Here is a 123,937-nt window from a genome sequence, read left to right as displayed (position 1 = left end):
CAAGGACGGGTCTACATTCGAATAAATTGATCTTCCTGGTGTATTCCCCCAAGCAGCTTTAACGAATGTGGTGACAGTGATTCACGTCTTCTGGAAGACCACTGACCCGTCAATCCATGAAAAACGCCCAACAAGGGCACAACCCGATCTTGGTAGGACTCTATAGACCTGACGTCCTTTGTTGCACACTATGCTGACCCTGGAGTATCGACCACAGGGTTCATGGCCTTCTCTATGGTCTCGTTTGTCGCACAAATCAATCTTCCTGTATTGCTCGCGGCTTATCTGCCAGAAAATTTTCAAAACGTTCCTAAAAACGCGTCCTGCGGCTTATCTGCGGTTGCGGCTTATACGCGTGAAATTACGGTACTTTGGAGTCATTGCGTGATGCTAATGATTATTTGCAGATAAGATGCGGATATCTGTGGACGGTCCCGTTTTATCCGCCTGATATGAGCGCGGATTACAAAACGTAATATCTGTATCAGCAAACGAGGACATCTCTAAGACAACCGTTACCCTGCAGCCGTCACCTTGTTTTCGAGAAGGAATAGGAAAATATTATAAGGACCCTTACACTGAATACACCTTGCCTGTCTTCTAAAAGTAACACCCGGCTTTCAACCATGGAGTGCTGAATTTCTACAAGGGGAAGAGCGGGCGGATGCAACCAGAAGTCAGCAAGATCGCAGCACCGTGTCAGCCGTATATGATAGGTTGTAAGTGCGACGCCACACTCAAGTCATCTCCGCTTAGTGCAAGTGTCAAAACTGTGGCGTGTGTCAATTCCTCTGGTGGCAATCCCTGGAGGCGACGCATTTGCTCTACTCACTGAGTGCTCTGGGAAAGAATCAATGTGTCATCTATTATTGCCCCCACCCCCCCTCGGGTGAAGAGCAAAAAGATGGGAATCGTTCAGGCGTGTGTGTCCTCCCGTCGTGATACGAAGCTTCGTGAGGCGGAAATACTCAATGGGCATAGTTCTTCTTGCTGTGGTGAATTTCATTGGAGACGCTGAGGTAAAAATACGCTTTTTTCTCTCCGCGCACAGGGGGATTGAGTAAAAAGAAAGATATTGCGGCATCTCGAGGGAATAGCATATTGTTAGCGATAGGCTATTTATTTTTATTCATTTGTCTGGCATGCTGTAAAAGCTCGTCACAACCATTTTAATGGACAGTGAAGTTTAATGACTGCAACAAAAATAGACACCAGCGAAGAGGAAACAGTTTCCGAAGTGCTGGTCACGCAGAACCATATACTTGCTGAAAAAAAATAAAAACAAAAAAGTAATTGCACTCCTTCCATCATGAAAAAAAAAGGGACAGATTTCGCCCAATGCGTTAGAGTATTTTGATATATTTCTTTCCACCTTGTCGCCCAGTACGCCCACTCTTACTCAAGCAGGCCGGTCGTATGACCAAAAAAATAAAATAAAAATAAACCAATCAATAAGTGTCACGATTGTCCTTGTATACAGGGTGTCCCAGAAAAAAAAAAAAAAAAAAAAACGGCACACGCTTCACATTGATGGGGTAGAAAAAGCGACCTTTACTTAGCAAATTTTCGAGTTTAGTTCGTAAAAATTTACGTAATAAATCTCAAGTTCGATGATATTCAAATCTGGAGGTGGCAATAGTAAAAACAAATGCCGTTGACAGCATGATTCTATGTGGCATAGTTATTTTATTATAATTCAATGACGCGTTTTCTGTGACACCCTGTGTACAGGGAATGAACCCTATGGGGCTCTCACCTCGCGGTAGACGAAGTCCCACATAGCCGAGCTTTAGCTACCGTTACGCGGGTACGCTCAACCGTTGCACATCGTTGCGTTGCTGCATTCCAGATCGTTGCACGTCTCTGGGATGTTATCCGAATGAGCTCACACGTCAATACCAAGTGTATCTGTCACATACACATCACCGCTTCCACGAAGCCTCCTTCTTTCGGGTTCTGTGCGGCAGTGGTCGCTCATAAATGACAAAAAAAAAAAGAAGAGTTTGCGTGGACTTTGCACACGGCAACGACACAGTCATGCCTCAATGGACTCCTTTCGTGCACGCGTCGCCCCCAGCTGCGGAATGTGAAAGTAATACAAACATGGAGTAACGGGCTTCTTTTTTCTGGTATCAACCTAACATTTATTATTTATTGGTCCATCAAGGGGCCTTTAGGCCATTACATGAGGGAGTGAGCACGTATGCAACACACTGGCACTGTACATCAAACAATGAACGTAGACTAAAAAAAAAAAGAAAAAAAAAGACAGCTGACAGAAGAAGATTATAACAAAGTGAAAAGCAAAGAATATATCTACGTTAGAGAGCAATGATGTGCGTGTACATGGAGCGACAATGGTCAAGTGAACTCGGCGATTAATGCGTTGGTAAATTGGATATGATCCGTGAGTTGTGCAATATGCCGTGGGAGTCTATTCCAATCTGATGGTGTTCGTTGAAAGAAGGAGGCATTTTCTGGCAGCGCTGTAAGGAGCTGAGTGGATTTCGCGACAAAGGAATATTAGGCCAATATACCCAACATATAGAGTGTACAGCTCCGGTCAACCTTAATATTAACACTGAAAAAAAAAAAAAAAATTGATCTAGTTCCCGAGCGCGACTATGCCCTTCCGGGCCACGATGAAATCTTACTAGAACAAATTAATTCATTAATTGAACAAATTCATTAATTAGGTTAACGCAAGGAGTTTGTTCACTTAACATTCCCCCAGTGCCCCAAGGGTGGCTGTTATCGCACCAAACTATTTCCAATTACCAATTACTGAATTTTTTCCGGTGTTATTATTAAGGCTGACCTGTGTTGTATAGGTAGCGGGGTGGAGGATGATGTAGGGGGAAGGTGCAGTCAGCCTGCCCTAAAGTGGCGGCTCGGTGTACGTAGCGAGTGCATGCGCGAAGCTGCTCCGACTGGTGGTACGGCACGGCACGTCGTGTGGCAAAGTGGCAAGAGTGAAGGGTGAAGGGGCATGCAGAAGGGGGAGTGAGGGCATGCAAGAGGGAGGACAGAAAGGGTGAAAGCGGCCCTCGGGCATCACGATTATAAATGAGCGTCAAGCCTCAGTCTAGAACGCATGTGCGTAACCATAAAGCAAAAAAAAAAAAAAAAAACAAAAAAAAAACATGTTTTCCCACTAATTAACACCTGCTCATGCGCATACGACTTATCAGCAATGGTCCATTGTTCGTGGACGGCACCGCAGAGAAGTCTTGCATCCCTGGCTTCGTGTGCGTAAATTCTGAATCCGTTCGGCGCTGTTGTTGAAATACTTTTATTAATATTCCGTGTAGCGCCGCGAAACAACTGTGGCTACGAGCGGCGCACAGACGTTGACAGATGGAGAGCGTATAGAAGGAAGGAGTGGGGGACAGGGGGGTTACACTCTTAAAAATGAATTTCACCGCATAGCACGCCCCTACCCAACCATCATCTCGAATGATATCGTTATCTGCCCTGATTTGTGGAAAACGGGAGGTGTACGCCTTTTTTGTGACACTTATGCTGTTCATAATTGTCACAAAAAAGGTGTACGCCTCCCGTTTTCAACGAATCAGAGCTTATAACGACATCATTCGAGATTATGGTTGGCTAGGAGCGTGCTATGCGGTGAAGTTCATTTCTAAGAGTGTAGTATGCATCCTGTGCCGACTTCAGGGGCAACAGTCCAAACATTGGTCTGGAAAGTCTTCAGAAAACCCAGGGACAACCTCACACAGCACAGCCTCCCAGTCCCGGCGTGAAGAGTGTTGAAATACTACGATAAGACAACTGTTACGGAGACGCTGTATCGCCTATTCATACAGGGAAGGTGGCTGCGTCCATGACGCCCTCCGATGATTTGTGACCTTCCGTACTGTCACACACATATCAATTAATGAGTTCGTATATGCTCTCGGGAGGAGTGTCCTTCAGGGGCCTTTACACCGCAGAGACGTCAAGATATAAAGAAAGAAAGAACGAAAGAAACGGGGACCCTTTTACTTTTACCTGCCGCTAGCGATTCGAATAAACGCTGGACACGTGAATGGCAGTAATTATTGTGGCGCGATTGTGAATGTGTACTTGTTGTGACGCAACGCGGCCAAACATCCATGTAATGTTTCACACAATGAAATTTCTCGCCTGGAATGCATTGTCTCTTGGGTGCATCCATTGGTATCATACCCTCGTTTCTCTGCAGAGGGGCAGGATGCACGATCGGAGATTACGGGCCTCCGACTATTCTTTCTTTTACTTTAATGCGTATACGTTACGTTGACGGTGCATAACCCATACGGTGCTTGATGCGCCGTTGTTTCGTTGTATTGTTCGCCCCCAAAGTATGTTTGAGATCTAGATTAGCTCTCTTTCGTACATTACGAAACAATGCAGGAGTAGCTGAGGAGATTGTGGCTCCGTTACAGAGGCACGTGTCGAAGGTCGAACTGTCGAAGTGTTGTCCTGTTATGTACTATTTACATGTGTGCACGCTGTGCTAACACACGTGTAATTACAATCCAAATGCGGACATGTAATGAGATGAAACACTTTGTGTGATCGTCACCAGGTATTTGTTATGCAAGTGTTTGCTTTCCTCTTTGGAGGAAATTGTACTGAGATACAGGCACGGATCTAAAGGATCTAAAGGGGGGGGGGTCCAGGGGTCCGGACCCCGCCCCTCTCAATTCCAGACTTGAAAATAGAGTGCAATGGACCAATCCCAGCATGCATGTGGCACATGTCCACAGCTGATCCCCCCCCCCTCGGGAAAATCCTAGGTCCCCCCCTGCTGACATATACAGGGTGCTTGCTCTATAGCGTGCCCATAAATTTTATTTAAAGCGAGCGATATAAGAGAGACGAGCTACTACTACTTTTACTGCTACGTTTCAGCTACTTGACTAAGAAACAATTGCTACTAGTGAAGCAGTAAAAGGAAGAAGAAGCCTGCTCCGAACGGCCGTTCTGTTTCTGCTTCCCTGCTGAATTGTTAATTTTCTTGTTTTCCGTACATTATATTCTGTCCTGAAGCTTTCCTCGGTGGTCCAAAGAGACTTATAGGACCGCGACGGCGATGTCGGACCCATCGCTGGGCAACGTCCCAGGCGCCGTCCCGCCGCTGCCTGCTCTGCCCACTACGGATCACACTCCTCTTCGGTGCAAGCGGCCCCGTGAAGACCACGACGTCTCTGATGAGGCTTCATCGGACGAAGAAGGCACCCAGATTATAGAGCATGAGCTCTCAGACGAAATTGCTGAGATGATCACAGACCCGGATCCCAGACCTTTCCAGGTGGTCACGTATAAGAAAAATCGTCCCGCAGGTATCCCCATCGTTTTCAAGAGGGTCAATCCTGATGTGTCTTTTTGGAAAGTGAATCCTAACCGTATCGTAAGCGATGTTATGACGGCCACACAAGAAAAGATCATTTCACATCGCATCACCAAGGACGGCGACCTTGTTATCACCGTCCCTTCAGAAGGAGCTGCAAATAGTCTTCTCCAGCTAAAAAAGGTTGCAGGCCTAGATGTCCAGACAAGCGTTCCGGAGTCGTATCTCAGAACAATGGGGCGAATCCATAACATACCGAGACTGTACTCTGATAGCGACCTCCTAGAATACCTCAAACCCTACGGAGTGTCTGCGGTTCAGAGGGAAATTGTTTACAGAAGAGAGGTCGACGGATCCTCCACGGCGTACCAGAAATGTAGCGTCATTCTCACCTTCTCTCCGGGCCAGTCTCTGCCCGCTGAGGTGAATTTGGGGTTTACGTCGCATCCCGTAACTGAATATATATCTCCTCCTACTCAGTGTTTCAAGTGCCAGAGGTTTGGGCACTACGCCAAAGACTGTCGTGGCACTCAGAGATGTAAAATATGCGCGGGATCGCACGACTTTAAGGCTTGCACGTCCCGACGCGAGCCCAAGTGTGCCAACTGCGGGGAAAATCACGTGGCGTCATATGGGGCATGCAGGATCGCCAGAGCTGCTGCTGCAGCCCACGTCCGTAAGGTCGCACACGGCGGCGGCAATTTAAAAAAAGCAGCAGCGGCTCGCCCTAACCCGAGTTACGTTAAGCAACAGTCGGACTGTAATCCTTCGTCTTCGTCTCTCGGACACTCTCCTCACCGTGCCCCCCCAAGAGAACCAAAATCGCGGCAGCCCAAGATAAAAAAGTCTTTTGCTGAAGTAGTCGTAACCGACACAACTGGTTCCAAACCTTTATCTGGACTTCCAGCTCCAGCAAAAGGTTCCCTGGAAATGTTACGCCCCACGCCTCAGGAAGGACGTGCGAGACGAACTGAGAAGCAACCTATCCGGGACAGGCAAGGTCGCGACTGTTTCACCCCGCTTTTGCCGCTCATCTTGGCCGCATTCCGATCGGTTCTAAGGCTTATCCCAACAGCTGCTGAGCTGCCTGAGGTGCAAGCGTTGCTCATGCTGGAAACCCTTCTGAGTAGCTACCAACAAACGTGTCCTGTATCCACCAATGATGGCATATAGATACTCTGGGTCTTGCGTCTTTCAGTGGAACTGCAACGGTCTACAGAACAAGTTAAGCGACTTTAGAAATTTCGTCTTCAGACACCAGATGCCCCTCCTTGCTCTCTGTGAAGCACGTGTGCCCGCCTCTTTCAGACTCTCAAGTTATGTTATCTATCGCTCTGAGAAACACACTGGGTTCAGCAGGGCGATGCTCTGCGTAAGAAAAGACCTCCCAAGTACTCTTCTTTGTTCATCTTCCGATGACCACTTCGAATATGTTGTGTGCAGTGTCCGTCTTCACGGGCAACAGGTCGCTATTGCTTGCGTGTACATCGCTCCCTCAGTACGCATCGAAGAACGCGAGTTCGAGTCGTTTTTCCGACTGCTGCCTCAACATTTCATCGTGTGTGGGGACTTCAATGCCCATGGCAACGCGTGGGGAAGCCAACATGAGGATGCGCGGGGTCGCCTCTTACAGCAGTGCCTAGAGACTTCTGGTGCCATTGTTTTGAATGATGGTTCCCCGACTTTTTTTCGCGGGCCGTCGTACTCCAGCTGCTTAGATGTCACCTTCTGCTCTGAAGCACTTGCCCGAACACTGCACTGGATGCCTGCTTCGGATACCATGGGTAGTGACCACCTGCCAGTGCTCGTATCCCATAGAGGGATACAAGGTCTTCCTAACAAAAGGAGGCTTATAAATTGGCAAGTTTTCAAGTCACGGGCAGAAGAATTGGCCCCGTCGTCCGGAAACCTGGAAGATTTTACACACGCTTTGGGGTCCAGCCTCTCTATGGCAAGCAAGCAAATCTCTGTACCGCCAATGCACTCCTTTGTCGATATTGAATTTGAACGCCTCAGAGCAATACGACGTCGAGCAGAGCGACGGTTCCGCAGAACTGGATGTCCTCGAGACTACAAGGACGTCTGTAAATTACGATGCCTTATACGCAAACACCTTCAGCGCCTTGGTCGAAAGACCTGGAGGACGTTCTGTTCCTCCCTTTCCCCTTATACGCCGACCTCAAGAATTTGGCAGGTGATCAAGACCCTCAGCTGCCCTGCTGTTGCACAGGAGACGCCCTTCCGAGCACTGGCGCTTCACCAGGACGTACCTGAATTAACTGTTGGTGACGATTTCTGCCGTCTCCTCACTCGCTCATCCTGTGCCTCCTTAGATGACGCTCACAAGCAGTCTGCCCATGATGCTCTCAAGGTAGTCGACTTCCATTGCGGTGCTCGCGAGCCTCTGATGGACCTAGATTTCTCCTTAAACGAACTACAGTCTGCAATTTCTGTCGCAAAGAAAGGCTCGTCGCCAGGACCCGACGGGATCTCATACCAAGCCTTACTCTCTTTGGGACCTGAGACGCTTGGTAAGCTGCTGTGTCTCATAAATGAATCTTGGAGGGACGGAGTCGTACCTGACATGTGGAAGACTGCCCGCGTAATCCCGGTGCTGAAACCAGGAAAGTCACCAAGAGAACTGGCATCGTTTCGGCCCATCAGCCTCACTAGCTGTCTCTGCAAACTTGTTGAAAGGTTGATCCTGAACCGCCTCGACTGGTTCCTGGAATCCCGAAGCCTTCTAGATCCAGCACAGGCTGGCTTTAGACGGGGACGTAGCACGATGGACTGCGTGATTAATGTGGTATCCCACGTGGAACAGGCTAGTGCTGACGGCCTCCTGAGTGTTGCCGTTTTTCTGGATGTCAAGCGAGCCTATGACACCACAAGTCACAATCACGTGCTGCATGGGCTTTTTACTAGGGACGTCACGGGGAGAGCCCTTAGGTGGATCTCTGACTTCTTGCGAGACAGGACCGTATACGTGAAAACCTCAGAAGGCGAAACCCTTCATCACGGTACAGCAGCTGGTGTCCCACAGGGAAGCGTCCTTAGCCCGCTCCTGTTCAACGTTGTCATGGCCGCACTACCCTCTCTTCTGCCACGGGGCGTCAATGTTAGCTTGTACGCTGACGATATTTGTATCTGGTCTTCTGGAAAGCAGTGGCCAGCACTACAACGCCGCCTGCAAAGCGCGCTGGACATTGTAGCCTCCTTCCTGGCAGAGAGAGGTATGGACCTGTCCCACGAAAAGACTGTGTTTTTGCCTTTCACACGCCGCCATTTGAGAAACCTTCAGCTCTACATAAGTGGGCACCCAGTGAGGCGCGTTACGCACCACCGGTTCCTTGGTCTCATCCTCGACCGCAGCTTATCGTGGAGGGCAGAAGTTCGCTGCTTGAAAGACAGAGCAGAGTCCCGACTGAATGTTCTGCGCTACCTCTGTGGTACCCGGTGGGGGCTCACTTCTAGGGCTCTTTTCGGTCTTCACCGGTCCCTTGTACGTCAGGTATTGACTTACCACCTTCCAGTACTGCATCATCTCTGCCCCACATCTGAGCAACTGCTGGTGACCATTCTTGCGAAGAGCATCAAGACGTGCCTCGGCGTCCACAAGTCCACATCAACTGCTCTAGTCTTCGCGGAAGCCAAGGAGCCACCTGTACCCATCATGAGGCTGGATCAGTCTCTTAGCCACTATATGAGGCTGGCAACTCGCCACCATCGACACCCCTTAGTGCGCGCTTTGATTCGTCGTCCAGCGTCTGGGTACAGCCAAGCCGTTCTTGCCCACCGAAGCATCATCCCCAAGCACAAATCTCTGCCGAAGCACCCTGACCCACTATGGGCCCTGCCCACACCCCCTGTCCGTGTCGAGGTACCTGGAGTGTCCTCGAAGAAAGCTGCGTCGACGGTTGTTCTACGGCAGCTCACCTTGGCCGTACTTGACAGCGATAGAGGGAAGATTCATGTTTTCACCGACGCATCAACGACGCGTTCCGGCTCTGCTTGCGCCTATGTGATCCCACAGTTGTCAGCTGAAGGATGTGCAAGACTCTCACACCGCACGTCGGCGGCGGCGGCGGAACTGCACGCGATTTGTATGGCGCTTGGCTTCATAGCATCCTCTCCATCCCCAGCTCAGTGGTCCATCTACACCGACTCCAAAGCCGCCTTACAAGTCCTTCTCCACCCTACAGGATCGGGATGTCTGTCTCCAATGGTGCATGACGTCCTTGAAGTGTACACTTCTGCCGTATCACGGGGACATGACATCCAGTTGCAGTGGGTCCCTGGCCATTGCGGTGTCCCCGGAAATGAGGCTGCGGATGCAGCTGCCAGGCGTGCCCATCTAGCGCGTGGCGTTCGCACGCACCCCGTCTACTTCACAAGAGGGGATGCGAAGAGCACGATAAACGCAGTAGTGAAACGTCTGAGCGGGGAACACTGGCGTCGATGCGTCCCAGTTAACTCACTGCTGCACAAAGTGGATCCAGACCTGCAGTTTTTAATGCCCCCAGCGCTCCCCCGGGCCGTTACCTCCATCATTCACCGGCTACGTCTCAATGTGCCATATACCGGCCGCCTCCTCTTTAAACTTGGGAAGGTTTCCACACCGAATTGTTCCGAGTGCGGGGTATTGGAGGACACAGAGCATGTTATAGAAGCCTGCCCTCGATACAGAGAGCCTCGTCTTTCCCTTGAGGCGGCACTAGCCCGCCTCGACAATCGCCCTTTCTCCGTTGGGAAGGTTCTAGGCTGCTGGCCCGCCCAACACCAGGTGCCGGCATTGCGCGCTCTTGTGGACTTTCTTATCGCTTCGGACTTGCTGGACACTCTGTGAAAACTTCGGTGACACTGTGTCCGCACTATATCTGACATTGTGCAGTGAGTGATTCTCGGCGTCGAACGTATCCCCCTTTCCTTTCCCCCGTCTTCCTTTATGCTTTATCCTGCTTGGTTGTTTGTTTGTTTGTCCTATTTTTCGTAGCTGACCTTTTTCTTTCTTTTTGTTTACCAACAAACGCGTTTTGGAGTAGCCAGTTCTGACTGGGTCGGGACTAACCTCTCCATATTTTTCTTTCTTTTCCAATCCAATCCAATCCAAGTACCTGTTTCTTATTCAAGTAGCAGAAAGGTACCACTTGCTTTTCTTTTATCGCTCGCTTTAAATATAATTTCTGGACACGTTAGAGTAAACACCCTGTATACAGCTGTTCGTCTTGTATCTGACTACCCTCACCATTACCTGCCGCAGCACACAACGTAGTGGTATCTCCTCTGGCAATCATTCCCTGGCATTAATGTGGTTTGGAGGGCTCATTTCAGAGGAGGATCTCTTTATTAAACACATACAACAGCGAAGACCCCATCATATATGCGGTAATATCACATCGTTCGTCCAGGATGCGACTGCAGCATTAGAACAGAAAATGAACGTGTTTGTGTTGGTCCGTGAAGGATATTGCCTGCTAATTATCTTTGCTTTTTATTGTTATATCGTACTCGTGGTGATAAGTAGAATGCTGAACAACTTCTACCAGCATATAATTATATTTTCCCAAGAACGTTGGCTAATTGGGAGTGCGTCATAATGATATCCGAGTTCACGCAGTGAAATCCTCGGGGATTTACACAGTAAGACAACAACGAATTTTTGTTGCGTTAACCTAGAATAAAAGAACAGACGCAGTTGGTGGTGGTGGTGACGCAGTTGGTGGGAGAGGGGGGGGGGGGAGCGAGGTAGCTTGCCGTTGTTGGCCGCACTCAAGTGGGCATCGTCACGACTATAGCCAAAAAAAAAAAAAAGAAAAAAAAGAAAAGGAAAGTGGGAGAGGAGAGTTGAGGACTTCAAAGGGCAGTTGGTGGGAAAGCATATTAAACCCGCTACCAACCAATAAAATCATGACAACACGGACATATGCATCTGAATGATGAGGAAAAACAATCATGAGGAAAAAGAAAGTGGTTATAACATCCATTCCGAGGTTGTGTTTCATTTCTTTTTCCTCTTGTACCTTTCTTGCCTGCTTCCTTTTTCTTTTTAACAAACACCCGAGCCGTACCCTTTTGATGAAATGCAATGCAATGAAGTTATCTTTCAACCGTTTTTCTCTCTCTCGTTTTTGTTACAGTCGCTCATTATTATTAGTTGAGAAGCATTACAGGTATCTTGTTTTTTGAACGCGTTGCAATAATGGTGAAATATGGCTCTGGTACCCTGGTTACTTGACTTCTTCTGCTCCTTTAATTGCTCCTATAAAACGTCAAAATATCATCCTTGAATTTTATTTCCACCGGGGGCAGGTCCCACTCGTTTTGTCTTACATTGTCATGGTAGCTTGCCAAAAGATGACCGCGCACAACTCAAGGACAAAAGAATCTTCAATGGAAGGGTAATTTAGATATGAGAATAGAGGACCCAGCGTGCAACTGCAACGGAGGTGATCTCCCGCACGAAGCACCTAAAAAATGGCGGGGCACACCATCATTAAAACTGAATTCACCGCGTTGTATATGCCTTATAGCACATGCGTGTCCGTTAACTAAAAGCAATAACGCTTTAAAAGTGGGACAATTGTTGACATCGTCCGTTACCACATCCGTTATTGTCGTACCGGAGCAGACTAATGCTTTCTTCGTGAGAAAGAAACAGTGCGAATCGAAGGTGGACGCACGGTCCTTTGCAACCGCGTCTCGTCCCTGCTTTCAGTTCGTGGTTTTCTCATCACGTGTTTCCTGTAGAACGTGTAGTGGGACCTCGTCCCGATTGTAGCTTGAATGCTGCAGCTTCAAAATCTTTTTTTTTTTTTTTGCTATGTGTGTAACACATGTACGGTATTCCTGGCGACACGGTGGTATAATTACGAAGTAATTATCTATTCACGACGTGCCAAACTGTTAATATGCCTACATGTGCAAATGTCCAAGTTTGTAGGCCAGTACATGATTTTAATCAGTGATGGCCGCAAACTACTTCTACAGTAGTTTAACTATAACTACTAACTACTTCACAATGGAGTAGTTTAACTAGTAGTTCAACTACTTTTCAGGGGAGGTAGTTAAAACTACTACTTTAACTACTGCAACGTATTTTAACTACATCTATAACTACTTAACGTTGTACATCAACACCAATCCCATTCGATCGTGTTCTTGGACACCTAAATATGAATCACAAGCAGTGATAAAAGTGAAGATTTAGTACATATGCCCGGCACAATTGCTCTGCACCTCCGTTCTCATCAAACAAGTAGCTCAAGGTAAAAGTCGGAAGCACAATCGTGCCGTAAAGCTTGCGGCAAAATCGGAAGTAGTTGGCGCCTGCAGCAACCTAACTACTGTAGTTAACTACTCGTAATAGTAGTTTAACTAGTAGTTGCCACTACATTTCTGCAAGTAGTTGATAACTACTTATGAACTACAATCAGGTAGTTTAACTAGTAGTTTAACTACATGTAGTTTAACTACTGGCCATCACTGATTTTAATTGTATTAACGATGAGGGGCAACCTGTGAATCTCCCTCATAGTTAGCGTATCAGACACGTGGTCTACATGTAGTGGGCACGTAAGATAGTTTTTGTTTATGATTTCGCGTTAGCGCCGCGAAGCAACTGCTGCTAGAGCGACGTACAGATGTAGACAGGCAGAGAGAGGGCAACAGGAGGGAGTGGGAGACAGGGGGGGGGTTAGTATGCGTCCTGGGCCGACTTCAGGAGGAACTGTGCCGACATTCTTCTGGAATCTCCTCGGGGAATTCCCCCCAGGGACAGCACGGCCGGTGGTAGGATTCGAACTCGGCACCTCCCTAACTCTTCAGCGCGACTTTGGCTATACCATTAGCGAGCGGGACGCCTTAACCCGCCCGGCCATGCAGCTGGTACATAGGATAGTGTGGTTTTTATTTTTATTTATTTTATTTTATTTTGAAATACTGCCAGCCACCTCTTGGTGGCCAAAGCAGGTGTGGGCAATCAACAGTACACAAGAAGCCCATATACAAAGTATTCGAAGGATGCTGGAGCGCACAATATACACAAAGTAAACAAGCGCGGAAAACAAGAGTCACAAGCAAGTCAATTATGAACATTTCAATAAATTGACCAATGCCGTTGAGGAAGCCGCATTGACAGCGCCCGCCGGAAGCTCATTCCACTCTGCAGAGGTACGTGGGAAGAAACCATATTTATAACAGTCACAACGAGCATCGGGAACCCTGAGTTGCACTGCATGAGGCCTCCGTGTGCGAGAATCAGATATAGGTTGAATGCAATCTTTAATTTTAACCCTATAATTTCCCTTAATAAGGTCGAAAAATAATTTTAATCTGTTAATTTTTCGCCTTTCAGACAATGTTACTAACGCTTCTCGCTCATATAGAGGGCTTATAGAACTGTATCTACCGTAGCAATTAAAAATAAAACGAAGAGCCCTTTTCTGTACACTTTCAAGTCTGTTAACGTGTGTTGACCTGAAAGGGTCCCAAACGGCACATGCATAATCGAAACGCGGGCGAACGCAAGTTTTATAAGCTGCAAGTTTCGTTTCTGCTGTAGCGTGCTTTAAATTCCTTTTGAAAGCCCATAACTTTGTGGAAGCCTTCCGGGTGACCCTGTCAGTGTGTCTATCCCACCGTAAGTCACTAGAAATTGTGAGACCGAGATACACATATTCATGCACGTAAGTAACTGGATGTCCTTCAACTTCATAAACATAACGTAAAGGTGACTGTTGCCTTCTGATTGACATAACTGCGCATTTGGAAATATTAAGACACATTTGGCACGTCTTGCACCAATCGTGTATTGCGCGCAGAGCAATATTCAGGTTCTCCTGGTCTTTTATACATGTTATTTCACTGAATATGACACAATCGTCAGCAAACATAGAGATTTTGACAGGGACGTGGCAGACGATATCATTTATAAAGACAAGGAACAACAAGGTTTTGTGTGTTACCTTATCATACGAGTATGGGCATACTCTTTAGCGATCGAGAAAGGCTGCTCTTATTTGACTGCCATGAGAATCCTGGTCTTGTACGTTACTTTTCATTCATTGATCCCGATCCGAACTACGTGAAAACCGAGTAAGGTATTGTGTTTCCTAAACTGGTGCGCAAGGGTTGCGCTTCTTCTTCTTCTTTTTTATGGCTAACAACTTTCGTTTCGTTCAGTTGGATAACTGTGTAGTAGCGAATTAATGAGTGTGAATTTTATTAATTTCATCAAAAACGCGCCGAAAAGTACAACAAACCAACGCCTGTCAGTGACAGGCACATTGGAGAAGCACAATAAGAAAAGCATAATACATAATAAGTAAATAATAATAATAATGTATTTATCTTAGTTGCATTTAAGATTTTAATTATTATATGATTTCGAACGGTTTTAACTATGAGTTAGCAACCCGCCCAAGTTGTTCACTTAATGTAGAACAGGGTTTGCGCGTGAGGCGAATGGAAACAAGGAAAGAACACAAGATGGCGTTTTCGCGACGACCCATTGTTGCCAAACTCGTCATTTTTCTCCCAATTGCCGCTACATAAGACAAGTGTCGACTTTCTTCGGTGAGTTCCCGACAAATGTTCGACATATACTTCGCTTTCGCAGATTACTCACATTGAGCCACCGAAATTGCCAGTTTATCTCAAGATCTAGGACCTATAGCAACGTTCGTAATCTCCGGCCTACAGCAATCTGAATTACGTAACGACATGAAATGGCGACGTGTCAACGTGACATGTTTGCCAAATTCAAGCAGTTCAAAACGAACTAACCATGTAAGCCTTGTTGAAAAAAAAAAAAAAAAAAAAGGAAACGTGATAATAATAAAAATAAAATAAGCGTCGTTGAATGGATGCATCTTTTTCTTTCACTTTGCGCAGGTAATTCGACTACTCCAGGCTTCCTCCAGACAAACAGACAGAAAGCGAATGAGCGCCCAGTAGGGTTTATATATATATATATAATTTTTTTTTCCCTACACGACCATTCCTTTGTACTTCACCGAAGTGAAACGGAAAGGAAGAGTCTTATCTTCACGGAAGAACGGGTCAGCCGATTTTCTGAGAAAAGGCGGTCGGTAAAAAAAGGCTCCTCGGTTTCCCTTCCCCTTTGGTAAGCTCTCAGATTCGGGTTTCCACGCTTTGCTGGACCTGTTGGACTGAGGAAATGATTTGGTCGAAGGTACTTCAACGATGGCAACTGAGAGTACGGCAGAGATGCAGGACAGCTGATGGGCAAACTCCACGACTTGAAATGCCTGAGTCTGGGTACAACTATAGAGGGACATGACGAACACGCGATGATTGAGTCGGATGTTTGTCCTGTCCCCCTATAGTTGTTGCACAGACTCATGCTTTTCATACCATGCGGTCAAAATGAGATCCTCGTTTGTAACTGGCGTTTCCCGGCGGATGCACGCATTGGGTTTCTTGTGGGACTGTGCGAATATGCCGATTTTTCGGATACCGAAGGGACACACACACACATACACATAAATGGGATGATGACGTGGTGGGTCATTCTCCGCCGTTATGGCGGTACACTGCCCCATTGCGCTTGTGGAAGGGGTGAGAAAGCGAAAGAAAAGCGAAGAAAGGAAAGGTGTCCTATTAGAGTTGGTCCATTAGTGCAGTGCTGGAGAGGAACTCAGCAACAGCTCGTAGGCGTAGGCCTTGCATCAGAAGTGAGGGGTCCGACCATGGCCCGTTGGCTAAGTCGCACTGCCGTTGATCGACGCGTTTGAGAGCAGTTTCCATGAGGGCGTGCTCGCGATCGTACTGTCCGCAGACCAGGAGGACGTGATGGAGGTCACCGCGCACACCACACGTGGAACAGAGGCTGAACGCGCCGACACCGAGGAGGTGTTTGAAAGCCGATGTAAAAGCCACATTAGGTCTCCTGTGGTGGCAGACTGTGGTAAAGGAACGCGGAATTCAGCGGGAGAGAGTATACCGTAGGGAAGAATTGTGTATTCTAATGGAATTCCTTTTCGAATCGACGCGATGTCCTTTTTCTTTTTTTTCTTTGGTTATATTGTGTGTCCTGGTGTACGATGCTCATACTACTATACACACGTTTAGTTTTGTATGTGATCGTGCCGCCCTTGGTGGCTCAGTCGGTACCGTGTCCGCCTGCTCATCGCGGGTTCGAACCCGGCCAAGGACGGTGGCAGCTTGGTGGAAGGGTATACAAGTTGCTCAGACAGTCGTTAAATGTCGAGGATGGGGTAACTTCGCCAATAATCCTGGCGGTTATCGTGGTACAGGGAGCATCCCAATGAAGACTACTGAGGGATGCTCGCATGTTTTCTGTGCTGCGCCAAGCAAGAGGGTTAGCACGCCCCTCCCTCTCCTGTGCCACCACCATCTCCCTCTTTCACCCTCCCCTCGTCTTCGTCCCTGGGTGCACCGAGCCGCCACTTCAGAGCAGGCTAACCGCACCTTCCCCCCTACATCACCCCCCACGCCGTGCGTCGAGATTTCGACGCACGTTAAAGAACTCTCAGGTGGGCAAAATTAATCCACAGACCGATCACTGCGGCATCGCTCATGACCGCGGTTGTCTCGCGACGTAAAGCCCCGAATTATTATTATTATTATTATTATTATTATTATTATTATTATTATTATTATTATTATTATTATTACAGTGATATGAAATGGAACACGCACCTGGCACTTGTGGCTAAAACATCGCGCGCTGTTTCATGCCTATTGTATAATCAAAAATCCTATGTATCTTACTCAGTACGAAAAGTGACTTTGCAGTCCTTAGGATACTCTAGTTTGCGATATGGTATTACATTATTTTCTAACTGTTCTACGGAATGGGGGAATAGAATTGATCGCATCCTCAGAACAGCACTTAGGAATTTATCGTATGGGCAACTTCCTGGGTCAGATTTCGAAGGTGCTGATATGTTCCGTTTACACCGAATGTCTTCCTTTAAGGATCTGTTTATTAGAACTGTTGTGTTAAAATTTTTTTTGGATTGACAGGTTTAAGACCAGTCGTCCATATTATTATGGCTTCAGATGTCCTGAAGTTTACTATGTACCACGAATATTTACAAATTATGGTAAGGGTTTGCGGCGCTACTACGTTCCTAATATATTTATTACTTTGCCAACTGATTCGTTGGATTTGATGTCAATTCGAGCTGTTAAGAGTATTCTGGATGTGTTGCTAGACTGATAAATTAATGGTATTGTTACTGTTATGGTATTGTTACGGTTATTGTTACTAAGTCATTATTACCAACTCATTGTCTATTTCGAGTTGATTAGTTTTTTTTTTTTTCAGATGTGTAACTAGAGCCATAAATTAAGGGTGTTGTTATTGTTAAGGTACCTCTACTATTACTGTTGTTACTTAGTGTTCCATTTCATTGCCGGGTCCTGCCCACAAACCGTTATGGTTTAGGTGGACCTTATGACATGTACAAATGATTTAACAGATGGTAATAAAAATTCCAATTCCAATTCCAATTATTATTATTATTATTATTATTATTATTATTATTATTATTATTATTATTATTATTATTATCGAATCTTCTTCGGCTATGGTGATTCAGATCAACTCTCTGCGAGCTGAACTGCGTAAAGCTTCTCTTCGTAGGGATGCAGCCATCACTCCGAATTTTCGTGCAAATGTGGCGTCGTCGCAACCGGCCTCCCTCCCTACTTCGGCCCCATCTTCTGATTTGACTCGAATGCCGGGAGTCACGTTCGCGGCACAGGCCGCTAAACTACCTGCAGGCAACACATCTTCACCAAGTCTTTCTAACGGTGAGATGTCGCCGATTGAAATGCCCAACGTACGTGCACCTCAGCCCACAGCTTTCTTCGGCACGTCGATTTCCGAAGGCCTAAGTGCCGTGGGACCGCGCCGCGCCAACAAGGCACTATTCGTCACCAAGCTCCTTCCTGCGACAACTGTAGACGACATCACTGCATTCGTCGCAAAGACAACTGACTCCTCGTCTATCAAGTGCACAAAGTTAAAATCACGTTACGAAACGTATGCCTCGTTCCACATCTCAACCGACGACGCTGCCTTTGACCTCCTTCACGATCCTGCGGTGTGGCCCTCTGGCTGCTTAGTCAAGCAGTTCAGGGGTCGGCTCCACAGCAGCATGATCTACAGTTCCGACCAACATGCTCCCACGGATGGCAGTCAAGAATGAGTGGGCAAGTCTCTACTATCAAAACGTGCGTGGTTTGCGTACGAAGAGTTCGAGCTTTTTCTCAGCTGTGTGTGAGTGCGAATACGACATCATCTGTCTTTCTGAAACCTGGCTAAATGACTCTATTCCGAACAGCGCCTATTTTCCCGATTGCTACAGTGTGTACCGTTCAGATCGCGTTGTTCCTGGGAAAGCTACTGCACGTGGCGGTGGGTGCCTAATTGCAGTGTCCAATGCCTTGAAAGTTATACGTCGCCGCGACTTGGAGCAATACCCTGAGTCGGTATGGATCGAAATTCATCGCCTCAATGACCCCAACTTACTTGTGGGTGTCCACTACTTCCCACCATTGTTTAATCCGTCAGAACTCTCCCAGTACCTTCTGTCCCTGGAGCCATTACTTGATAGACACTGTGACATCTTCATGTTAGGTGATTTCAATCTACCTCATTTCGAAGCTCAACAACTTTCCCCTGCCGTTCCTCAACCGTCTTACGGTTTAAACGGTGTAAACTGTCTTCGTGACTTTGCCGATTTCTTGTCACTCTCCCAAGTTAACACTGTCCCCAACCATAGGGGACAATTCCTTGATCTTTGTTTCGTCCGCTCGGCCAATTTTACGTCTGTTAGGCCTGCTTCCCCGTTGATTCCGCCAGACAAATATCACCCCCCTTTTGCAGTGTCCGTGCCTACTTCTTTCCGTAATCATCATGTAGCATCCGATATTTTCGATCTTCGTCGAGGAGATTACGTTGGTCTATATCATCATCTCGCAGCAGCTAATTTTGAACCCGTATTCAATGCCACTGATGCTAACAGTGCTGCTGTTTTATTTACAGATATTGTTCATTCAGGTATAAGTTCCTTTGTCCCCACTCGGACCATACATAATGTTCATAGATACCCTACTTGGTTCTCGAAGGAGACCAGATCTTACCTAAAGAAGAAAAAATTCCACCACCGGCAATTCAAAAAGCATAACTCCACAACACACTACATACTATTTGCTCACTACCGGACACTCCTTAAGCAGGCACAATCACGTGACTATGCCAATCGCATCAAATCCATTGAAATGGATCTCAAGAGTAATCCTAAACAATTTTGGAAACAAGTGCGTCTTTCTAAAAACGAAACCAGTCTATGCGCTTTGAACAGTAACGGTGGGGTATCTTCTAACACAACCCTGATGTCTCAGCTCTTCGCTACACATTTTTCTTCAATATACAAACGCGGTAACGCACAGCCAATTGCGAATTCGAGCTCCATGTCGAACGCATCTTATCACCTTCCTTGTATAGCAGTGTCCCACGAGGAGGTCATCGCAGCTATTCGGAAGCTAAAACCTACTTTGACCCCAGGGGCCGACAAAATTCCTGCAGTATTCGTTAAAGCCTACGGTGACCTCCTTGCACCCGTCCTCCTTCATGTATTCAACCTGTCTCTACGAGACTCTGTGTTCCCCACCTGCTGGAAAACTTCGGTTGTCGTACCAGTCCACAAGTCTTGCGATCCTTTAAATGTGTCGAACTATCGTCCTGTCAGTCTACTGTGCGCGTTTTCAAAGGTGTTTGAGCAGGTAATCTATGATCGCACGTTTTCTTTTCTCAAGTCGCAGATATGTGAACAACAACATGGTTTTATGCCAGGCAGATCCACTGTCACCAATCTTGTATCGTTTATGTCCGTCGTGGCTCCTTGTGTCTCAGAACGAGGACAAGTAGATTCAATTTATTTTGACATTTCAAAGGCATTTGACATGATGGACCATACTATTTTACTTCACAAACTTCATATGACTGGTCTCGGAAACGCCCTCATTGCTTTCTTCCTTTCGTTTCTGAGTAACAGATGCTGTGTCGTAAAGGTGCACGGTGCCTTCTCTTCTCCTTACTTTCCCCCTTCAGGTGTTCCTCAAGGCTCAATTCTGGGGCCGCTCCTTTTCAATGTATTTATTAATGATTTAGCTGGGCATATTCGTCATTCTAATGTTCTTCAGTACGCCGATGACGTGAAGATATTCAAAGTTATCCACGACCCAAATGACGTTCACAAGCTACAAACTGACGTTTATTCTGTAATTGAATGGTGCTCTAAAAATGGGATGACTATTAATCCATTGAAGACGAAACATGTGACTTACTCCAGAAAAACTAACATAATATGCAATACATACATGTGTTCCGATGCCATCAAGCGTGTCGATGTACTGAAGGATTTGGGGGTCATTTTCGACTCCCAGCTGCGTTTTCATGATCATGTCTCTTACGTTCGGTCTTCAGCTCTCAAAATTCTTGGCTTGCTCACATATACATGCAAAATCTTTTCCACACACTCTGTATTTCTTCACCTGTATCGTTCCTTAATTTTACCGCGACTGGAATACGCGTCTCCAGTGTGGAACTCTCTTTCCTGCACTGACTCGTCACGGATTGAATCTGTCCAGAAGAAATTTCTACACATTGTACATAGCGTATTCTTAAGAAAAAGCCCTCACTTTAGAATGTATGTCTATACTGAGATAATGTCATTTCTTAACCTCCAACCACTCTCAACGCGACGCCGTTTTCATGATATTATGCTCTGTTATAAGATCTTACACAGTTTTCTAGATACACCATCTCTATTACATCAGCTTCATATAGCCGTACCTGTCAATATAACCCGACACACGAATATATTGTACTTATCCCACCATATGCCTGCAAATCCGATCGTACGTATTCAACAAATGACAAACGTAATTCACCCCTCTGTTGATATCTTTACCTCGCATTCAAACGTTTTTAAAACTCTCCTCTTGCGTTCACTCACTAACACATGAAGTTGTACAGTTTTTCTTTTTCTTTTTTTTTTTAGTATTATGTACTGTATATATCCATGTCTGTATTGTATGTATCACTGTGAATATCTTCCCTTTACGCTCCTCTTCCTTAATTTTTTATGTTATATTTCGCCTAATCTGTATATGTATGTATGTATATATTTGTAAATACTGCATTACCTGCGTGCGCCAACACCAAGGCTTCGGCTGTTCTTGGGCACATTAATAAAGGTATATTATTATTATTATTATATTATTATTATTGTATGTCTTAGCTTTGTACGTGCTTATGCTTCGAGTACATAATAATTCGTTTCAGACATCTACCTGTTTGCTTTGGTTTTAAGTAATCCGGTGGACGACAGGTTTAGTTCTTTCTTGCGTTTTCATCCTTCCTTCATCATCTTCACATAATGTTCCCGTGCAATGGGGTAGGGTACCGCTCCACCGCGGTGAAACACATAATCTCATCGTCATCATTTATTGTTGTTGTTGTTGTTGTTGCTTTGGTTTTAAAATGAATAGCACAGCCCTACTTTTTCGTGAATTATCGTGGGATGTTCGCTATGTTTGCGCTGTTCCTATATAGATGGCGCAGCCTGCCCCAGCTATATATAAAACTGTATAAAATCATAAAGCATCATCAATCATAAAGCATAAAATGTAACTATATAAAACTGTAACGAAATACGACCTGCGCCGCGCAGGTGTCCTAAGGAAGATATTCACGTAGGTGGAGCCTATTTCCCCATAGCATTTTTTAACTCTCTCTCTCTCTCTCTCTTTCTAATGAATTCACTACCTGCCTTAAGAAACACTCGGCGACCGGTGAACGTATAACCGCGGAAATAACTCAAATTAGTGACAAGGAAAAATCGAAAGGCTCCAGTTGGGGTGACCAACTATAACACTGGAAAGTGCTCTGCTGCAAGCACGGCGTCCACTTTTTCACGGGCAGGGTCAAAGATGATGTTTACGAATAAATGAGATTTCGTCCAACTGCTGCGCTGTGTGTCACTTTTGTCTGGCTACTTCCAGAATAACTTGGAGTACGGTCGTACAGCGTAGTCGCCAAATGAAAAACAGCAAATAATACTTCCCGGCAGGATCCGAAAGCGAAGTTCTGTTCCTGTGTGGTTCCGATGCCAGTGGCGTTGTCCGGGAAATCACATCATTATGTGTGGGCGTGTTTCTGGGAGAGTCACGGTGATGGAGCATTAGAGGAACAAAACTGGGATGGAGAAAACTCAAGAAGTCAAGGGAACTAATAAATGGTACGCTTTCGACTTTGCCATTCTTAAATGTTTTGCAGTATCATTCTCAAATTTGTGGGTGGCCTCCGTAGTTTTATTCGTCCACTTCGATTCGATTAATCTGAGAAGCTATCCAATTCTAAATCATCAGTGTCGTCGACAGGCACTCAATAACACACACACAGTAACTTTATAATTACATGTAGAGAGAGAGAGAGAGAGAAATACATGATGACGATGATATGGGGATGGGGAATTACATGTAGAACTGAAACATAGCACCATACTCCATATCATTCGATATCTTATAGGGCTTGTGTTTCGCCAATGCGCACTAATAACTCGGCGGGCCTTAACTCATGAGGGCAAATCAAACAGAAGAAAATCGCCATACATGTCTGCCTCAATGGTCATCTTAAAAATGTAAATGAAATTCCCAAAGGAAAGAATCTTCGTTTGGCCTGTGTCTCGGCATTTTCCAATCTCGCGTGGTTTTTGACTTTGCCAAAAACAGTAGCAACGGCACCCTAATTTGTCACTTAAACGTTCCGACGGCTACCCACTTAAAATGTAGCTGAACCGTTATTCCGCCCACAAGAAAGTTGAGCACACTACAGCGTTTGTCGTGCAGCGCTGCGCTGAGCTGATACGGCAACATAGATCACTTCTCAACACGTACGTGCCATTCCGGCGAAACGAAACGACGCAAAAAAAAAAGAAAAAGAAAAAAAAAAAGAAAGAAAAAGAGAAAAACGACGCTGAACAACGCCGGAAAAGAGTTTCGATGACGAGCTGCCCAAATTCATAACTCATACGTGTGCATCACTTCCCACGCTCGCTTCCTTTACGCTCCCTTCGTAAGACAGTATACTCTCTCCCATAAGAAACAAGATTAAAGCCGTATCAGAAAAAGCACTCTGCTAAACGCTGGATAAACAGAGCAACAAACGAGGCGGAAGTGAAACGACGCAGGCGATCGGCTGAACTATATTGGGGAGGCTTCTCCATTGTACCAGGATTCCTGAAAGAATTGAGAGCAAAACGATATGAAATCAGAAGACATTCCTTCTGCTCTTTGGAGGGATATTAAGCTACTTATGTGGGCAGAAAGAATGACAGGATCAATACGCAGAGCTATACTACGCCATGCTCTTCGGGAAATGAACGGAGGATTACGCGTGCCTTCTTGCTGTGACATATTTGAACGCGACGTGAGCTCGGTTGTTAGGCAACTCTATCCTCGGTTATAAATAGGAGCGAAAAAGTATTCATAAAGAAACAACATCCAATACAGATAAACGAATATAAAAGGTACGGAATACGTTACATATGCGACATTCAGTTGTTGTCTTGTGTAGCCGTCGTACATAGGACTGCTATGAAACCGCTGCTACATTAGTGAAGTGGAAATACGTTGCTTGTGTCGTGCGCCTGCCTCTGTGCCCGTCTATACTCTATACGGGACGCGCTTCTTCGTAAAATATGTTCACCAGCGTGTACCTTCTTGTGAGTAACATTGTGCCATTCGCCTCGGATACGTTTCGATGGTTGAGTACGCATACAACGTGTGTTTGGGTACACCTTGTCCACCCAGATACGGCGTTTTGCACGACCAACAGGGCAAACCAAGACAAACCGAGCAAAATAATGGAGCTGTTACCTTTTACCCAAACAGTACAACAACCAGGCCCAATGTTGCCTAGATCATTGGCAAAAGTGGTATAATATTCGTCCACTATTTTGTCTAGTACCGCCGATACCCAGCTAATATATTGGGCAGAGACGCTGTGCTGTTTGGGTACGATATCGGGAGTTTCCGCCTAATGGGATTCTGACATTTAGCCACTAAGTTATACCGGATAAATATGAAAAACGATTATTTGTATCGATGTGAACCTGTAAGCTTTAGCCGGTAAGCTTTACGCAACAGAAGGTAATGGACGCGAAGAAAATCGGCACCGCGAATACCGAAGCTCTGGTCATCACGATGTCTGATGCTTGCGAGAACCAATAGGGACGGCTGTAGCTCGCACTCCCTTGACGTCAGAACTTGACGCGGGCGTGTGCTCAAGAGTCTATATCTCGCCAGCTAAACAAGTATAATGCGTGTATGATGAACCATGTCTATCAAAGTGTAGCATTCCCTTTAACCTGCCACTTCATATCTTCTAGGCTGTTATAGCAACGACAGTCGTCAGTGAATCAGACCAACGGAATTTGTACCTGAGCAGCGAACAGACAACCTTCTATGGAAGCTCCCTTCCAGGTTCAGATGACACGCCCGGAGGAACGGTCTACGCCGAAGACGTGTATAACACACGGGGAGCACAACGAGCATCAACTGAATGGTCTCCACAAACGCATTCTCCAAACCAGGACGCGCGGGACAGCTTCGGCTTTCAAGGAGCTGCCCCTGGAACGCGTCAAGGTGACTGGCGTCCATCTGGCGAACGGGTACCACAAGGTGACAGCAAGTCACGTGCCGCAGATGACGAATACAGGTCAGATCATCACCCACCGCAACATTCACACCAGCAAGCTTCTAGTGATGACTGGAAGATGGGACAGTGGGACCGGCAAGCTTCACCTCGAGACGGAACGGCTGATAGGCCTCTTGTAAGACCACGGAGTGAGGTCCGCCACGTGTCCTCCGCATATTGGAGACCTCCAGCAGACGACAGCACTGATGTTGTCCAGAGGGACGACAAGAGCGTCACCGGAGGCGATGCTTGCCGAAATATTGGTAGCGGAACCTCGATTGTGGACTACGATTTTGTGGACCTCGAGGGAACGCGTCAGTTTAGAAAAGAGGTGCGTGACGCCTATGGGGTGGTGCGAGGCTGTTACGGATACACCAAGAGCGACGGGACATTTCGAGTAGTGGAGTACGTCGCCGACGATTGTGGGTTCCGTACAGGAATAAGAACCAACGAGCATGGTGAGTGTTTGGTTTGGATTCAGTCAAGTTATGTCGCACCACTGCGTCCCTCATTCGCAGCGACGAGTTTGGTTAGGTGACACCCGATGTAGCGGTTTGTTTCATGCGTTGTCAGACACTAGGAACACACGTATAACCCATAACAGCAGTGATTTTTATTGGATATCTGTGACTTTCTCTATTGGAACTCCAAGGGTCTGGTATTCGTTGGCGTTTAAACCTCTACGACGAAATCGTTCTTTAGGGGGGCTCTAAAACGATAGGCCTCGCAATCGTAACACGAAACTGCGAAAAAGTTAATAAAATATAATGCATGTTTCTGCATTACCAAAGCAGAAGAAAAAAGAACATTAAGAACCGCAAGTATTAAAGCGCCATGAGGGATCTAGAACATACGTATGCGCAACAAAAAACGTATCATCCAAGACAACGGAAGTCACCCTTGAGTGCTTTAACTATCATTTTTAGTGCATACTTTATCCAAGCGTGCCTGCTTACTGGTTCAGAACCATATACCTTAAGGCAACACAGTTTTATTTGTTTATGGATTGATTTAAAGAAAAATCAAATAAAAATACATTAAGAATGTATTGATATCAACATAACTAACTTATCCTTGGCCAACGATCATATTGTGTGAATAGGTGTCGGTCCTCAAGCTCCTGCAGACGTAGTTCTTGTTGCTGAGCCTCCACCAGCAGCAGTACTCGCAAGAATACCGGTGGCGTGGCCCCCCAGTGACGAGTCACACCGAGTGAGGACGCCCAGTACGCAAGGCCCCTTCGTGAGCCGTGGAGGCTTCCGAACCAGAGGCTACGGTAACCCTTCGCAGCAGTCATCATGGTAGTCGAATGTCTGGGGAATCGTAGATGATATGCCATGATTCCACGAACGCCTTAAGTTGCATTAATAAAGTAGGTGCAGGTACGTTTATTTGAATATTGACTTTCGTTGTCTTAAGGGGACAGGTCCTTGTCACCATATGCGGGTTGCGAGGATTTCATTTTTTTTTTACATATCTCATGTTGCTGAAGACTAGACCATAGTAACTGGTGAAGAAGTTTACCGCCTTATAGAAAGGAATATAGCGTGCCCACAAGAATACTACATCGCGTGCGGTTGATACAAGCGCGTGATTGTTGGCTCTCTTTCTCTCTGTTTTAACACGTTGGCAAAAATGGGTAGCTTCCGGAATAACACTTGTTTGTTTACGTGTCCGTGCAATTTTCTGTTTGTCAGCGTCTCTCTTAAATGTTACTAATGTTGTCGACCTCGTCGTCCTGCTTTCGTAGTACCGAAAGCTCCCGTACAATGTGCTTCCGTATAACAACCGACAATTAACAACAATATCATTCCAACAGCATTTTGTAGCACTACTATACCAAAGAGTATATAAATATTTAGTATGCCTCACGACCAATCTAAGAAACAACAACGAATACTTTTAGTCAGTGGTGTATCCAGGGGAGGGGGTTAGGGGGTTGGGAGAGGGAAACGAGGGGGTCAGACCCCGCCCCCCTTGTGAACATCCCATAGAACCCTCCCCCCCCCCCCTTCAAAAAAAAAGTTTTTCTGGCTATGTCACTGCTTGTAGTGACTGTGAACGAGAGAATATGCGATTTACATTACCACAATTATAAAATCTTACTAGTGCGCTGCGTTTATCCTTGTCCGTTTCTGTGTGCATCGTTGCTGTGAATAAATGGCGTGCTTTGCATACGTACAATTGTCATCAATGTATGCAGATAAGTCGTTTTGTGGGCTAGAAGTGTATACACTTGTGCAACGCGGACGGTTTTGCACCGTCGACCCGAAATCTTTTGATGGGTCCAACGTTCAGGTTCAAATTCACACATTTTTGACCGGCTCAGGTTCAGTTCCGGAGCTGAAAGGTAACGGTTCGAGCCGGCTTATGTGGATTAATACCGGTTCAGTACACAGCTGAAAATAAGTGAAGAGCTCTGTTTTCTAAATGAGCCAAGTCCACGTAAAAGTGAACTAAAAAAAAAGTACGCCGATGTTTTCTAACTGCCATTTGAGTTGTCTCCTCAAAATATTTCGTGACATGCTATCGATGTCCAGAAGGGAATTATAGGTCATTATAAAATATATGACAGAGCTGTAATTTCACTGAGAATTTTGAATCTGGCACATGGAGGTTCGACACAGAGTAACTGACTCAACGGCATGCCGTTTAGAAAATTGAGAAAACACCCGAATACCGGTGGTGGTCGTGGTGAAAGGGCTCGCCGTTGTCGGCCTCACAGAGGTGGACAACGTCACGACTGGGGGAATGTGCGTCCTGGGCCGGCTTCTAAGGGAACTGTGCAGATATATGTCTGAAAGCTGAGGGGAAAAAAATCTGAGGAAACCCCAGGAGAATCACCCAGACAGCACAGCCTGCATCGGGATTCGAACCCCGTACCTCCCCAATCACTAATCATATGTGATGATGTCCACGGTATATGCTTCTGTAGCTGGTATTGCTGAAAGAGGTCGCCGTTGTCGGCCTCACAGACGTGGGCATCGTCACGGCTAACGCTCAGGGGGAAGATTTCCCAAGGAGGATATATATATATATATATATATATATATATATATATATATCACCCGACTAAGACAATCCCCGGACCGATGACATCATCCCGATCACGACCTTCGAGAATCTTCTCGACTGCAGCCCAGCCAAGGGACACTACGATGACGTCAGGAATACCCTTTATAAGCAACTGCGACTGAGGACAGCAACTTGTCCAGAAGAAGGCGGAGCCTCCGCCGAAACGTTGACCCTAGAATTGTTTAATTAATTTCCCCTTAAAATTATAATAAATTTCTTATGTTTTAATTCATCCTAAACTTCCGCCCAAGTCTTATTTTTCTTTTTCTCTTTCACCTATAACGTTTCGTGGCCGTCTGAACCTCCGTTTGTTGACTTGTATATATATATATATATATATTATATTATATTATTATTTATAAATGGAATATATATATATATATATATATATATATAAATATAGATACTATACTCATGGAACGATGCGACAGCACCAGAGGACACGTGTTTCGCCGTGTTTGCGGCTCGTCAGCTCTGGGTAGCTGCGCACCGTTCGGGATTGGCAATCCCTAGCGATATACACCTGGGAGGGCGACTGAGCACTGAGCACTCCTCAATGCCACAGTGCAAGTGAGTGAATTATAATGCAAAAAAAAGGGGCAAAAAACACCCCTCTTTTTTTCCCCTGCATTATATATATATATATATATATGTATCCCATTTAGCTACTTCGTCCCGAAGAAGGCGGAGCTTCCGCCGTAACGTAGACATCACCCCTAACTTTTATGGCTTTTAAGTTTTAATAAACCCTTTTTTGTTACTTCCCCTACTTTCGTCTTCTGTCTCCCATTTATCTCAACGTTCACTATAATTACGTAGCCGTCCGACCCAAATCCAACGTTTCAATATATATATATATATATTTTTCCCTCGTTATCATTCACTGACTTGCACTGTGGCATTGTGGAGTGCTCAGTCACCCTCCCAGGTGTATATCGCTCGCTGAGCTACCCCTGGTTTGCCAATTCCGAACGATGCACAGCTACCCAGAGCTGACGAGCCGCAAACACGGCGAGCACGTGTCCTCTGGTGCTGTCGCATCGTTCCATGAGTATCTGTTTCTCTGCGTGCAGCCATAAAAGCCATCTTAATCTGTAATTTTAAATTTCAAACACGTCTGGTGTCATTTACTTGTTCCTTTAATGGCTTTTTTTTCCTCATTATAATTCACTGGCTTGCACTGTGGCATTGAGGAGTGCTCAGTCACCCTCCCAGGTGTATATCGCTCGCTGAGCAACCCCTGGTTTGCCAATTCCGAACGATGCGCTGCTACCCAGAGCTGACGAGCCGCAAACACGGTGAAGCACGTGCCCTCTGGTGCTGTCTCATCGTTCCATGAGTATCTATATATATATACTAGCTGGAGTGGCGGCGTACTATACCTCCCTCTAAGCAGCGGTGAAGACAGGGGCAGGCCACTTCCTTTTGCCCTATAATTCAAGATGAATGATCGGTTCAGTTACCAAGGAATGCGCGTTATAACGGCTGCTCACCTGTTAATTAATCAGCGGAGATTCAGGGGTTGCCGCCTGCACGGAGAGCTGAGGCTATCCGGGCGGCCGACAACAAGCCGAACAGCTCAGACTCTACGGCGGAGGGAAACATGTATTGTTCCTGACCATTCCTGTGCACTTACACTTTGCGCTTCCTGGGTATGCTTTGGGCATCCGTATGCAGTACTCGAGCCAAATGCTCGCAATCCGGCAGCACGGCTCTACGTTTTGCCCCTGGTAAGATGGCGTCGCGTTGGCTTCACATAGAGTACGCCCCCTTCCACACCAGCAGTATATCCTCCTTGATAATTCCCTGTGTTTCCTTCCTCCACGTGTAGACTCATGCAGCTAAGTATAACAGCCAATGGAAACAAACATCGCAGGACACTAGAAGCAAGTCTGGCTTTACTGGACGCCCGGCCATTTGACCTTGTAAAGCTCCTGGGTCCTCAGCCATTCAATCATCAAGCGGCTGCATTGAATACGTTTCCTTCAAGAAACGCATCTGATTGACATTTTGTGAGACTTTCTGGTCCCTCGTTTGTGACAAGTGTTCCCACTAGTTCAGGATGTTTGTCTCCCGCCGCTCAACTACTGGGTTTCCTGCATTTCTTCTTCTTTTTTATATTTATTTCAACTAAGAGCGGTTATGTGGTCTGGGGTACCCAGTCTGACTTTGTCGCGATTTAAATCCCCGTTTTTTCCCCAAGTCTATCTTATCACATCACATCACGGTGCCTAGACATGTCGTAATTAGGATACACGACTACAAAATGACGTCGTCTGTAACAACCCAGACTGAAAACCAATATAAAGCCATATTTCCATTTTTATTCATCGTTCAATAGGTTCTGTACAGAAGACTTTCATGCTCATGGTTCCAAGTAACGTCTTCGCAACAACGACGCAAATTATCACTAGGTGTTGAACACATTTTTATATGTTATGGTACATCATACGTACGTTATGGGATAATTGATGCAGGTATGGACGCGACTGGCGTCCCGGAAAGTGATGAATACCGATACATATGTGTGAGCATCAACGCGACGGTACTTGGGCATTCAAGTCGGAAGAGGCTGGGACCGAGTTAATGGGAGCTGCAGTTTTACAGGATTAGTATACTAACATAGGCAACGCTAATAAGGCATAGTACTACGTGAGCAACAGACACACATACACTTCATGTTGTCTGTCTTATCCGAAGCTGAAGTCAGCTGTCAGCGCATCTATAGATCGGAAGTATGGTTGAACTTTGACCCTCTGGCGTGTTCTTAGGTGACTTGCTTTTCGATTACTGAGGTCCTAAGTAACTTCCTGTTGGTGTGATACGTCGATACCTATTCGTTTTCGACATCATGCGCTGCTGTCTGCAGGCTGTTTCCATCCTCAAGGATGCGGAAAACGCAGTACATAGTACAAAAAACGGAAAGAAGGAAAAGGAGATAGAGAGCTAGATTTTTCTTCTCACCCAGAAAACCAAACATAAGCAACATTGCAAGCTGCAAGCCACAGTGACACACTTAAAGGAGCAGTGAACAGGCATTTACGGGAGGTCGAAAACTGAGAAATTAATGAAGAAGTCTAAAAGCATGCAAAATATTTTCGCTGGACATTGTCTTCAAGCTTAAACACTTACAATTTAATTAGTATATTTAATAGTTAAGAATACAGCAAAATAAATTTCATTATAATTTGTTTTATTAAACCAGCACAGTAGATGATATATACTAGAGAGTAGATATCCTAGCGCTAAATTAAATTCACGAGAAACACCCGGAAAGACCACCACCCACGGAGCGGCGTTACCTTGGAGGTGCGGCAGGACCTGTGCCGTGACGTAAGCAGCACACAGCTGTGACGTAAGAATAGCGACCAGCCGCGAGGGCGCCACCTGATCGGCACTCCCAGAGCCGCTTATAGGGAGAGTCTGGCCATTTGGAGGAGCACAACTTGAAGCATACCATGTGACGTCACTATTGAACGTCCCCCCTCGCCATACTCTATTGTTGGCCCACCCCCAGCGGGTCACCGACGCTATGGTGGTGGTGGTGGTGGTGGTGTAACTGCTTGCCGTAGTCGGCCTCGCAAGGCGGGCAACGTCACGACTAACGCAGGTCCGTAAAAAAAAAAAAAAGAAAGCCGACGCTATATTAATGCAAAGTGTCGTTTATTACGGTCCAATGAGAGAAGACACGTGCACGTGTCGTCCCTCGAGAGCCCTCCGCCTTAAAATATCGCAGTTACTGGCGACCAGGCCCCGGATATGACAGGTGGCTGTGGGCCGCAAACCGGCGGTTCCGGACGCGACAAAGCACATATCGATCAGCTGACCGGCTGCATCAAAATGGCGCGGATCAAAGAAGCGGCTTCCGGACGGCTTCCGCTTGGATTCAGGCTTTTCCGAAGGCGCAACAATGACTGTCACATCCAAACAGGCTCCACCGACGAAGCGGCAAAACATCGAAGAATGGTCAAACTCCCCCAAAACGGCTCTGGGCCCGCCCATCAGGTGCCCCTGAGTCACAGAGTGACGTTCAACCGCGCTCATTCTCTTACGTGCCCTTTCAAGGAGTTGAGAGGCTTCTAGAGTGCCGTTCTCGGGGCAAATTGTCCCCACACGTTCCGCAGGTCACCTACGACCGCTGTTTTTGTGTCAGCACACTTAATTATGAAATCTATGGATTTATTTTAAATTCCTGTTGGTCATATTGAGGTTGATTTTTCTACTATCTTTTTCATTTACGAGTTCTGGAGTAGCCTGACCCGACTTTGTCTGTCCTCACGTCTCCATATTTTTTTAAATAGCTCAATCAGTCAGGAATCTTTCACTGCTCCTTTAACGCCACTTTGCATTCTTGCGCGCCTACAGAGTCAACCATTCGTTCATACGTCGCAAAGTTCCTTCCTGCATTTTGATATCGACGTGGTTCGATGAGCACTTCATGAAGTAGTACATGTAAGTCTTCCGTCTTTTCTTTCTTTTTTTTTTCTATTGGAGAAAATAACAAAAATGAACCCCTCAAATGTTCAAGCTCCTTGTGAACAGAACAAGAACTTGATATCTGTGGTCAAAGGCAAGACATTAACGAGAGCAATAAAAACACGAGAATACAGTGTTCAGGAGGTAATACACTAAGTGACATTTTCACACTTTAGCATGTTTGCGCTCGATCATTATAAATTGTTTTTAAAAAAAAAACCACGAACAGTCAGAACGATAGAAGCCATTGCCGAAGCAGATACAATTGACGTTTGATTTTTCGCGTGGGAGCCAAAAGGGGGCATCTGATGTACAATGAGGTACACGGGAGAGGAAGTCTAACACTACACCGTTTCGTAAAAGTGCACCACGCAGAGAGGTACATGTACCATTAATAACCTCCACAGAAAAATAGAGCGACTTCTGTGAACACATTTGTGAGTCTCTGATATGCGTCTTCGAAGATACATACCACACGACCAGTCGTTTTGTAGGAAGCCCGTTGATACGACAAAGAAAAACACACGAATAGCGAATTCGGGTGGTCGTTTCGTGGCAACATGACCTAGCGCTCGGAAGTTGCTAGGTCGGCGCCCGTGGCTAGATCACGTGACCGCTGTCAGCCGAACATTGAGCGCCACAGGAATCTAGCGGTTTTAGATGCTTGGATCACGCTAGCGGCATCGCGGTCGCGCGTCTTCGGGTTCCGTCGTCTGCTAACCCACGTGAACTTCGACGTGTGGGCCAATAAGGGCCCTCGCCACCTTCGCGATGCAGATGTGACGATAGCAGATATAGTTGGGCAATCCGCTGCCCGGTCACTTCGAGGTCGGGCGGAAAAAGTGCTAGCTCGCAAATTTCTGGTGCTTGCGGCACGCGATTTTGCGGCACGCGAACATGCGAGATCTGGCAGAACTCTCGAGACCGGGCGGGATCTGGCAAAAAAAAAAAAAAAAAAAAAAACAAAAACAAAAAGTTGCAACGAAGTGACCACACGAATTCGCCACAACTGAGCACGCTACTCCGGGGAATGAACTGTGTATGTACATAGGACAGAGTTGCCAGCACTCTCGCTCCTTTCCAGTCCAAACACAGCGTGCGCTAAGAGGCAAGACGCACAAGGAAACACGGTTTGATTCTTCGTACTTTGAATCGCACCTCGTCCCCTCAATACATCACTAACCACCGATCAATCACTGCGAAACGGTCAGACTACGATTTCCAAACACAGTCACTACAACGTAAAAAAGAACTTCACAACAGCGCACGCTAAAGGTCAACAGCTGCACAGAACAACCTCGATATCACTCCGGATTTGTGGAAAACGCAGCTCGTACGCCTTTTTGTGACAACTACCATAACAGCACGAGTGTCACAAATAGTATGTGTGTTATTCGGAAAGATGCTCGGCAGGGAACACCGTTTGGCGGTGAAGCTCTGTTCTAAGAGTGCGCCCTCCTGTTGGTGACACCAGCACAAAATAATTTGACGACACGTTAAAAGATAGCCTATCACGCTGTGGGTCTGTCAGTAACTTTCCAGGACGATGTGATCAAAAAATTTTCGTCAGCGATGGCTCTGGAAGATACAGCGCTGAAACGCGTTTGGCCAACACCTCCTAGATAGCAGAAGGCCTGGCGCACTATACCTGGCACTGGGAGGACGTCAACGAAAGAGCTAACAAGAGAAAAGCTCAAAGCAGCTCGCAAAGCTCACGCAGGCCTCCTTGCGTGACGTTATAGGGCGCAGGTCTTGTGATATCTAGGTGGTGTTGGTTTGGCACAATGACCCCGAAGACGCAGCCATTTTTGTTTTTGTTTTCCAAACAGGTGTGTCATCTGAGGGATAGCAATTGAGCTCCATAATATGAGGCAAACCGCTTTAGGATTAATGTTTGTCAGTTTCTTCACTGCTATCGGCATTTTTTTTTTCTCCGTGACTTTTCTATGATTAGCTCTCGTGCCTTTGTGTGACGTCAGAGACGATACAATATTTCGAGACATTCCGTAAGCTGCGCCTTGTTGCTGTCATTGCTTTCGCCGTCCATAGAACATCACACGATAAATCCTGCTGGCAACTCAATGTTATCACAATGAGAACTTCGTGCTGAATTGGACATCCCATAACGGGACAATGAATGCGACGGGCAGAAGATTGATTGTTGGAAGTTATACAAAGGATGAACAGAAGAACTCTTATATGCTCGGAAACAACAGAGGAAGAATAAAAATGTTCGTCCCATGTCTCTGTCCGCCGTCGTTTCCAGCTGAGTGGACCTTTAAACGTTGTTCGAGATCGGAAAACCAAGCGAGGACGATGCCACCGGTCTGGCCCCCAGGCGGGTTGACTCCAGCGGACCGTCGTACCAGCTTCCCCACTGGTCGCTAGCTGAAATAAGAAACGTCCCAGGCATTATTATAGAATAGGGCACAGTCCATACTTCGACATAATGAGCAGTATATCGTCTAGTGGACTATGTAGTTTCTCATGAAATCCTCAAGCACACAACGGGGATGCAAATAAAAAAGTCCAAGAATTATGGCTAAATGATTTTCTTGTGAGGAAAGTGCTCATCTGCGAGCGAAAATACGTGTAATACGTGCAAATAATATGTAATACATAAATGTGTTTTTGTTTAGGCATTGGGCACGGCACTTTTCAACCAAAGCTACCCAAGTAGCTCAACATCTTGGCCCAATATTGGTATAATATTGGCAATACCGGCACAGTATTGGTCCAGTATTGGCAATAACGGCACAATATTAGTTCAATATTGGCAATACCGGCCCAGTATTGGTCCAAGACTGGACCAATATTGGGCCTCTATTGCCAATATTGGACCAATACTGGGCCAAGATGTTGTGCTGCTTGGGTAACAATTAAAAGTATGAAGGGGGGAAGACTGCACTGCGAAAGGCAGAGACGGACTTTTTTAAAGTTCCGTGTTAGCGCCGCGAAACAACTGTGGCTATAAGTGTCGTACAGATGTGGACAGATGGAGAGAGGACAGCAGGAAGAAGTGGGGAACAGGGAGTTCGTATAGGCCGACTTTTGTTGGTGTTTTGTATATTCGGGGGTATCTTGTTTTTTCCTTGTTGTTTTCCTTTTTTATTAAATTTTCCTTTTTATTATATGTATTACTATTGTCTCTTTCCGCGCTCGTGGATGTCATTTCGCAGTGGGTGGCAGGCATTTCATTATTACACGACGGAGGCAAAAGGGAGTAAATGGAAGGTACATATGTGCACACATTTCATACTATCACGTAGAGAACTTTGAAGCCACATAAGAAATACGTATTCCATTTGCATGCGGTTCCAATTATTGTATAGCTCTTTTTAGAAACACTGTAGGGAAAAAGTGGCGAAGGACTGTGCAGTCTTTATCGGCTTGTCGCGTTTTTCGCTGAAAGTATATAGTCTTCCAGGTTCATGCTGTACCCAGACATCATCAGCAGAACTCTGTGTAGTACAATATGACAACACCTTGTACCAGCCGAACGGGCGTCAAGTTTCATTGCAAAACGGCAGCACGAAAAAAGTGGAACTTGGCGGTCACACATAGTAATTCCTCACACGAATGAGATACCCCACATTTTTTTACCTTTCATTCGTGGATTTACGTGCTATGCTTCTTTCCAGACAAGAACAACAACAAGAAACGATGACGATGAGATGAGGTGTTTCACCGCGGTGGTGAGGTACCCTACCCCATTGCACGTGGAACATTATGTGAAGATGATGAAGGAAGGATGAAAATACAAGAAAGAACTAAAGGCGTCTGGAGCAATCCAGTGGACGACAGGAAGTCCATGAACAGGTGAAGAACCCGACGATGGAGCACAGGATCTTCATAGGGGCCAATGAGTGCAGCTAAGGTGAGCGACTTCTTGCTGATATGGGCAAGTTCATCACAGAATATCCGCCTTTGCGTGCAGTAGAGTGCACATTCCATAAGAAGTGCTGCGTGGTCGCAACGACACCGCAGGTGGAACAAAGGCTTGTGTCACAGCATCTGATCATGCACGAACCCAACCCAACCCAGCGCCTTTGACTAAATACCTTTTGGTGCTCGTATCCCGTGGGCGTAAAAATGCCAATTATTCCATCTGAGTTTGGTCCTATATTCACGCGTGGGTAGCGAACTACGATCGTTTCGTAACTACGCGACTCCAAGGTAGGCAATTAAAATGTAATTACTGGACTTCATTTATGCGCTTCATGTTCATTACCGAACGGTGGGACATGGGTCGATAAACACTCTGCATTGTAGTTGACTGACACTTGAATGTGCTTTCCCTAGTACTGTGTATACCATACTTGAAGTAGATTCGGAATGTGGCAGCACGAAGTGTGCTTAGTGTACGCATGACGCTCTTGGTATTCGGTATTTTACGTTAAACACTCTAAAAACACCGAATAGCACGCTGTCCGCTATCCATTGCCAGGAATGATAGGGTTATCGCTCCCGATTCGCAGAGAGAAAGAGAGAGAGGGGGCATACGCCTTTTTATGACAATTTGGATATATGATAATTGCCACAAAAAAGGCGTACGCCCCACTCTCTCTCTCTTCGAATTAGAAGCGATAACCCTATCGTTCGTGGCCGCACTCCTAAAAATGAACTTCACTGCATAGCACGCTCCTAGCCAACCATAATCTCGAATGATATCGTTATCTGCCCTGATTGGCTGAGAACGGGAGGCGTATGCCTTTTTTTTGTGACAACTACACTCTAAAAACAGAACTTCACCGCATAGCACGCTGTGCACCAACCATTGCCACGAATGATAGCGTTATCGCTTCTGATTCGAGGAGAGAGCAGGGCGTACGCTTTTTTGTGGCAATTTGCATATATGGTAATTGCCACAAAAAGGCGTACGCCCACCCCTTTCTTCGAATCTGAAGCGATAACCCTATCATTCGTGCATGGTTGGCGCACAGCGTGCTTTGCGGTGAAGTTCTGGTTTTAGAGTGTATGAACATCATAAATGTCACAAAAAAGGCGTACGCCTCCCTCTTTCTACAGATCAGGGCAGATAACGATATCATACGAGATGATGGTTGGCTAGGAGCGTGCTATGCGGTGAAGTTCACGTTTAAGAGCGTATAGTTTAAACGCGTTTTGCGCTTATGCCCGAAGATGCAGCTGTTTTTTCTCTCTCTCGTATTCTCTTCTTTTTCTTCTCTGCGTTTTCAATGGAATAGCGAATCAGTTCTTCTCGCGTTTGACTGACGTCTCCTTTATTTTTTTTTTCTTCCAATAGGCACCTACCCAAACCTTTACCCATAAACCACGACAAAAAAAGAGGAGAAAAACAGTTATTGTTTATCAATGCGCCAGTTGCAAAAGATGGATGTGCCGTCAGAAGCCGCAACCACTTTGTCAGAAACACAGATTGCATGACAAACACATTAAAAAACAAAACTAAAAAGAATCGTAAGGCCTCCATCGATCCGAGGGGCACGGGGTAAGACAGCGCGCATCGTAAGCGGAAAGGGCACATTTTTTCTTACCCTGTGTTTCCGGTTGAGGGCGTTTTAATTATCCTGAAGGGTGCGTTAAATTGATTTCGGAATGAGGCGGCTGACGGCTATTTGTCTTCTCTTTACCGGCTCCCACGTGAAGGAGACGCTTCTATTTGCATTCCTACGCCGTACGTGCGATCTGATTTTCATATTTATGAAGTGACAGGTATAGCTACTCCACCTGAGGAACCGCGTATAGCCCGCTAACCCTCTGTGACTCCACCTCCATATTTTTTTTTTTTTTTACCAACCAACCTCTGTGACTGCAGAAGAAAATATTAGATTATTGCATCGAAAAAAAAAGAAAAGAAAAATGATACACAGGACGCCGAATAATATGACGACACCCATTCGTTACGACAGAAGATGCGGACAAACTTCATATTCACAGTACTCATACACTTGAAACTTTAAAACTTTATATACACTGTACTCATGCGACTTGGATGCGAGCTGACTGAGATCGTTCTGAATGATCCGGGTCGATCTGATACAGACTGAGTACTTTTAAGTACGTTTACAATTGAGCACTTTGTGCTGTACTTTAAGTACTTTTCTTTAGTACTCTCTCGTCAAGTACTCGAGTACCCCAGAGGACGTGCAAATGACAATAAAGTGACAAATATGCAGTAAGTTTCGTGTCTAAGAAGCAATATTTTTTAACGAGAAAATGGATTGCTGTCTCTTTTTATAGTATACCGAGAAACGCACCGATGAATATATATCGGCAAATAGAAATACTTTCCACTAGTTCTTTCCACATTCTAGAAACGAAAATTATGCCATCGGTTACACTTCATAATGTTGAGCAAGCACGAACTATAGCTGGGCTTCCGTACTACCATTTGCCAAAAACTTTATGCACTGGCATTGCGCCAATAGAAACAGAATCACTTTGTGAAATCTTGTGACACGCGGCACTATGCAAAGGTTGCAATGTACTTGTAACTGGCACCAGGTTGTATCAGGTAGTGTGGTGTAGGGTCCCTCCTGGCTCAAGGTATTTGAGCTCGTTGTGTCAAGCTCGACTGAGTAGTGATGGGCTGATCCTGGTCCTCAAAGCACATCCACACTTTTGTACATACTTCATCACAAGCCTACATGTATATTCTTGTGGCCTCTTAATCACATACCGCATTTTGCATTGCAAATGCCACTATACGTCTTGAGTTGTAATTGAGTGAAATAAAGCGTTCTTAACAAAAAAGAACAACTCTCAAAAAGAACTGAAAATCGCGGGTTCCATCCCTGCCGAGGACGGTAGCAATGTGGGGGAGCTAAAGGTTGCTTCCAGCACCGTGTTTCGGAGATTTCCAATGCACGTAAAAAAAGAAAAAAGAAGAAGAAAAATAAATTAAAAAGGAAAGCCCAGGCGATCGAAATTATCCGCAGCCCTGCCTTGCGGCACGTGCAACATGTCGCCACACTGGCAGACAATCCTTACATGTAACATCACGGCACCACTATTTTGACGAGTACTTCGAAGTACTTTTCACAATTCCTTGTACTTTACTCTAAGTACGTTTCCAATGCTGTACTTTGTATTGTACTTCAAGTACTATTGATGCCAAGTACTTTGGCCATCATTGGATCCAGTCCACAAAAAACATCGTTATTTTGCGATGATGTTGATGACGGTGATAAGTCTAGAGTGTTCACCAGCATCCGCGACTGGATTGTCAAGCTAGCTGCATTCTGCGGAACGACTGGGAGGTGACCCGGTTCGAATCCCACCGATGTTTTCCCTGGGTTTTCTTCGGTCATCACAGATTCCTATGGTCAATACAGAACGCTCAAATTCCCCGAACACATATCGAGAGATAGAGATAGAGAGAGGAAATTTAGCAAACCACAGCGACAGTCTTGATTATCCTGGCTGGAGTGTCCTCAAACGCTGTCCTGTATATCGCTGTGAAGAGCTAAATCACTAGAAACGCGTCAGGCTTGTTTTTAAGAATGCTTGCACTAACTAAGATGCAAAGTCTTTCATACAAAATGGGTCTGTGTAAAAACAACTTGACGACTGACCTTCCAGCCTGTTTACCTACGTCAGCACAAATTTAACGCGTCCATTTTAATGCGCTCGATGTTGACGACGACGAAGTCGTTCTATCTTGTCACCGAGGCACCATACCGAGGCTCTGTCGACTCTATAACGAAGTGATTCGCATGAGAGAGGTCAACATCCGAAGACACCATGAAGGTTTCACGACTTCGGGTAAGGAGAATTCCCATTTGCAGCGTCTCGGGTGGCCAGCGGATGACCAAGACCATTTCTCTTCCATTCGTATCAAAGGACAAAGATGGAAGAGAGCGGATGTTTACTGTGACTCTCCCCGTGCATATGGCTTATAGTTCATGATTCATTTTGTTATCTCGGGAGAAGTTGTAAAATGACCATATCATTCATTACAAGTCATGGCCACCCAATCACAAATGTTCGCCTGTTCGTAGTACTTTTGATTTTGCGTTGGACGTATAGTCGATAAAGAGGGTCCTCGAGGAACCTTTATGTCGCTGGACCTCTTTTACATTCATAACGTAATTATAGTATCTGGGTGTGACCGGTAGTAATTTATCATATGAAAAGTGTCTGCATTGTACGCTGCTCTTTCTAGGATCCAGCAGGAGCTTCCGAACAAATGGAGGTAAAGCATCCTGCTGCGAAAATTCCAAGCGCAGCCTTAGTCACTGTGCTCGTCCTCTGGGGAACCGTGTTGGCATCATCCGCAGGTTGCTTCTGGATCATCCTCTACCTGAGAAGCGGTAGCATGGACATAACCACACACCCCGAGACAACCACGATGACATTGATTGCGATGTCCACGAGCCCTGAAGCCTCTGAAGTATCCCACTCGATTAAACACAATGGCCGCGCATTTCCTGGAGAACGCGGGTCTGTAGCGTCCCCCTTTCCCCTGACCCTCATAGCCACCGCCACGGCAGCCACTTTTACCAAAGAGTCACTACCGGGGCAAGCTAGAACGAATGCCACACATGATACCCATCCACAGGCCTATAACAGCACCATTCGGGATGAAGGTCAACACCCGCTTCGACGACAAGTCCAATGCACGACGAAAAGCTGTCAGCAGTTCCGTTGGCTCTTCTCGGCTTGGAGGAGCACAGAGACGAAACCTTGCGACAATTTCTACGAACACGTATGTGGACGATTTGTGGAAACGTACACAGAACCTCGAAGAGGACCATTCCTCTGGTGGATGCCACAGGTATCTGGTCCCTCCGCTCAAAGCCTTATTCAGTGGAATGTCACAGCTCAGATTGTGCAGATGGTACTTGGTGCAGCGGCACAGAGCAAAGGACAAACGCACATCCAGAAAGCATCAATGTTTCTTGAGATTTGCTTGAGACGACAGACAGAACGTGAAATGAATGCACTCTACCTTAAGAACTTCCTGCAAAAGAATAGTCTTTACCTAGGAAGGTACTTGACCTTTGATCCACTTGATGTGATGGTGACGTTAATGGTGGAGCACGGTTTGAATGTCCTCTTTAGGTTGTATCCTGCCGTCAGTTACTCCCATCGTGGTCACGTTTTCGCACTGAAACCACGGAGGCCTCTCGGATACTGGACCGAAGAAGGACATCGTACAACCGAAGAGCACGAAGCCCACGTGAAAAGAATCCTAACAGTGCTTGAAGTTAACAGTACGGTCCCCTCCAAAGAAGTTGCCAAAAAAATATGGGAAGTCGAAAACGCCGTGGTAGAGATATGGAACGATAAGGGCATTGAAAGCAGTCAAGTGGTAAAGATTGCTCTGTGCGAAGTTGGGTATTGGGAAAACAATGCACAATTGGGACGCAAGTGGGCGAGTGCATTGAAGGCTCAAAGTGGGTTGAACGGAAAAGAGAGTGTCTGCTTCCAGAGACGAACCATGGCATTTCTACATGCTCTGTTCGAGAGGCTTGAAACAAGCGAACTGCAGTTGTACCTAGCATGGGAGCTCACCGAGTTTCTCGTTAAAGCTGCTGGCTTCGTACAGGGGGAGTCCAGTATGCAGACCACCGAGTACTGTCTTCACACTACGCTACAGTTCTTCAGACGTCCTGTGGACATGGCAATAATCAAGTCATACGACATGCGTCCTGGTATACTGAGAATTCAGAACATCATGCGGAGCGTCACCGATTCGGTCATCACGTTCCTAACCCATCACGCTGCCCTTGACGATGAAACAAAAGTGGCGGCTGAGAAAAAACTTCGTAGCATCGAATTATATATCGAACACTTGAACACCAGCACAGCGTTATTCAAACACCTATACGCTCCGTACCCTGACATATCAGGTCCATATCTGCACGTCTTACTTATAACGTCGAAAGCCCACGCATCTCGCAACATTAACATTGTGAGAACAAGCTCTGTCCAGAAGCAGCAATCCAGGCTTTCGAGTCACGTCATCAATTTTGGATACGATCTCCTCCAGAATGAAATTATAATTCCACTTGGAGCTTTCCTGATGCCGACTTTAAGAGACAACGCGCCTCCTGAGCTGACTTACTCGGCTGTTGGTAGCAGAATAGCCCACTTGATAGCGCGCGCGTTGGACCCCTCCATGAACCGCAACGGTCCTTACAGATGGAGTACCCAAGGGGAGAACGTGTACAAGTCGACGGCCAATTGCTATAACTCATGGCTGGATCATCTCAGAGGCTGGGGAGAGAAAGACCACGTGGACGCGGTGACAGAGTACGCTGGAGACATAATGGTCCAGCAACCCTTGTACTACGCATACAAGTCAGCTTCATTGAGCATGCCGCCTTTGGTCGGAGATACAGTATCTCACAGGCTGACGAAGAACCAGGTTTTCTTCGTAAACTACTGCATTCAGTTCTGCGGAACCCCAGCAAGCGACCCGCCTCCGCTGCGTAAGCATAGGTGTATCGTGCCGTTGATGCACTCTGCAGACTTTGCAAATGCATTTGAGTGTGCTGCCGGATCTGTTATGAATCCAGTGAGCAGGTGCGCATTCTGATAGCACCTTAACCAACGTATAATAATTGCGTATAATTTCCTCCAGCTATCTTACCATTGCTTCTTTTGTAAGCCCATAATAATACATATTTCAATGCTGTGTGTTCCCGATATCATCTCCAGAGCAAAACTGTCTCCGACGTCGTAACTTTCTTGCCGCATGTCATATCTGCCTACTCTGACGGATTTACTTCATCTGTCTCTCATATTGCTGGAATTAAATGACGCATCTATACGAGATATTGTTTTCCCTACAGCTGCTGCGTAAGCATTCGTGGCACGGCCCTCCGGCATGATATCCGCTAACAGCCTTCTCTCGGCCTTCCCGTAATTCCTTTATTTGTAATGAGAGTAAGGAAATCCCGGCATCGCGATTAAGAGCTAGGATTGGTAATAATAGGATTGGTCGTGTCCTGTTCCCATGGATGATGTTCCGGCCGACGGCAAGCCGACCCACGGTGTCATTCATTGCATGCGTGCAGGCTTGTTTACCTCATTTGAGCATGGTCAGTAGGAAGAAACTGTATCAAGTATCATTGTCATTCCCGAATCTGTTTATCCCACATTAGCCTGGAACAATACAGGGTAAAGGAAGGAGGGTGCATGCAAAAGTTTTCGGTCGTGAATAATATTGTAACCCGCGCTTTGCCGTCAAAGTATGTGATTATTTATTGATTTCATGCGAGAAATTTAGGAGAATTTTCCCGAGCTCTCTCCGATAAGCTCCCTCCTATGAGCTTTTTTGTTTGTTTCCTTTCTTGGGGGGACAAAATTTCATTCAGGAAATAAATTGCACGTGTGCTTCAGCAAGTATCGGCGAACGGAGCTGTCTTTTGACAAAATGCTTTTGAGAAACAATGTTCTGAGGAAGTCTCCTTAATAATGTCTTTCTCTGTACTATACGAAATTCACTCTAGCATTCAGTTGGTGCATAAAGCATTTTTTAATCGAAATTTGGATAGGTAAATGAAACAATACAGGCAGTTGCGGATCCTGACCCTCGGTTTGGAGTGGAGGGGCAGTTTCTTTGTCCGATCGCGTTGTGGGGGCGGGGGAGGGTTTGGAGGGACCCCCCCCCCCTCCCTCCCCCGACGCCGAATACGCCACTGCCGTTTTTGATTGACGGGGATATGGTGCCTTCCCCCTCCAGTTCAAATTTCGGTCCGATGACCAGCATTTAAAATCCTTCTCATTTCATACGTGCGTTATCCAGGAGGGAACCTATACCTATGGAAGTAGGCCTCATTACACGCCCTATATGTGTCATCAGGTATGTTGTCATGACGGTGGCGACGACCAATCAATATGACCAACAAAGCACTGAGGGAGATATGTTTATTAAGAAAAAGAAAGGAAAGCACAGAATGATAGGTTGCGCCTGCCAGCGTACAAGGCCCAAGAGGAAACCCTCTCCCGCAAAAATGCAGCACTTTATAGAGGCAGTGTACTGTGGCTTGCACAGTATACGCTGGAGAAGTCAATTCCTCGAGTATCCTGCACTGGTAAAACGCCCAATGCCTCAGTAAGGCAAATCCGACGACTGATGTTTGCACCGAATGTATATTCAAAGCGCAAAGGGAAAAGAAAGGGCCAATTATTACAGCGGCATGCACGGTAGTACGAAGGAAAACAGGATGGGCCAAGAGAAACGACATGCAAGTTCCAAACAGAGGTGGGGACATTACTTTTTGAAAAATAATTTGAAAAGCATATTACTCATTACTTTTCAGTGTTTACTAGCGTGTTACTAATGTCATTACATCCTCCGAGAAGTTTAACACGATCCTCCATCTTGAGAAAACTTGAGCGACTGACGGCACTGAAAAACGGCCGCGACGCACGGTCGCCCATCACTCATGTTTTCACGAGAAGGGGTTTGTCCACCAGCTCGCCATGCGTCTAACGTCACATTATCTCTAACACGACCCTCCACCTAGTTTGAAGCGCGCAGAGAGACCGGTGATTAGGCTTTATTTCGTTACGGATTATCAGTGACAGTAACTAGAGTTTCGGCAAAATGCATATACGAATGATTTAGTCGAGAGATGACAGCAGTATCCAGAATCTAAATGATCAGTGAATCGATAAAATGAAAGCGTAGAAGGAGTCGATGTTCGAAGACCTGATCTTCTTAGTGATCCGATCGGACACTAACACTCTCAGAGCAGAACTTCACCGCATAGCACGTTGTGCGCCGCGAACCACGAATGATAGGGTTTTCGCTTCTGATTTGGAGAGATGGAGGGGCGTACGCCTTTTTGTAGCAATTATAATGTATGGAAAATTGCTACAAAAAGGCGTACGTCACCCTGACCCTTCGAATAGGACGCGGTAACCCAAATGGTTCGTGACAATGTTGATGGCGGGCAACGCGTTATGCGGTGAAGTTCTGAAGTTCTGTTCTCGTCACCACCACCACCATCTGTTCTGAGAGTGAAGATGCACTCTTAAAAATGAACTTCACCGCATAGCACGCTCCTAGCCAACCATAATCTCGAATAACATCGTTCTCTCGCCCTGATTTGCTGGAAAGGTGAGGCGTACGCTATTTTTGTGATAATTATGAACTGCGCATAAGTGTCGCAAAAAAGGCGTACGCCTCCCGTTTTGAACAAACCAGGGGGAAAGACCGATGTCATTCGAGACTACACTCTTAAAAATGAACTTCACCGCATAGCACGCTCCAAGCCAACTATCATCTCGAATGATATCGTTATCTGCCCTGATTTGTTGAAAACGGGAGGCGTACGCCTTTTTTGTGACACTTATGCTGGTCATAATTGTCACAAAAAAGGTTTGGCCCCGTTTTCAACAAATCAGGGAAGATAACGATATCATTCGAGATTATGGTTGGCTAGGAGCGTGCTATGCGGTGAAGTTCATTTTTAAGAGTGTACGGTTGGCTAGGAGCGTGCTATGAGGTGAAGTTCATTTTTAAAAGAGATGGCAGCAAAAAACAGTCTGGAGATTTTTCTCGCCCCTTGCAAGGCGCAACACGTAACTGCGTGATCTTAGACGATACTTCGACCCGACTTTTCAACCCAAAAGCGACGAGTACAATGACATTACGCATACTCGACCGTACACTCTTAAAAATGAACTTCACCGCATAGCACGCTCCTAGCCAACCATCATCTCGAATGATATCGTTATCTGCCCTGATTTGTAGAAAACTGGGGGCGTACGCCTTTTTTGTGACAATTATGAACAGCATAAGTGTCACAGAAATGGCGTACGCCCCCAGTTTTCTACAAATCAGGGAAGATAACGATATCATTCGAGATTATGGTTGGCTAGGAGCGTGCTATGCGGTGAAGTTCATTTTTAAGAGTGTAATGTAATAGCATTATCCACTCGTTACTGCTTCCCGAAACATAATGCATGATCACTACTCATTTACCGACGTGCAGCGCATTGTCGGCACTGCATTACTTTTGTGATACGTTACTACCCCGTCTCTGGTTTCAAAGGCACGGAATCGTCCCGAACCTGGTATAGGAGGTATTTTCGCTTACGACACCAGCCTCGCCAAATGTGATGACGCACGCGCTTACCACGACAGCCGGAAACAGACCACCTCTTTCATTCCCGAGCTCACCTCATCCATGCCATGCAGCAATCCAGCGTGTGGAATTCGCGATACCAGCTCTCTGCGGAAACACGTAATACCGAAAATAACGCAGGCAAAGGAGACACACGTCGCGGGCTCCTTTTCGCTGGTCTGTGCCGCCTGCGGTATTGATTCCTGTTTCGAATGGGAAGGTAATAAATGTCCCGTATATACAAACACAAACAATCCGGTCGACCTTTTTACGTAGCGAAGCCTCGTTCATAACAAGGAAATAGGAGTGGAGCACGACGACGTCAAATCACGGGGCAACAGATTGCACGCTTCAACCACTTGTTCTGATGGTGCGCGGGTGCAGGTGTTGTTCGACGCGGGGATCTTTTTTTGAAGGCTGTACAAAGGGAACGGCAGGAAAATGTCACATGAACAATGGTCGCGCTGGCGGCGGCGCTTGCAGGAGCATGGCAGCTGTCGGAAGTAATGTTGCGTGAAGGAAATTAGTAGATCTTTCTGTTCTGCCTCTCTGATTAACGCGTTCGACGATGGCTGCATGCAAAAAAGGTGGGACGGACGCTCTAAGAACTACACTTCACCGCATAGCACTCTCTGCGCAATGACTGATACACTCTTGAAAATAAACTTCACTGCATAGCACGCTCCTAGCCAACCATAATCTCCAATGATATGGTTATCTGCCCCGATTTATTGAATACGGGAGGCGTACGACTTTTTTTGTGACAATTATGAACAGTACACATAAGTATCACAAAAAAGGCGTATGCCCCCCCCCCCCCCCCCCCATTTTCAATAAATCAGGGCAGATGACGATATCATTCGAGATGATGGTTGGCTAGGAGCGTGCTATGCGGTCAAGTTTATTTTTAAGAGTGTAGGGTTTCGCTTCTGAGTAGAGGAGAGAGGGGGCGTACACCTTTTTGTGTCAGTTATCATGTATCTAATTTGACAAAAAAAAAGGCGTACGCCCCCCTCTATCTCTTCGAATGAGAAGCGATAACCCTATCATTCGTGGCAATGTTTGGCGCAGAACGTGCTATGCGATGAAGTTCAGTTTTTAGAGTGTAAGTGCGCGTCGTGGAAGAAGAAGAAACAAAAAGTAAACGGCAAAAAATAAAATAAAATAAATAAAACAGTACCCCAAGTGTGTTCAGTGACCCTAATTCAACTATCGGTACAATTTCGTTCTCGACCTTTTACAGCCCGAATGGATGTACGTGACGGCACAATCTTTGGTAGCACGCAAGACTAGATTATACCTTGCAACTTTTCGGCGTCCATGTCACTCCGATGTCTGCTGTCTTTTACGCAGACCCATCTGTTACGAAACCGCGTGCCCTTGCCTTCGTTCGCCTCCGTTCGCAGCGCGGGAAGACAAAAGCCAAGGCTATAGCGTAGATCTGCGTTGCGCTGTGGCCGATCGAAGGGCTATACATAGTAACGGCATTGGCCCACGAAAACCACCAACTGCCTTTTGTTTCCTTGCTTACTATTACGAAGCCCCGTTCAAAATATCCGTTCATTCGCGATGGGGGCGGCATATGTTCAAGGACGCAGTATAAGGAAGGATGTATAGGGACGTTGTCTGTATAATTTTGGTATTTGGGGGAGTGGCACGCCGAAGGAGAAATAGATTACGAGCGGAGTATAAAGAAAGCAAACATACCGATCTGCTGATGATAACGGGAATCACCTGCGACGCGTCGTCATGGGAGTGCCCTCGTGACTTTGCATTATACGCACTTAGAATATAAGAAAATTAATATGCGCTTTCGATGCGAAATTTATGAATGACGATGTACATGATGTCTTCAGGTAGTCTGCACAGTTTGCAGATATACCCAGATCCACTCCCTGAAAAACAGAACTTCACCGCATGATGGTATCGTTGTCGCCCCTGATTTGTTGAAAACAGGAGGCCTGCGCCTTGTTGTGACACTTATGCAGTACATAATTGTCACAAAAAGGGCGTACGCCTCCCGTTGACGGAACGATGTCATTCGGGATGATGGTTGGCTAGGAGAGTGCTATGCGGTGGAGACCTCTTTTTAAGATGCCGCTAGAGGCGCTATCTCTGGGAAGGCCCTCTGGGATCTTGCCCCCTTTCCGGTACACTCTTAAAAATGAACTTCACCACATAGCACGCTCCTAGCCAACCACCATCCCGAATGACAACGTTCTCGTCCCTGATTTGTTGGAAACGGGAGGAGGAGCCTATTTTGTGCCGTGCATAATGACACAAAATAGGCTCCTCCTCCCGTTTTCAACAAATCTAGGGCGAGAACGTTGTCATTCGGGGTGATGGTTGGCTAGGAGCGTGCTATGTGGTGAAGTTCATTTTTAAGAGTGTACACGCAATATGCACGAGGTACTGACACATTTCCTCCACCTTCTTACAGCCAAATGACACTGGCTACTTCATTTTTTTTTTCTCGTTTGATTCTATATTTTAATGTGTACCACAAAAGACGTTGATTCCGTTCACGTAAAACCATCTTGTAGGTCACGCCCGCACCTAGTTCTACGAAGCAACAGAAGTTTGCATTGAAACGCAGTACGTATTCTAATTCCGAAGGGCCATTTTCCACAAAGTATGTGACGCGTATGGTATTCGCGCTGACTCGAAATAACAGCTCCACGTGTATAATAGGCAGCGTACGCCTTTCAAACGACACAGAAAGAAAATGAAGAACGAAGAGCTCCATTCACGATACCATCAGCATTGATTAACCATTGAGGAAGGAAATAGAGGTGCGTTCTATATAGAACGCCGTGTGGTAGAACGGTATCGAAAGTAAAACAAAAATAAAAGGCTTCATTCTTTGCAAAGAAAACGGAAACACCACGAAAAGGAAGGCGACGACCGATTTTCTTTGCCTCATTAGTTAACGCGCGTGCGTTTAAACTGAATTTTCTTTACGCCGGAGTTCAAGAAAAAAAAGGAAAGTGGAGAACGGGAAACCGGAACATAAAAGGGCGAAGACGGGAAAGGAATTTGAAAGCGAGCGTTCGACGAAGGACACGATGGTTGATGGGTGATGGAGTGAGGGTTGAACTTCAGGGACGAAAATGGAATGAACTGCAGACATCCACCTTTTGCACTGCCGGTGAGGTCGCATAGAGGCATTTCTGTTTGTGTCTCGTTGAATAGAAACAAAGAGCGCGAACGATAGAGAGCGCATTGACAAGGTAAAAAGAAGAAGAACAGGTACGGGACCGAGTTAAGGTAACACACTCTTAAAAATGAACTTCACCGCATAGCACGCTCCTAGCCAACCATCACGTCGAATGATATCGTTATCTTCCCTGATTTGTTGAAAACGGGAGGCGTACGCCTTTTCTGTGACAATTATGAACCGCATAAGTGTCACAGAAAAGGCGTACGCCTACCGCTTTGAACAAATCAGGGCACATAGCGATATCATTAGAGATAATGGTTGGCTAAAAGCGTGCTATGCGGTGAAGTTCGTTTTTAAGAGTGCAGGAACACTTCTACGCTCAAGATGGTGATTGAGGTATTTCACCGTCACCACGTAAGGTTCCCGTTTTCAGCAAATCAGGGGAAAGAACGTTGCCTTGTCCCTTCGGATGATAGTTCGCGAGGAGTGTTCGCGAAGAGTGTTCTACAGATGGTTTCTTACTACTTAAGAGCCAATATGGCAGAACTTTAGTGGGATGGATTTGACCATTGACACATTAATTATGTCATAATGAGGAGGGCTGGGCTGCAATATGGCGAGATGGCAATAGAGAAGAGGTCGTACAATAGTATTTCCTTTTCCTCATAAACAGAAGTATTCGCATTTCCTATTTGCCGAAGATAACGTTGATGACGCCCGATTCTTCCTTTCCTGTGACCTACACTTCCCATCACAACCGATTGCTCAAAACCATAAACTCTTGAGAATGAACTTCACCGCATAGCACGCTCCTAGCCAACCATCATCTCGAATGATATCGTTATCTCCCTTCATTTGTTGAAAACGGGAGGCGTAAGCCTTTTTTGTGACACTTATGCCTTTTATGATTGTCACAAAAAAAGGCGTACGCCTCCCGTTTCCAACAAATCAGGGCAGGGTGAAGTCTCTCCAAAGTCAAAATAAAGTAGTAGTAGTAGTAGTCCTCAGGGCGTCAGTCGTGGCGTTGCCCACCACTGTGAGGCCGACAACGGCGAGCCCTTTCATTACCAACACCACAACCACCACCACCACCATCATCATCATTTTTAAGAGTGTATAGCGAAATTTTCATCCCATAATCATTCATGTAGTAGTACACTCTTAAAAATGAACTTCACCACATAGCACGCTCCTAGCCAACCATCATCCCGAATGACAACGTTCTCCCCTCTGATTTGTTGAAAACGGGAAGAGGAGCCTATTTTGTGCTCATTGTGCACGGCACAAAATAGGCTCCTCCTCCCGTTTTCAACAAATCAGGGGCGAGGACGTTGTCATTCGGGACGATGGTTGGCTAGGAGCGTGCTATGTGGTGAAGTTCATTTTTAAGAGTGTAGTTGTTGTTGTTCATCGTATCCGACATACCCCATTCAGTACTTACAAGAAGAATGACGGCGACACGTGCAGACGTGTCGAAAGTGGCCTTTTCGGACTGGTCCCCGATCAGAGACAACACATAAAGGGGAGGCGGGCTATTCCAACAGTTCAACAGAGGGCTTGCGATACCCTATTCACTGCCCACATGCCCCTATTGCACAAAATAAACGGCTTGCATTTAGCTAACCCAATTTTGCTGCTTTATTACGAAAAGCATGTAACAAATTTACCCATACGAAACTGAGATCTTCGGAAGTCAGAGCGTCAGAGTAAAAAAAAAAAAAATGTCCGGATGGACGCTTTCATTTTCTCCGCGTGTATCGTGAAAGCTCATTGGAGACGCTTTTCGAAACCCGTAACTCGATGAAGTCAGGCAAGCCTGGCTATCGTGTTTACCTCCAAGCTTTCATGACGAACTTCCTGTTGGAACCTCGTTACATCCCGCAATAAGTTCGCATCGAATGTGCTCAGCAGTATGAACACATCCCCACTTCCATTGCATATCACGATCAAGTCATTAGGTAGAAGAGCAGCCGCAAGCGGATATGCTCCAGTGAACGGATGAAACTTTTCTGCTAAGCACGATGGAAATTGATGTTCTGAGGCTGGGACACAGAGAAAGGACGAACTTCCCTCTTCATTTATTTTCTGCTAAATATGTTTCAGGAGATGTTGTGAGTCCTCCGATGACAAGGTTCAGCTGTATAGGTATATAGGGGGAACCAGCGGATGAGCAGGATGAGCAGGCGAATGATATCGTTATCTGATATCACTTGTTTAAAACGGGAGGCGTACGCATTTTTTGTGACAATTATGAGCAGCATAAGTGTCACAAAAAAAGGAGTACCTCCCGTTTAAAAAAAAAAAATCAGGGCGAATAACGATATCATTCGAGATGATGGTTGGCTATTAGCGTGCTATTAGGTGAAGTTCATTTTTAAGAGCGTATATACTGCGGCAAAGTTATTTCAGAGCGCGAATTGCAGCGCGTTTACCGTAACAGCTCATGCGATTTTGTTTAGAGGGCCTTGATCCATTGTCGTCGAGGAAGATGCAAAAGCGTCGTTGAATAAAAAAGAAAGAGCGAACGCCTACAGACGGGATCCGTCATTAACATAGCAGACGAACTTAACGGAGCCAATATGGCATCCCCACACTCAGACGTGCGTTCTCAGACGTGCGCAATTATTTCTACAGGTTATACTGTATAATCGGTGGAAATAATTACGCACGTCTGAGAACTCTGAAAAATAACGCCAGCCGCGCCTTCACCCAAAGCCGCACACAGAGCTAGTCTAAGTGCTCGGCGCGATCATTTTGCATCATTTGCCGTAGCACAGTGGCTCCGGCTTCATAATAGGACTGAGAAAGAGGAAGAGGTTGTAGTTTATAGCCGAGATTAAAAGCTCAGCCCAGACGTACATATTTCGAACGCATTCGACCAAAGCTTTGCGAGACAGATTGTGTGTGTGTGTGTAGGATTTAGCAACGTATACTACACAGAAGCGCTTTGTGGCGATGCTGCGGTTCGCAGTGAATTATTATTGTTATTATTATTTTGTTAGCGATATATTTCGGTTAGTTAAAACATGGGTAGGGTATTTTTGGTAATTACGGATCCATTATTTTCTTGGGTAACGCGATGTATCTCATCCACCTATGAATCACTGAACACAGAAAAAGCTTACGTGAACAATATCTTGTCAAAATCTTATATTCACTAAAGAAAACAGAGAATCATCGTCATCCAGCACACACGCAGTAGACAAGCAAGGTATCTCGACTTGGGGAACCGGGAATATATGTCTCCAGATGATATGGAACTTCGTACACTCGACTTCTTTACTTCACTGCATGCCACTGGTCTATAGCCGGGAGGGGGGTAGGGGGTTCAGCACCTCCTAAATGGTAGCTTTGATAGTGCACTTGGGAGAGGGAAACGAGTAGGAAATCCTCCTCTCCCATGTGAAGTGCATATAAAACCCCTCCCGAAATATTTTTTTTTTTTCTGGCTAAACGCCGCTGCTGCATGCAACCATCCAACTTTACCCGGAATGATGATGGCGGGACTCAACCCGCTGTCTGTCGGTTCTATATAGTCTGCTGATGGTCGTACGAAGGCCGATGTCGAGGACGTCGCACGTAAAACACGCAAGTATACGGATTATTCAGTGATGTCACTTCATCTAGAGCGCACTATAGCTTCGAAAAGGCGAGGCTGCCGCCATGTAGGTCGAGCGAACGTTCGTTTCGGTTTTCATTCGCAGCATCGTGCTATTTAGAGGACTGTTAACGTCGAAAACGCGGCCACTACCGTGTCCATATTCACACCAGCGACGTTCCCCAGAATACTCCAGCGGAAGACGCGAAACACGTGGTTGCTTTCAGTTGCCACGTAAGCGCGATCTCTCGACGCCACGTCTTTTCGGGGACGTTCAGACGCAGATCTGCCACGCGTTCCGTAGCAGACGACAGGAAAAACCGCAGACGCAGACGGTATCGCAATAAGTACGCACTCCCGGTACGACACTCCCGATATTCTGGCACCGTTGAGTACTCAACCTAACACGCGGCGCAGTTTCTGCCCTGTGAGCAGTAAGCTATCGACGGAGATGCCCAAACCACAGCTAGCGAGGCTACAAGACAGTTAGTGAAACAAACGATTTCGACTTTTCGGTGGAATTTTCGTCATGAAAACTGTAGAAGGTCAGCAATATCGCGGGCTATTTTAATCCTGAAATACAAAAAAAAAATATATATATATATATATATACAGGGTGTGTGCAGAAAAACATGACCGGCATTTTTACATGTAACTCGTTGTCTACTTAGCCGAGGAACTTCCGGTGGCGCACGACGGCGTATTTATGCGTGCGAAAGCTACAAAAAAAAATCCTGGAAGCCATACTCAGTGTAAAAAAATAAACAGAGCGCGAAAACATGGGCTTCCATGCATTAGAATAGGGCGGTCATGACAGTGCATGGTAGTGCATTTCGGTCTCATGAGAGTTATGTGCAGGCACCGCTAGGGGTACTGCCGATGAGCATCCATGTGGGACATCGTTTCGATTTATGCACCGATAGCTCCCCTAGCGGTACTTGAACAGAACTCTCCTACGTCCACCATGTTGCCCTTTCACATACACCCTGTTGTCCACCATGTTGCCCTATTCTGATGCACGGAAGCCGACGTTTTCGTTGTTCCGTTTATTTTTTAAGCTGGGTATGGCTTCCACAATTTTTCTACAGATTTCGCACGCATAAATGCGCCATCGTGCGCCACCGGAAGTTCGTTAGTTAGGTAGGCAACAAGCTATATGCCTAAATGCGGGTCACGTTTTTCTGCACACACCCTGTATATATATTTATAGTTCCATACGCAGGCTTTCATAAGATAAACGGCATCCTGATATGGGTAACATCTTCGTCATCGCATCGTGGGTGGCTAGATATTGAAGGCCCCAGATGTCGCCTCTGTGTAAACGCTACTTGACAGCCTTGTTAGGTGCTACACAGAAACGAGCCGTCGTAAACGTAAATCTTCCGGCAATCGTTTCGTCCTCGCAGGCTGTTGTGGACCGAGCAGGAATCCAAAGAAACTCGCAGAAATAAAGGGGGCCTGCTTGTAATGTGGCGTTCATAGCTGCGACATAAAGGAAGGATTGGGTGGCAGAAAGAATTTCTGTAGGTGCTATCGTAACTGTGTCTGCTGTGCTCGTTGAGATACCATATGCAGCGAGTGAACTTTCGGATAGCAATGCGGTGAAAGTTACAGCGTTTATTCCACATATTTCACTCACAGGGGAGCGCAACAGTCGCTAGCAGTTTGCTGCCATGATGTCTAGGTCCTGAGCGCTTATATGCCTTACCCTCGTGCGCATCGCATTCGGGGGTCATTCGGTGTTTCTATGTGGTTGTGCTGTGTATATCGTATTCACCGTAGCCGTGCATTCACACAAGCGACATCCTCACGGAATATTCTAGTAGAAGAAAAAGCAATAAACTGGCTTATGCGGATCAAGATCGCGGGTTGGATCCCAGTCGTTGACGGCATCAATATGAAAGAGGAAAATGTTGCTTCCGGCGCCGTGTGTCGGACGTGTTTGGCGCGTGTTAATGAGCCTCTGATGGTCGGAATTATCCGCAGTCCTACCCCACGGCATGGGCAGCATTTCGCCACAGTGATGTACACTGGCTTCCCTTACGGTTGTAAATCTATTGTGCCTGCTGGTAGTCTTGTGAGCATGTCATATTCGTACAACATGATTCGTGAAAGAGATCACTGAATTACAACTACATAGTATTTCGAGAGGTTTCGGTTAAATAGTAGCCCTATAGTAACCGGTCTTTGCTCAGCTGTGTTCGCATGCCCACGCCCATCTCTGCCATGTATAAACTGCAGAACATCAGGCATAACGTAGGACCCAGAACGTCACAGAGGAACGTGATAGACATAGCTGTTCTGAGGCGAGGGACACACACACAGAGGAGCTCAACATAAGCTCGAAGGCGTCAAGGAACATGAAAAACTGAAGCTATGCAGCCGTCGAAAAAAAAAAAAAAAAAAGCCAGACAGCGGCGGGAACCGAACCAAACGCCACTGGATTGTCGGTCGAGCGCGCCAACCGCTATACTCTACGCTGGCAGCAACGTCTTTCCAACGACTTACCCAGCGGCCTCATTCAACGAACGGGACACGCATGCACTCGATGCACATTCTCTCTCACATTATTTTTTTCTCATAAAGAGACGTACATACAACACAGGAAGACGCAGCGGCATCTGGTGAACATGATAGGTCGTAACTGCAGCACACAAACAGGACGAAACAGGACGAAAGGGTCTCCGGAGAAATTAACATCTTCACCAACAACACGTACGACCATCATTTCAGTTTTCAGCCTTCAACACTACAGGGTGTGTGCTATGAAAAGTCAGTCCCATTTTCACTCGCGACGCGATAGCTACTTGACGGACAGACTTCCGCTGCCACACAGTGAATAATTTATGCCAGAGAAACCTACGAACAACACTCCGCACTGTGTGGCAGCGGAAGCCTGTCTCTCAAGTAGTTATCGCGTCCCGCGCGAAAGTATGACTGACCTTTTGTAGCATTCACTGGCTGATAGACTTTATGTAGAGTTTAAATACGCGTGTTTAAACGAGTTTGAATAACACAGCGGTGTCACAACTCGTTTCGTCCAATAAAGTCTAGTTGAGATTTAGCAGTCGTCCGTGTCGTCGTTCTTCTGTCCGCGTCTTTTTGCTGTCCACACACCATGGAACGTGACGTATTCCCTTGATCTTGAGGAACAGAGCACAGAGACAGAGAATTGGACAGAACGAGCGGTGTGGATGACTCTCATCGTGTCCACTTCGTTCTGCTCATCGACCTCACTGAAATGTATCCTTTTACTTTTGCTACTAGACTCTAAAAACAGAACTTCACCGCATAGCACGGTGTGCGTCAACCATTGCCGCGAATGATAGGGTCATTGCTTCTGATTCGTTAGAGAGATGGGGGCGTATGCCTTTTTGTGGCAATATGGGATATATGAAAGTTGCCACAAAAAGGCGTACGTCCCCCTCTGCCTTCCAATCACAAGCAATAAATGGATGGCGCATAGCGTGATATGCGGTGAAGTTCTATTTTTAGAGTGATACGTTCCGCGTTTCAAGTGTTGTTTTCGCCGCGGACTCTGTGCGCACTGCCTCCCCCCCTAAAAAAACAAAAAAAAACAAAAACAAATGTAAGAATAAATAAATAGTCCACAGCATGGCGTATGCCCTATCCCTTCTTATTGACCTTCCGAGATCACGCGACACAAAGATTCAAAGGAGGTGAAACTCAGCCCCTACGCATACATCCCTTGCTTTCCTTTCCTCCAGAACACCCTTTCAGGCGCCACTTTCTTTCCTCCGTGGTGTTACCCTATATCTACTGCATGTGTGGCAGAGATGGATCATTTCACCACCTTGGCTTCTTCGTACTGGGAGAGTCGTATGGCCCTTCCGTATGGAGATGACCGAAGAAGGGGAACTTCCTAAGGACAGGAGGTGCAACGCAAGAAACTCGAGGACGTCTGGCTTTGTAACTAGATCTTCAACTTGTCGATATTCCACATAGAGAAGTGCGTCGCATCCTCATGATTCGCACCAAGCTCCAAGGCTATCGTAGCCAACCTGACACCGTTCCTTTGAATACAAAAGGAACAGGATCCATCGTTTGCGTAACTCGTGATTTATGGCCCAAAGAAACCGCTATATACGTTTTCCTCCTCTCTCTTAAGAAGCGCGACAATGCAGAAGAGCCCCACGTCGGGCTCCCCAAACCATCTCCTGCGACGATTGGACAAATTGTTGGAGGAGGCCAATGAGTGTCCGCTCCGCATCGTCGGCTTTATTGAGAAGGAGAGAGAGAGAGTGTGGGGGAAAGCAACCGCGGTTCGTTTCGCTCACAAGCCACGAAGGATGCAGCGGGCGAGTCCCGTTCCTTTTGTATTGGCGCCAAGGGAACGGTGTCTACTATTTCTCGAGGAGAAATTAAGACCCCTTCGCTTTCATAACCATGTTTAAAGTGACTGCTCTTGCAATGGGAATGCGGCCATTTCATCGAAAGTCGTTCGTCAAGCTCCACTCCAACGAGTTACTCTGCCAGTTGGCTTTATTGGACTAACAAAGATACGCGAGAAGCGAAATATAACTCACGAGAGTCTGAGACGCATCTAACGATTGCAAACGGGGGGGGGGGGGGGGGTCGAAGAAGCTTGCCGTTGCCCCATAAACTCCAAAAGGGATTCCAAGCCTCGCATTGCAGTTGACCAGCGACGGACTCCTGCGAGACTTCTGACTTTAATCGCAAATACCGGACGAAATAGCCTACCACAACCTTTCTTTTTGGACTCGGTGGTGGTGGCGAAGATGAAAAACCGCTCTCCGTGATTGGCCACGCTGAAAGATCTTGGACTCGACTCTTCTTGTGTATCTGCTTTTGCTGCTATAGCAGTCGACTGCGAATTACTACCCTTGTCTTCAAAACAAGCACGCTCATATGTCTGACAGACGTAGACAAATACTTTTTTGTGTCATTTTTTTTTTCTCGACAGAAACGCGATTTGGGAGGTCATGCCATCAAACACCGGCAAACTTGGAGATCAGAAAAGGAAGAAAGAACGCTTCTAACGACACCAGAGGGCCAGCTGGGGCACGATCGATGGCGCTGACGTTGGCGCTGTTCATTCAGGCCTGATTTTATGAATGAAACTTTGACGGTAGCGCCCCCCGCTGGCGTCCATTCTGCAGGTTTCCTTTGTCTGCCACTACGCACACGCCTTCACGTACACCTTTTTTAGGTACGGGTGCAAAGGCGCCATTTCGCCTTTTATTTTTTATTCTCTCCCTCTGCGCCCTTTCTTTCTAATGTTCGTGTTACTTCCGGCATTTATTCGGTGCCCTCTATTTTTCTGCTAGCCAGACGAACGGGCAGAAAAAATGTTGACGTTCTTTTGTTCCTGGTGTCCGGCGCTGCGCCGAGAAGCTTGCGGAAGGATGAAGAGGGAGGGAGGGAGCGAGGGAGGGGGGACGCTAAAAATAGCTTTCAGCTTTGGGCCCTGAGCGAATGGAGGTACGTCCACAATGAAAAGGAAGTGTACGTTGTATGAGCTTTCTATATATTTCAGTGGTAACAGATGGGATATTAAGGAGGGCGCAGGAAATAAGGGAAGGATAAACAAACACGCGCGTCTGTTCACTCAGGATAAGAGGGTTTCAGAAGAGTTCAAAGCAAAGTCGGTTCGGCTGGTGCTTAGTTCTCTATAGAAGAATGGGGAAATATGACCCGGTCACTCAAGTCCTCGCTGCTAGAGCATTGCATTTTCCGTTGTGGAGTGGACATTTCTTTTGAAGGAAATTGGTATTTATCGTGTGAAATCATTCTTTCTAGCTGCCCCAATTTGCTGACAGGACAGAAACGATGATCTGTGTGATCAAGAAAAAAATGTGGTTGCACGGGACTATGCAAGGATGCGTTGGATAGCGCTGCTCAGACATTGCCATTTGGTCATAGTGATTTTCTGCGCTTCATTGTGCCTCGGATCCTTTCCAGAGTAAACTGTTTCCCACTCAACGGTTTCGAGCACCTTGCTGGTGTGCGAACTGTGCGCGGTCTAGAAGCACAATATCTCAGCTGAAGATCACGTGAACGCATGGAGCACCATGGTGCACGTTGAACAACACCAAGTTGAACAAGCAATTGAATTACCCCTTATGTAGTTGTACGGTAATCGTAACTACGTACGAACATAGTTAAACAACTTTTCTTGCCGTTGGCTATAGTAGTTTAACTGCCAATAAAGGGTTCCGAGTTCTCAAACTTATCCGAAAAAATCCGAAACTTCGGATTTTTCCGAAAAACTCCGCATTTGCGGGTTCCAGTAATCGAGAATTGAGCACGCAAATAATTCATGCCTGGATGACTGGTTGACTGGTTGGATCGTTTCCTTTGGTGTCGAGATTATCATCTCGCATCAAGTTTCAGGAACAATTTAGGACAGTGAGCCAGGATAGGACGAGGATAAGTCTTATAGCTGTTTATGTACCCTTTATGATGTTCCTGCAATAACGGTACTTTCTTCGTTTTCCCAATTCTCACAGACGAGCTGTTGCCGGGAAAGCTGCCATTCCCTTTCGACATCAGATATTTTTGGTGGATCGTACGTTATCGGCTTTGCATGCCCTGATAGCGTTGCCGCCATTACGTAGGCGCAGTGGTAACATACACAAGGAAGGCTTTCTATTTTTCAGTGGTAGTGCGCGTTCGCCAGAAGAACTCCCTATCGTCTGCAGAAGACACTTCACCCCACCCGGTGCACTGTAGCATCTCACGTCAAAAGGCAGCTCGAAAGTCTGCCGTGTATCTGACGCTTGCGTGCATTGCAGCAGGCGCAATATGACTAGATTTCGTGACACAGCGGGTATATATAGTGGAAGAACTGACGGTCGCAAAACTTTCGAGTGTGTAACAGTACGTTTTCCAGAATTCTTTGCAAACCAGTCTACGGACAAAAGTTTGAAATTCTGCACAAGTTGCGCTTCAGTCTTCAGATCTTTAAAATGCGAGTGTGAGAGCGATTTCGAGAACAAAGCGTCCGTTATATAATGTGGGGTGAAGACGTCTTTGCCAAATGCTTGCTACGAAAAAGCAAGATATTTTGCGACGAAAAAAAAGAAAAAAAAAACGTTGGGTAATATGAACGCCCATACTAATCGTTTAGAAGTAGCATATGTTTAATTAAAATCTCGCCGCCTAAAACAGAAGGCAGCATTTAACGCGTCATATGCACGATACGGTAGCAATACGGCAGGAATAGAGGACGCGAACAATGCTTTCGTTTAATGAAGCTCTTCGAGGCAGGTGCCCTGGAGCACACGGAGTAGAAATGATGCGCATTGGAGTATGCTTGAGTGCGATAACGACCAGGACTACGAAGCTGCTTGAGCGGGCTCCCTTTTTTGTGCGAAGAAAATCCTTTGTGTGGAGCAAGGAAAGACAAGAACGGCTCTCGTGGATGTACAACCACATTGGAGAATTCGCTTCAACAATAGAGCAGAACCGAAGGGCACATTTTATACCGTGTGAGCGTTTTATGATCATCATCAAAGAACTAAGGCGCGTGAAGAAAGCGGGAAAAATTTATGCGCTACAGTGGGCGTTCTTGAAAGCACACTAGATATCTATTCAGTATTCAGACATAGGAGATGGGCTATGGCAAGTACCCTGCACGTCTTGCTTGCCGTGAGAGAAGATGGCACGTTTCAAGGAATGGAGTTGCGTCTTTAATATAACCAAATAGATTTTTTTTTTAAGTGGTGGTCGCATCGGGGAACCCATAAATGAGACCGTACAAGTATGTTCGGCACCGGCCGACAATCTACCCGGTTAATTGTTTCGGAAAGTGTTTCAATATTAAGCGAATTTTAAAGATCAGCGCTGCTTCCGCGGCCGCAGAAGCTCCGGCGGCGTGACGTCACTCTCTAAGCGGAGGAGGGAGAGAGAGAGGAGGAAATGCGCCGTCCGGACCATGGTCCAGACGCGCCCGCACTCAAAAACAGAACTTCACCACATAGCACGTTCTGCGCCAACCATTGCCACGAATGGCAGGGTTATTGCTTGTGATTCGAGGAGAGAGGGAGGCGTACGCCTTTTCTGTGCCCATTATCATATATCCAAATTGACACAAAAAGGCGTACGTCCCCCCCTCTCTCTTCGAATCAGAAGCAATATCCGTATCATTCGTGGCAATGGCTGGCGCAGAGCGTGCTATGCGGTGAAGTTCAGTTTTAGATTGCACACGGCCACGGCATCCCTTTTCTCATGGTCGCGCCTCCATTGGTTCTTCGGGAGTGGGGTGTTCTCGTTTTTCCAGAGAGGGAATTCCGGCATACTTTCAACATCCGGCGTCTGCTCTTGTCATGTATTCCGTCAATCTACGCCACAATTTCGCGTGGGATTTTCGATACCGTGGTCAGTGGTCCAGGAGGAATAGAACGACACTGTAGTTTCTAAATTGACTAGAACGTGATTGAACTTCCCGCGTTTCCCCTTCTCAGCGCCGCATTTCGAAGCTAGCTGTGGCGCTGCCCATCGGCCCGGTTATTGCTTCCTCAACTTCTACAATGCTTTGTACTCCAGCTTACATTAGTATTTTTGTACAAGCGGAGGACGTTTTATTTTAAAGTTGGTTATCGCGATCATTCTACGAATTTTTACAAAGTTGTTGCTGTTGTCTGCTACGGTATTTGTACGTCCGCTTCTCTGCGTTCAAAATTCAAATTTCCATTGTCCAATCATGATGTAGATCTCGCTGGCCGATGAGTAGCGCCCCTAGCAAATCGTGCGGACAGGCGTTATGACATGGCCTTTATAATCTAGTAGGCCATCGTGATTATCATCTACGTGCATCACCCTATATTTTCCCAGGATATTGTTTCTCTCTGTCATGGCGAAGTATCATAAAGTGAATGTAGATTTTTGCGAAGTCTGACGTCATGAGGTGCCCAATCAATACCCTCGCGTCTGGCAACATTGTTCTTTGAAATTCGATTTTCGTCACCTCACTACAGCTGCCTGCAGTCTTCCAACTTGGGACGGAGAACGGAGACGCGCTGCTGCTGCTGCTAGCTCACAGACGCCGGAGCACTCGGAGACGTCACTTATACGCCTGTCACACGGGCAGTCTTCAATGATAATTGAAACGAATGGTCATTGAACAAGTGCGCAGCGCCACCAAGAGTGCAACGTGTCAACTTCTGAAACAGCATTAGATCATATGCTGTTTCAGGAGTTGACACGATGCACGATTGGTGGCTCATCTTTGAGAATCCGAAACTATGAGGTTTTGTGAGATCTTTCGGCATAATTCGTGGAAGTGCGTATTATCCACTTGTTTTACTCCGTGTTAGCACCGCTAAGCCACTGTGGCTGTAAGCGGCGTACAAATGTGGACAGAGGGGGAGAGGACAGCAGGAAGGAGTGGAGGACAGGGGGTTGGTATGCGTCCTGATCCTGAAGTCAAGCTCTTAGTCTAGAAAACATTTGTACGCTCTCAGCTCGAGTACGCCCGTCTCATATGGAACCCTCACCAAGGATATCTCATCAACAGTATACAGTCAGTGCAGAATAAGGCAGCGCGTTTCATCCTTTCGGAATACGGGTTGGATGCAAGTGTTACGTCCATGAAGGAGTGCCTCTCACTCCAAGACCTAAGTATTCGCAGGAAGGCTGAAAGACTAAGCTTTCTCCGTTCACTGTATTTCCCCATGTCGCGTCAAAAAGAAATGTGTTGCAAACCACCAACATTTTTGTCCAGGAACGATCCCTGTTTCAAAGTTGAACCCATTTTCGCTTACACTAATCACTATATGTTCTCCCCACTTTTGTCATGCATTCTAGATTGGAATGCCCTTCCTCAGGCCATCGTCAACGAACCCTGCCCCGAAAGACTCAAGGCATTGTGCTATAAATATTATTTCGTGATAGATTAACTTCCTTGACCTTATATGCTAGATTACCTAGATCTTGTTATAACTTGTCGTAACTTCACCTTCTTTCGTGCGTCTCACATATTTATTTGTTTACGATGTGATCATGCTCCTCATGTAATGTGTTCCAAGGGACACCTTTATTTTATTTTTATTTATTTATTTATTTATTTCCACAAAGTGGAGGAGGCGGGAGAAAAAGCTATCAATGTAGCTTGGCAAGGCCCCGACTGCAAAGCAGTACAGCAGCAACCTTCACAATACATCAAATGTATACACATAGGAGGAAACAAATTTATTTACAAATGTTTGCATAACGCAAATTGTACACTTGAACACAACTTTATACAAAGAGCGCAGACTTGCACCACGCTAAATTCCCGTTTCATAAAAATAGCCTTTTTAGTTCTTTATTTGTAGGTATGGTAGCATTTGTATCAAAACCAAACTCGTTTAATATTCGGTGTAGTAACACACTCAAGCTTTGCTCACCACGTGACGTCCGCACGCCACACTCTTAAAAATGAACTTCACCACATAGCACGCTCCTAGCCAACCATAATCTCGAATGATATCGTTATCTGCACTGATTTGTTGAAAACGTGAGGCGTACGCCTTTTTTGTGACAATTGTGAACAGCATAAGTGTCACAAAAAAGGCGTACGCCTCCCGTTTTCAGCAAATCAGGGCAGATAATGATATCATTCGAGATTATGGTTGGCTAGGAGCGTGCTATGCGGTGAAGTTCATTTCTAAGAGTGCAGGGCAAGTCCACATAGCGTCTCTCCTGGTAGGATAACTCTTGTTATCCAAAATGAGGTTTAACAGGGGTAAAAATTCAAGGTTTTTATTCCTAAAGGATGACCTGTAAGTACTTAGGCATCTATATTTAAGGAAGTCGGTTGCTCTTATTACTTGATATTCCTTAGAAAGAACCTTGCTCGAATGGTGTCTGTCGACATTCGCAATGACACGCATAAATTGCTTCTGGATTTTCTCAATTGAAATCAAATTTTGCTGGGTGGTGCTACCCCATGGCAGTAATTTCATAAGCCAAAGTGTATTATACAATGCTATTTTAACATGACAGGGGAGTATGTTTCTAAACCTATAAATCTTGCCAGTAATGTTAGCAAGTTTGGAACAAAGGAGGTCAATATGTATATTCCATGATAATGTTTCTTGGAAATGTACACCTAAAAACTTAACTCTATCGACGATTTCGATAGCAAACGTTCCCAATCGCAGGTCTCAAACCATACCCACAGCTTTATTTTCCACAGCTTAAGTGAAATAAATGAAATGAAATGAGAAATATCCTACGTACTGGTCTTTGAGGAGAGTTTCATCTATGCGTCATACGAAATAAATAAAATATCGTTTTTTTTTCGTTTTTTTTCCTTGTAATACGCGATGACACAAACACAAGAGTGAATACAAGCTTTGCTTACAAGAGTTGCTTACCTTTTCTCACGAGTGACGCTCTGCATCTCCCCGCGGAGCAGAAATATTTTGTGCGAGGACAAAAGCAATCCTGGTGAGTCTTGCATTGCTGATTCAGCACATTCCTCCGGCACCATTCCTGCAAAGGTAGTGGAAGAAACTTGAATGCCGTCATGAGGAGAAAGCTCTCCTTAAGTCATTTCTATGCTGGACGACTTTATACTTCTTTTATTCACAGCGGGTAAGCACAATATGCAACGGCGAGGCAGCGCACCCACGTGTCATTTGGTAGTATGTACAAGGCACATACATTTTAAGACGAGAGAAAGATTATGACAGCGAAAACTGTTTTCGTTTTGCGTTTGTGTCTGTGCATCCACGATTTCGTTCCCTCGAGAGGGACATACTAATTAAAGCTCTAATTACGTTTTCAAGTGGATGAAATAAAACGTTTGCACGAAAATAAAGCATAGAAATTACACTGGGATAAATTGCAGCGCAAATTGCTCATCCATGGAGGGCAGAGAGGCGGGAGAGCTCACATAGGAGATGCGATCTGGCTGCAAGTTGCTTGGGTATATAGTCTGACTGCTGGGAATAGGACGTTGCACATCACAGAGGCTGACGTTATTAATGAAGCAGTAAAGGTAACAAAGTTTTCGTTTTAGGTCCTGTGTGTACTGTGCAAGAAATAACATGCGCTCTGCACTCTCAGAAAAAAGGGTGGGGCAGTTACACCTTTCAGGAGGCAATAGTTGTCGCATATGCGGGCCGGTGCTAGGGGTGTGCGGGGCCGGAGGCAAAGGCACATCGCGGGGCCTGTTTCACATGATTAAGTGCATATTTGATATTAAAAAAAAAAGTAATCCCTCGCTGAGGGCTTCGTGCGCGGGGCCTAAGGCGCTCGCCTTACTCGCCCCCCCCCCCTATCGCCGGCAGTGCGCATATGGGGCGTATGCCTTTTTGTAGCAATTTGGATATATGTAACTACTTCTACCGCCCTTTTACACCCTTTGTGAGACGCTATGTTGACCTAGGTAGTAACTATAGACATTACCACCTTTTCAACCCTTTTTTCTCAGAGTATGGAAGGACTGCATGCAAGGAAGATGATCGCGTAAAGGTAACCTGCCGCGCGCCCGCGCGTGCGCGTGTGCGAGACGTCGTTGATCTGTACCCCCTCTAGTACCCCCTCTCTTGCTTCAGGTAACCCCTAAGTGAATAAGTGATGCAGACGTCATTTCTTGACGTGAAGAGTCCCAGGTATGTACATTGTGCTCTGTTTATATCAGACGAATTTTCAGTGAGACAACAACAACAACAATAAATGAAGGAGAAGTGATGATAACATGGGATGTCTCCCCGTGGTAGCCACGGGACCCTACCACAGTGAGGAACGAGACACCGCGTCCGCCACGTCACATGGTTAGGTAACGGCCGGAGATGGGGCCGGGTTTTCATGGTCACGCTGCACCGCTGTTGCCACCTTTTTAGGGTGCATATCGAAACTGATGTGCAAGGTGCCTCCTCATGCACTGCTTGGTGTATGAAGCGGGGATTCCGAGCAATACTAAATGTGGCGCCGTTGCTGAGGGCAAAATTGAGACTGAGGCAGAGACGCGCGAATATTACCTGGAGCACGTCGCACGAGTAACCTTGAGTGGCAACCGTTACCTCTCACAGCGTTCCGAACCCTAACTGTGCTGCCACAACACAAAAAAAAAAAAAAAAAACTTCGCAACAGCATATAAGGAACTCCGGAACTTCCCAAGCTGCCAACATCACGGTTCATCGAAGGGTCAACGCCAAACACTCCGACTAGGAGCCATTGACTGTTCATGACGCCCTGAGTGACGACAAAGCCCCTCTGGAAAGCACGGGTATGCAGCTTGGGATGACCGAACAAAATCCATCGGCCATCGCGAAGGAAACGACCAGCGAACGACATCTTTTCGGCTAGTTCGCCAGCTGACTCCCTTTGATGACATTCAATACCAGGAAGAGGAAGTATCACCGAACCCCGCCTGTCTGTCCTTCATCTTTGACTCTCGAATCAGCTCCGAATGTGAACATGTTGACAAGTCTGCGACCCCGATGGATTGTGCCGTACTTCGAAACCTGCGGCTACAGGACTTACGACCGCGTTGATCTCTACTGCTACAACTTCGCCGCTACCAACGGACACTGCAGCGCCACCTCTTTCGAAGTGAGATGAAGACTAGAACGCATTTTCTGACCCATGGCGTCCTCTATACGCGACGGAGTTGACCCTAACCTACCGCAAGGTCTAGGGTCTAATATTTTTTTATTTCTCCCTAGTAGAAACGAAAGCCGTCTAATGGCAACCCATCAAAACAGATCGTCATAACCCGCCCTGCCACGTTTCACTGGCTTTGTGTATTTACTGTCTTTGCGCTGGCCTTTCTGTTGGTGATGCCCTCAACGTGAGGGACGGACATCACGTTCTACGTGAACTTCTGACGCCACCTACTCAAGCGTTGTACACTTGTGCACTGTTGACGATGGTTCAGTGAAGCCGACTCAGCTGGCCAGTGCTGCATGGCGACTTTTGTCGTTGTCTGATCGATACAAACTAACACAGAGCACAGCTCAGCTCCTACTCATACATAGCGTTCATCTGTAAATCAAAAATTGTACGCACCAACTTCATCTTAAGACACACATATCTCATTCGACTTTTCGTAGAGTCCTGTAGCGCACGACGGTTAGATGTAGACCGTGATTGTTAGTAAGTTCTGCATTTATAATGCATGAACGCCCGGAACTTACACCCAGAGACAGCTACGCCAGTCCTGCATGTTGCGAATTTAGCCGCCTAAGCAGATGATCGCTGCTTTCATCTTATACGCACGCACTGGAGGTAATGAACTGGATAGTCATCCAATGACGTCATTTCCCCAGACAGACAGACAAGGCCCCCTGGCGGTATCGCCAGGTCTAAGAAAGAGCCGATGAATGCTGACCATTTCCGATTAACTCTCCATTATGATACGTCCGCTATTCTTCCTGTCCTGAAGGGCGTCGAAGTAATCTCATTCTATGTCACAAGTCCTTTCACAAGTTTCTTCCATCACGACTTCTGCTGAGGTCGCCCCACAAAAGTGTCGGTCTTCTAGAGCAATCACGCTCGAATCACGTTGCCTTCCTAGTCCCTTTTTGTTACTTCCTCCCACGTCCTCGCTTCCCCCCCCCTTTTTTGTCTTTGAAATTCCCTCCCTCGTATAGTATTTCAGGAGGCGTTCTCCCCTTCCTTTCCCCGTCTGTCTTCCATTCTTCATCTTCACACTCGGACGGCTAGAAAGAAGTCGCCCGGTATGCAACTCAGCAGTCGCACGCCACCTTCTCGCCAGGAATTCCTTATCAAATTCAAACCTCCTCCCGCATTTCGCTGTTTCCAGTCGACAAAGCGTAAGTGTCTCCCCAATCTTTTATGTATTAAATGGCTACCTCGAAAGAAGCCGTTGAAAAAAAAAAAAAAAAAACCGACAGAAGCGGACAATATTTTAGGTCGACGTATAGTGGCAGCAGGATGAATGGTGTGGTCTTGGAGAAGCGCTCGCTCTCGGCGGTATATCTGCGACATACCGGGCTTGAAATGCGGCGTTTTATTTGGCAGGGGGAATTTAAGACAATCATTCTGAGGTCTGCAAGTACGACTTAAAGTGAAAAAATATTTGCGCGCAAGTTGGGTCAGCGTATAATATGACCGAAATAATATGGCGTATTATTTAGCAGAGGCGGAGAATCTATTTAAGGGATTTCGACAAATCAGTGCACAGAATGGTGTCTTTCAAAATGATGACTGGGTTACAAATGAAGTTAAGGCCGTTCCAATAACGGCCTTCAGCTTGCCGTCTGACTAGGGTATAACACGTGGCGCAAGAGTAGGTTAATCGGAGAAAACTTGCACTCTTAAAGATGAACTTCATCCTATAGCACGCTATCCCGATGGTGATGGTGATGTGATAAAGAAAAAAAAAAAGAGGATGTAAGTTCCAACTAAGTCGAACTGGCTACCCCATTACGCTTACACACGCTATCCCTAATGACAAGGTTCTCTCCCTTGATTTGATGAGAATAGGAGGCGTACGCCTTTTTTGTATGAATTACGCCGTACCTAATGGTAAAAAAAAGGCCCCGCCTCCAGATGGTTGACAAAAAGCGTGCTATGTGGTGAAGTTCATTTTTAAGTTTGTGTAGTAGGCAACGGGAAGCTTCGCAGTAGCGGACAGAATAAGAGTTTAGCTATAGTTTACTCCGTTTACAACCACAGACGGGGCTGCGCTTCATGACTTGATGATAAATGAAATAAACATCATCTACACTCTTAAAAATGAACTTCACCGCACAGCACGCTCCTAGCCAACCATCATCCCGAATGACAACGTTCTCTCCCTAGATTTGTTGAAAATGGGAGGTGGAGCCTATTTTGTGCCATTATGCGCGGCACAGAACAGGCTCCGCCTCCCGTTTTCAACAAATCAGGGAAGGAAACGTTGTCATTTGGGATGATGGTTGGCTAGGAGCGTGCTATGTGGTGAAGTTCATTTCTAAGAGTGTATAAATGATTGTGTGGCACCGCAGAAGCAAGCATCCGGGGCAATGTGTTGGATGACTTTGCTGACCTGAAATGAATTGCATCGCGTGCGCAATAGGTGATGAATCGTCATCGTAACAGGGTGACAGAGTCCTGGTTTAAAACGATTCATAATTGAAAAGTCTCAAAGGGTGATGTGGCGGGTCGTGGACGACGATGGCAACGACGTGCCTCTGCTGGTGCGCGCTACTGCGCCTGCCAGCCAGTTCTACCGGCGCCGTCCTAGCGTGAGGCCACATCCATCTGCCCGCTGGGACATTCCATCATCGCCGGTCAGGACTCATGTAAAGGAACATTACCTCCTCTACATTTGGTGACCCGAAGCGCTCCGACGAAGAGCTTAAGCCACTCCGTTCCAACACGAAGTCTTCGAGTCTTCGTTTCGAGGACCTGCAACCGCCAAGGGCAACATGTCCCGTCGTTTGCGACGTTTCGTTGGGAAACCCCCGACCCTTTGTCCCGGCGCCCCTCCGCCGCAAAGTGTTCGAAGACCTTCACGCCTTATCCCATCCTGGAGTCCGGGCATCGCAGAAGCTGATATCCGATTGCTACGTCTGGCCACACATGCAAGCCCAGATCAAGCCCTGGACGCGTTGCTGTCAGCCCTGCCAGCGAGCTAAAATACAGCGTCACACCTCAGCGCCTGTAAGCAGTTTCCTGCCTCCAGATGTCCGGTTCGACAAAGTCCATCTCGACATCGTTGGCCCTCTGCCACCTTCGCAGGGCCGCAGCGATACATCCTCTCGGTCATCGATCGTTTCACCCGATGGCCCGAGGCAACGTCCATCCCAGACATAACCGCGACCACCGTTTCCGCTGCCTTCATGAGCACGTGGATTGCCCGTTTTGGAATTCCATCCACCGTGACCACTGACCGCGGACGGCAGCTTGAGTCGGCGCTTTTTGCTGCCCTGACCACTCTACTGGGTACGCACCGCATCCGCACGACTGCCTACTGCCCGGCGGCAAATGGCTTGGTGGAGAGGTTCCACCGCCAGCTGAAGACTGCCCTCAAGGCGCAACCTGACCCGGCTTCTTGGACGGAGGCCCTCCCAGTCGTCCTTCTTGGCCTTCGCTCCGCTAGCAAGCCTGACCTGGGGTGCATGTCATCCGAACTCGTGTACGGAACTACGCTCCGGCTTCCCGGCGACTTTATATCCCCCAGCAAGACCTCGGGTGTGCCGGACGCTACAGGCTATGTCAGCCGTCTTCGGACCATCTTCGACACCTGAGTGGGCTACTGTGGCGGCCCTTGTGCCATCGCCACACTGCCAAACGTGAATCAGTTCTCTTCCGATCTTTGCCAATGAAGGTTGTCTCCTCGTTCCTTCCTTCAGTTTCAAACTGCAGAAATTCGACCTCGCGGAACTGTTACGAGCACAGAAGGAACAGCAGTGCACCGTTAATGAATAAAATGCACACTAACACTACAGCACGAAACATCAAGGTTTCAGGATTCATTCGGACTACATCATACGGATGGCGCCCTGCATTCGCCCAGCCAAATCTAATCTATCGGACCAAATCTATGTCGAAAATTGGATCCCGTAAGGGCAGATCGAAGCCAAAGCCGCAAGTCGCGAGCCGCCGATATTTGTAACAGCAGGACGTGACATATTCTGGACATATTCTCGTGAAAGAACCCCCTGGCCTATAGCTCCTTTCTATAAACCAAGACTCGAGTTTTTGCGTACCCCCCCATCCATTTTCACGAGCCAAATTACCAGGGTTATCTAAAGCCCGTTCTGTGTTTCGTGCACGCTCTTCTCCACCCCTTTCGATATCCATATGCTGTGTTCTTTCATTCTGATGTACATCCTTTTTTTAACCCTGGTTTTCGCTGGTGTATATCGCCGGGCAGTCCGAACAGGATGTTTTATGGACTGCTCCGCATTGGACAGGTAAAAGTGACGTTACCGACGCCTTAACTAACCGTAACTTGAGTTTTGAACATCGTTTTTACATCCAGTTGTGCGTGAATACGTCTTATTATGGCGGGCTAGAACTTTCACGCAAAGGAAAGTTATTTATTTAGCTCTGTTCAATGTGCTCCGCGTCCTGTTGTGTACGCTTTATAGGAACAGTGAAATGCCCCTTCATAAAGTTTTGGTTTTTGATTACGGCGTGTTGTGGAACAAATAACGTGAGCTCTTGAAAGCGAACGACGAGTGCAGCTGGGCCCTCCTGCACGAAGATTGAGGAAATTCCTTAGTAATGCCCTCAGTAGTTTTGGTAGTAATAGAAGCTTCGAGCACGCGCTACATTCCTCAACGCTGTTCGTGCGTAAAGCACGATTGAGGACGCCACTGACGAATGTCCTCAACGTTCTGGCGGATGCGTGTACCGATACGCTATGCAAGTAGGTCAGCTGCATACACAACACCTCAGTTTCCCTCTTCCCTATTGCCCATGCAGGGCCCTCAGTGACCCTAAAGGCAAAAAACAACCGGACAGGTCGGTAGCTCAGTCGGTAACGTGTTGGCCTGTTGAGCTCAAGATCGAGGTCTGATTCGGCCGAGGGCTGTAGAATTGGGGGGGGGGGGGGGGGGAGGTAAACATTGCTTCCAGCACCGTGTGTCGGAGATTTCCGGCGCACGTCAAAAGAACCCCAGGTGGTCCAAATTATCCGCAGTCCTACCCTGCGGCACGTGCAACATGTCGCCACACTGCGCGGACGAACCTAACGTGTAACATCACGGTACCATTACCATTACTAGGATTTCAAGGCCAAGAATGCACGTAGCTTCTTTTGTACACTGATGCCGGTCCACGAAATTGGCATTTTATTGAGTGGGCAGACGACACTTCGTCACGTGGTGTCTCGAACTTTACAGCCTCTCCTGCGCAGAGAAACTGTCGAAGAGAGTAGCAGACGAATTCTCGGTGACCAATTAGATTTCAGGGCTAAGGTCTGGTGACGTCACGCCGGGAGATCGCGCCGAGCCGATGTGGCTGCTTCCTACGGCCGTTTGGCCGAAAGTTTGGTTGCGCAGTGACGATGCGCCGCAAGCGAAAACGTTCTGTGTGGTGGCTCCTGATAGGCTATTTGATGGATGAAACGAAGTTTCGAACCATGTTAGCATCCCTTCCTCGCTCTTTCAAAAACCGTCAATCCTAGGGGCATCGCCAGCTGTTCGCCGGATCGTCTGATATGCGCCCCATAGGAGATAGCATTTTACGGTTGACGAATGACGGAAAGTGCGCTGTCGTCCTAACTTCAAACCACACTTCCGTTTCCATGATCTTACTCCAATAAGCACCCGATTGGTGGGCAATGAGGGAAGCAGTGTTGGGTTCGCCCGGGTTCGCCCGGCCCATGATTGGCCGGCACGGTATGGCGTGTCGCGTACACGAGTCCGGACACAAGAAGAAAGAAAACGAAATGTGCTGCCAAGGGAGGTTACATTATTCATCTGTGACATTCCTCCGGGATCGCTTTGCACGGCGCTCACCATGGGGTTTATCTTACACACAGTGTACACAGTGATACGCGGACGCTCTAAAGATTCCTTTGTCGCTATTTATTTAGTTTATTTTACGAGTGTGCTCGTGTGTTGACTCGGACTAGAAGGAGCATGGCAGTACAAGTTACACGACAAAATACAAAAGCACAGAGATTGCTTTCGTGACTTTCGTTCATCGTAACATTTTTCCAAGCCTCGAATGTTTAGCCATCGTTGAAACATTGCTAAACTGTGAGGCCGACAAAATGGGGACGGTCGCGCAAAGAAAAGATGAAACGTGATGAGCCCCAAGAAGTGCTAAGTAAAATTTGCGGGTTCACTTTACGCGTCCGGCTGAGTCCTCCCGTATGCCCGTATACAAACCTGTCCGATCCACAAAAGTCATGGAAGCAATTTCGTGTTTGATACTTCAGAGCGAATATGAAATGCTTAACCACGAGAAATCGTGACGAAGCTATTCAGTTCTTGTATTATCAGTCCTCCATGCAGTGGACCCGTCACTAGCATTACGCATGCACGGTGCTTCCCCTCTCAGCTTTACGTCACTTGTGCGTCGTTTACATCTTCACGTCACCTTCACCCCTGCGTTCCGGGCTAGGCCTTGTTGCAGTAACACGATGCTGTACTCAACCTGCCGTACCCCAGCTACACGATCCGGCATCGACGACTGCGACTGGTACATGTGTGAACGACGGTTGCTGAGACGCCAACTTGAACTCCTGGACCGCAGACAATTAATCTTGTCCAAAGTTCTTGGCCCATGGAGCACCCCTGCGCGTCAGTGCTCGGCACTTCGCTCCCTCCTTGCTTTCGTTCAAGTTGTCGGCCTCCTCGAAGAGCTCTTAACAGAACTTCGACTTGCCCTCTCTTCGCTCTCACCATGAATTCATTCTCGCATATTAACCTCTTTAAAGTCGTCTAGGATACAGCGACCACCGGTAGCCTCCCATGCAGAGCCGTAGCGACGGGGGTGCAGAGAGGCAGCCTCCTCGGGCGCCCTCACCAGAGAGATAGGTTAGTTGGGCAGTATATAAAGCGGGAATGGGGAGAATTTGAATTTACGATCTCGGCAGTGCAAATAAGCGTTTTCTTTTCTTTGTTGACAGAGCTTCTGGCGGCAACTGGAGAAGGGGGTGGGGGCGCTTCAGACTTGCTCTGCACCGGGCGCAAACTCGCCTCGCGACGGCTCTGCTCCCGTAGCATCATCACTTTGCCTTCATTTCTTGTACTTGTCTCGTATTTTATCTTTCGTTAAATCTAGTGTAGGTTCCCCGTTCACTATAGTGCAAAGAAAGAGTCAAGTAAAACACACGTAAGAACCGATTACTGCAGTGTAAACCTAGGTCACGCTTTTTACTCTCAAATGTGTGTCCATAGCGTCGTTTTATCGCTTCTATTTAGGGGACGGCTTCAAATATCACTTGGCAGTAAGTAAAATTCCCACTTCCCCGTTACTCAACCTGCGATGTAGGTGATCGACGCTCATCGGCAAGTATAGTAACCTGCCCACGCGCGTGCTAAGAGACACTACAGAGTTGCAAGACGGGCGTTATTAAGGAGCATTATGTCAAGTCGGGTCGTTAGCGAACGAACAGCGTTCTCCTTATTAACGAACCGGAACCCACGAAGAAATCGACAGCAAAGGTTGACTAACAACCCATACGATACCCTCTAACAAGAGCAACGTAATCTCCGAAAGCACAACGCTTCATAGCGCATCATTAATTGAGAGAAGAAAGCAGACAAGTATCATGTTTGCGTGGCTTAGCAACCCACTAAAAATCGCATGGAAATTTTCTGATCGTGAACAGCCGGCTAACAAAACTCGAAAATGCGCCACAACACTAGCTTCATTAGCTTCAGTTCCGAGTTTCTGGATGCGTGTATTATTCGTTAGCGAGAGCTCTCACATGCACTATTCGAGCAAGTATATAAGCTCTGCGCAAAACTACAAAGAAGATCCATAGAAAAAAATCAATCAACAGACATTGATATTGTCTGATAGTGATCCCCGGCACTCTCAGAAGACCGTGAACAGTAGATGACAGTTATACGTGTAGTAAGAGCGGACTGCGTTCTAATCCCTGCACCAGCTGTGGTGTCTTGGTGCCTTCCCGGCGTTTTCCTCAGAGGATCGAAGGAGATTGTCGGCACATTTTCCCATGAAGTCCGCTCGCCAAGACGCAATGTCCCCCAACGCGCACCACATGCCGTCATGTCAGTCCTGCAAACGGCTCGTAACAACGAACGTAACGTCTTTCCTATACCTCAATAAACATAATCATATTTTTACCAGCCATGGCGTAGTGGTTAGGATGACCGCTTTCCACGTCGACGGGGGTTCGAATCCTCGCACCGGCTGTGCTGTCTAGGGTTCTCCATGGTTCTTCCGGAGACTTTTTAGACGAATGTCGCCGCAGCTCCCCCTGAGGTCTGTCCAGGACGCATACTATCCCCCCTGTCCCCAACTCCTCTCTGCTGTTCTCTCTCATAGCCACAGTTGCTTCGCGGCGCTGACACGAAATTTAAAAAAATCATATTCAACTAGATTAAAAAGCGGGAACTTCTCCGCGCATACAATGCACGATAAATCAATTGTTTAGTAAACTCAAACCGTGCAATCTGTCTCACTAATCTTCATCCACTCGTTCTCGGAAGCGAAAGTGTCGATGACATATAACGCGAACACCCGATAGGGTGTCGTCCGAACGAAGGCTCTGATCGAAAAATGCGTGGGTTGGCAAACTGTTGCCCAGCGGAAGGCAGCACAGGACGCTAATCATGCTGCGCTCTCATTTTCCGGGCCACTTGTTTCAGCCGCGTGGATAGCGGTGGGCGAAATCGACGGTCCACGATTCATTGTGCCGCATTCACTGCGCAGATGGACGGCTCGCCTCGTGCGTGGTAATGGAGAACGATAACAGGGGCGTCGTCCTCCTCTCAACAACTCTGACTGCTGCATCAAATTGTTCCTGCCAGAAACGGTCGTTTTCGCGCTGTGTGACTCTTCATGTAGCGGCCAATAACGAGGCGTTTGGAGCTTCGAGACAGGACGGTGACGCTTTGAAGAAGGGAATGGGGCATTTCGGAAAGGAGGACGTTGAGAGTACCACATATGGCGTACTTGTAAGCTAAAGTGAATATTTAAAGGGCAAAACTACTTGTTCGGTATTGAGGCAAATTTAGCATGTTGCAGCGAGGGATTCGACAGGGCAAGTCTTCAAGCTGGATGCTAAGGGGAGCAGCAATTGAACTGGTCCTACTCTTCGCATGCAGTAAGGGCTCTGGAAACAGACGGACGTAACGAAGAGCTGTATAGATCGAACGCTGATGTGCTTTCTTCTTGTTAACGTTTTGCACCGCGCCTATCTCCTGTCTAAGTGCCCCTACATAATTCTTCGTTTTTTTTTGTTTTTTGTTCTGCAGCGCGTTATGCAGCAAATAACCCAAGCAGCACAACACCTTGACTCAATATATTGATTTGGTATTGGTATACTGGGAGGATATTGCCTAAATCCCGCGAGTATTGGACGTACTTATTACTTGCCAACATAGTGACGAGCCGCAGTAGCGCACGCACAAGTTCTCTCATTTACACACCCTCTACAAACCCTCCACTCTTTCGGAAAGAGTGAAAGTGAATGAGGGGAAGTCGACATCACCTCATGACGGTCGCAGTCCCGGTGGTATACAAGGCCGCCTAGATTCAGAAAGCCTGCGCATTGCCTCCTCTCCCCCTTCGCCACGTGGGCATTAATAATCTGAATTCGTCTGCTACTGTGATTCACCGTTCTCCGAATTCAAGAACCCGCAAATAATTGCAGCTCACCTGGAGCCTGCAGACCTAAATATTTAGACAAAAAGTGCAAGACGCTTCCCAGAAATCCAGTTTTGAGAGACATTTTGAGACCTTTTCGCGCTTTAATTCCAAGTTTTCCCATTTAGTACGCGGGGACGTTCGATCACAGCTCGCAGACGACGGTGGTTCTTCTCCACGACCGCAACCGCTGAAAGCACGTTCGTGATTGGCTACGGCCGTTGAAAACAGGATCCTGATTGGCTGACTCTTAATTGTTACGTCACGTCGACGAGCGCGCAGGCTTCCTGTATCTTGGTGGTGTTGTGGTATAGGACTGATCACGTGACTCATGACGTAGCCCGGGGCGGCCTAAGAGCCGTAGCGGGCGAATTCTCAGTGGCCAATGAGTGCTAACGGCTGCTCTCCACGCAGGTCTGATGCCACACAGAGTGTGATGACGTCACGCGAGGAGATCCTGCCCGGTCAAAGACTTCTTTCTTCAGGTGCTTTTGGAAATTTGATTGCGAGGTTAATATTGTGTATACTGGATCCCGAATTGACTGCATGACGAACGAAATAGGGTGTTCGAGCCATGTTAAATGTCACTCCCTTGCTCCTTCAATCGCACATGAGTGGCAGTCGTAATTCGATGTAAATGCGAGGCGTTTATTGAATGCGCTTTTGGGTCTCGAAGCGTATAGCGTCAGTGGAGAGGGGCCCTTTCACTCTCGAGATGTGCTATCTCCCCCTCGTTTGTTTCTTTATTTCTACAGACTTTTTCTACCAGAGTACACTTGTTTACAATAAAGCCAGTTTTATTTGTGAGAGAAAAAATCAGAAATTTACACGTTGCGTGTTGCACTGACACACGGTGAGAAAGCAACAAAACACATTGCATGTGGCATTTTCTAAATTCCGTGTTAACGCCGCGAAGCAACTGTGCCCTTGAGCGGCGTACAGATGTGGACAGAGGACAGTTGGAAGGAGTGTGGGACAGGGACAGTGTGGGACGTCCTGGGTCGACTTCAGGGGGAATTGTGCCGACATTCGTCTGGAAAGTCTCCGGAAAACCCAGGGAGAACCTCGGAGAGCACAGGAGGCGGTGGGAATCGAACCCACCGCCTCCCAGTCCTCAGTTCTACCTTGGCTAACACCAAGAAGCGGGACGCCCTAACCCACTCGGCCAAGCCGCTGACGTATGTAACAAGTTTTTCCCCACATTGCAGACAAGAGCTGTTTGACCTCCTACGCAGCTTGTGAGTTACCCTCAACAGTTACTCACGCAACAGGAGGCATTCAGTGACATGATCGACACGGGCGGTTCAACGTATACAAGTCACCACCACTCTATAACTGCATGGCTATAGGAACGAACCTGGACATTCATCGGAATGAGCCATCCTTTGAAGAAGTCTCTTTTGACACGGGGTGTTCACGCAAATGGCATCGATAATTAGCACATCCATAGGATGTCGTCTGACGGTGACGGGAAAATCGATGCCGAAATTTATTAAAACCCTAGGTCGGCAGCGTCTTCATCATGCCTTCCGCCGTAAAGGAACCGCTCCGCTAAATTGAAGTCTCACACGATATGTTGAATGGCGAGACAATCGTCCTTAGAAACGTGAACCTTACTGGATTCTAAGTGTTTGGCATTACGTTATCGCAGTAGACTACACTCTTCTCAACATAACTTCTCAACACAACGCACTAACCCTTTGCTAAACCAGTGGTTGAGCTTGTTCCGTTTGTTAAAAAAAAAGTTGAATACTCTGAATTCGTTTTCCCGAAAATGCGTTCGCTCTTCTCATATCGGGGGTTCACGAAACGATGGGGCGATAAAGTTTTAGTCAATGACAACAATATAGTTGAAGTCCTGCACACTCCATCAATTGACGTCACGCACCTATCCCCACTGTGGCTGTTTGCAATAGACAGATATGACATCACCGAAATAGCGAAGAGGAAAGTTCCTGATTGAAAATATATGGTAGCCGGTCCGTGTAGCGTTATATCGTAAGAGTCCGCAGGCCTTCTGTTATCTATGTTGCGTTGGTTTTAGTGAACGGTAGATAACGTGGCTACCACACCTGATCAACGGGTAAAATTCTGAGTCTCTTTAGTGTCCCTTTAACAACACTTTCGACTGTGAATGGGGTTGCATTACTCAACCCGGTGTTCTCTTCTTGTCATCCTGTGGTAGAATCGATATCTTTTTTGGCTTTCTCGGGTTCTCCACCGCTGGAGCCGCATCTGCGCGACTGTCTCCGCACGCGTACGTCGCACCCAGACGATAACTATCCCATCGGAAGTCCACGCACTCGTACTTCCGCCCTGAAGGTGGGCGCCGCGCAAACGCGGCAATCCGCAGTTCACGTAGTATCGAGGTCAGCAGTTGGAATTGGGGGGGTTGCCGTCTATGGGCTTCGTCGTCCCTTTATTCATGTCGGAGGTGGATGTGTGGCCGTTATCGGAGCGTTGCCACGACCTCTGACGTTCCGTTCTTCTAATTTGTCATATCTAGACAGATATTAATTGTACATAATATGTATACAGTCAGCCCTCCCCACCACACCATCAGTGCTTTCCTATGCCCCGCCAATGTGGGCTCTTCGCAGGCCTCCTCTATGTTACCACATTCCTGGTTTTCTGAAGAAAAACTCTGTACCTCCCGTTGTTGCTCACCAACTTACACTGGAGCACCTTAACTCAGCGTACTCTCAACGACTCCCTGTGTACACTCATGGATCAGTGTCTCAAGTCGGATCTACTGCAGCCTTTTATATGCCACATGAAAACCTTGAAGTGGCGCACAAGCTCCCCTACGAAACGTCATGTACTGAGTCCGAGCTCTTCGCCATACTGACCGCGTTGAACCACATAGCGGTATCACCGCCTGGCGCTTGGGTTCTGTTCACGGACAGTAACGCGGCGCTAGAAGTTCTAGCAAATTATTGTTCCAGAACAATCGGCGCCCTAGACACCATGATAGTCGCAATATACATCCGACTTCTATCCTTTGGTCATAGCCTGTGCTTCCAATGTGTTTCCAGTCGCACCGGCGTGCACGGAAACACCCGCGCAGACTCCTTAGCACGTCGGGCACATGGGGACGGCACCTCCAATAACTGTCTCCTACCACTTTCAGCCTCATCGTGTCGGTTACAGACACAGCGACTCCGTCATAACGGCACTCGGCAGTTTCAAGAGGACGCTATCCGACTGAACGACCATCTCCGGTGTCTCGAACCATCGATGGATTTCGTTGCCACACACCACTGCTCGCGTCAAGGACCGTCCATTCTACACCGACTACGCCTTAATGCCGCCAGGACACCTCTACTTCTCTGTAAAATGGGTCTTCTGCAGTCGCCCAAAGGCCCCACTTGCGCTTGAATTGAATCTGATGTTCCACACCTTCTCCTCGACTGTCACAGATTCGACACCCCTCGAGCCACGCTGAGACGACGCGTACTCGAGCTGCGTTGCACGGACTTTTCTCTGGCCACTCTGCTCGGCCCAGTACGAGATCACACACAGCGGTCTGTGACCAAAGCAGTTCTGACTTTCTTGAGAGATTCAGGTCTTATGAACAGCCTGTGAACTCAGTCGTGCAATCTCATTCTTCTGTGCCCCACTCTCACCTTCAACGCATTAACCTCATGCTTTCCTTTTAAAGTCATCTTCTGTGATCCATCTTGTTAGTCATCTTCTTTTTTGTCATCTTTGTCTTTAATCTACATCATCCTTCTTTCATTATTTCTTAGTTTATCCTTTATTTCCCAACTCTTTCTCTCTTTATTTATTTCCTATTTCTGAATTTTATTTATTTATTTATTTATTATTCCTTCCCATTTCTTTCTTTCTTTAATTCTTTTCTTTTCTTTTTATTTATTTATTATTTCTTAATTTTCTTTATTTATTTATTTCTGGAATAGCAAGCCGACGTCTCGTTTGGCTGACCTTTCCCCCGTTCTTTTTTTCCTTTTCGTCTAATAAATATACGCCCCCCCCCCCCCTCGTTAATATGACCAAGGCTGTTCTCGTAGATTTTGGTCATAAAGTGAATTTTCATATTAACGAGCAACATGGATGATTATTCACGTAAGCCCTTCATAAAGGAAGTCTGTTCGGCTCTGTCTAGTTTATTGAAGGCGTGGACGTTGCAGGTACAGTATTTCATTGCAGTTAGCCTAGCAGTGAGTCACCTCAGAACTTGTGTCGTGACTTTGGCATTGTGTCGTGACTTTGGCGTGCGTTTTCCCGGGACCATTGTACTTTTGGGTCAGCCGGATGACCCAGTCAGTGGTGGACGGCCACAATAACCAAAGAATAATACACGTGTTCGCCCCAATTCGTCCCCGGAAGGTTGGTCACAGTCGGATTATCGAGTTGTCATAATAACGAGGGGCCTTTACAGAGGACCTCCATTGGGAGCTAACCGCGCCCGAGAAAAATGGTCACAAAGTGAGGATGTCATCCTAACGAGTGTCATATTAACGAGGGTTGACTGTATACATATGCGCACCTTGTTTTGTGTCTATCTTATGTGTGTACTATATCCCAACGTAACAGCTTAACTATAGCGTGTAAAGTTTCGACTGCAGCACAACTGGGCCCAAGTGTTGCTTTGTTGTGTTTAAAAAAAAAAGAAGCCTTCCAACGGCAATGGAATTGCGATGGCTGCAGTGGCGATATACTCTACACCAGCCTCGGCCTCTTCATTTGGTATCTCCGCCGTTTCGTTCGCCCTGCTTGGGCCTTCTTCGTTTTGGATTACCGGCTCCCCCAGATAATGGATGTCAAAGGTGCCCGCATCACTATCACTGCACTCCATCACGACAGCAACAGCTCGCTAACAGGAGAGACACACACATTCCTTGGCGGCTTTTCCTGCTGACACAGAGCCAATGCAGTGAAAGCACGCTTTACAGGAGACTGCCACGGCTGGACGGACGAGTACACGTTCTGACTTCACTCGATTTTTTTCGATGACCAAGTATGCACTCTAAAAAATCAGAACTTCACCGCATAGCACGTTGCGCGCCAACCATAGACGCGATTGATACTGTTATCGCTTCTGTTATGAAGAGAGAGGAGGGTGTACGCCTTTTGGTGTCCGTTATCGTATACCCAAATTGACACAAAAGGGCGTACGCCCCCCCCTCTCTCTCTCTCTTCGAATCCGAAGCAATAACCCTATCACTCGGGGCAATGGTTGAACGAGCGTTGAAATGCGGGGTAGTTGGTAACAGTATATAACGAAAAAAGGTCCCTGGCTGCTATTTCTTTTTATCATTATGTGGCGATAGTTGGCGCACAGCGTGCTATGCGGTGAGGTTCTCTTTTTAGAGTGTGGAAGTCAAATTTTTTTGCGAGCAGCGATTTCAGAACATAAATCGAGAGAGAGAGAGAGAGAGAGAGAGAGAGAGGAACACGCACGAACGCATTGTAAGGAATGTTCTATACACACAGCATTCGTAGATGGCATCATATAGCGCACACAAATACCCGAATGTTTCCCGATATTTTCCGCCAAGTTCCAACCGTTTTCATTTTTATTCAAGCTTTAACCACATGAGACGACATTAAAGTCGCTGAGCAATCTAGATGCCAACCCACAAAAGCCAGACACGATATGTCTTCCAAACAGACCGACCGACAAAGCTCACTCGAATATCAGGTTGCCGTAAAAAAATAAAATTGGCTGCGAAAAATCAAACATATATGGTTTCCATAGACAGACATGTAAGGTGAGGTTCATGTCAATGCGGAGATCCCATTCAGGGAAGAAAAAGCGTTTAAAGTCAACATCAACATGACGCGATGACTTTTGTGAAGAATAGACGACGCCAGCACGGGAAGCGGGTACAACAAAGGGGGCTGCCGTAAGGGTAACAAGATACCTTTCGAGGCGCAGAATTATGATGCTGTACGCTAAGCCTGACAATGCTCGTGTTTCTGTATCTACGAATGTTGAATGGAACTGAAAGAATGTTGAAAACCGGTTAGCGAAAGAGGGTTTTATTCTCTAAAGGTCCGTGTCATCTCACAACAGAACTTCAGATAAGGACGCCGCCTGCGCCAGGAGCGAACGTGCTTGGGATTCACCCGTTATGCTGGAACCGTTAGGGAAGACCATCGGGAAGCAGGAGGAAACAGGGAGTCGAACTCACTGCGGCCCATCTTCGTGTTTCCGGCGACACCGTGGTCCCGGTGACCCCCGCAGTACGCAGAGGAGGGCCACATTGCTTTGCTCGAAGCGAACGTCGAAGTCCGAGACCGGAAAGGCGGCAAGGTAGTGAGGACTGGGTTCCTAACCCGGTGGCCTACGAGACGCGGAAGGTGCCGTGCCGTCGACAGCGGCGTACAACTACCGGTACTTTGACATGTCGCTCGGGAAGTTGCTGTGGCAGGTGCCCGAGGAGGACATAGTACTGCTTGCGGATGATCACGAAGCAAGCGTGTGGTAGCGTGATGCATTGGAGGTGATCACGGACATACCGAGACTGGTACGAGGCAGGAGCAGCGCCGTCAGAGGTCGGGTCGTTAGCGTGGGGCGTCGCCGCTTAGTCAGTCTTCGAAGAGTAAGGAGTATCGTACCTCTAGCGATCGCTTGAAGCAGCTGCGGAAACTGGATCTCTGGCGAGCGCAAGGATACGCCTTGATGCACATGTGTGCATCAAGGCGAAGTCCCGATGAAGCATTGAGACTGGTTCTCATATCCCCTTCATGTCCCCAAAATCAGAATTCCTTCTTTTCTGCACCTACGATCTTGCCTACCTAGCGGGACTCAGCGACGGGAGCAAGTGACCAACGGCACTACCACGACGTGGCCGTCTTCTCCAAGACAAACCACCGCCAATGTCCACGTCGTAGTACTTAATGTGTGTCAGTTGAAGAAAAAGCGGTGTTGCCTTTACTGTGGGATCAGCCGCCCCAGTGCGTGTTAATTAACGGCAAGCACCGCTAGATCTCACCACCTTGAGATTTGCCATGCGTTCCGCTGGTCGCCATCTCATTGTCGTGTCCCAAAAAAGGAAACGCGGGGAGAGAGGAAGGAGAGAGAGAGAGAAATAATACGTCCCGTATTGCAACAGTGAAAAGTCGAAGCCGGTCCTTAAAGATGTTGTCGTTGAGTGCCACCATTTGTAGTTCCTCCGGATAGCGACTGGTGCATCGGGGATTCCAATATCCGGCCAGGCTAGGGGGTCCGACGCAGACAGATGAGGGCCACGTTTCCGCAGGAGTGCTTTCGATGCCTTCTTTGAGAACTCATTTCTCGAGAACGAGCTGCAGGGAACACTGTCGCCGCGCACGAGGCGAGACGCGCGTCACAGCTTGCGCGGGTTTCATCATACAACGTTATGCCGGACGGCCATTCTGGTATGCCGTAAACTTGTACTGCGCTGTTAGCAAATTCTTCTAGCTGTCGTGCGCGCGGACAAAGTATAGGCGCCGTTTCATCTCCCAGTACTCTTAAGACACAACCTCACCGCGTGGTACTGTCTTCGTCAACCATAATCCTGAATCACAGCGTTCGATCTCTCCCCTGATTTGTTGTAAACGGGCGGCATACACCTTCGAGCGACACTTATGCTAGGGGGTCATCGCCTTGTGCAATGATTGGCATTCAGCGCGTTATGTCTCCTCACCACCACCACCACCACCTCTGTTTTATGAGCGCAAATAAACAACACTTCTCGTCTCATCAACCTACACTCTTAAAAATGATAGTGGTGGTACACTCTTAAAAATGAACTTCACCACATAGCACGCTCCTAGCCAACCATCATCCCGAATGACAACGTTCTCGCATCTGATTCTTGAAAACTGGGGGCGGAGCCTATTTTGTGCCGTACATAATGACACAAAATAGGCTCCGCCTTCCGTTTTCAACAAATCAGGAACGAGAACGTTGTCATTTGGGATGATGGTTGGCTAGGAGCGTGCTATGTAGTGAAGTTCATTTTTAAGAGTGTAGTGGTGATGGCAGTCACTGCTATAGCACTGATCGGCTTACATCTTAACTTTCAACTGTCATCATTTCAATATTCTTAAATAATTTCTGATATGATATCATCTCATCTCATCCATGCAGTCGTGACGGGCAAGGCGGTCTCGTCATCCCACCACCAGTTCTAAGTGTGTGGTACAATTTCCCTCACAGATAAGATAACGAGGAAAATGAAATTGAGATTTTCTAACGCATATGGGATGAACTTTTAGATACGCGTGATGTAATTCCCGTCCCGTCCGTCCGTTTTTGTTTTGTTTGTTTAGGGAATAGCAAGCCGGCGTGCTGCATAGCTGACCTTTCCCCTTTCTTTTCCTCTTTTTCTGCCAATTGACCCCCCCCCCCCCCGTTAGGCAATATTGTTGCCACGGGGGAGGCTACACGCAGGCAAAGGGATGTCAAGCCACGCTGGAACATGCGAACTCCAATGACGCTTCTATTGTACGAACGCATTCTGCATAATAAGAAAAGAAGTCGATACCCAAAGGCCGAGCAATGTAGTGCCAATGTAGGGGTACGTGAGGCACAGTGAGACGAAAAAGTCTTTGTGTTTTTGTAGCGAAAGAAAACTTTGCATTTTTAACTCTACTGGCTAGAACAAACCTTGTTTTATACTGCCCACACAAAATAAGCGTTATTTCAGGAGAGATACTCAGGCATATTGAGAAAATATACACAGCATAGCTCTCCGTAACTGTGCGCAACAGGCTAGGGTAAAATGTTAAAACAAGTGGGGGAGTATGATATCAGGAGCAGCGTACAACGAATTCATTGACGGGCAAGACGTCAACCATATCACTCGCATCTACCAGTGTCATATCAGGAACGTTGGGATCGACAAATGAATTTGGTCTTTTCTTGATATGTCTCGGGAAACTAACTTCGTATTCCCCCGCGGCATTCTCTCGATCCGGTCCGAAACCCGACTTTATGTAGAAGCCGTACCATTCACCACCCTGGAGTACACTGCTTCAGTGTGCACCAGGTGGTGGCGGTGGTGGTGGTGGTGATAGGGCTTGCCGTTGTCGGCCTCACGTATGTGGGCAACGTCACGACTCACGCCCTGGGGGAATGTGCGTCCTGGGCCGACTTCTAAGGAAACTGTGCCGACATATGTCAGCCGCCATATGTCAGTGTGCACCATGTGCTGCCGTTACACCGTGCCCCGTTGAGCTACTGAGATGCGCGTATCAGCACGCGGCCGAGCGCGAGTAAACAGCATGCCATATTTTGATTCTAATCCTGAGTGATTCCGCTTTCCTCTACCACAGTCATAACGCGTAGGATTTTTAAAAATATATTATATTATTTTATTTTATTTACATACCCTAAATGCTCTTACGAAAGTCAGGATTCAAGTCGCTATTGTTGTATACCACAAAGAAATGTCGTGAAAATTATTTTCTTTCCTCGCCGAAATACGTCCGCCAATACGATCTGCCTACCCGACCATGATCTGTCATTTGTAGGATGAACTGAAGAAGATGTCCCACTGCTTGACGGACACAGTTACAGTTTCACTTTTCTGCAGTTCCCGAATGAGGCAGATTTCGGCAATGTAACACTCTACCCCATATGTCTCGCTGTGCCTGACGTTCCCGTACAGTATTATCTAATATCAAGTACGATATTTTTCCCCTCCGTAAGGTAAATAAGTATCTAAATAAAAATCCATAGGAACGACAGACAACGACGATCGGGTGCGTAAATATTGTGTCAGTTTTCTTTTTTTTTAATGTTCCAGATTTGCTTTGCGAAATTATGAAATTAAAGACAGCCTTTGCCAACAGATCCTCAACACCCTGCGCACGTTGTACGTAACTACAGAAGTACACAAACTACAGACCTGTGTTGTCTTCTTCTGTGTTGTGTCGCTTGTTTAAATTGCTGCGATATGTCTATAGTATCACGCCGCCAACTACCACATATATCTACAGTTCTAGCAATACACAAACTCTAGTACGCGCGGGTCTTAATTAGCAGGCGACTTCGGCCACTGGCCTGCGGAAAAGTTAAGAGCACTCTTTGGCTACAATATTGCGTGTAGGGCCAGAAATGCTGGTCCTACAAGCAATAGGGATAGTTTATGAGAAGAACACACAGAGAGAAAAAACAGGGCAAGTGTCGGTTCCTCGTGCCGTTCGGTGAAGTCCGACACTGGGCAATTGGAATACCAGCTCAGACAGAAAAATCGCACCCAAAGTGCTGTGTGACTTCCTCAAGGATACGCAAATCGTGCAGAAGTTCTAGGCTAGGCCCACTGAAGAAGAGACTCCGCACGTTGACTATCAGCAGATAGATCCAAAGTGCAATGGACTATCCTCCCGCGATCTACAAATCTGTTCATCAACAAACTACCTGATCCGGCTACTCTCCTTCTCCCCTCACCCCCAGCCGACATTCAAGCGAAGAAGAGGAACATACTCCTCAGCTAAAAGAAATGGAGAAGCAGACCCCATATTCGGGCGTCACCAAGCTCCAAAACTGCTACTACTTCGATGAAGTAATCCGACGACGAAGTGCGCGTGGCGGAATAATTACGGATCGCGACATCGCGGTTTCCCCATCTTTCCTACTTTCATATACTTTTACCATTTCCCTAGAGAGCTCGTTCCGCGGATAGACCCGGTATGCGTTCCGTTTTCTGACAGAGAAAACGGCTACTTTCAAAAGTTGGGAAACTTGGAAACGGAAGGTCAGATTTCACATAAAGACAGCTCAATGACTATAGAAGCAAATTTTTCACACAGGAATAAGAGTTCATCGCTGTTCCTTTCTGTACGACCTACTGACGCGACCTCTCTACTGTGCCATACATATATTTTGACATAGATTTGAATGAACTAGTTTGTTCATCAAGGGAGTTCTCATACATGGTTCATAAAAGCAACTGTTCAATCTAAATGTGAACGAGACGTGCACAGCATGCCATGGTCAATTTTTACATCTCTGTCTCTCTCTCTCTCTACACACACATCCTCTGTGAGGAGAGAGTTTCGTACCTCTTACCATTCCTTCGCACTGTCAGTTTAACGGATACGTTCCCAATATGCACAGCATGAGACATGCATTGGAGAACAGTCGTAAATGCCACACACCTGCGCAACAGAGATTAGGGGCTTTATAATAAATCAGCCGCCTGTGGCTTACTGCGACCGCTTTCATGCAATTCTGGGGGTCTGCTAAGGCAAGCAGGAATCCACGCGTTCATCGTGAATATTTGTGCAAACGTACGCACGGATTTGCCAGGGGAATGATGATGAGACTTCTTCGCGATGAGCGACGAAGGGAGCACGCGCCATCCAATCCGATAGTATATAGAGTTAGAAGGAAATACGTAGTGGAAGTTTGTGAGGACGTTCACACGAAAGTGAAATTCATTAGTAAGGTGACGCAATCGTGATATTTTCTTTTTGTGTGCGTGCGTGTGTGCATTTTATAAACAGAAGTCACCGCATAGCACTTTGTGTGCCAACCACTGCCACGAACGATACGGTTAGGAACGATACACTGTTAAAATAGAACTTCGCCACATAGCATGCTCCTAGCCAACCACCATTCCGAATGATATCATTGTGTGTAATGATTCGTTCAAAAGAGGACGGGGAGCCAATATCTGGGACCAAGTACCACTTGCTTTTCTTTTATCGCTCGCTTTAAATATAATTTCTGGACACGTTAGAGCAAACACCCTGTGTAGAGTTGACGGGGGAGTTCTCGGTATGAGTAGGTAGAGAGAGTATACAGGGTGTTGCAAAAAACGTGTCATTCGGACTTTATAAAAAAAAACGGGGCGACGGAAAAATACGGGGTAAACGGCATTTGTGTGGCAACTGAATTTGCCATCTTTCAAAAATATTTTAATTTGATTTTAATTAAACGAAATTGCATTTCTTTAATTGAACTCAAAGATTTCCCAAGTCAACCTAACGTTTTTTTTTTTTACAGAATTAGAGAGCCCGTAGCGAACTTAGTCAGATCCACCAAGAAATTCGCTCGATATTGCAAATAGAACTGCCCAAAAAAAGTCCTGAAATTGAGGCTTCAGAGTTTCGGATATTCAACGGCGCACAAAATCAGTCGCAAAGACGCGCGGAGAGCCTGACATGCTCCAGCCCACACGAAGCTAGTACAATTTATCACCGAACCGGCGTGCAGCACAAGACGTGCCGATAACAAGGCGGTTAACATTGCACCATAAGTTGATAAGCGGCAAACAAAAATGATTCGGCCTCTTTTTTCCCGCCCTGTTTTTTTTTTTTTTTCACCTTCTATCTTTCATGGGGGCAGGAGCATATGCTGCTCTCTGCGCATCTTTGCGACTGATTTGGTGCGCCGTTGAATACCCGAAACTTTGAAGCCTCAATTTCGGGAATTTTTTTGGGCAGTTCCATTTGCAATACCGAGCGGATTTCTTGGTGGATCTGACGAAGTTCGCTACAGGCTCTCTAATTCTGTAAAAAAAAAAAAAACGTTAGGTTGACTTGGGAAATCTTTGAGTTCAATTAAAGAAATGCAATTTCTTTTAATTAAAATCAAATTAAAATATTTTTGAAAGATGGCAAATTCAGTTGCCACACAAATGCCGTTTACCCCGTATTTTTCCGTCGCCCCGTTTTTTTTATAAAGTCCGAATGACACGTTTTTTGAAACACCCTGTATGTGCCTGTACCATTTTTGTAACCTGAAGATGTGCAGTCTCGTGCACGAAAGTCTTGATTGCCATGTGTAAATAAATAAGTTGTTCCTACCGTTTAATATCACTCTTTGATTTACTGACCACCGGCAACTTGACATCGCCTATTTTTTCTGCCTTCGTGTCAAAATAAATAAATAATAAAAACGAAACGAAGTAAAAACAAAAAACAACAACAAGAGTGATTCAAATCAGGATTTCAACTAGTTGTAGAGCTCATGCGACGATGTAAAGGTTCACTTTTGCACGTTTAACACGATTGTTTGTTACGACGGCCACCCGCATGATGGTTGGTTCAGCCTGCCGGGATCTCATTTCTTATTCGTGTGAGCGAACAACACGTTCATTTACATGTGCTGCTACACAGCAGGCAGTTGTTTCAGAGGGATAACAGGAAGAGAAAAGTGAAGTATATTAAAAGACAAAAATTGCGCTTTCAAAAGAGCTGAAAGGGTGTTAGGTTGCGAATAAACGACCCGCGAATAGAAATTTAAGGAAACACAAGGCCTAGGGCGAGCGAGAGAAAAGCACTTCCACGAGAGCTGCTTAGAGGTTGCCTTTTCTTTCTGCTACCTTTCATTTTCGTGCTTTTCTCTTTGCTATATACGCCCAAGACAGAGCTGCGAATTCACACGGAATGCACTAAAAAATAAAGTTCTTCCTGACCCGAGGATGTCTGTGACGATCCGAATGGTGTTCTCATATGAAAAGTTTCTTGTTTTGTTTTGTTCTTTCAAGTTGAAACTTCGTAATAACCAGCAGCAGAGATGCGTCTGTATCCGGATTCCTTGCAGCGCCCAATATTGGCGACCTGTTAGCCTTTCCACGACGGCTACGCGCAGAATATATGCATGCCGTTCACGGGTAATAAACAGCGGCGGCTTTATGGCCTCATTTGCCGTCGGGATAAAAAGATGAGGACACGTCCTACGTTCGCGCGGTTCTAATTTAAAGGCTGTGGCTGCATGTTGCGTAAGGACGCCTCGTTTAATTGTGTAAAATATTTTGGAACCCAGTTCTCGTGTTCTTCTTTTAATTGCCAACCGGAACTTACTTTCTGCATACCCCTCCTAGAGTCACTGAATAGCTTCAGAGTACTACAACTGATGTACAACTGCAAGTTCTACGCCAGAGGGCGCCGTGTGGGGACGCCATATTGCCTCCGTTAAGGTCATCCGCTATGTTAATGACGGATCCGGTCTGTAGACGTTCGTTCTTTCTTCTTTCTTCGACTACGCTCTTAATCTACGTTCGTAATTGTCACAGAAAAGGCGTACGCCTCCCTGTTCAACAAATCAGGGCAAATAACGATATCATTCAAGATGATGGTTGGCTAGGAGCCTGCTATGCGGTGAAGTTCACTTCTAAGAGTGTAGTGCCGGGGAAGAGGAATGCAATACTCTGAGCGATGCTATTCAGTGACTCTAACCGCTCCTATACAGGCTAAAAACAGAGGTCGTGATGGTGGTGAAAGGGTTCGCCGTTGTCGGCCTCACAGAGGTGGGCAACGTCACGACTGGCGCCCTGGGGGAATGTGCGTCCTGGGCCGACTTCTAAGGGAACTGTGCCAACATATGTCTGAAAGCGTCTGAGGAAGCAGAGCTTCACCGCATGGCACGCTCTAAGCCAACGACCATCCCGAATGCCATCGTTCTGCCCCCTGATTGCTTAAAAACGGGAGGCGTAAGCCTTTTTGTGACACCTATGCGGTGATGTTAATTGGCACAAAAAGGCATGCGCCCCGCGCTTTCCACAAACACAAAGTGATAAAGGTATCATTCTGTGCAATGGTTGGCCTTAAACCGTGCCAAGAGAGAATACCCTTATAAATGACGCTCGTAGTTGGCAGTGCGAATGAAAGAGCTCGTCGTTGTCGGCCTCACAGACGCGCGCAACGTCACGACTAACGCCCTGGGGAAATGTGCGTCCTGGGCCGACTTCTATGCGGTGAAGTTCTGTTTCTAGTGTGAACAACTACCATGACCACGACCACCTGTTTTAAGAGCTTATAATCGTCACAAAAAGTCGTACGCCCTGCGTGTAGCTCTGTTTCAAAAGTGCATCGTTACTTGGGGTGTAAGATGGTGAACTCACCTGCTTCCTGTCGAGACTCTGCGAACGGGAATTTGGCGATTCCACGGCGACAGCGTCGGGCCTCATCCTACGCGGTTCCTGCGAAATCGTGCCCCAGCTCCCGTAGGGCCCTGTCGGTTGCTTCCTTTGCAGCTTAGCCTTCTCCTCGGGACTCCTCACAAGCGTGCCGAACATGCCGAGCGACTCACGAGGTAACGGGAAGTCTTCAAAACGTCCCAGAGGCGGGGCACGAACCGGTTCCCGTCGTCCCGTGTCCTGGTAACCTGCTTTCGCCGCCAGTCGCCCCTTGCTTCGATTCGGCTTTCGTATGATTTTCCCGAACGACGAATGTTGAGGAACCGGACTTCTACTGGTGTAGTACACTTTGGGTTGCGTATCGGGGGACACGAAGCCGAACGGATACGCGGCAGGGAACCGCGGGATCTCATTGGTCACTTGACTATGGCGCGCCATGCGGTGCATGTGCCGCCACATGGCACGTAGCTGCGAACACGATGGTTCTGGCTGTGCCATGTGCGGTGGCAGAGTTTCCATCTGGCGACGGGCGACGCTGACAACGTCTCCTGGTTCCAGGAAGCCCAGAGATGCTGGTAGCAGAAGGCACCAGAGCAGGACGCCTTGCCATAACATTCTTGCTGGGAATGCCTGCAAGAAGCAGGAACTCCTGTTAGTGCTTACGTGCAATATCCGCACAAGGAACAAATGAAAAAGCATTAAAAGCGAGGGTAAGGATATCGTTTTCTCTCTCGCTTTATGCGGCAGCGTCATTCCAACGTCATTCCAATGAAATCAGTAGCAGCCAGTGCTGTTCTTATGCGTGTATAAATTTAAGATGGAGCTCGTTCCGCTTCTGTGCCAAATATGAAGAACGACCTCTCTATGCCATCATATAACTCTATAATATAGCTTTATATATATACCATCTATGATGATGCCTTTTCATCAACGACCGTCATTCAACTGAAGTTTGCAACTGGGCGTTGTGAGCCTTGCGTAGTGTTTATAGAAGGGTAGAAAATCCAGCGAACCGGCAAGGAAGGAAGAAGGGAAGTGCCTCGGGACGTGCGCCACCGATATTTCGAACAGATACTGTTCTTCTTCCGTGCGTGTTCGTGTTGTTTTCGTCCTGCTTTGTTTAATTGTCTCATCCACTGCAACGTTTACCCCTTTTTGGAAGAACACGCTTTAACCGCGCCGAGGCCTTTATCTCAATACCGCAGGTCTATCCCAAAAACCTGGCAGGTACATTCAATGTACACTGGGGCGTTAAATTAATGAACTTCAAATAATCTTTAAACATATAAACAGAACACGTATTAGAGGACAGTCACCAACTCAAAAGTATAGTATAAGTAAAGCTCAATTGAAGGATAGCACCTCTGACCGGCAATCAGGGGGTTTGGGTTCGAATCCCACTGCTGGTGCCTTTTCTTCAACTGCCATCACTGAATAGACGATTTCAGAAAATCCCAGTGCTCCTTGCGCACGCATTGCATCCTGGGAGATTATTGGAATGCACTGTCCTTCACGTTTCGTTTTCGCCGATATTGACTCATCGTGGACAATCGTCCGAGGGAGGAGTAACCGAAACAGTTTGGAGACCTTCTCCTCCTCTGTTATAAGCAAGATCCCAGAGTTCAAAGCGCCGCTAAGATCTCTGGGATTTTCTGAAGTCGTCTATTGAAGTATGCCACGGGTCGTTGTGAGCCTTGTGTTGTATTTGTCCTTCTATGTTAATTGAGTCATATACACTGTACCATTCGATAAGTAAAAACCATGCAGTTTCCAGTTGCCCGAAAAAGGCGTCTGCAGACCCTAGGAACACAATACCGGGGAGATGGGGGGTAAGGAGTGCATTCCATTTCTCAATGGTTCGGGGAAAAAAAATATACTTGAGTATATCAGTGGATGCTGATCACGAGGAAGGGCTGTTTTTGAGTGATCAAGTCTCATTGCTTGCTTGCTTGATATGGGGTAGGAAAGGCGTAGGGTAGGGACTGGGGCGCAGGTGGGAGAAGATGAGACGTAGGATCACTATCTAGGTAAAAATTGTACACTACGTAGAGAGAAACGTCAACCTCTACAGTGTCTTTCGGACGTTCAATGGCTCGGAGAAGTTCCGAAAGGGAATCTAGTCGCCCATGTTTCTATAGCAAAATAAGAATAGAATAGAAATAGAGGGACAAAAAATAGAAACGTAGGTCGCACTGGTCTATAGCAAAATAAGTTTCGTTGATATTCTCTCGTTCTATTTTGTTAATGTTTATCTGCGCTGATGGCTCTCAAACTATTGCAGCGTATTCCAGGATTCGGCGAATGAACGTTTTGCATGCTGTTAGTTTAACGCTAGGCGGCGCTTGTGTTAAATTCCTTCTCAGCAGAACGCAAAGTTTTCGGAACGCGGAACTGCAAATAATCGATGTTAATATTTCATTTTAAGTTGGATGTTATTGTAACTCCGAACTACTTGCTTTCATTAAGTATCATGAGATTTCTGCAATCGATATGATAGACAACCTGACACGTTTTTACGATTCTTGTCATATTCTATCCTAGCAACAATACAAAGGCCGAATGTAAAGGGCCTTTGTAAATGTAATGTAAATCCCTTTCAGTGTTTTATCTTTTAAAAAAGGCTATGACATCGGCATAGATGTCGCTTATGCGGTTGAGCTATACGGCACACTCTTAAAAATGATGGTGGGGCGGGAAGGGGGGGGTAATCGCAGGATCGGCTCGCCGTTGTTGGCCACAGAGAAGTGGGCGTCATCACGACTATAGCCAGAAAGAAAAGAAAGACGGACGGACGGTGGAGATGCGTAGAGGGTGCATGAGTTCGTCGGGGAGAGCACAGTATTAGATGGGTCGTTGAGCAAGACCTGCCTTCTGGAGAAAGAGAATAAGGTTTCTTAAAAATGAACTTCACCACATAGCACTCTCCTAGCCAACCATCAGACCGAGTGACATCGTTATCTGCGCTGATTTGTTGAAAAGGGTGGGCGTACGCCTGTTTTGACACTTATGCAGAAATGTTAATTGTCACAAAAAGGCGTACGCCCCGCGCTTTCCACAAATCAAGAGTGGTGAAGTTATCACTCTGTAGAATGGTTGGTCTTCAGCGTGCTATGTGGTGAAGCTTTGTTTTAAGAGTGCAAGGATGACAACAAGATGACTAATTACTTAAATGTGTTATTTAAGTCGGGAGTTTCGGGAAAAGGCGAGATAGCAGGGTGGGAGATAATCCCCGTGGAAAGGCATTCTATCGTTCGCAAACACTGAACGATCACGAATGAGCGCGTGCCGTGAATGTACGTAGCCCAATTTTACTATGCAAATGAGCCGAAACCAAAGCAATGCGCCTCAGGACCGTATCACCTTCACCGACGGAGGAGGGGAGGGATACGTTTATTAAAAAAGGAAACAGGAAGAAGGAAAAGTTAGCCAGGCAAAGAGACGGCTTGCGATTAAAAACAAGCCCCGCTCATATGTCGCAGGCAGTTTTGTGGGGCGAGGGTAGCAGCGAAATCTTGGCCCACCGTCGTCGGCAAGTGGACACCATCACGTGGAGCAGGTCTGTGTGCTCGTGGCTCCCTCCTTCCTTGTTCGACACACTGTGGAGTTATGCGTGGAGCATACAGCCGACGCGTGATCGCCTCCACGTGTGGAACATTACTCCGACGAATTTCTGCCCATACTTCGCCGGTGTGGAGACCAACCGTCTTGTACTCTTCGACTGCCGCATAGCCCGCGTATTCTGGCAGCTAATCAGGCGGCACACAAATATTATGTGCCCAGTAGCCCTTGACCGCATACGTGCCAGCCAACGGTACAGTGTATATTGTGACGGCTTGTGGGGCCCAGGTCTTGTGGGCTGCCATGTGTAAGGCTGTGGCGCAGCGTAGGCGCGACGTCCCGATCTTCCTGCTTGTGCGATCTTTGCGGGTACGCGTCGTCAGCGTCCTCCAGAGGGAACTGTTTGCGCTAGGGGAGGGTGGTTTTGTGCGCCGTTGGGACCATCACCCTTCTGTCCGCGCTGTCGGCGGTCTCGTCACCATCGCTGGTGTCCCGTCATAAGCGAATTCATATTTTGTACATATTTTTTTCTCATCCATATTTTTTCCCCATCCATGATCATTTATCATTCATTGCCTCTCATTTGTTAATAGCCACATTTTGCATCGTCCTGTACCGTTGATCTTATGTGTGTGTGTGGTGTGTTGTGCTTGTTGTATAGTACCCATGTGAAAGTACCCAGTAAATCTCTCCAACACAGAAACAAGCAAACGAAACAGATCAAAATGAAACGAAAAGTGACCGCATCAACGTGACAATGTATCGACGCAGGTTTATCTGGGCAGCAAAGACGGTTGGTCCTGCCAACAGATGAACCCGTACTCCAATGAGGTCCATTGCTCCAAAGCACGTGGCCCTCTAATGTGGAATGAACGCTGTGCCAACGCCACCTATAGATACAGAAGACCTGCTTAATGCCTCCTTTCACTCTTTCGCTACGTGGACACATAGAGTAAGAATTCGTCCGCTACCACGGTTCGCCGTTCTGCGAATTCAAGAACTCGTAAAATGACTGCAGTTAACTTCGCAAATTTGAGCGTGTAGTCTAAAAGTGTGACACATTTCCAGCAAATTAATCTTGAGAAAAATATGAGACTGTTTTGCGAGCTATCCCCCCCCCCCATTTAGTACGCGCAGGGGCCTACTACTACAGGGGACTACTCGGAGACGACACTGACTGCCCACGCGGCTGTCGGTGGCTCATCTCCATGGCTACGTCCGCTGAAAGCCCGTTCGTGGTTGGCTACTGCCGTTGAAAATACGATCCTGATTGGCTGACTTGTAGTTGCGACGTCACGTCGACGAGTAAGCAGGCTTTCTCTATCTAGGTGGTGTTGGCTGTGCTCCGCACCCTCTTGCCGTGGTTCCAATTTCGGCTCAGTTGCATAACAACCATTGGCAGTGAATATTTCGAGACACGTGCACGCGGAATGGCCTTCAGCGAGGATTCTCCCCCATTCTGCTATCTCGTTTCTGCACGACATCCTCCAATTAAAGAGATAATTAATGTATTTTAGGTAATTAGTCAGCTTGCAATAACAAATTCGCTTCGAGAGGACGTCCGCCTGGCCTCAACTCAACTGCAAAAACTACATCTCCGCTGGCCTCGTACCTTTTTTTCAAAAATTCTGTAAAACATTACATCGAACGGTGTCGATGCGCAGCGGAGAAATTATGAGCTTCCTCTCGTCGCCTGCTTTTACACGTTTATTCCGCGTTCAGCGCCGTAAGTGGAACATTGGTTAACCGAACAGCACCGTACCATCGCGGTACAACTGATCTCCCGGTGAATATACACAAGAATTACGGAAGAGAACCATCACCGCCGAACATCGGCCGGCATGTTATCCACACTAGAAAGGTGACGCTGTCGCCCCCTACAGGTCGATAATCGCAGCGATATCCGCTGCGTCCGTCACTTACGTACACTCTTAGAAATGAACTTCACCGCATAGCACGCTCCTAGCCAACCATCATCTCGAATGATATCGTTATCTGTAACGATTTGTTGAAAACGAGAGGCGTACGCCTTTTTTGTGACACTTATGCTGTTCATAATTGTCACAAAAAAGGCGTACGCCTCCCGTTTTCAACAAATCAGGGCAGACAACGATATCATTCGAGATGATGGTTGGCTGGGAGCGTGCTATGCGGTGAAGTTCATTTTTAAGAGTGTAGGTCACAGATGCGCGATCCTTCGAGCGGTCTAATTCGCCCATGTCGTGCCTGTGCTGCACTAACTGTTTTGCTTCCTTTCTGTTATCTCTCTCTTCCTTTCTTTCTTCCTTTCCTCTTCTTTCTTTTTGTTTATTTTTAGTTTCTTTCTTTCTCTTGGAATAGCAAGCCGGCAGAAGCCTGGCTGACATTTTCACGTTTCTTTCTGTTGATTCCTTTAAACATATCCCCCCCTCCCCAATTCTGACAACATGGTCATATAGCAGCTAGCTTCTGACGGGAAGGAAGTTAGCCTTCGCGATTTCCAACTCACATATTTGACAGGACGGCGATTTATGCACTTGACGCACGCCTCTGCAGTCGCGTGCTTGAAGCTGCAGTCTTAGTCGACTGACGACGCTAAAAGGCGGACATCATTAGTTTGCGTCCGTTCATGACTTTGTCTACCTCGCGAAATACTGCTGACATCACTCCAGCATTGCGATATTGCACTATTTTCGAGGAGCCGTTGCAGTTGTGTTAGTTCTGATGCACGGGTGCACAGTGAAAATGTTATTTTTGCTGGCGAACAACAACAACAACAGAAAAATAAATAGTTACTATGACATAGGGCGATTCACCGCTGGAGTGCCGTACAATACTCATTACAAGAGAAACATTTGTAGATGTGAGGTATGAGAATGCACTTAAATTTATGTACAAGCCAACAACTGAGCTGTCCTCCACTGGCTGCGCTACGCCAATGAAAAGCAAGATGGAAAAAAAAAACACGAAAGAAACACCAATAGTCCTTGGTATGCAGAGTATGATACTACAGCGTCTGCAGCAACACCCGTAGACACGAGGAACTCCTGTTGGCGGGTGATGGTATACAGCGTTCCTTTAGACTTTTCTGTGAATATCACCTATACCACCTACAAGAAATGGAACTGCAGGCGACGTATGAAGTCACCACACAGGTCCAGTAAACACGCGGTTAAAAGAAGAAGTAGTATACAGCGTTCCTGGTTTTCAGATCTATAGCGTTCTTAAAAGGACAGCTAATCCAGATGCAGATGCAACAGGAATTTGGGACGTACCAAGCCAAGGAACATTGGGATTGCAAGACGTTAACGTCGCCAAGAGATCGTCATACAGATGTGGTTGCCTGCAGGTGATGCTGCGGAACAGTACCCTTGTCTACAATTGAGTATTCCTTTTGTGAGCGTTCCGACTCCCGTCGCTTTCCTCCGAATTTAGGATATTAATTCAGTCGAATGAATAAATCAATAAACGACGACAATCCCCGACATATTAAAAAGATAATGGCATAGTGCGAAAAACGGACTCAGAATATGTAAAGAAAACTGTGTAAACTGTGCAAACCTGGAGTCGTATAGATATAACTCACAAATGATTAGATCGCAGATGGATTCCTCAATATTTGCCAGAGCAGGACGAGGGCATGCACAAATCATGAAAAAAAAGAAAAGAAAACGAGTAGAAATTAAGTTGGGTTGCTACGACTGAAACATACAAGGACATTCCAGGACACAGTCCAGTTTCACCAAGCATATAGTACAGCCTTAAGGACAATGTAATTGGTAGGTGTGGATATTTTTCGATAGAATAGTCGTACGGACTACCGATATAGATGGCATTAATTAACGGCAACACGAAACCACGACCGTGACATTGGTATGACCATTACAACTGTCGTTCCTTTATAGAAAATGACCCGGCGTCACCCGCTGTGCAGTTACATCACGATTATCCGTTCTGTGATATGTCCGGCGTGGAAAGCAGTAACGCTTCCTGGCCACAGTAGCTTACAACAAAGGGACTTGCGGAGAGAATACTGCTCTAGCCACCGTCGTGACCCATACCAGCGTACACTAACGAAAAAAGGAGATGTTGTTAGGACGTGCAAGAGACCAGTCGTATAATTTCCTCCGCAAACCTGTAATACGCCTTACAATTGGCTATCAGGCACTGCCTAAGAAATCCGGCTGCGCAATTATAGCTCTGGCTTCTCTAGTTCGGAGGGCACTCGATGGTAATGTCAGTCGCCGTCAGCCTTAGCCGTAACGGGAGAACGAATGGCCTACGTGCTACACCAGCTCCTCGAAGCGTTGGGCGCTGGGTCCGAGACTTCAGGCCCTAATGCGCGTGTTCCGCTTCATGACAGCGGCTCGGCATGCTATCTGGGGCTGCGTTTACATGAATACGACACATGCATATCGTATCCAGTTGTCGAATCGAATCCACCCATGTAAACGGGTCAATTCGCTTGGAGAGCGTATCGTATTCAATCCGCTAAACAGAGCTGGATCGAGACGGTGGATGCGCATTCAGATTGTGCATGTAAACAGACGATGCGCATCGGCGGAAGGATCATGGGAAGATGAGTTCGTCTGCGGGTTAGTTGTGTCGTCTGCTACTCCTAGTGGGAATGACAAAATCGTAATGTTAGGGAGTTGTCAGCCGCGCTCCGTTTTGAATATGCAAGTTAGTCTGCACTGACAGAAGCAGCAGGGCTTGCAGCCGTAGAGCTGAGTTCATTCTGATGTACGCTTGAAAATGGAGCGTAGATGCTACGTTTTCGACCTTTTGACGCTCGGTACGAACACAGGGAACGAAAATATTTGCGGAAGTGCGTCTCTAACTTTCCGATATGGCACGGCGTGGCGCCATCTTCGGTCTAGACTCCTCGATGCGCATCCATGTAGGTAAGCACTGGTGTATCGTCGTGTCTTCGGTTTCGACTCGATTCGATACGCGCTTCTGTTGTATTCATGTAAACGCAACTTGGGGCGGATGACTCACTTGCAACCGTTCTCAGCTGCGCACCTACGATCCACGGCACCACGGCACTAGTGTCCTGCTAGGCCACAAGGATGTGTGGCAGGTTGCACTTGCGGGTGTTGACGTGGAGCAGAGTCGACGTGGAGGATTTTTACTTCACAAAGTCAGCTTTCTGTACTCAAAAACAAGGTAAGAGCTACAGTCACAGAGGTACATATCCGGCTGTGACGAGTGACCCACCACATAATCATCCGATTTATGTGTGTGTATGTGTGTGTGGCGAATGTAGATGGCAGACACCCTGCAGACGGGGAAACTGACACACATTAACCGTGTTATCACACAAGCTGAGGAATATTCCACAGGGATATTCTACGCTGAGTATAAACTTGGTTAAACATTTGGCATATACGGGTAGTTGCACTTTTTTCGTTGCGGTTAATATGTGACCCTGCTTTAAATATCAGACCGCTTAAAATTTATGACAAACATCTACTCCAAACAGATGACGGCACAAGTGCGTTATCCATCATCTTCGACATGAACGGAATTGCGCAGCACACTGCTGGCTGTGCAACATGTAATCGCTGCTGCAGCATGATGGGACAAAAGCTGAACAATTTCTCCGATTACGCGCACGGAACCCAACGTAGTAGCGCGACATGCGTTCGAAAACTGCAGCGATCTATAGTCATCTTCTTCGTTTACAAAGGCCTAAGCGCATGGAGCGTTTTTCCGACGTTTTCAGGAAGCGCGCGAGCTCGGCGTGCGTGTGGCCTCGGAAAAATCAGTTTCTCAATGTGTACGCCGGAATCTGTCGACTACAGATATTTGCGCGCGTCTGGGCACGTTTTTCGAGAAGTAGACTGAACGATGGCCGCCGCGCATGAGACAAGGCTGCGTATGAGTAGCTCGCATAATATTTTTAGACATTATCCATTACACTAAATTTACTTGTACGTTTGAATCATACCTGGAATGAATGAACGTAGGAACCAGAGGAAAGAAGAGCATCAGCACGTTCTAACAGACATTTGTGGTCGACGAATCTAGCAACAGTGGCGCCCGTCACTCGCTCCGTACGCGTCCCATGCGTTTCGGGTGGTCGCCTCGCGGACGTTTCTTCGTCGCGTGTGCAAGGCCATGGCGTGCGCGCGACGTTTTGACACTGGGAAAATGTCCCATGCGTTTCGGTCTCAATACTGTTAGCCTTTGAATTACGGGGGGGGGGGGGGGGGGGATACGTATGGGAAATAGAAACGTGCCAAACCAACAATACAGGATAGTGACTCGTAAAAAAACATACATATTATCGCAGAAATAATAGGAAGTCGATGAAACTGCTTGTATCGTCAATGTCGATGACGGACTGGGCCAGCATGTTCCAATAGCATTAGGAAAAAGCGATTATTTCGACACATCAAGACGCGCGGTATATGGCTCGATACGCCTATCATGGTAGGTCCTTTGGCTGTACGAATCTGTACGTGCGATGTATTTGTTGTTGTCAATTTTCAATTTACCGTGGAAAAGAAGATGCAGGTTCGACGACGTTTTGCTAATAGCTGTAATTGAAGTTGGTTCGGCATGTGACAGATACAGTATGTTTGTATAGTTAGGCATAATAAACCTAACTGCCATTCTTTGAACTTCTGCCATGTTATTTATTAACTTTGTTGTACGGGGGTCCCATACGACACTGGCATATATTCTGTAACAGTGGCCGGATAATTGTGGTGTACGTTAATAAGTTCAGATTGTTTCATACGGAGTTGTGTTACGGAGCGAGGAAAAGACTGCGGTTGTTAAAAATAAGTGTATTTTTAACAACCGCACGCGCTCAACCTCGCTTTATTACATACAGAACTCAGTTATATGTCTATCCCACTTTAATTGTGACTCGACTGTGACACAGTTTTTCTGATATGACAACTTCCACGTTCATTCATTGTTCCAGGCATATAGCTGAAGAGGCAGACTGCAGTTCTCTATACGAAGGGCAGGTCCTCAAGTGGTCGTGAATTAATGGAGCAGAGGTCTACGCCGAAACTGCAATTACGCAAATGTCAGTGCGTCCCGCGGGCCACAAGGCGAAAAAGACACTGTGCACACTCTACTGGAAGGAACGTCGCCCCTTCCCATAAGTGTCCGTCCTCTTTTTCGGCTCGGCTACCACTTTTACGGCGAGAATCAACACGGACGTTTCCACTAATGTGAAAGTTTCGCCCTGCAAATAGAGGGAACTCAATTTTAAGTGTCATGCAAGTAATAGCTGGAACCGTTCGGGTCACAGCTGCGGCAAAGGGGGCGTCCGCTTGACTTGTATCCCTCCTCTGCCGAGTTGAGCGGCACAGTAAAGCAATTAGCGCAGCCTGCTGACACGTTCCAGGAAAGGCTGTGCACGTGCTGAGCCGCGCGGTGGCTTTCATCATGCCTGTGGGGGCCGAGAAGACTGAGAGTGCTGCGAGTTAGAAAGAAATAACATTCTGGTCCATCATGACTGAGAGAGATAAAAAGACGGTTTGAGCCAGCAGTGGCGGCGAGATGACTTCTTAGAAATCTTGAGAAATATTTTTTTTTGTCATTTATTCAGGCAGATTATTCTCATTGTGTTATAACGGGCGCACACCGTACAGTAATTAAGCGCTACGATAAGGTCCCTCTCACACATGACGCCCTCTCACAGCACGATGTAGAACGTTAAGAGCGCTAATTGGTGGGTTGGCTGGCTTGGCGGCGTGGTATTACCGAGCGATCTGCCTGTCGACGTGACGGTATGTTGCTTGGGGGCAGTGTGTCCCGGGCAGTCTTCACGAGGAACCGTGCAAGCTGTGCCTTACAGCGCCCTAGGAAAACCCAGGCATTCGAATCCTGGTCACCTTCCAGTCTATCTGCATGGAAGGCGTTCTCTCGGGACCTTTCAGGCAAATGTTGGCACGGTTCCCTGTGAAGTCGGCCAAAGACGCACTAACTGCCCTCCTCGAGCAATTTGTCATGGCAGTGGCGGCAGAAGGCTCTCCAATAACCAACGCCGTCGGCCAACGAATTAACCCTAGTACAGATCCCAGGGTTGTGGGTTCAATATCAGGACGCCTGCAACAGGGTACAAGTTGTTTAGATAAGGGACGTTAGATACGGTGTGTCGTGTGATGAGATTTGTGACCCCGCTAAATAACCCTTAGGTGGGCAAACGTAATCCACAGACCGCTCACTGTTGTGTCGCTCATGATCATGGTGCTGCTGGTGGAACTGCTAGCCATAGACGGCCACACCCAGACGGGCAACATGGCGACTACCGCTGGTGGAGGGGAATCGTGCGTCCGAGGCCGATTTCACAGGGAACTGTGCCAACATTTATCTCAGTGCTTCAGAGGAAAATCCACGGGAAACATCACGACACGCCCGGTTTCAAACCCGAGTAACCTCCAACTCCCAGGCTCGGCGTGGAATGCGTTCATCGTATAGCAACTTGGCTACGGGAGCTGGTCGCTCATGATCATCGTTTCCTCGTGACGTAAATACACGAATTGCGCGAGTGCTGTAATTGGTGAATTGGCGAAAGTCCTGTATCAAAGAACGATCGCTTACCAGCTCACGTGGCTCAGTCGTTAGAGCGCTGGCCGTGTCTCGTCGAGACTGGGAGGTACCCGGGATCGAATCCCGGTGCCGGCTGTGTTCCATGGGTTTTTTCTCCGACACTGACGAACGTATGGTAGCGCAGTAACCCTTAAACAGGCACAGACACCCTTAAAAGTCGGCCCTGGACGTACATTCAACCCAGAGCGTTAGTCTTGACGTTGTCTACCTCTGTGAGGCCAACAACGGCGAGCTCTTTCACCACCACCAGAGGCAACGCTGGTAACACGTCGTCGTCGTCGTCACCTGTTCCGAGTTGCATCACCTCTTGCTGGTGCGTGAGCTTGCTGTTCAACCACATGGTTCCGCATGGTTCCTCCATGGTTCCTCCATGGTTAACCAGGGTTCCACATGATTCCTCAGGATAAACAACTAGAGTCCCGAGCCCTTCCAATATGGGTAAAGGTTCAGGCTGACGTCTTTTGCATTACAGTAAGGAAATGAGTCTAGACGAATCTCATCAAAGCGTAAAACAACAATAACACTTCACGTTTCCGCGTATATCAATGGGAAACTGGGAGCCCTGGCGGCATGTAAGTGAAGAACCAAAGAGTTGCGTACGGAAAACTCATTCACGTCTGTCTCTTATACATGCACTCTTCTGGTCATCTGCAGTCTCTGTGTCTTTACGCTTTCTTACTGTAAGCTTTGCGCCTTTGATGCGCAACGTGAACCTGGGCGGAGCACAGTGAGTCTCGCGACAGCAAGGCGAAGTCATCAGAGCGAAGACCAGGGTAACCGTGTCTCCACAAGGTGGACATCCTTACGGAAGATTATAGGGGAAGGACACTGCTGTTATGTCAAGCAACCACCCGGCCCCATTCATAGCAGACGACACTTGGCGGACGACACCGTCAGCGTCCTTTCCTGTCGCCTGCTACTGAATATCTTGTGGCTGTGTCGCAGGATGTTCCGCACGGTTAGCAGTGCTCGTGAAGACACGACGTTCAGTCCTCGCACTCACGTGACAGAAGAAAGCTATGACATTTTTTTTTTTTTTGCGTTTTCCGCTGTATTCTGAGCAATGTCCTTCGTGTCAATATACGGGAAAAGTCATAGATACTATCAATTTACTTCTCTTTTTCATTACAGCGTGCGGACTACGTGAAAGTCATGCAGACTCGGCTTCGTCTCTCACTCCCGCCACAGGTGGGCAGTAATGCACTACAAAGTAGCGCACTACCGGTAGTGCATTACAATTTTGCAACGGTTAATGGGGGGGGGGATATATATTTATTGAAAGGAAAGGTCTGCCAGACCAAGGTCGGCATGCTATTCACGGTTAATGGGTTATGATAATGCTTTACATATATTGAGTAATGCGCCATAGCATATCTCATTACTTAGATCGAATATTGTGGCGCTGTGCAAAGTAAACAGTTAAAGATTGTGCCGTGTCAAGGCACGCAAAATCCCAATTTTTTCTTTTTTCCAACCTGTCTTTAACAACGAATAGGCAGGAGAAGAATCAAGTGCGGAGTATTCTTAGGTGGGTCAACATCAGATGGTGCCATCGCGCTTTTTCTCCTTATCAGTTAAATTTTATTCACGAACTTTCTACCGGGAGGCTTTCGGGACAATGTGCGATAGCGGAATTGGAGCCTCTGTTTCAAAAATACCTCTGTCTCACATCTGTACGTCGCTCATAGCCACATTTGCATCGCTGCGCTAACACGGAAGTTAAAAAACAAATCGTTAAGCGAGCACGTACTTTGAGATATCCATCACCAAATATATTGCAACTCAATTGAGCCGAAACCGAAACTAAAGCGACGCGATCACAGCTTTAAGAAGATTGTGCTGATATGAGTGGGCACTGGTCTGCTGGCCAGATAAAGCAACATTTGGTGGTGGGTATCTCAAAGTATGTTCTCATTTAACGAATTTCAAAAAAGCGGGTCTCTTTAATAGTAACATGCTGCTTATAAGAATACAGCAGTGGCCTTACTGACCTCAGTTGTCCGTCGCCATTAGAACTCCAATCATCATCAACACGCTTTTCGATCGGAGGGGAATGAACACAGAGACAAATAAAAGGCGAATGAACTCACACAAGTTGCAAGTAACAAGTGATGGCCCATTTTTGTCTTGTACACTGAGCACCAATTATCTCTGCGCTGTATTCGGTCAGTTTTCGGTGTCATGCGGTACAGTTTTATGTTAATGTAATGACAATGTAATGTAATGAGTAAATGGCATTACTTATGAAAGTAGTATGGCATTAATAATGAATTACTAATCCCAAAGGGGTAATGAGTGACGTAACGCATTACTTCTGAGAAAAGTAATGAGTAATGGTAGTTTGAAGACCGAAAACAGTGGTAAAGAGACACGAACGCTTGTGGGAACAAACACGAAACGCTGAAGAACTAGTCTTGCGTTCGTGTTTGTTTCCTCGAGCGTCCGTATCTCCTTACCGCTAGTTTCAATCTTCAAACTACAACGTCCCAACAGGCCCGACTTCACACTATTCTCAGTAGTAGCTATCTAATCTATCGACCTCTTTTTCAAATTCTTCCAAAGACGGTATGGCGAGTTTCCTACACGTCCCGTCTCCACCTGCTCGCACCAAAAGCTCAGACCAATATGCCAAACAAAAAGTACGAAAAGTTTCTACATACTTCCCGTTTACTCAGTGCCTCCAATCCCGTCGTTAATTAGGTCGGGCCAGCTGGACCGCTCAGGTGAGGACAACGCCATTCAGCCGTGTTTCAGGTGCAGCGGCGTCAATGAGAATACCTTCTCTGCCTGCGACGTGGCAGTTTCCATTAAACGTGACGTGACCTTAAACCTTGGACTGCGTGAACTGAACAGACACTATAAAGTGATCCAGGGTAGCACGTAATCACTGTACCCAGGGTATTGTACCCAGGGTACTGTACCTAGGGTAATGCAGAGCACAGACGCCGTTTTTCCAGATGCGGGTTGCACTATACTTGTACTACTCGTACTACTTACTACTTGTACATACGGCTTGTAATTCCGTGCTTGTCGAAGAGAGTATGTAACTTCTAGATGTCTAGTCGCTTAAAATTGGTCAATTAGCATTTTAATGAGATATCTTCGAGGCAATGTGAAATAGCAGTGTAGGGTGCCACAGGAGATAATAAAGAAGCGAGCGAAGGGGGCGCGAGCCTCATTGTGTTCCTAACAAGGGAACTGTACACTCTTAAAAATGAACTTCACCGCATAGCACGCTCCTAGCTAACCATAATCTCGAATGATATCGTTATCTGCCCTGATTTGTTGAATACGGTAGGCGTACGCCTTTTTGTGATAATTATGAACAGCATAAGTGTCACAAAAAAGGCGTACGCCTCCCGTTTTCAACAAATCAGGGCAGATAACGATATCATTCGAGATTATGGTTGGCTAGGAGCGTGCTATGCGGTGAAGTTCATTTTTAAGAGTGTAGGGGGGCAATTTATGGACAAAAATTTAAAAAAAAAGGAAAAGGAAAGATAAAAGGGAAAGGAACTGTAGACTATTGTATGCTTACAAGCAGCTTGTTACTATTTAAAGAGACCCGCTTTTTTGAAACTCGTTAAATGAGAACATACTTTGAGATATCCGCCACCAAATTTTGGTTTATCTGGCCAGCAGACCAGCACCCACTCATATAAGCACTATCTTCTTAAAGCTGTGATCGCGTCGTCCTTGTTTCGGTTTCGGCTCAATTGAGTTGCAATGTTTGGTGATGAATATCTCAAAGTACGTGCTCGCTTAGGGGATTTTGATTTTTTTAAATTCCGTATTAGCACCGCGATGCAACAGTGGCTATGAGCGGCGTACAGATGTGAGACAGAGCTATGTCTGAAACAGACCCTTAAATAAATGAAAGGCTCCAATTCTGCTATCTCACATTTTCCCGAAAGCCTCCCGGTAGAAAGTTAATGAATAAAATTTAAGTGATTATATATAGTCATGCAGTAGTTATATATCTTCTTTGACAGAATGCCTACCCGGCCGCATCACTGCCCTGCAAAAGCGGCATCTATGCTGTTCCCCTCCCACCAATTGTAGCTTTTAAAATAAAAGGTCCGTACCGAATTTTAAATATCCTGTGTGTGCTGCACTGGAGATCTGAGAAGCATAATATTCAGTCGTAAAGGCTACTGACTACAGTCCTATTTTCTGAAAGCAAAAAAAGAAAAGAAAAAAAGAAAGAACCGCAGAAGCGTTCCAGTAGTATGTTTAAGACATGCACATTCACTGTTGCCAGACAATGCAATAAAAAACGGTCCTCAACTTATGTTACTCAGCGGAACCCATGATCCCTCCGCATGACTTCGTGGAACCTTCTTCCCACAATGGTAGACGCAACTGTGCATAGAAGCGCATAGGTCACGTGAGATTGGAATGTCGGTTGAGCCAAACTGTGATGACGATAGCTGCTGAATGTACTCGTACGCTTGAAAGCGACCGCCATTCGTGGTAACCTGCCCCAGGATCACCATTTCAATCCTGGATGCCAACGATGATATGTCATGCATGATCAGATACCATGTCTGTCTGAAAGGCAAGCCTCGGTAGTTTCACTGGCGGCAGCTCGACAGTATCATGGTTGCAGAACCCTGGTTGAAAACCGCCGTAATAAAATATGAGAATCTCAGCTTCGTCTTCTGTTTTGGGGTGTTTGTACAACCCACATCGAAGAGTAGGCTTGGCACTAAGATCTCCCGCTAAACCGCATCGTTGTCTGGACTGACCTGGCCTAGGACCGGATCCATAACTGTACCCCACTGCCTGAACTGGCCTGGGCCTGCGGGTCCACCATCCAGTCGTTCTTCCTGTTGGGGGCTTATCGTCCACATCGTGCTGTGTGCAAAGTATACCAGTACTTTTGTCGTACGGGGATACCACAACGTCCTTGCCTGTCGCAGTACACTGAAGGAATGCACCATGCACAGGAGACGTCATGGATCACTCTTCCTCGCGCGAATTGACCCCAACTGCATCTACTGCCTCCCATCGAAGACACCAATGCCGTTAGAATCCGTCATCCATCGCCTGCGACTCAACGTCCCGTTCGCAGCAGCATTCCTTCGTAAGATAGGTGTCGTTGGATCGCCGAACTGTTCAACTTGCGGAACTGTGGAGAACACGGAGCACGTGCTGGTCATCTGACGACGCTTCGACTCTAGTCGGCGAAGACTGAAGAACGCCATCGCGGAACTTGAGAACCGACCTTTTAGTGTTCAGAAGGTACTGGGGAGTTGGCCAAAGCAGCACCAGCAACCTGCACTGTGCGCCCTGGCGTACTACCTCGAGGACATACGTGCTGAAATAATCTTTTAAATCGTCCAGTGCTTTCAGACATCAAGCGTCATGCAACAGCTCGTCGCACCAGTGCGAACAACGTTTCCATTTTTTTCTTTCTACTTCTATTCTATTCTCTTCTATTCTACAGTGCAGAGCGCTTCACTCAGTCAGCTTTCTCTGCTGTTAGGAACTTCGGTATATTTTTAGTCGGCGACGTATTTCCTATGCATGAGAGAGAAACCCTTTGGATTTATCCCATGTTGAGGAGTACATCAAGGTGAAACCTTCGCGAATAAGTCCTTGCTGTAGGGATCTGAGGTTTCCTTGGCATAATTCCAAGTTCTCTTTTCATCGTCATCAGTGTGTTTGTTGTTGTTTTCTTTTCATCAGTACTGCTTGCGTTTCTCGGAACAACAGTACGGGAAACAGCAGCAACGATGTCCCAATCATATAGGCGGGCACTCATCTAGAAATTCATTCAATGTTACATCATGGTGAGCCTTACAGTCCATCACGTCATATCAACATCATATGCTGACCACTACTTATACCAAAAAAAACGAATATCATAGTCTATCACAGCCGTTCAACTTCAAAACCAATCATTGGAATTAAACTTCAAAGCTCATCATTGAAATCATTGAAATGCGGCTTCACACCCCATCACTGTGCTGACGTTGACGACTTAAACTTCAAAAGCCATAATCGAACATCAACGTCACAACCTTCAACTTCAGCATCACCTCACATCGTAGGCCACCATTCAACATCAACTTCAGCACCACATCATTCTGCACGATGTGTAAATATGCGAATATAGGTGTCCCCGATAGATAGGTCCCCAATACGGGCTCTGCTTCGATGACAATTGCCTCGGTGACCTACTTATGGGAACGCACTCCCAACTTAAGTTCCGCATCTGGTTGATACTACCCGCTCTACGAAGTAATAGCCTCAGACATGTTGCATCAGAGCAGTGATCTTCCTGATCCACGAAGCTGCGCAGTCGAGTGCCTTGAATTCCAGCTTGACGAGCGCTTGTATACAAGCAGAAATAAGCTGGTCCCACGCATCCTTTCAAGCTCGTTAAAGCTACTCGAAATAATAATATTACTCCAAATGCTACTATTATTACCACTGCGAATTATTTGGAGTATTCTCCAGCTGGGAAACTCTGTTATGGGGTTTTACATTTCCAACTACATTTTTCCGACAACTTCGTTTCAGGAACTACATTTCGTGGCGGACTTCGGTTGAACACGGGCATAAAAAAAAAAAAAAATATATATATATATATATATATACGGGGGAGCTATACATTTCGGCCAGCGTTATGGCCAGCGTTGTGGTAAGCGTTCCTTATTCACAAAGTCTTCAGCGCCGGACGCCACTTGGCATGGGCCGCTCGTATCGAGCTTCCAGAGCATACCGAGCAGCACAGAAAATTACTGTGGCATGTGTAGCATGTCGCCACACAAATTGGCTGGCTCATCGTGCGTGTAAATCTACCCTACTAAAAGGGAGGTAAAGAAAAAAAGCAAACGTAGAGACTACATTTCTTCAGGTAGCCTGCTACATGCTGCAAGGTAGTCTACTACATGAAAGCTTCTGGATATATAAAGAAGGCTTCACTGTTGAATATCATGCCTATAGCTATGGCAACTTGTCGATGAGGGTCAGTTCCACTTGCGGATAACAGCGTTGGGCGTTGGCCCATGACATGCGCGATTTTTGCATTGTTTCGGAATTCCAAACAGGTGGTGATCGTACAGCTTGTCAAGGGGGAACCAAAAATGGTTCCCAAAACGGTTACAGTAGAAGTAGTATGGTAAGTAAAAGGTGTATCTTGTTTCCTAGAACCAACGAGACTGACTGTCGTGGACTACAAAGAAGTATAGCGTAGCCAAAAAAAAAAAACTTGTTTGGGAGAGATCCTATAGGAACTTTACATGGGGGAAGTGGTTTTCACCCTCCATTTACTCCCCCCTCCCTTTTCTGGCTACTCCACTGCCCCAAGTTGTGCTGCTTCTACTCTTTCGGAAAGTGCTCCCAAGAGGCAAAAGACAGTGAAGGCTTTGCTAGCAGAGGTTGAATAATCAGATGTGCTGCACAGACAGAGGTAAGCTTTTGCGGTTACTCAAGGCATCAATGAGTCAACGATGCAGATTCAAGTTATTCACGAATTTCTGCTTTCGCGGAGGCCCTCCGCCACTAACGCCAGCTGGGGTCACGACCTGTAGTTTGCTGTAGTTTGCTGTAATGCATCTCATGATGTTGTCCTGGTTTCGTTTCTCCTTGCTTCTAGTTTCTGCTGTGTCAGTGGGTGCTATACCTACTGCTGTTGACGCTGCTAATCACTTCTCGGCGCACTCTGATGAATTTCTCGACAGCTCTTTATGGAGCCTTCGCGTCGTATTATACTTCCGTTCATGGTCAAGCTTCGTAGTATGACAGTGTGTGCTGTTTGTTCGCTGGAAATTCTGGCAGGTCGTAGAGGAGGGGGTTTAGGTGAACGACAACAAAACCGACGACGAAAAAGGACGATGGCAGAGCGCATCAACATCCAGATATCAGATGTCCCTTTTTTACCGTATGGGTTAATACAATGCACTCCTGGGGCAAGCCCTCCAGCGAAATTTCTGGTGCGTTGAGGAGTTGCTAACATGCGCCCACAAATAATTTCACTCGGTAAAATGGTACGAATACGCTTATAGTGCCCCATTGGTCGGGTATCGCAGCTTCGTGTAAGAACACCACTTTATGTGTGATTTGTGTTGATTAACCCTGTCGCTACCCGACGGTACGGCTAAAATATTGCAGGCCGTAGCGAGAGTGCGCGTTGTGTACCGCATATATAATAATATAATATAATATATATAATAAATATAATATAATATCCGCATATACAGTGTGTTCAAAATTAAGCTTTCACTAGCACTTTACAAATAGGCGAACAAAAGAAAACTGGTGCTACTTTTTCTCTTCCTTGAATAAGAAAAAGGTGCTACATAACTAGCAGCCCCTGTTTCTTACGCAAGTAGCGTAAAGTTATCATCCGGTTTCCTGTCATCGCTGTGTTTGCATAGCGCTCGTGAAAGCTTAATTTTGAACACCCTGTAGTATGCCTTGTTACTTACAACCAAACGCAGAAACGTTGCTCACCAGTCAAAAGACTGGATCGTGAGGAAAAATGCCTATTCTCTCATCGAGTCAATATATCATGCCTATTGAACACGTAGGCACGAATTACAGGATAGTCAATACCGTTAGTTTGTATTCCGACGCCAATGCCTCTAAATTCCTGTTTCGACGTTCGTGCCTGTATTGCCTAATGCGCTTTATTTCATGATTACGCTTTAGTTTCTCTTTGTTTGACACGTCTGTCAACGCTGATGGCTCTTCCAAATACATCATCATCATCACTGATTGAGGTACATATTGTTAAGCGATATGGCACCGCATAGCATGCTCCTACACTCTTAAAAATGAACTTCACCACATAGCACGCTCCTAGCCAACCATCACCCCGAATGACAACGTTCTCGCCCTAGATTTGTCGAAAACGGGAGGAGGAGCCTATTTTGTGCCCATTATGCACGGCACAAAATAGGCTCCTCCTCCCGTTTTCAACAAATCAGGGGCGAGAACGTTGTCATTCGGGATGGTGGTTGGCTAGGAGCGTGCTATGTGGTGAAGTTCATTTTTAAGAGTGTAGGTAACCATCATCTCGTATGATATCGTTATCTGCCGTGATTTGTTGAAAACGGGAGGCGTGCGCCTTTTTTGTGAGACGTATGCTGTTCATAATTGTCACAGAAAAGGCGTACGCCTCCGTAACGTGAAGTTCATTTTTAAGAGTGCAGTCAGTAACTGTGCAACGTGCACGCCAAACAGATTTTGTGCAGCACTGTATACAGGGTGTCCCAGAAAACGTGTCATTGAATTATAATAAAAAAACTACACCACCTAGAGTCATGCGGACAATGGCATTTGTTCTTACTGGGTTTTTGCCACCTCCTCATGCGAATGTCATGTAACGTAAGTTTTATTATGTAAATTTTTGCGAGCTTAAGTCGGAAATTTGCCAAGTAAAGGTCACTTTTTTACCCCACCAATGTGAAGAGCGTGTCTAATTTTGTCAAATTTATGATAATTGTCAGGGATATTCAAGAGCTACACTCTTAAAAATGAACTTCACCTCATAGCACGCTCCTGGCCAACCATCATCTCGAATGATATCGTTATCTGCCGTGATTTGTTGAAAACGGGAGGCGTACGCCTTTTCTGTGACACTTATGCTTTTCATAATTGTCACAGAAAAGGCGTACGCCTCCCGTTTTCAACAAATCAGGGCAGATAACGATATCATTCGAGATGATGGTTGGCCAGGAGCGTGCTATGAGGTGAAGTTCATTTTTAAGAGTGTATCCCATCGGAAAAAATAGCCGAACATCATGCTCGACGGAGGTCGCACAGAATAGCGCACGATGAATTTTTCAGCGCAATCTTTGTCAGTCCGACGAAAGGAGGTTGGAAACCCAGCCCTCCCCGACATCGCAGAAAGAGATAAAACAGGCATGGCTTATCACGTCCGACTTTCGCTGGGATAATGCATTCCCTCTCCCAATTTTAGGAACTGTTACTTTTTCTACTATCACTCTATGGGCCTTCGCTGCTGGCTTCGGAACCTCCTTTCGTCACGCTCAAAAAGTCATCGCGCGCTATGGTCCGGTGCTCCGAAAAGCATGATATTCGGCTATTTTTTCCGATGGGATAGCTCGTGAATATCACTGTGAGTTATCATGAATTTGAGTGAATTCCGCACGCTCTTCATATTGGTGGGGTAAAAAAGTGACCTTTACTTGGCAGATTTCCGAGTTCAGTTCGCAAATATTTACATAATTAAACTTGAAGTACATGACATTCACATTAGAAGGTGGCAAAAACCTAATAAGAACAAATGCTGTTGACCGCATGATGATTCTAGGTGGCGTAGTTTTTTTATTATAATTCAATGACACGTTTTCTGGGACACCCTGTATAGGTTACGGCACATATATACCGGCAACCGAGTTAGTAGTCACTTGTATAGTAAAATTACGGAAATTTTTCTTACAGTGTCTTCAATGAGGATTTTGAACAGTCTCTTCTTTGTCTCAATGAATAAATTGAAGAGTACAAGGCGAACAGATTAGCAAGGTGGAGGAATTTATTCTCTCTTCTCTAATCAGGATTCATTTTGCCTTTGATAGCTTTCAGCATCCTTTTTGCTTTTCTGGTGAACCTGAACAACCGGCGTCTACAGTGGCTGCTTATAACTTATAAGGCATACACGCAGGCAAGCTGGTCTGGACACGCCTGCGTAGAGTTATGATTTTTCAGTGTGGATGGCGTCATTTACAGCTGCTTACATCGCCAACGCATTTGAAAGATCAGTTGGATCATCGCAAACGCACCTGAGGCGCGCGCAATTGTTGTTGTTGTTGCTCTTCGAGCGGGATGGCGCTTATCCGCAACTGTTTGTCCATAGACATCGCTCCCCTCATCTTCCTCGTCGGGGACCTGACTGAAGTTGTGGTTACGTTTCATGTTGTAACTGTAACAGTTGTTATCTGTCAGTCGTGGGCAAGTTTCAAAAAAAAAAAAAGTAAATACGTTACAGTTTCAGATGGCCTTTATGAACGTTTCTCTTTACAGCTACGCGTTGAAATAACTAGGAAATTTGTACTTACATTTTCAAAAAAGACGAATGAGTGCAACTAAAAAAGTATTTTCGGCGTAATGACTGCCGTGTTATAAGCGGGGGATTTCCTGTGGGCAATTTCCATGGGGGTTAGACTATAGGGTAACCTGGCTGCGTATATAAAGGGAAAGTTCGTGGAATTTCTGCTTTGCAAAAATGGCACCAGCGGCACGGCCGAGCGGATTATGGCGTCCCGCTCCGTGGTGGTTGCCAATGTCGTGCTAAAGACTTGGAGGTGGTGGGTTCGAATCCCACCACCGGTTGTGCTGTCTTGGTTTTCCAAAGACTATCCAGACGAATGTCGGCACAGTTCCCCCTGAAGTCGGCCCAGGACTCATATTAACCCCCCTGTCCTCCACCGCTTCCTGCTGTGCTCTCTTCATCTGTCCACATCTGTACTCCGCTCATAGCCACAGTTGCTTCGCGGCGCTTTCACGGAATTAAAAATGGCAGGACATTTGAAGCCTCGACAAAATTTTGCAATGGTGCTGACGCCCTCCCCCCCCCCCCCAAAAAAAAAAGAAAAAGATTAAATACCTGAGTAACTTAATTACATTTTACAGTCACCATAACCAAAAACAGTAACTGGTTACAGTTATAAGTTACTCTTCCAGGAATGTAACTACTTACTGCAAAAGGTAACTGCTTACAGCGCTCTCTACAAGTTAGTTGTAATTGAGTTACTACATGGGACTGATATATGTGCAATACTACTTTTCCGTTCATTGTTATTTCATTCAGAGCCATATCGAATACCTGTCGCTGCCACATTAGTCTTGCAGTGTATGAGTAAGACATATAAGTGACCCATACGTATATATAATAAATAAAAGACCTATACAGATATATAACATATAACATAAGACGTATAAGTAAGACACAAGTAGTCTTGCAGAAATACGACCGAAATTCGCTCCATTGAAAGTGTTGGCTGAAACGTACTACACACCTAGAGCGCCCTCGACCGTGCAAGTAGGTACATTCCGTGACATCATTCATAGCTAAGTATGTGCGTTCTCTGCATTCGCTAGGCCATAAGGTAGTGAGAGTTATGAAGCTCTTAATAGCCACGCACCTTCGCTTCCTATAATGCGAGGCGCCAGAGCTACAGAATTCACCGAATTTTCATGAGGATCCACAGAATCATACATTCAAACGGAACCAACTTCAACTACCCCCCTGCCCCTGTGCAATCGCACTTTGCGTCTGTCGTGCTGAGTGTTTGCTCTTATGAAGCAAAATCTCTTGACCAGGCATCAATAGCACCATGGGTGTTTCCAGGATTTGATTTTCTTATTGGGAGGGGGGGGGGGGGTGTTGCGTTAAACTTTTTTTAGGTACCGTTAGGGATAGGTGGGGAAAGGGGGTGCTGGTAAAACTCCTTGCTCAACATTTCTTTCCATGCACTACTACCATGTCATACTCACCATTGCCACATGTGATGCGGGCATGGCTTCTCTTTTTCAAGCAATCCCCTGCCACCAAAATCCGAAAACACGCAAAAAACAAATAAGAGCAAGAAAAGCACTACCCAGAAATTAAGAGAAAACTAAATAAACGACACTTGCTTCCAACACTGGCAAATCAGTCGCACGCTGTCCTGCACCTAGACGAGTCTCTGGCAGCTTTTCTCCATGAAAGGAATTCTCTCTAAACAAACGTTGCGGGCAAGGGAAGGAACCACCTCCGCAAAACAGTCACGGTGTTGTGGAATACAGTCCCCTCGTGCACAAGGTGGAGGCTCCGTAGCGACAGGTTCACTGTCGTGTCACAGTGTGAGGAGGGTCCGCTTAAATATCGCCGGTTGTGTCCTGTCGTACTCCCACGCGATAAAGCCACTTTTGAGCAGCCGGTAGCAAACGTCGACTGCCAACGCGTCCTCCTCTCCCTCTCTACACACGGCCGACGCCAACCAATGAGGAGGCTGGGACACCGGGCTCCCACCGCGGAGTTTCACTTTTCGTCGTGGGACCCCGCGGAGTATGAAACTTGACTCCCTCCTCTCCTACTCCTGCCATCCTTCACCTCTCGTACGTTTCCTCCTTCATTCAGAAAGCTCCCCGTAACTCCGCTTGTCTCTTGTTGTCGGAAAGCGTCTGTCGAGCCATACAGAGCAGAGGATGAGCTCAAAATCGCCGTATTCGAGCAATGAATCCGAGACTTACTCTTGTTATATGTTTGTTCCGTGACTACCTTGAGCACCGTCTCTCTTTTCGCTAGGGGAGCAGGAACTCCTGCGTCAGTGGTCTAATCGGTAGATATGCGTGAGGTATGGGCGCGTTGCTCTGAGGAACCTCGTTTTCTATTTTTAGTCCGTCCAACTCCAACTCCAACCTCGTTTTCTAAACAAGGAATTCAGGCTATGTAAATAGCGTAAATGATCGCGACCAATTTTTCAGTCGAATTTTGCCTGATATGTGTCCGCACGAATGGTACATTGTACATATTTTTAGCAGTTTGACATAGTTGTGACGATACGTAGTTTGCACGTGTTTCGGTGCCTCTAAACCCTATGATGTGCCTGCGTACCTGTGTGCTGCGTGTGGGTTTTTTTGTGCGTTGTGTTTTTGCCTACAGTTCTGTTGATGTCTCATGGACTCCACTGACTATCGACCCCTATTTAGCGCGAGTTCATCACCTCATCATTAGGACACATCTCGTCCTGCCCATTGTGCTTTGGGGTAGTGGGCCGCATCTCGCGTGGCGAATTTCCGCATTCATCATCATTAATTTATCTGTTGTTGTTGTTGCACGTAGAACATTTACGCTGTTATTGTGTTAGAAGCAAAATGTAATCTGGGCAGTTACTTGTGTAATCAGATAATTATGTTAATAAAATGTTCCGAACAGGCTGAGGTTCTTGATCGAATATGATGAGCACCTGCAGTACCTGCAGTACGCAAGCGCCCAGAAATGCCCTCCTGTTGGGAGCGTTGTTGCCCGGTATGTTTTAGTCGGTCGTGGGTGCTACACCCATATAGTGCTCTTACTTGATGACAATGCACAACAGCGCCTGGGCAGGGCAGTTAAGCAAGAGCAGACACTATTGAAAAATCTGTGGTACGTATGCGTAAACAATCAGCATGTGAAACTGCAATCTAAAAAAAAATAAGAAGAAGAAGAAAGATACCGGATTAAAATTAGACAAATGCATTCCGTTTCGATGCACCACCACCAACTGCTACATGAATAACGATGGATTGAGGTGATTCGCTGCAACAATTGCGGTACCTTACCTCAGCGCATGTGGGTTAATATATGAGTGGGATGACGATGACAAAGATGAGGGATACACACTCGGGCACACACACACACACATGACACACGCAAATGAGATATCACACACGCGGGTGCGTCGTAACTGATGGCCATCGGAGATGTAATGCTGTGAAGATAACATCTCCACATTCATGGCAAAAGCTCTGAGGTCAGAGGAATTCAAGCAGGTTAGTAGACGTCAAGAACAGATAGGATGAGTGCAAGCATTGACGGTGGCGCATGGGGTTAGAACAAAGACCCAACATTGCTGCAAGGCAGAGCAGCTTGTCGATGCAACATATCAGCCAACATCATATCGTTTTCGCGTCGTAAGAGAGTTCGAATACAAAATATGTTAGTCCCGAGAAGTGGGTGGGGGTGGGGCTACTCAGTACTGAGGAAATTCACTGACTAAAAGGCACAAAAGCAGAAAAAGAAAAGCTACAGCGAAAAAAGAAAAAAAGTAAGAAGTTCAAACTAAAGCGAAAACGATACATAAACGAAATCACGCAAGAGAGTGAGGGGGATACAATTTGATACAGATCGACCTGAGCAAAACTTACAACTTAATCAAATGGGGTAGGGTGACTAATACAGCATATCCAACAATACGAGTGGTGCTATATGGGATCACAGAATATTTTGATGGCCTGAAATCCTGCCACAGTGCACGCGTTGCAGGCACTTGGCGATACACAAGGAGTTTTCTTGAACTGAAATGTCTATTATGGGACACACTGTTCAAGGATGTACGCATTTTTGCACCCTGCATTCTGCACGCAATACAACTGAGAGAAGAAACACCCCCGTGCTTGAATTGTAGGCGACCAGTGTATAAGGAACATTTCGCTGGGACTTATTATGGATGGCGGACGCGAATAATTGTGCCAGCGTTCGTGGCATTCGGAGACAAAGGCCGGGGTCAACACCGCAGCCAAAAAGAAAGTCATGGAGGTGGACGACTCCAATAGGTTTCCCTTTCAAAAAAGCACTACCAAAGCTACGATTTTCAACCCCTCTCTTTTGGCAACGCCCCTGGCTGTCAACTTAATGCAGGAATGAGGCCAGTGGTCCGAGCAAGATGTCCGTCTGACTAGTCATGTTCAGGTTAAGAAGGAGAGGAAATCTAGTCCGTCATCTACATATGCCATTGGAAATAAGGAGACACAATAGCGCGCCAGGAGAAATACAGCAGCGCCACTTATGCGGCCAGTCTTACCAGCCAATACGGAAGAGGAGTGAATATGGTGGGTTACTTTATATCTGGCGGAGGAGAGAGAGTGACCTCTTTGTGTCCAGCCATCCTATCTTGCGGCGCAGTAATATTTTGAGAGCTGACGGACTGGATTTCTTTTCTTTCTTAAGGTGAACACGACTAGAGAGCTCTATAGACAGTGGACTTGGAATCACTCCCTTCACGTATCCAGCGATCGTAATTCCGGAGTCGCATTCGGTGAAAAACGGTCCCTGCGTTTTGCGTGGAATACTGGCGTTGTATATTTGTTAACTGCTCTGCTGGGCTAAATCTAGAAGTGACATACAGGCTGGTTGCCAGATTTGGCTAGTTTGCGCCGAATAGACCTCTACCAGAGAAATGTCATCGTGGCGCTGGTAGACAGACTGAAACCGAAACAAGTAGGAAGGGGAGGGCTGGGTTCCACGAATGGAGACTTGTTCGGTGTCTCCTACTGAAAGAAGAATAGGACCGAAGGTCGTGTCTCTTTCATGGACCATCGTAATCCCCTCAAGACCGTGGCTTTCTGGCGCGACCTTGTTCGCCCTTAGCTTCGGGAGAGGTCTATTGGTCTATTCGGGTGCCGACTTTCGTGGCGAACGAATTTGGGCAATGGTGACTTGGCTATTTATTTGGCTACTTTTGTGGATACTTCTTCGTGCTTCATTTGAGACTCCCGAGCTCCTATATCGGGCTAGCTTTTAACGTGCACCGCGGGAGTACGCACTGTACGTCCATTCCTGCTCCTTGACGATCCGCCTTCTCTTAGTCGGTACGATGTCCTTAGGAAATTTGGCTGTTTCCGCGCTGGCGTTTCAGCAGTCGTGGAAGAGTCCTTCGTTGAGCAGAGCCTCCACACCACTGGCTACGGACCTGGCTACATGCATGGGAAATTGGCTAGTTTCGGTTACTTTCTCACGGCGCGTTGGCTGCTTTTCAGGATTTTGACCTGGCGACCACGCGCTATTCAAGACAGTAATGGATCACATCCTAGTCGTTACACTATTGTGTTCATATAGTTCAGATGTATTTCTCACTTCTGAGTGTCAGTAAATGTCTGTGGAAAAGCTCCTGTTCTCACCGATAACCCGTCATAATGAAGCTATGTTCCACACTCATCACCGCCTCTTCCTTCTCCTCACGTGCTTGTTCCACCTGATCCTTGTTGGCCACTCACGCAGACAACATAGCCGGTCTAGCCATGGCGAATGTTGTTTTCGTAGAGTCTGAAACAGGCAGCGATGGGCAAAGTACCAAAAGAAGTAAAGTAATGTTCAAGTTAGTTGGAATCCTACTTAAATTAAACTCGTCAAGTACATTGAAGAAAGGGACAAGGAAGAGTGTGAGTTGCGAATTTGTGCTTGCGGGTGTGTTGCTAAATGCTAAATGACATTGGCTAAATGCTAATGTAAATCTCTCTTTTTAAGTTGCATTTTGCATTTTACTTATGAAGCCCAGCTAGTTAGTGGTTGCCCATGAGTATGGACTGTTGACAGATGGAATAATTTCCGTTTACAGCTGCTCTCGCAGCCAGCTTTGCTAGCGGAAAAAAAAATTATTTCCTGCTTTATTTTGCTTGCATCTCTCGGTTATGAGAAAAAAGTACAGCACTCTATTTTCCAGTTCAAAAGTACTGCTTCTAGACAAAACGCTCACTTGATATTTTCATTTTTTTTATTTGCATTTCCATTTAGGTACTCGATGGGAAGGTACTAGACAAAAGCGCTGAAAGTACGTCGTGCAAATTGTACAATTGGAAAGCACTTAAGATAAAGTACTCAGAAATGTACTTAAATTAGTACTTGAGTACTTGGTACTGCAAGTGCTGCCCATCGCCGGCAACAAGGGATATATTCTCGCTTCCTTGCGTTCTTATTTAACAAAAATAAAAAATAAAATAAACGCGCACTAACTGCATATTACGACACACGGATACAGGCACATGGGACACACCGATAAACAAGCACTGGCACATCCACAGAGGGGCTGGATACAGAAGCGTGTTCGGGCGGTTCAAGACTTGGTATATGTGTACAAAGGGGGCAACATTTACTTTTACCTACATAGAAATTATGAATAAACTAATAGTCCACATACAAATCATGCGCATGTCGTAAATATGTTCTGTTTACCGTCGTAGTTGCACCACCAACAGCCAAGGTCGACCGAGTCTATATGTCCGACATGGTTATTCTCCCTGGCTTTCACCACCATCTTTTGTATTTACCTTGTCGCACCCTCGCAAATGTCATCCGACACGTGGCATGCGTTGGTAAGGGTACGCTTGCCAATTCTTGTCTGTTGTCCCGTTTCGTCCACGTGTTCGTGAACCTTCCATTTTTCTGTAACCGGTCTGGAGTCTAGATCACTACCCAAGCAGCACGCCAATATTGGTCCAATATTTGACCCATATGGGCTGCCAAGATTGCCAATATTGGTCCAATATGGGCTGCCAATATTGGACCAATATGGGGAGCGCAACCAGGCTCCATATTGGACCAATATGGGCTGCCCATATTGGCAAGCCATTTTGCGCCAATATTGCCAATATTTCTGTGATAACACCAACGGGGAGTCCGTGCAATAATAAAGCATTATGCTGTATAATATTCACCACTGATATTACTTTTGTCTGATTTTTGCTTTTTTATTTCTGCAGACCTAATTGATCCAGGGGAATGAACGTGTAGTATATTTCTATTGTCGGGAAAAACTCACGTGACCTCTGACGTCGGGCCAATCGTTGGGCCTCGGTAGAGAAGTTTTTTGCTTTCTTTTATTTTGTCTCCCTGGGTGACGGGTGACGTAAAGCGACGCTACCGAGGCGTTCTTTTTCCCTTTCCCCTCTGTTCTCTCCCCCGCTTTGGCGGTTCTGCATTTTCGTTCGCATCCAGTGAAATAAATAAAACGCGGAAGCGTTGGCTCTTTCTGTTGCACAAGGTGCTTTATTTTTCGGGATTGGTATTTCCAAATCATACATATGCAGTCTTCTGTATCTGCGCGAAACACAAACTTCACATGAACATTGTTTCTGAAGTTCGAGTAATATATGCCGAAGCAACTTCACCTTCACTGTTAGCTGATATGTCTCACGTGGAAGATTTCACAGTAGATCACTAAATTCACTGCACAGGCACACACATTCACAAATCCAGCATGACAGAAAACATGTCCATATTCCTTTGCTGCTTGTGTAGTGGCACATGTCAAGGCTGACCCGTCACAAAGGAACCTGTGCTGCTGCTAAACCAAAAGATGATGTTCCAACCACTCAGAGTGGCATATCCATTCTATTGCGTCCATGCAGATGCTTTTCTGAAGCAGATATGGGTTGAGCAGTACCTAGTTGATACCTGAGCAAGAAAGGCCAGAACAGGGATCAGAAAACGTGAAAACTAAAAATTCTACCGGCCGAAATGTTGCGTATATGCCACAGGTGCGGTGCTATGCTATGTTACTCTAAGCGGCAGAATGGAATAGGAACTGACTTACCTGCCATCGAGTGGAAAAACACAGATGCTTCTTGAATCGTTGTCGCGCCAAGCAAGCGAAGCAGTCCTGCCTTCCACTTATCTATCACTGAATTTACTTGCAGAAGTATCCAAGAGGATTCGACTTTTGCGGAGTCGGTATCGACGGGCACTAAAAACCAGAGGAGGCACAGTAAGCGAGTTTCGCCGCCGCGACAATAGTGTCGCCGCTGGCATTTCCCGCCAAATTCCGGCTATTTACTTTCCATTGGCTCCGGTCCCCCACGTGACCTTTCTCGATCATGATTGGCTGAGGCTCATTTAACCGGTGGATTCGCCCGCGTTCGTTTCTCCGAGGCGCCGACCAGTCTGGCCGTTGTGTAGCTGGCGTCTATGTAGGCAGACGGTGATTTCGTTTCGTGGATTTCGAAGATGTTCGCGCTATGGACGAACGCCTGAATGAAAGGTAAGCAGACAAACGTATGATGCATGTCAGTGATCAGACGTTTAATACTGTCGCCTAACTGTGTACATGGAGGTACGCCTTGTCCCGTATTACATCACTTTCTGCCGGTTAACAGTCATGATCTGGTTTATGATTCTGCGTGGCGTTACTTGTCGCGTTTTGTTCCGCTATTTGAATGTGTCCGATGTTTAATACACTGGTGTGCATGTAAAGGAAAACAGCGTGCATCGCGTACGCAGGGCTCTTCGAATTTTGTCATTAGTCGACATTAGGCGCGTAACGATTGCATGTCTTACATAGCGTATACAGAATACTAACGTTGCCTGTGCTCGGGTTTACCATATCATTAAGAGGTTATTTTTCTTTTCATTCGGACACCGACACCTGTTCGTGGCCCTGCGATCCGCGAACATGTGGCCCCTGTCACCTGAAGATTCTACAGTTGTGCTGGGATAAAGCGGATGGCTTCTGCGACTCATCACGTGCTATATATGTGTATAGTAATATCTACTTTCTCCAAACCGAATAGGTTCCCTTAATGATTGTATAATATGATAGTCACGCTTTCTGTTGCTCGTCACTATTTATTCTTGATTTATTCTGTAATAATCGTGTAGGTTTACTTGCATTCAAATGTTGCTTCTTGTTTATATGTTTACCGTGTCAATAAATTTGTACACGTGAATTCCTTCGTCTTCTGGATTTTCATTTTCTGCTTCCCGATAATATTAGCAGATGGCCTGGCGAAGCGCTCGGAACCGGGTGGGGGTGGGGGGAGAGAATTCGAGTGAGAGGGTACGGAGAGGGCACGCAGTGCACATGCGCAGTTCGATCAGCCAGCGCGCGCTTTTTGGCGCCGTTTTC

The 123,937-nt window shown here is 46.6% G+C and overlaps 3 protein-coding genes across 3 annotated transcripts; 2 read left to right on the top strand and 1 right to left on the bottom strand.

The window, feature by feature from the left end:
- Positions 1-22,596: 22,596 nt before the first annotated feature.
- LOC135399881 (uncharacterized) lies at positions 22,597-27,013 on the top strand. Its single transcript, XM_064631615.1, has 3 exons — positions 22,597-22,629; positions 24,781-25,546; positions 26,191-27,013. The coding sequence occupies exons 1-3, from the start codon at positions 22,627-22,629 to the stop codon at positions 26,391-26,393; spliced, it is 972 nt and encodes a 323-aa protein (XP_064487685.1). The 5' UTR covers positions 22,597-22,626; the 3' UTR covers positions 26,394-27,013.
- A 3,460-nt stretch (positions 27,014-30,473) lies between these two features.
- LOC135399880 (uncharacterized) lies at positions 30,474-116,464 on the bottom strand. Its single transcript, XM_064631614.1, has 4 exons — positions 116,073-116,464; positions 91,473-92,117; positions 64,806-64,923; positions 30,474-35,027 (listed from the first exon to the last, which is right to left on the bottom strand). Exons 1-4 carry the CDS (start codon positions 116,094-116,096, stop codon positions 34,918-34,920), a joined length of 897 nt encoding a protein of 298 aa, XP_064487684.1. The 5' UTR covers positions 116,097-116,464; the 3' UTR covers positions 30,474-34,917.
- Positions 40,277-43,401, top strand: LOC135399879 (uncharacterized). The gene is made up of 2 exons (XM_064631613.1): positions 40,277-40,385; positions 40,786-43,401. Exons 1-2 carry the CDS (start codon positions 40,365-40,367, stop codon positions 43,162-43,164), a joined length of 2,400 nt encoding a protein of 799 aa, XP_064487683.1. The 5' UTR covers positions 40,277-40,364; the 3' UTR covers positions 43,165-43,401.
- Positions 116,465-123,937: the final 7,473 nt, after the last annotated feature.

The sequence above is a fragment of the Ornithodoros turicata genome, chromosome 7 (assembly GCF_037126465.1).
Source record: "Ornithodoros turicata isolate Travis chromosome 7, ASM3712646v1, whole genome shotgun sequence".
Taxonomy (NCBI): Eukaryota; Metazoa; Arthropoda; class Arachnida; order Ixodida; family Argasidae; genus Ornithodoros; species Ornithodoros turicata.
This window is presented reverse-complemented; position numbering and strand designations above follow the sequence as displayed.

Excerpts from the sequence above, each read along its gene's own strand:
- LOC135399880 (XM_064631614.1), bottom strand. The coding sequence starts at position 116,096 with ATGCCCGCATCACATGTGGCAATG. Across the intron at positions 92,118-116,072 it reads CCGCATCACATGTGGCAATG|GCATTCCCAGCAAGAATGTT; the intron begins GTGAGTATGACA and ends TGCTTCTTGCAG. Across the intron at positions 64,924-91,472 it reads AGAGTCTCGACAGGAAGCAG|GAATGGTGCCGGAGGAATGT; the intron begins GTGAGTTCACCA and ends CTACCTTTGCAG.
- LOC135399879 (XM_064631613.1), top strand. The coding sequence starts at position 40,365 with ATGAAGGTTTCACGACTTCGG. Across the intron at positions 40,386-40,785 it reads TGAAGGTTTCACGACTTCGG|GATCCAGCAGGAGCTTCCGA; the intron begins GTAAGGAGAATT and ends TGCTCTTTCTAG.
- LOC135399881 (XM_064631615.1), top strand. Across the intron at positions 25,547-26,190 it reads AATAAGAACCAACGAGCATG|GTGTCGGTCCTCAAGCTCCT; the intron begins GTGAGTGTTTGG and ends TTGTGTGAATAG.